At 36.6% G+C, this 144,179-nt stretch overlaps 1 protein-coding gene across 2 annotated transcripts; it reads right to left on the reverse strand.

The window, feature by feature from the left end:
• Positions 1-52,821: 52,821 nt before the first annotated feature.
• Positions 52,822-119,414, reverse strand: HGF (hepatocyte growth factor). Of its 2 annotated transcripts, none has more exons than XM_070425103.1 (18): positions 119,326-119,414; positions 112,825-112,990; positions 109,424-109,536; positions 107,575-107,689; positions 102,881-103,008; positions 96,832-96,952; positions 95,107-95,225; positions 81,068-81,242; positions 77,173-77,300; positions 73,309-73,411; positions 69,424-69,557; positions 63,776-63,814; positions 62,271-62,367; positions 59,137-59,211; positions 57,912-58,058; positions 57,486-57,592; positions 57,218-57,363; positions 52,822-53,951 (listed from the first exon to the last, which is right to left on the reverse strand). In XM_070425103.1, the coding sequence occupies exons 1-18, from the start codon at positions 119,411-119,413 to the stop codon at positions 53,775-53,777; spliced, it is 2,178 nt and encodes a 725-aa protein (XP_070281204.1). In that variant the 5' UTR covers position 119,414; the 3' UTR covers positions 52,822-53,774. The 2 variants fall into 2 exon arrangements, with proteins under 2 accessions (XP_070281204.1, XP_070281203.1); XM_070425102.1 differs by having other exon boundaries at positions 102,881-103,023.
• Positions 119,415-144,179: the final 24,765 nt, after the last annotated feature.

A 144,179-nucleotide genomic window follows, 5' to 3' on the forward strand; every position in this document is an offset into this window, starting at 1 on the left:
TCCCATAAAATCAAAACACTTGTCTTTGAAATTCATTTAATAAACCTCTACCTAAATTAATTGAAATATGTGAAAAATTAAAGTCCCTATTACTTTCACCACAAAGAATTATTTATAAGTCAATGTATCAGAAGCCATCAATTAGAAAATATAGTGGTCCCTAAACTAAATGAGGCCCAAACAAAAACTCAAAAGCATAATTGAGAACTTGATAAACAATAGGCTCTCACTGTATGACTAATCTCCGTAGTCATTGATTTATACCTGTACTTTGGCAAATTTGGAGAAAATAAGGATAAATTAGTAAAACTATCATTCATTTAGTAGTGATTTTGGCATATTCATCATATTATCTTATCTTATATTCTCTACCTTTAAAGGGAAATCATGGGAGCTTATTTCCTTCAAATCTAGATTTGGCCTCGGTTCTTTTTAACCTCATTTATACTTCTTTCTCCTCTACAACACTTTACCCTATTACCTACTTCCAGAAACAGCAAAAATAACAATTATTTTAAAAATATATTCTCACGTTTATGTATGTGACACTCTACATTGGGAAGAATTAATCAACTGTAAATGTGTATCAATTGATAATGAATATGAATATTATCAGAACTTCAAGAAAAATAGAAAGCTAGTTAATAATATAAAATAGTAACATTATTCAAAAGTTAATGTAGGTAGTATTCTCCCTATATAAAAATAGTCCAAATGACTCAGAATTCCAAAAGCAAGATGTTACAAAGGTGCTTGATCTTTATAACAGCCTCAAAAGTCACATAGCATTTCTGCCATACTCTATTGGTCACAGCAGTCATAGCCCACTCTGTTTCAAAAGGAAGGAACATAGACTCAACTTCTTTATGGGAGAAATGTCAAAGAATTTGCTGCCTACTTTTCAAATGATGCCAGTATGTCTTCTGACTATAGTTATTAAATACCTCCCAAAAGCAAATACACTCATTCCCTTTCAAGACCGTCCAAAAGTCTTATCTAGTGACCACATAGTTCGTGGTCAAGAATGCCATCATTTAAATCAGGTAGAGATACAGATGAAGCTACTCAGGTTCAAGTCTTTAGTTACAGTTCCTCTTGATCTGCCCCTGCCTCCTGTCACCACCACCATGTTCAACATTCAGTGGTGATGTCACCACCACCATGTTCAACATTCAGTGGTGAGACAGCATAGGTATAGTAGTCAGAAATCTCCAGAGAAACAGCATTGAAAGGAGATAGAGATGGTAGAGATGATAGAGATAGGGATAGAGATAGAGATAGAGATAGAGATAGAGATAGAGATAGAGATAGAGATAGATTAGATAGATAGATAGATAGATAGATAGCAATCAAGAAGGCAGACAAGTCTCATAATCTGCCATCTGCAAACTGAAAAACTAGGAAAATAGTGGTATAATTTAATCTAAAGTCTGAAGGCCAGAGAATGGGGGGGTGGGAGGGGGGGTGCAAAAGTGTAATGTCCTGGTGTGAGGTAAAGAAAACAACCACCCAGAAGTAGGAGCACCGGTGTTCAAAGGCAGGAAAAGGTGGATGTTTTCAGCTAAAGTAGAGAGAATGAATTCACCCTTTCTCCAACATTTTGTTCTATTTATTTAAATCCTCACCCCAGGAGAGAGAGAGAGAGGCATGGATCAGTGACCTTCCATTCCTACCCAGTCAGGTCAGACATGGAACCAAATCAGCACCCTTTTGGTGCACAGGACTTCACACAGCAATCTGAGCCACTCAGGCTAGCCAGGTTTTTGTTCTCTTTAGATCCTAAACAGATTAGCTGATGCCCAAGGGATTGGTAATAGTACTCTCTTTACTCACTCTACTAATTCAAATGCTGATCTCTTGCCCTGGCCTGTGCTGTTCAGTTGGTAGAGCATCATTGTTCCATGTACCAAAAGGTCACCAGTTCCAATCCTGGTCAGGCTATATCCCCAGTGGGAGGTGACCGATTGATGTTTCTTCTCTCTCTCTCTCTCTCTCCCTCACTCTCTCTCTCAAAAAAATAAATAAATAAATAAAAACTAATAAAAACATTTTTTAAAAGAGAATTTTCAAATGTTAATTTCTTCCAAAGACACTCTCACAGACCGGCTCACAAATAATGTTTTACTAGCTATCTGAGCATCTCTTAACCTGACACATAAAATTAACTATCACAATACGATTATCTGAACAGACACATTTTCAAAAGTAGATTTTAAAATAGATCTCAAAAATTCTCATCACAAGAAAAAAAAGTAATTATGTGTCGTGATGGATGTTAACTAAACTTATTGTGGTGATTATTTTGAAGTGTTTACATACTGAATCATTATGTTGCACACTTGAAACTGATATGTTATATGTCAATTATATCTCAATTTTTAAAAAGTAGAGAAAAGACTACTTTTTTTTTTTTTACACTGTATCTATCTCTTTCAGTGCAGGCTGGCATAATTCCTTTAAAAACATTGTCTTTTTAAATGCATAATTTGCAATTTAGTTCATTAAACAACAGCAATGACTACAAATATTTTCTACTTGAGCCTTTCACTACCTTAAGTTCCATAACTTTGTTCTGGTTGTATGACAAAACCCAAAGACTCTTAGAAATTCTATGATTTAACAGTATATGCAAGACCTACCCCTAAGATCCTTTGAAGGCCTTTTGTCTCTGAAAAATCTATGGGAAAGTACTTTAAGTATTTTGGGACCTCAGCAAAGAATTTTTCTCTCAAACCTTGGCTTTGTTTTTCCCAGGAGGCCATGCTTTCTTAGCAGGGTTCTGGATTTGATTTTTTCTTGCTGTCTTTTTTACATTGAGACTCCTTTGCAGACTAGAAAGAGAGTCAAAGATAAAAGTCCCCTTCCCTTAAGCTTCCAATACATTTTCCTCAATTCCTTTCAACCTTTCATAGATAGGTTCTTCAAGGATTGGCAGGTTTCCATATATTTGATCCCCAAACCAATATGTCATAGTGGGGTTTTTTGTTTGTTTGTTTGTTTGTTGGTTTTAATGTAACTTCCCAGATTTGGATTCTACTCCCAAATTATCTTCTGGTTTTCTATTTTTTAAATAGTAGTATTATTGGTGGAAGTAGAGTTATTGGAGTGCCTCCAGGAAAAGAATTTCCTGAGGCCCCCACAAGAGGATGGGGTTTCGTGGAAAGCTTTATTGATGATGTAAAATTAAGGGGGTTCCCTTCCAAGGTCCCCTCTCTGCCCAACCTATCATGGAAAAAGTCTAAACGTGTATTCAGCAGGACCAAAATAAAGGCCACTGCCAATAGTTTCTGCTACGTATTAAAGTACAGTCCAGTTCAGCATCCTGTATGTGGAGTATGCGTGGACATGGGCCATGCAGCTGCTAAGGCCACATGGCTATTGAGAGAGAACACATGAATGGATGGGCCAGTGTGGATCATGGAACAAGAGAGAGAACAAGAAAGAGAAAGCTCCTTTGTCTGAAGTTTTAACCAGGAGCTTCTTCAAACGAACCAATTGACTTTCCAATATTTCATGGGCTTCTTGGATGAGTTCCACCCACTAGCTAATCCACTGTTCCCCGGGTTAGACTGACAGGCAACCACTTCCCCTGCACCACCCTGACTTCTACTGTGCATGTGCCTGTCTCTGCCTTTACCCCCCAATAAAATAGTACCAGATGGGGGAAGAAAGTGTTGTTAATCCCTTGGAGGAACAATGCTATGTGAAGCTGTAGTTTTCTGGTGAAGTTTCCCAGGTGATCATGCTTACAATGTTTGACTTCTCTTTTCTTATTAAATATTAGCCAGGCTATTACAACAGCATCAGTTCTCTGGGTCAAGACAATTTTAAGGCAATCAGAAAAAATACATATTAGGATCAAAGGGTAACAAAAAAATCTAATCACTAACTTCTCAATACGTATAATGGAAAATAGAATTATCATTTAATTCTATTAAAGAATAGGAATTGGCCCTGTTCTTAGACATTCTCTACCCATTCTTCACCTGTCATGAGGCCAATAGCTAATTTGGAGTGCTGACTACAGAATTAAGCCAGTTCTAATGCAACTGACTTAATGGCCATTTCTAATAAATTATTTGTGTTTGTGTGGGAGAGGATCTAGGTGTCAGAATGGGGATGAATTTGAAGTTTAAAGTTTAAGCTAGAACTAAGATAATGTGGTCTTCTTGCTCTCTGTTTAGACAGGCTTTAAGACTAATTAAATTTATATAGAGACCAGGCCAGATAGTGTGTGTAATTGATGGCTGCTGAGCTGCAGTGACTTGGCAGCTGCAGTTCTTGGATGATGCACACAGAACCAGAGAGGAGGGAGCCCGATTTCCGGGTACATCACCCGAGAACCGCCCTCTAGCAATTCAGGACCACTTGGGGGATGTTGGCGAGCTGGTTTCAGCCCGATTCCCACAGGCCAGGCCGAGGCACCCTACTGGTGCATGAATCTGTGCACCGGGCCTCTAGTTGTAAAATAATAAAACTAAAGAAAAATAAATAAATCAAGGAACTCAACACTAAAGACATAGGCATCATATATATATATATATATATATATATATATATATATATCTTAATGAATAAACAAAAACGATGAATTGTTGTTAATCCTCACCTGAATTTCCACCAAAAAAGAAAATTCCAATTTACACATACTCACACAAAAATAAAAGTAACACCTCCTAACTTGGTTTAAGAGTACATCACCTTATGATATGTCTTGGCTTCATTCTTATTTCCTTGCTAAAGGCCCAGGGCATGAATTTGTGCAAGGGTGGGGTCCATTAGCCTGCCCCCCTCCCTGGCTGGCCACGGGGAGGGACCACAGAAGGTTGGCTGGCCAGGGGGAGGGACCACGGGAGGTTGGCCAGCCATGGGAGGTTGTCTGTGGGAGCGCACTGACCACCAGGGGGCAGCTCCTGCATTGAGCATCTTCCCCCTGGTCGTCAGTGCGCATCATAGTGACCAGTCAACCAGTTGTTTAGTTGCTTAGGCTTTTATATATATACTAGAGGCCCGGTGCACAAAAATTTGTGCACTCGGCAGGGGGGGGGGGGGGGTCCCCCAGCCCGGCCTGTGCCCTCTCGCAGTCTGGGACCCCTCGGGAGATAACGACCTGCTGGCTTAGGCCTGCTCCCGGGTGGTAGAGGGCAGGCCCAATCCCTAAGTGCAGCCCCTGGTCAGGCTCAGAGCAGGGCCGATTGGGGAGTTGGGGCACTGCCTCGTCATGCACAGAGCAGGGTAGATCGGGAGGTTGCGATGCCACCCTCAGTCACGCTCAGGGTAGGGCCGATTGGGGGGTTGGGGCACCGCCCCCTGTCACACTCAAGGCAGGGTCGATGGGGAGGTTGCGGCGCCACCCCCTGTCACCCACAGAGCAGGGCCGATCAGAGGGTTGGGGCGCTGCCCCCTGTCACTCACAGAGCAGGGCCCATCAGGGGGGTTGGGGCTCCATACCCTGTCACACACAGAGCAGGGTCTATCAGGGGATTGGGGAGTACCCCCTGTCACGCACAGAGCAGGGCCAATCAGGGGGTTGAGGAGCTCCCCCCTGTCACTCACAGAGTAGGGCGGATCAGGGGGTTGGGGTGTTGCACCCTGTCACACTCAGGGCAGGGCCAATGGGGAGGTTATGGCTCTACCCTGTCACACACAGAGCAAGGCCCGTAGAGGGGGGTTGGGGCGCCACCCTCTATCACCCACAGAGCAGGGCTGATCAGGGGGTTGGGGCGCCACCACTGTCACACTCAGGGCAGGGCCGATGGAGAGGTTATGGCTCTACCCTGTCACACACAGAGCAGGGCCCGTCGGGGAGTGGGGGGGGTTGGTGCGCTGCACCCTGTCAAACACAGAGCTGCAGGGCAATCAGGGGATTGGGGAGCTCCCCCTATCAGGCACAGAGCAGGGCTGATCAGGGGGTTGGGGCGCCTTCCTCTGTCACGAACAGAACAGGGCAGATAGGGAGGTTGGGGCTCCGCCCCCTGTCACTCACAGAGCCGCAGGGCGATCAGGGGGTTTGGGCGCTGCCCCCTGTCATGCTGATCCCGGTGCTGGGAGCCTCGCTGCTCTGCTGATCCCAGTGCCGGGAGGCATATTACCCTTTTACTATATAGAATAGAGGCCTGGTGCATGGGTAGGGGCTGGCTGGTTTGCCCTGAAGGGTGTCCTGGATCAGGGTGGGGGTCCCCACTGGGGTGCCTGGCCAGGCTGGCTGAGGGGCTGAGGGCTGTTTTCCCGCTGGCAAGTGACTGAAGTTTCCAATCGCTCCTTGTTTTCTTTTTTTTTTTATTCTGGGCCAGCTTTAGCTCTGAGGCCTCGCTGCTGAAAACATTGATACAATGTTGCGGTCAGGCTGGCTTTTGGTCTGGCTGGTTTCTGGTGTTTTGTTTAGCTTCTTATTTGCAACATAGTACATAGTTGCTTAGAGTTGCAGCTGAGAGGCCGGCAAGTGAGGCGGGGAACGTTGGAGTCTGCAGTCACTGGAGCAAGCGAGCCTCCCTGTTCACTTCAGTGCGTGGCTTCCGGCCGCCATCTTGGCTGACAGTTAATTTGCATAAGGATATGCTGATTAGCCAATGGGAAGGGTAGCGGTCGTACGCTAATTACCATGTTTCTCTTTTATTAGTGTAGATATAGATAAGTGTTTAGAGTTTAAATCCACTCATATTAAGTTCAGCTACAGGCAAAATTAATCTAAGAAGACAGAAATAAGAAACTTGTATCCAGGGGTAGAAGTGGGAGAGGTATAAGGGTTAACATTAGTACAGTTTCAGTTCCACTTTCTAATGTACCTTTAAGAAATTACCACTTGTAGAAATTTTCTGTAGTGTCAAAAATATCCACAATTACCTTAAAAAAGATAGAAAAACAAACTTGGCTTTCCAACTACTAGTATGTATTTTTGTGCAACTGCATTTCCTTCAAAGCAATTAACCAAGCAACATATAGCAAAAGATTAAATACAGAAACTAATATAAAAAATCCAACTCTGTTCTATTAATATCGATCTTATAGAGTTTGAAAAATATATGTACTGTTAATTTCCTTACATTTTTGTTTGGAAAATGTAATTTGTTCTTATAAAAATGCATTAGTTAGCATAATGTGTTGATGATTGGCTATATTAAATTGATAAATATTTTAAATACTTAAATTTTAATTGTTAACACAGTAATGGACATATGTGTTTATTTGTGATGAACTGTTCTATATACTGGTGACATGTATACTTTTATGTGCCTATGCTATATTTTAATAAAAAGTTTATTAGGATATAAACATTATTTAATTGGGGTAATGATTGTATGTTTTAGGGGAGGATTTTGTAGCTCTTTTCCCATTAAAATATCACCCATTTTTAGATTATAATTTTAAAATTATAATTTTAAAAAAGTGTTTGGTTTTCATTCTCAAGAAATGAATAGAGCCTTTACTTCTAAAATTAGAAATATCAACTTCATTTCCTCTTTTTAGCATTTAATCAGAAGTGAAGATTAAAAAATATTACTAAAACTCTCATGATTTTTCATGAGGTAATTATATGGCTGTAATTTAACCATTCTGTTATCTGAATTTATAAAATAAAACAATCAGATAGGTGTGTGTGTGTGTGTTTTTCCAGACTAAATTTTAGGCTTGTGGTACAAAGTGATCTCCCTCACGATTACTAGCAGCCGAGATATCATTTCAATACAACAAAAGATTACCAATGGAGTCCTAACCGGTTTGACTCAATGGATAGAGTGTCGGCCTGTGGACTGAAAGGTCCCAGGTTCGATTCTGGTCAAGGGCATGTACCTTGATTGTGGGCACATCCCCAGTAGGAGGTGTGCAGGAGGCAGCTGATCGATATTTCTAACTCTCTATCTCTCTCCCTTCCTCTCTGTAAAAAAAATCAATAAAATATATTAAAAGAAAAGATTACCAATGGAAATTACAAAAATATCTTTTGATTTTCCTCAACTCTAGACATGGGTGTGGTGGGAGAAGTCAATGGGGAGGGTGGAAAGGAGAATATATGTAATACTTTCAACAATAAAGATTTTTTAAAAATGTAAATAATAAAAGAAAGATGTCAAGGACAATGAGCTGAGGTCTTTGAGAAAAAGGAAAAATGAATTGTTACTGGGAATAGAGAACAAATATTTATCTTCTATGTACAGAAACTGTCTATATTTATATTAATGATCCCAATAAAGCCGTGAAATAGGTGATTTTTTTCCATTGGAATTTAACATTGTATAACTATCAATGATATGGCAAGAGGAAAATATAAGTGTGTCTGCTTCTAAAGTTGGTGATCTTCCAACTCATCAAAAATGCATCAGAGTCACCAGAAATGATTTAAAGATGGTAACTCTCTAATTATGGCATAGTTATTATTTGTAGAATTATAGGCTTAGAGAGGTAGAACCAGGTCAATTTTGCTTAAAGAAAAATATTCAATATCAGCCAACATCGGGGATCTTTGGTGGCCCCAAATGATTCATAGACTAAAATATATGAAAACTAGAATTCTAGAAGGTATTATCTTTGCCAAAATTCTGTCTACTTTTATACATAATCACATTTCAGTGAATTTATCTTTTGTATGAACTAATTCTCTCTGGATGTAAGTGACTCTTCACTTGAGTCTCCTGGTTTGGACAATACTTATTAAGGATCATAAAACATTTCATTATTAATTTGTAGAAAGTTGAACAGTAGATTTAAGAACTAGAGGTAGAAAATAAAAAATAGGAAAGCTTTTCTTTTATACTTTCAACATTTTCTCTCAGATCTCAGTATTATCTTTCACTTAACAGCAATTTCAAAAGTCTGACTCTTGGTCAGTTCCCTAGAGAAAATGGTAAACCAATAAAAACAGAGACAGTACAATCATTTTTGGCATGAGAACATAACTTATTTGAACATATCAGGAAGCATCACTAAAATATAGTGACGTGCAACATAAGTGGAAATGTGATATACTGTAGAGTTATAGATTAAAGAGTGTATCTTCTCTAATATACATGTCAATCTAGCAAGGAGATGGTCTAAAGCTCTCTGGTATCTCTCAGGCCATGGGTCATCCTGGGAAAATATAGTGCAGATGATGTAGAGATCTCCAAATAGATGACAACAAATAAATAGAGGGATTTATGTCTATGGATTTTAGAAGATAATGTTTCAATTAGACAATTAATAGTTTTTAGCCCAGTGGAATGTCAGAGTCCAGATATAAAAATATCTCAGCTGAAGTAGTCATTTATGAAACACTTAACTCCTTGATTTTGTATATATATATATATATATATATATACACAAAATATATATATGAAATATATATTTATATGAATATATATATTTATATGAATATATATATTTATATTTTTTCAAATATATATATATATGAAAAAAATGCCAGTTACTGTACTCCATTTCACAGAACTTCAAGTAATAGGAAATTAACAAGGTCATCTTGTTAATATCTATGTGATAGGTAAACCCTCAAACCAAATGACTTCTATCAAAATCATTATTAATAGTCATATTATGTTAAATTTGTGCTCTACTTCAAATTTGTAAATGTGAAAATATATCTTAATCTTTGGAAAGTAAATATTAGAAGGCATCAGTTTCACTTTACTTTTTTAAAAAATATATTTTATTGATTTTTTACAGAGAGGAAGGGAGAGAGATAGAGAGTTAGAAACATCAGTGAGAGAGAAACATTGATCAGCTGCCTCTGGCACACTCCCCACTGGGGATGTGCCCGCAACCAAGGCACATGCCCTTGACCGGAATCGAACCCTGGACCCTTGAGTCCGCAGGCCGATGCTCTATCCACTGAGCCAAACCTGTTAGGGGAGTTTCACTTTACTTTGAATTTTACACTATCACCTCCCACAAGGCAAATAATATACTATGATTAAAATATCTATAATCAACAAAGAACAATTAATAATAATAAAGATTATTCTAATTATCATACCACATTAAAAAATCTAAGTCTTAAAACACTTCAATTATGTATTTTTCCTGACAGATATATAAAACATATGTTTGTTCAATTAAAGATGTAAATCCTTATTAAGGGACCATTACCTACCTACTAAATGGCAGTTTAAGGAAAGAAAAATGAATAAGATGCCAATTTTACATGAGGGAAATTACAGTTACATGGGGAAATGAAGAGGCAAAATTAATTTAAAATCTACTATGGTAATTTAGGCAAGAAAGACTTGTATTGAGGAAATTATTTAATTAAATCTTTTAAAAAATCAGAAAACTCTTCCTTGAGGAAATAATACAAGAGCTGCGTTTAAATGAATTGTGTGTTCTAAGCAAACTAGAAATGAAAGGAAATCCCTTCCAAGGAGAGGAAACAGTATGAAAAAAGGCACAGAAGTAGGATATGACATAGTACATGCACTCCTCTGTGTGTTTGTGTGTGTGTGTGTGTATGAGTGTGCGTGCCTGCGTGAAAAATAAAGAGTTCAAATAATGAGTGAAGTGTGAGGAAGGGCATGACAGAAGATGTACCTTGAGCAGCTTGTTAAGTGGTAATTTTTTTAAAGCGTTGATATTGTCAGATGTAGGGTTTTATTTTTTTATCTTTGTTGTTGAGAGTATTACAGATGTCCCCCCTCCCCCCCCATTACCCCTCTCCACTGAGTTCCAACCATGCCCCAGGCCTTCACCACCCTATTGTCTGTGTCCCTGGGCAATATATATATGCATATAAATTCTTTGGTTAATCTCTTCCTATTCCCCCTCCTTCTTCCCTCTGAGATTCCTCAGTCTGTTCCATATTTCCATGCCTCTGGTTCTATTTTCTTCATCAGTTTATTTTGTTCATTAGATTTCATATATAAGTGAGATCATGTGATATTTGTCATTCTTTGACTGGCTTATTTCACTTAGCATAATAATCTCCAGGTCCATTCATGCTGTGGCAAAAGGTGAGTTCCTTCTTTTATATGACCATGCAGTATTTCATTGTGTAAATAAATGGACCACAACTTTTTTATTCACTCATCTACTGATGGGCACTTGGGCTGTTTCCAGATCTTAGCTATTGTAAATAATGCTGCTATGAGCATAGGGTGCATATATTCTTTCTGGTTGGTGTTTCAGATTCTTAGAACAAATTTACCAATGATACATTGGATAAGAGGTTAATTTCCAAAATATATAAAGTACTCATACAACTCAATAAAAGGAAAACAAACAATCCAATTAAAAATGGGCAGAGTGCCTGAATAGCCACTTCTCCAAAGAGGACATACAAATGGCCAAGAGTCATATGAAAAAATGTTCAACATCACTAATCATCAGAGAAAAGCAAATTAAAACGACACTAACACTGGCCAGAACGGCTACCATCAATAAATCAACAAACAACAAGTGCTGGTGAGGATGTGGAGAAAAAAATCCCTAGTACAGTGCTGGAGAGAATGCAGACTGGTGCAACCACTATGGAAAACAGTGAAGAGTGTCCTCAAACAATTAAAAATGGAGCTGCCATTTGATCCAGTGATCCCTCTTCTAGGAATATATCCTAAGAATCAGAGTTTTAAACTCAGTGACTTCAGTGTGCTGCAGTGTTGAGGGAGGGGTACAATCCAATGCACAAATTACATGGGACGCTGATACAAGTTCTCAAGTGATAGGTAATGAGGATCTAAGATAAATCAATACCAAGACAAATGGAACAAAATGAGGTAGCTTTTTAATCTTATGTGAGATGAAAAGGGTGAGACTTGCTACTTCATTAGATGGGAAATGCAGAAAGAATACTGGATATATAATTGAGCCCTAGCCAGTTTTACTCAGTGGATAGAGTGTTAGCCTGCAGACTGGAGGGTCCTGGATTTGATTCCAGTCATGGGCATATGCCCAGGTTGCAGGTTTGGTCCCCAGTAGAAGGCATGAAGGAGGCAGCTGATCAGTGATACTCTCTCATCATTGATGTTTCTATCTCTCTCCTTTCCTCTCTGAAATCAATAAAAATATATTTTTTAAAAGAATACTGGATATATGATTGAGAAAAATGAAAGAGCAGTGAATGATGATTTGAGTTACATGTGAGACATGCAAGTAGTTATTCACTAGGTAACATACATAAATATTTTTCTATAAATTAGAATAGAGATCATGTCCAGAAATAAATAGCTGACATAAAAATCAGCATAGGGTTGTTAGTTAAAATCTTGAGTATAAGGAAGATGGACCGAAGAAAAAAAACAAAAAAGCCACTCTTTAAATCAGTGATGACGAACCTATGACACGCGTGTCAGAGGTGACACGCGAACTCATTTTTTTGGTTTGTTTTTCTTTGTTAAATGGCATTTAAATATATAAAATAAATATCAAAAATATAAGTCTTTGTTTTACTATGGTTGCAAATATAAAAAAATTTCTATATGTGACACGGCACCAGAGTTAAGTTAGGGTTTTTCAAAATGCTGACATGCCGAGCTCAAAAGGTTCGCCATCACTGCTTTAAGTAGTTCTAAGTCCACACCAAAATAGAAAATACTTACAGTTTTTAAAATAAAAAAAGAAATATGGATAAATGTTGTCAAAAAGCTGAAGAAGCTGGCCGGCATGGCTCAGTGGTTCAATGTCGACCTATAACCAGGAGGTCAAGGTTTGATTGCTGGTCAGGGCATATGCCCAGGTTGTGGATTCGATCCCCAGTATTGGGCATGCAAGAGGTAGCCAATCAATAATTCTCTCTCATCATTGATGTTTCTATCTCTCTCTCCCTCTCCCCCTTCCTCTCTGAAATCAATATATATAGAGTTGAGGATATAGAGTTGAACCATTAAATTTGATGTCATAGAAGCCATTGGTGAGAGAGGGAGAGAGAAGGGAGGGAGGGAGGGAGGGAGGGAGGGAGAGAGAGAGAGAGAGAGAGAGAGAGAGAGAGAGAGAGAGAGAGAGAAATTCAGCAAAGAAGTGATTAATAACCTTAATTATGGCAATTATGTAAAACAAGTTAAAATCAGAAAGACATCCAGGAGATCTGGCAGTTAGGAAGGACTTGAGACCCCAGCTAAGAGAATTTCTCTGTAATGAGAATCTGACTGGTTTAGATGGAGAGGGAAACAGATGGCTAGAAATTCTAGGGAGCCTATTTCTGATCAAGTTCACATATTCAAGTTTGATCATATGTGTTTAAAATTCATAAACATGAGTGTGAATGGGCAGAGTACCTGAATAGACACTTCTCCAAAGAGGACATACAAATGGCCAAGAGACATATGAAAAAGTGTTCAACATCACTAATCATCAGAAAGATGCAAATTAAAACAACAATGATGTATCACCTCACACCTGCCAAGGTTTAAATCTCAATCCTGCCTCTTGAAAATTGTGTAAATGTCAAAAATTTATTCAGCATCTTTGTGCCTTTTTCCCCCATCTGTATAATCGATTTGATAATAGTACATAAATCATACAGTATCGTTCCGAAGAAGAAATGAATTCATGTGTAGGAGTTGCTTAGGAATGAGTTAATGACTATGAGGTGCACAGAGTTAGCACTTAATAAACTTAAAAATAAAATACACTCTGATCAGAAAATTTTATATTAAGCTCACTAAAAGAAACACAACAATAAAAAAGAACATCTATATAATTTCAAAACTACTTATTGGAGAAGAAGGCAGACATAAAAACTCTACAATATCTTTAAAAAATTGGGGAAGTCTTTGTTTACCATAAAGTAAAAACAGACTGCAAAAAAATTAATTATATTATGTACTTTGATTTCACACAAAAATGTTTATTTTTACCTTTGAAATAATCTTCCCTTCAAATAGCCTTTATAATATTTCTTATGCATACTTTACTTTAGCATTTAGCAGTTTAAAATTCTGTACCATACATTATGTTTTACATCTTAGTTTTACTTAAGCTTAAAATATTAACATTTTTGTAAATTAGAAAAAGTAATTAAGATGAAAAATTGTACTTTGATTTTATTTGCTTTCCAGTTTAATCAAAATGTTATGTTTCATTTATTTATCCTTTAACATCACGAAGTGTTGAAAATTTTTTTAATGTTGTGGTTTTCTTGGACATTGCATTACCATGAAACTGCAATGTTTTAAGTGTGAAAGCATTAGAGTTTCAAGTTTGATTTGGCTTGAATACTTTTCTTTGGCAAACCTTCAGTCTCAAAAACATACATGCCTATTTGTGGTTTCTTATGGTTTTGAGACTCATTGGGAGAAAAGGAATTAACTTAGTATGGTTAAAAATATCTCTGTGGGGGTGCTGGCAGGTAGAAAGGGAACCAGACAAGGAAGACTAAGTATATGAAGGATTCTCAATACATGTGCTGGGGGAGGGTGGGGGGGTCATTGTATTAATTATGTTAAACATAGTACCCAAATTTAGTACAGTTCTTACTTGAGAAAATTGTGTTTGGTATTTATTTTAGCTAAATTTTCCTTGGTATTAATCCCAGCTATTTGGTTTTCTATTTTTGGAACTTGGTGAGTTGTCTTTACCTTAGAAATGTATCATCTCTTCTGAGCAATCCTCAGTGGTCCCACCCGATCTTTGAGCACAATTTCCCCAAATACATTATCATCAGCTCTCTCATATCTGTGTTTTTTATGATTTAGGGGATTTCAGGATCTCTTTTGTTCTTTCGGTATAATAATTCAACAAAAACTATTGGGTAGTTAATATGTGCTATATATTATATGTGCTGGTGAAAGAAAGATGAAGAAAATCTGTTCAAAAGATTCCAGTATGGGACATTCAACTTAGTGAGCAATCAAGTCAACATAATTATTGAAAATAATTATAATCACATCTTTTTAATGAGATATGATGAGAACAATTCATAAAACCTAAAGTTGTCTAAAATCAGTCAGTGAAGCTAAATTTCTGAAGTGAAAGAACAGTAAGTGTGAAGATCTTGTGAAAAGCAGGTATGCATAAGAATAAGGAATAATTATCTCAAGGTATTTACAGAGCTGTAAAAAGGCCCTTAAGACTGGAGTTAAAGCTGATTGGTAGGCAGGGTTTTGGGATGTTATGTGAGATAAATATGAAGATGATGGCAGGAGTTATATCATGCAAAACTTAATATATATTAAGTTATTTATTGGGAGCTTCCTAGGTACTATTCTAAGTCTACTGTTATTTAAACCTACTTAATTTTCACAGCAATTCCATGTAGATACATCTTTATCCCCATTATATAGAAAAAGAAACTTGGCACAGAGGATTAAATAACTTGCCCAAAATTTCATAGTAAGCAGAAGAGCTATGACTTGAAGTGACTCCAGCAGCTGTTTTATTAGCCAAGGAGTTTTACAGTCTCTCTAGATTGACTGCTGGGTGATACTAAGGATTTAATGTTATTTTAAATCTACGTTATTCTAAATGCATTTTAAAATGACATAAACAACGCTAAACTTTTAAGGAAAGAAAAGAGCAACATGATCGTTTTTTATTAGAAATACCCTGGGTTCATTGGGGATTGAAGTCAAGGAATTTATTGCATTTATTAACGTTTTCTATTGGTGTAATAATCCTGGCTTAGACTTGGATGACGGCACCGAAGATATTGGAGAGTGGACAGAATTCAGAGTTATTCATGATTTAGAATTCAAAATGGTTGACTGTTGATTAGGTTTGGATGAGGGACATATGTGAAAGACAGCTAGGTTACTATCATAGACAATTTTTACTGCTAGAGTATGGAAAATACAGGCCATATACCCCAAAAAGTAAATATCTAATATATGCATATAAATGTGGATATTGCTTATATACTTTGTAGAACTAACAATCACATAAAGCAAATGCAATGGACCCTCAAGGATTCAGGGATCTCAAGTTAAGAAATTCGGCCCTGCCCTGGCCTGGGGTGGCTTAGTTGGTTGGAGCATCATCCCTTATAACCAGAAGGTTTGGAGTTAATCCCCAGTCGGGGTGAGTGCAGGAGATAGCCATTCAATGTCTTTCTCTCTCTGTCTCTCCTCCACTCTCTAAATATCATTTTAAAAAAAATAAATTCTGCCTTATTTACCCTTTGTATCATATTAGAGATTAGCTCTCTTGCTAGTGGAGCCAAAATTCAATGCTCAGTTAGTTCACCAGAAATTTGACCATGCTAGTATAGTATTGAATGTGAGTTGAAACCTGGATCCATAATAGTCGAAAGCAACTAATGTGAGCAGAGTGAACCCTAAAACAAAAATCCAAAGAGCAAATTCCATATTTGAGCCAGCAAGCAAAACTTAGAAGTCATAGCTTTTTTATCCACTCATCTACTGTTGGGCACTTGGACCTGGAAATTGGTATCATGCTAAGCAAACTAAACCAATCAGAGAAAGAAAAATACCATATGATCATACATATATGTGGAATCTAATGAACAAAATAAACTGACAAACAAAATAGAACCAGAGGCTTAGATGCAGTCTGACAGAGGTCAAAGGGGAGGTGGGTGGGAGGACTGGATGAAAGAAGCTGAAGAGAGTAGTCAAAGAACAAGCATGCACAGTCCATGAACACAGACAACAGAGTGGTGAAGGCCAGGGGAAGGGTGGCAGGAGTTGGGTGGAGGTGGGCAAAGGGAGAAAATGGGGGACATCCGTAATAGTGTCAACAATAAAAAAAAGAAACTTTATCTATAGTGGTAAAATAGCTACAAAATAAAACAAAAACTCTTTTAAAATACCCAGAAAATATTATTACGAATGGATTTAAATGAGAAAAGTGACTATTACAACTTCATATGTTTCTCAAAATCCTGATGTTTCATTTTTTTTACTTTAAATCATTATTTTTTTTCAATTACCGTTGACATACACTATTATATTAGTTTTAGATGTAGAACTCAGTAATCAGACATCATATAACTTAATAAGTGATCACCCCATAAACCTTACTACCCATCTGATACCATACATTATTACTGTAGTATCATTGACTATATTCCTTATGCTGTACTTTACATCTCCATGACTATTCTGTAACCACCCATTTATACTTCTTAATCTCTTCACCTTTTTCACCCATCCCCAACATATTTTTTCTTCATTACCAAAGAATACAAGTGTGACTTATAACATAAAATAAACTTACTAAATTTCAGTGACATTTAGAAAAAATTAGAAGTCAAATATTGCCATTCTAGAAGTTGTGTAATTGTGGTGGCAGATACCTATGAAAGCCCACAGCTAGATTATCATGGATTTTTCTTATAGGAATCATATTTAACCTTGTAGTATGAATTTATTAGCACTTTACAAAATTTCTCTAAAAAATTAGTAAAAATCTTTCTTCTATTTCTATTGTGACTGTTCTGTTTCACCAGACTGTAAATTCCAATTGGCTGACAGTTGCCTGTTTTGTTCAGTTCTGTATCTCCAAAATTTAGAAGAGTTTTCAACCTCTGAGTACCATTGTAGTCCCTCAATAATACTTGTTAAATATTTACAAATGTTATGCTCTTTTTGTGTTGAATATAAGCTAATAAAATAGCACCCTGCTCAGTCACATTTTAACTATACATTTGGTAGTTTTCAGAGAACGAGACATGAATGAATGCTTTTTTGTCTTATCCATCCAGTAGTTAAGAATAGCTTGCAAGAAACAAATTCTGTTTCTGAGAATAGTAATCATAAAATGTATATAGTATTAAGAAATAGCTGTTAGAAGGATTTAAAAGAACAGCAAAGGCAGGTGGGACTTAAGGGGTTAGGTTATTGAGACAGGAAAACATTAAAGTAAGCCCCAAATTCTTCACTGATTTTCAACCCAAGGCATTTGCATACAGGTAATTTATGCAGGCTGATCAGGAGTTTAGCACTTTAGGAAGCCTGAGGAGAGGAGATAGGCAAAAATGGAGTTGATAAGTATAAACTAGTTGCATAAATTATAAAAACTACAAGTTACATCTGAAACAAAACAAAACAAAACAATAGGGGAAGAAGCATAGAATTCTGAACTGCTTTTTCTGGAGGCATTTCCTAATCCCTATTTGTAAATGGTAAATGGCCAGGAAGCCAAGCCTCAAGCATCAGAGGCTAAAAAGCTTAAGCAAAAAATTAGCAGTAACATAGTGCCAGAGAGACAACACTGGCGCTCAGGGCTTAATAAGAGGGAAGATGCCTGAAACACAACCCTGGCCTTCAGCTGAGACTTATGAACCATCTCCTCCATAGAGGGTATGAGGGAGAATTCCTAAGGAAGACAATGATCGCAACATGCTAGTAATAGTGAGCAAAGATGAGGTTAGTATAATGTAGCCTAAGTGCCTGAAGGTTAGCTTTTTCTATTGTAACATAAGTGCCTGACATTAAGTTTTTGATCGCTGAGGCATACATTTCAAAGATCTATACCTCAAGTAAACATACTTCCAGCTATAAAACTAGAAAAAGAGCCAGGCTGCTCCACCCAATGAAGTTTTCCTTTTAGGAAGCCCTGAGTGACCTAAATACGTAGATAACTACTTGAATGAACCCGCTTTTCCCTTCCCATGCTTTAATTCTTGTTCTGTTTTAAATTTACAAATAAAGAGTGAACCCTCAAAATCATTAAGACCTTAGGACAATTTGTGTCTGGCCAGTATATAGCAGAACCTCAGGTATTCTCTCTCTCTCTCTCTCTCTCTCTCTCTCTCTCTCTCTCTTTCTCTCTCTCCTCTGTCCATCTCTCATTTTCTCTTTCTCCCTGTGACTTCACTGTGTGGTCCTGGGAATGCTGCAGGACTTATGAGTAATAAAACTTGTTTTCTTAAAGCTCCCTGATAGTTGTTGCTGAGGTGCTTCTTGCAACCATAATGAGAACCACCAGGGCTGGTCCAGCCACAACATTGTCTCCCACTAGGGAAACGTCCGTGGGAGTTGGCCACAGCAGTATGGCCTTCAAGAGCACCCCAGGCATTCCTCGCCCATAGCTGAGACCAACATAAAACATAAAACATAAACAAAACTCCGCTTCAAAAGCATATTAGCTTGATAAATGGAGGCAGCCATTTTTTAAGCTACCTAACAAATCAGAGAGAGACATAAAAGCAGCCACGTCGTTTATAACATAAGAAATTACTCAGATGAGGCAGAGCTTTTCTGATGACAAAACCAGAATTGAATTTGCTCTAAGTGTTCTAATAAAGAAGATATAGTTTAAAGTAATGCAGACAGTTGAAAAAGAAAAGCCAACTGTGTACATTTGAAGATAGAACTGACTTTATTAAAGGATTCATGGACAGCCTCCCATCTAGCAACTAGAAGGGTGCTCCAGGGAGTGTATAGAATGGAAGTTTTTGTTGTTGTTTGTTTGTCTTTCTTTTTCTTTTTTTTTTAAAGGAGAAGTATGGGGAGAGTGAGCAGTTCACAAAAGAAAAAAAAAACATTATATATTCTTTTGGAGGAAAGGAAATGGGTTTTTACCATGTATATTACTCCTTTTTTTTATGGGGGGAAGGGTAGGGGAAGATGGAGAGGCCCAAGTGACAGATTACCTGCTGGTGCTTAACCAGAGAATTCCAGACGGGTTGATTAAGACTACATTTCTGGGAGAGGTTGAAACTGCAATTAGATTAGGTATTAAATCTAAGTTTGCTATCCTGGGCTTTTAGCATAAGCAATGTGATTTTGGGCCTATAATTTTCTCTTTAACAACACTGTTGTGAAAATCATTGTAGTGTTGAGATTCATTCCTTACAATATTTTTCAATCTAAACAAATACTATTACATAAGAAGCATTTTGGGGAAAGCTTTTCCAAGGAGAAAATGCACCCTGATAAGATCTAATCACTGTCCTCTGATCACCTAGAGTCTAAATTAATCCAGGGAAAGACTTGTAACCACCCAGAAACTTCATTTCTTTAATATGAGATTTTCTCTTTTCTTTTCTTTTTATTCAAACTGGCCTCACTCATCCTGCACTGTGACTCACTTGCCTCCCTCCATCTTTGCACATCCACTCCCCAGTCATTAAGCCCTCAGGACAATTTGTTTCCGGTCAGTATATAATATTCTTGGAAACAAAGCTTTGGGTATGTTGACCACAGAAATCCACTTTTAGCCTTGGATGTGTTATAGCTCTACACCCAGAAAAGCAGAATGGACCACCAACAGGCAGGATGATACCAAGGTTGACATCACTACCAGATGCAATGATCAACTACACCCTAGAACCAACCAATCAGTAGAGAGCATAACCCTAACTCCCTAAATTGCCATGATTAATTTTTTTTCTCTCTGTATAATCCATCCCTTAGAAACCATCAGGGAGCCAGGTCCTAGAGGAAGAGTTCACCTGTGACTCTGGGTTTGTCTCCATTTCCTTAATTAATAAACCTTTACTTTTTTTTGCTGCAAAATCTTGTTCGTGCAGATTTAGAAAAGCATATTGTTAGGCACATTCTTGTGCTCCATTATGCCTTGCTTGGGGCTCTCGCCCCTCCCTGGAATGTTCGGTATATTCTTGCCCTTCCCAGCGATTTTCCAGTTATTTTCAGTGTAGGTTTCATGATCAACAGCCTTCGGTTTCCAGTGAACCATCCCACCCAGTATCTAGTGAACTGCCCTCCTGGCCCCCACCTGCACCTGGTCCAACTGGTTACTCTGACTGACCTTTACAAGAGACATAAATATCCCACTCCCCCTACTCTGTCCCGCGTTTTCCATTTTGGTCTCAGCCCTCCTGCCAGCAGATGTAATAATGAATTTACTAGTATAATTCTTTATCCCTTTTGGCCTCATGCATTCCTCCTTTGGCAACCCTAACACTTATGGACTGCAGATATCAGCCACCGTTCAGTTCCTTTTGATAAACATTAAAGAACTCAAGATTATATTCCAAGTACCTTTGTAGAGCTATTCAATTTTGTTGGTCAAGTCTGGATCCTTTTTTGCTTTGGCAAGCAGTTGATCTGGATTAAGGGCAAATCATATATTATGTAATTATGATATAGCAGTGCATGATGGGCCAAAGTGGTAAAATAGTAGCACATAATTAATGGTTTATCTACATTACAATGCTAAGAATGCCAATGTATTCAGAGGTAGTAGCAATTTCATTCCTATAAAATGGCAGTTATCCAGATTTAGTGTGAAATGTAAATTTATTCAGTAAACCTTAATGTTTCCTTTTGTAGGGATTCAGAACAGACCTCCCCAAAATGTGTCACATTAGTAAATATATTATTTTGAGTTGAAGATAATCAAGACCCTATAGGTTCACAAGAAACTTTCACCTCTCCCTCGAAGAATTTAAATTAGGGGCCTTGCCTATAATAAGCATTATAACCAGAAATAACTTTTTATGACTTGTTTGCAGAGCAGGACAAACTTCTAATTACTGAACATCTGCTCTTCCTATCGTCCTACACTGACTCTTTGGAATTCCAAGGCCCCTTACCTCAACCTTAGTTCAGAATGCCATGTATATCTCCTTTCAACTTCCTGTTCCCGAGCCTGTCCTATGTGGGATTCCCATACATATGTATGTGATTAAATTTGATTTTTTTTCTATTGTTACCCCGTCTCATGCAGATTTAATTATTGGGCCAACCTAAAAACCTTGAGGATAGAAGAAAGTAGACTTTCTTCACTAATAGCTGAAATATGCACTTTCTTTTCTATGGCATTTTTTCTTCTTTTTCAGGGTTTTCGCCTATTTGGTAAATTACTTCTTTCTCCACTGCAAACTCCTTCTCGTGCATTTGTTTCCTCCAGTCATTGCAGTCCATATTGGGTTTAATACCATTATTCATTAGCTGTGCAATCTTGGGAAGTTTACTTTATTTCTGTGCCCTTATCTATAAAATAGGGGCTGTATTAGAACTTACTTGTTAGGTTAGTATGGTATATTAAATTAATTAATATTTGTACATTACTTAAAATGTTGTTTAACATACACTGTTTCACAAAACAGCTGGGTTAAATTAATAAATGCAGCCTTCAATATATCTGTTTTTAAAAATGAATAGTAAAATTATCTGCTTACTTATAATGAATCAACTTTAATATGACCTCAGCTGGTGTCCCATTGTGTTCAATGTGTGAGTGGCACTTTTGGAAGACTGGATGGGGTCCAGAGGATGGGATAAGCCAGAGGACTTCTTCCCTTCTCTCTGTTCTCCCCAGATGCAGTCAGTAAGTGCATCTTCCCTGTGGCCCTGGTTCCTGCCAGAGAGGCCTGCAGTAGGTCGAGCTCCTATGAGGAAACTTCAATCCTTATGTCCCACCAACACAGCCTCATCACCAGGTCCCTTCAGCTGCGGATGGCAGCTGCTTCCTGCTGTTGTTAATTTCTGTGTTGCCTCACTGTCCCTTATTTGGTCTCTCTCCTAACTTATCACCTGTATAAACAATGTCTTCTATTAAGTTCACTTTATTAAAACATGATTAGACCATTTTCTGTTTTCCTGGTTAGATCCTGACAGTTATTTTGCTGAGTTTTATGTATTTACACAAAAGTTGTCTTGAATCCTTTTGGAATAACAAACCCAGAGACTGGATATATAGAGAGAGGGGGAGGAAGACAAAGAGACAAAAGGAGACAGAGACAGAGTTGGACAGAGAGAGAAAGAGAGAGACTATATATAAATAGTCTAACTTTATAATGACATAGATTTCTAAGGTATAGTTGCTTTCAAAGTTGCATTTCACAGACTGCAATTCATTCATGTTTCTAAATTCAGTTTTGCTTTCTTCATATTCTTTATAGGACTGTTGGGAGAGAATGTTAAGGAATCTAACTTATAAAGAGAAACAACTGTTTTTTTGCATGACTCTGAAAGTAGTTGAAATCTTTTAACACTTTCCATTTCTCATTTGGATTTGTTTAAAGCATTCTTTAGGATTGCCTAAAATAATATTTCTTACTTACATGCTCTTACACTTTTAGTCAATTCAAAAATTATGTGCAAAATCTGATTTTTCAAGGAAAGACACACTTGTTTTCTTTTTAATGTCCTTAATATTAATCACTCCTAGAAGTTCTTGATATTAACATGTGGGGAGTATAGTGGAGATATTATAAATCTGTTTAACCTTACAGCAACAGAACAGCTGTCTTATTCCATATGTGTTCCAGATATTTTTCCAGAGTCCTTTAATGAGACATACTTGTATTATTATATACACGCAATTTTAATGTTGGTTAGGAACTTACATTTTTCACTTTTTTTTTTAAACATTCTTTTCTGATATGCCATATGTGAAGAAAAGACACGTGATGCATGTGAGTTGTGGCTCTTCAGTAGCAAATGTAAGTCCACAGGAGACCTCGGGTTTCCTTTGTTAAATATTTATGTGACATTTACACCACCAACTAAACTCTCAACAGGCAGTACTGATTTCTTCTCCACACAAATGTTTATCTCATAAATATATTGACAAAGGCAGCTACTCCCCTTTTTGCCAAATATTAATTATTAACATAAAAATCAACAATTAATACTAATTATAATTTTAAACGTTTGAGACAGGCTCTCTCCTCCCTTAAAATCAAGGCTAAAGTTTCACAGATTGGTAATTATGATACTGTTAATAATATTGGTATGTATTAAATTGTACCATTTATTTTTCACAATGCACTAATTTATTTCTTTCATCTTAATTTACTTATGATGCATGTACTCCACTGTCTTCCAATAATATTTTGGGAAGAATAAAGTTACATATACAGGAAAAGATAAGAAAATTATGAAATTTAAAAATAAATTTAAGACCACAGATATAGGAATTGTGGTCTTAAACTAATTACCAAAATTAAGCGATAAGTAATGGTTATACAGTTCCTTAAAATTAAGGCAAAACAAGGCAAACAAATATATCATTCACAAAGTACACTTATTCTATGTATCTGGTTTGAAGGACTAAGGGAAAGTAGAGCAATCCTTTAGGTTAGATAAAACTTTTTCTGAAACTATATTTACTTATAATTTACTTATAATTCACTTGCAAGTTTCCTCTACCAAGGTCTCTATTTTTGTGAAGGAATTGGCATGTATTTAATACCTTCTGAGAGTGTGATTATTCAAAATATGGAGGTAGAATATTAAAAATCAAATTCATTATTATTATTTTTTTGCATGTCACAATTTAACAAGGAGATTTACTTATCAAGCTTAGTCTTGGTGACATTAAATGTTGAAAACCCCTCTTTAAGGAATGATTTTGGCTTTTATCTCCCTTGCATAATTTAATTGCCCCCAGTCAGATTTCAATTGCCTCCACTAGTCCTACTGAATCAAAGTGTCCTATCCCCACACAGCTCTCTGTTGCCACTAATATTTGGGGTTCAAAAAATCATTACTATGAATGGTTGTGCCAAGGGAAATATTTCATAATTTTAAAGTGGACATAAACTCTTATTCAGAGATTGTAGTTCTCACAGAACAAAGACAAGGCAAATTGTTATCTTGAATCATTATAGCAACTATGAAGAAGATTGGTTAGTAAGACAGCTGAATTTACCCAAGAAACCACAGAAATAGAACTTAGTTGTTGTCATGCACAGGGCAGAATCCTTACATTTCAAATTTAAATCTAATTCTAAAGTAAACTTTGAAGTTAAAGATAAAATGTATATCTTTAAACCAAAGGTGAAAGAGTTAGAAAGTACTATAGGAACTTGGAAGTCAAACATGGTGACTTAACATTCTCCGAAAGGACAGAGGAACGATTCCTTGGTACTGAGATTCACAGAAGCACATTTTCAGGCAAGTAGACTTAATTTATAAATTGATCTTAATATGATTTAGTCAAAGTATATACATATATTTATATTAATTTATCTACAAAGGAAAATAAGTTTTGCTCAACTGTGGTAATGTTTCTTTTTGCTTTGATAAAGGGAGAAAAAGAAGGAAGGAAGGATGAGAGGGAAGGGTGGAGGAAGGAAGGAAGGAAGGAAGGAAGGAAGGAAGGAAGGAAGGAAGGAAGGAAAGGGAGGAGGAAGGAAGGAAGGAAGGAAGGAAGGAAGGAAGGAAAGAAGGAAGGACGGAAGGAAGGAAGGAAAAAATGGACAATTCTGTCAGTAAAACAACTTGAACACACATTATATTTTATTATATACTAGATGCCCAGTGCATGAAATTCATGCATGGATAGGGTCCCTAGTGGCTGCTGGGGGAAGGGAGGCCATCCCCAGAGCCTCCCTTCCCCCGCACCTGCCTGCCACCAGCCGGGGCCTCCCTTCCCATGGTTGGCCAGCAGGCCTCACCCCCTGGTTGAACTCCTGGTCACACTCCTGATCAAGGGGACAATTTGCATATTAGGCTTTTATTATATAGGACTAGAGGCCCGGTGCATGAAATTCGTGCATGGAGGGTGTCCCTCAGCCTGGTCTGCACCCTCTCCAATCTGGGACCCCTTGGGGGATGTCCGACTGACGGTTTGTTCTGTGCCAGCAGTCGGACATCCCTCTCACAATCAGGACTGCTGGCTCCTAACTGCTCACCTGCCTGCCTGCCTGATTGCCCCCTAACCACTTCCCTGCTGGCCTGATTGCCCCCAACTGCCCTCCACTGCTGACCCAGTTGCCCCCAACTGTCCTCCACTGCCGGCCTGATCGCTCACAACTGCCCTCCCCTACTGGCCATCTTGTGGTGGCCATCTTGTGGTGGCCATCTTGTGATGACATGAGAGCATCATGTGAGGATCACCTAGGCTTTTATTAATATAGATCAGCCTATTATGTGCATAGGAAACAAAATGTACAAAAACATCCCAAGGGATAAGCATTAAAGAAAAAAATACAGAGCCAATTTGTGTCTGTAATACTTTCAGGGAAGTCAGATCAGTGAGCTAATTGGAGCAAAATGAGTGACAAATTGGGGTGACAATTTTCAAATTTAAAATATACACTTCTGCTCAGCCGGCATGTCTCAGTGGTTGAGCGTAAACCTATGAACCTGGAGGTCACAGTTCGATTCCCAGTCAGGGCACGTGCCGGGGTTGTGGGCTCCATCCCCAGAGCAGGTGTGCAGGAGGCAGCTGATCGATGATTCTTTCTCATCCTTGATGTTTCTATCTCTTTCTCCCTCTTCCTTCCTCTCTGAAATCAATAAAAGTATATTTAAAAAAATAAAACATACACTTCTATTCTCTTACAATGCAGAAAATTTGTTTATTTGCTTCTTTCTTCACTGTTAGGCTTTATCTCTTTTTTTCCCCATGTATTTCTTTATCTTTTTGCAGTCATTTCTAAAAGGGAACAGGAATTCCACTCTTGAATTGCCTTCCTCCATTAGGAGCCAAGATCCACTCTTAAGAACTTTCTGGAGAAACTCCCAGTTGCTGGGACAAAAGTTGAAACCCAGCAAATGAATTTACCAATTGTTACAAAAATAAAATATAGATGTTTCTAAGCATAAGAACCTGCACTACAGATTAGCAGCGCTTCCTTGATCATATTAATGGCCTGGACTGGACATTATTTCAATAACTGCCTCAGTTCTAAAGCCAAAATAGCTTAATTTATAAAATTGCCTTACATTTATACATGATAAATGTGCAATACAGTTGCTTTTGCACATGATTGAAAGTTACATTGAATTATAAGTCATTTTTTAGAGGAAATTTTACTTTTAGATTTATTTTCCGAAAAATCAAACAGCTGCTTTTAGTTTAAATAGTTTACTCTTGCTAAAAGCGATGGCAGTCCAGAAACATTTTTTTATCAAGGTTTATCTCCACTTGTTAAGTTTAGATAAGAGACTGCCAGATTTTCTGCTTCAAAAGAGATAAGAACAAATGTAACCACAGACATGGCTCATTTATCACTAGCATGGATGGTTTTACAGAACAAAGTAAAAATGCATCTATCTCGGCTTAGAAAGAGGATACATTTGAATTAGTCCAAGGAGGAAACATCAGATATTTAATTTCAAAAGATAGTCACACTATTTTTGTACAAGAGGAGAGAATAATTTAGAACTAATACGATAATGAAATTTTAAAGAAAAAGTTGATAAATTAGTTTTGAAATTCTAGATTCACATGTTTTCAAGAGTTTTTGAAGAAGATTGAACATTTTAAAGAACTCATCTTTATTCTAATGCTTAGGGTTGAAACATAGTGATTTTTCTATCCAAAAAGATTTTCTAATATTTTTTATACCAACATAGTATCTTTTTTATTCATTCATCAACATTTCTATTCACTTAAACAAATAAATTGAGAACTATTGTTATAAACAAAATCATTATTGGTTAGCTAGTATAGTCCAGGCATAATGCTAAGCACAGAGGATTTAAAAAAAAAAAAGTGTAAAGAATCTCAGAGGGAGAAGATACTTTTAAAAATGCAAGCAAGCAGAATGTCATATGATAGGGATTATGGGAGAACAATGAGTGAACATTTATGGATAAGGCAAGATTCATGGAAAGGAGGATAATGGACTTACAACTTAACTAATAACTAGGATTATACCAAATGGAAAAAGAGAAAGGGAAGGACATTCTATTTCAGGGGCATACGCAAATGGACTGAATCATAAAAGGATATTAGAAGTTTGGGGACAGAAATATAGTATGACTTGATTATAAATTACCAGGTGCTGAAATGGTCTGGTGAGAAACAATGTTGGAGATACATGTTTGGGCCAGGTAATGAAGAAAATGCAATTGAAGCTTTGGCAAAATTCATAGGGCATTCCCGTCCTGGCAAATAAGTCACTGTGGCTAAAATATCTTTGGGCAACCAAGGGAAAAAAAGAGGCAGAGAAAAATGACTGAAGAGATACATGTATAACAAATTAAGAAGGTTTTACACATGACAACAGGCTGAAAATTTTGTATTTAATTTCAGTCAGTGAAGGACCACTGGTTGTAAGGGGGGAAATAACTTGAGATCTGTCATTTGGGAAACTGCAGTGATGCTGTATAGTATACCAGTAAGAACGTGAAGGAACTGAATTACACAGTCCACAGTCATGTGAATTTTGCCTTCCCATCATTCTTCTTCCTTTTAGTCAAAGCACTTTTTCCCTTTTTTTCTGATTCTGGGAGCAAAGAGCACCCTAGCCTACCTTGGTTGGGCTAATTAAAGTATCCTTTATCCTTGGCTGCAGTGAAAAGACCAGACATGGGTTTTTATGCCTAGCAGAAGAAATTAGAGGTTTTCCCTGGTTTGATTTTTCCAGCTGTTGCTGAGGAAGAAGAATTTACTTTCATTGGAAACACAAAATGACTTGCAACCTTAGAACCAGCCTTGTGGGAATAGCTGCCTGACAATTGCAGATTAGAGTTGAAGAGAGGAAGAGAGAAATTGATTCCTGATAGACTTCTGTGCCCATATCTAATCCTCTCGGAAACAGCACTATCCCATTCCTAATTTTGTTTATGTGAGTATAGTATATTGAGTGTAAAAATGGCACCAACTCTTCCTCTCCCTTTACCTGTGCCCTTTGTAATTTTGAATTATAAGTTCCTTCCATTAAAGTGAAATCTATTTCCCCACCTTTTGAATCTCAGGTAGACTTGTGATTTACTTTGACCAATAGAATGAGGCAGAACTAACTGTACTAATTCTGAGCCAGGACCTCAAGAGGCCCAGGGCAGTGGTCAGCAAACTCATTAGTCATCAGAGCCAAATATCAACAGTACAACGATTGAAATTTCTTTTGAGAGCCAAATTTTTTAAACTTAAACTATTAGGTAGGTACATTGTTATTAACTTAATTGGGGTACTCCGAAGCTGGCCTTTGCTAAAAACGTCCTCAATCTGATTGAGGTTCGTCGACCCCTTCCAACTCTCCCATCCACACTTGTATACTGGTTTCGTCTATCTCCTTTCGTTCATCCTCTCTATATGTCCAAACCATCTCAATATACCTTTCTCAATTCTCGATACTACATCTTCTTTCACTCCACAACGTTCCCTAAAATTAACTTAATAAACTTTACTTTTGTCACCCGCGCGTGATTTGCGGATGCTACTAGCACTAACCACTGCACCATGAGACTGCTGACTGACTGGCTCACTCAACTCGTGCATGAATCACGCATGCCTACCCCTCACTGCGTATCCCGCAGCCCGCCTGCGCTGCGTTTCCCGTCGCCGGACTGACAGACCGACCGACACCCCCCACTTCTTCTAACGCCACTTCTTCAAAATAGACTCACCCAGGCCGAAAACCGACTTCTGCGCATGGGCCACGAAGTTTCAATTGCACTATACGTGCACGCCCGCACGTGGTATTTTGTGGAAGAGCCACACTCAAGGGGCCAAACAGCTGCATGTGGCTCGCGAGCTGCGGTTTGCTGACCACTGGCCTAGGGCAACTTGTTCTCTTAAAGCCCTGCCTTTGCCATAAGAAGAAACCCAGGGCAGCCTGCCGAAGGTTGAGAAACCGAGTGAGTAAAGAAGAGCGTTACCAATTGGTGGCCAGCCTGCCAGCCTCCCTTAGACACACAAACTAGCGCAGCCAAGATTACCCAAACCCAGTCCATAGCCGCAGAACTGCTCCCCGAACTCACAGACGTATAGAACAAAGCAAATGTTAGCATTGTATTCCACCAAGATTTGATGGTTGCTTCTGATGCAGCATCATTGTGACAGTACATAACTGATAAACTAAACCAATCCATTTTCTCTTTTCTTGTGTAAGTTAGTTGGGTTTGAGATTCTAACACAACTAAATTAATCTTAATATAACTGGTTCATAAGACATTGCAATATCTAGAGTTCAAGCCTGAAATGCTGTGGGATGCATAATATGGACCTTCAAAACCATTCCAGTGGATAATGCACAAAACTTGTTATACAATTGGATATGGTTTGTGACAAAGAGGCATTATTTAAAGTGATGCTAAGCTTTCAATCTAGAAAAATTGGGTGATTGGTCAAGTAATAGGATTACAGGATTGACGAGGGACCTCCCTGCCCTCTTGGACTTTATATTCTGTTGAGAGAAGAGAGGCAATCAACAAGTTAGATTGTAAGCATGTTGGATGATCATAAGAGGCACAGGGGACTAAAGCCGGGAAAAATAAAAGAGAGAGCAGAAGGCTAGGAATGCAGTTTGTAACAGGATGGTTCAGAGAAGGTCTCATTGAGAGCTTTGCACTTTGACAAAGATTTAAAGGAAGTAAGTCATGAAATAACTGATTTCTATGCAGAGGTAGAAAGCGAGAGCTGGATGGCTCAGTTAGGCTTTCATCCACTCAGCTGCCTACAGAGCAGAAATGGAAGAAAAGAACCAAACAATGGTGTGGGGTCACGAGAGGATATAGCCCAATTCCCCCTCCCAGTCAGTTGAACTGTGTCGCCTGGCCACCAGCCACAAGGAGCAGAGCAGCACATACCTTCACATGTCCTTGTGTCTTCACACGTCCTTGACAGCCAGCAAGTCTCACCAGACTCTTTGTTTGTCCTTGGCCTGCACACAAGCTGTTCCAAGCAAGTCCCTCTCCCCCTCCCCTCTGCTAGATAGACCCTGGCCCTCCATCAGTCATCCCCATGTGTAAGTACTAAAGGCTATGTTCTTCCCCTCTGGTCCCCCTGTGTGTTTTTTCAGACTATCAAAGAACAGCAAGGCACTCCCAGGACTGGAGCTCTTATGTTAAAATGTTATGTCTTAGATTTTTGATAGGTGAATAGAGGATCTTTGAACAAGTAACTCCAATCCATGCTAGACTGTGTTCAAGGGATTAGTTTTCCAAACTGACTCCCCTGTGTTATCGCTATGTATGCATCTACTTCACTTAATTCATCACTAAAATAAAGGCTATGCTTAATAAATATTATGCTTAAATACAGCAGTTGTTTTATAGTAATCATTTAATAATAAAGGGTGGGAAGTTTTAACATCATAATGTAATTAACCACTATTTTGTTAGGGTTCTCTCACTGACATGTAATCTTATTTTTAGTAAAATATTGAGTTCCAGTTTATAGAAATCAATACTTCATTGGAAAAGAATTTTGTGATAGTATAAATATGCATTGCACCAGTAAAGTTGCTCATAAGAGGAAAACAACTTCCAAATATAGGCTATTATTGCAATTAATTTCCTATATATCTCACTGGAAGACTCTGTTTCTAAAATTATAACAAGAGGGTGCTTTTAAAAATGAATCAGAGGCACTCAGATATCAGCAAAATCCTGTAAAAAAAGACACTAGCGTGGCTTTCCAATGTTGGCTTTACCAGAACGAGAAAATTATAAGTGGAGAAGGTTTAGCTATAATGAAGCTACAGAAGGTTCTGGTGCCTTTAAAAAAAAGCCAGGGAAGTTTGGGTCTGCTTTTGCCCAACAAAATAATATACTGTATGAGATTTGGACCAAAGGTCATAGTAAAGTCTGGCAGCATCTCTTGTCTTTTTTATTGTCCTATAAGGAAAAGAGATATCTATCCTGCATTCTCACTTTTTTCATATCAACTCTGAAGTAGAATAAGCCACAGAAGTGATAAGGTTTATGCCATAATTAGTATCATCCACAAGGTACAAAAATATACTCCCATAAAAATGGAGATTTAAGCTGATGGATATAATCTTTGTAGATTTAGTAATTTCATATTTGTGGTCAAAATTGATATATAACTTTAAGTATGTCTTCCATGGTATTTATTTACCTCTCATTTCTTGAGCACTGGCTATTTGCTAGTCAATGGGTTAGACTGTGGTGAAGACAAACAGAAGTTTGTTCTAGGGGAAATGGAAACATACCTGCACTATGATAGGTTATGATATTATGATATGTATTTTGGTGGAGGCATGTCTAAATTGCCTTAGTAGCTTATAGTAGAAAGTGATTATTCTCTCTGAGGAAGTCCAGGAGGGCTTCCCAGAGGTGGTGAAAATTGAATGGAATGTGAAATATGAATATAAGTTCATTTGTAGAAGTGAGGCACGGGGTAGCATGTGAGAAAGCATATGCAAAGCTGAGACAATATGTCATATTTGGTGAGTGGAAACTAATTCTGATGATGGTTTGTATTGAGAAGCAGGTGACAAACGAGTTTGAATGGCTTTTAAACATTATGTATAATTTAAAACTAGATCCTTTAGAGAATTGGAAGCCATTGGAAGCTTTAAAGTAGGATTATCACATTTTATTTTTAGAGAGATAAATTGTGGAGAAATGTAAAATACTGTTAATTACAAACACTTAAATAAGTGACATTGAATGATTTAATGGAAAGAATAAAGGCTATGTATTTTTACAGACATGTTCCAATACTATCATGACCATTTATTACCTTTACTTTTTAACCTTTGGAACCATTTTATTTTTCTTCAGTTAAATGGCAATAATGTATCTAACTTCCATGATTGCTGAACAAAATTCACACAGCATCAAGTACATGGTAGGTGTTTAATAAATATTTTACCACCAATGGCTTTTATTCATAGGGTTGTTGTGACAATAAAAAATAATTTATTTATTATTGAGTTTCCTAGTGTAAGCCTTGGCACAGATGAAGCACAATGTTTCATTTCCTTTTCTCTTTATTTTTAAACTGAAATAAGTATTTCTTATGGTTATTTTCGCAAGAAAAGGCAACAAATAAGAACTTACTTTGAAAATGCCATTAGAAAATCTTGGGAATTAAGTGGTGTAATTTTTTAAAAAGTGATAATAACAAAGTGATATACATTCATCCAAAAAATAATAATTTTCAAATGAAATATTGACCTACTAGTATATATATTACTACAATATATAGTTATTTCAGATATGGGAGAGAGAAATGCTCTATAAATGTGATCATGGAAGGATGCACACAACGTGTACAAAAAAAAAAAAGAAAATATCTGTAGGCTGATCACATTTTAGAAAAAAAAACTTCTGTTACTATGTAAATAGAATACTATTTGAAAGGTATATGCCAAACTCTTAATGTCATTTCTGTGATGATGTGTTACTTTCCATATTACTTTATATTGTTATAGTGTTCTGTATTCTTTGCATTTTTTCATAGACATGTGTTGCATTTATATTATAAATACAAAACTTGGTAATTCAAACACACACACATACACACACACACACACACACACACTCAGCAAGCTACTTATTTATTTTACACTAAGATAATACACCAAAGATAGCATAAAGAACAAAACACCAATTCCTTTTACACAGGGGCCCAGCTCACAGAAATGCAAAGGGGAAGTGGCAGCTTTACCTTAATGAAGATAAAGCTGACATTGAGAAAGTCCAGGGGAGGGTAATTGAAGAGACATGCAGAGGTAGCCTCCATTCATTTATGGTTACTGACTACCAACGCTGCTGCCGTGCATGGATGGCAGAGGCAAGCTGTGAGCTTACAATTAAGTAAATAAAGATAAATCTTCCCCTTTTTATGCTACACAGAATTAGAAGCAAAGGGGGTCAGGGACCGAAGTGATAAATAGCATAAAATCAAACTTTAGCATATGGTACCTGCAGCCACACAGGATGTGCTTTCAGAGAATTCAGCTAGAGTTAAGAAAGTTTGTGTCACTTTCAAAAGATAAATTGAAGGTATAATATTATGAAATGGATTAATGTGGCGTCAAAAAGACTCTCATTCTGAGTTGCACCAAAAGAAATGCTGGCAATGTTAAGGGGAAAAATGCTATTTTTCATGTAGATGAGAACTCATATTTTCTCTTTTAAACACTGAACATTTTGCATTTGTATATATTATGTTTTCTGATCAGATAATCCCAGGGAACATTTGGAAAATCACAAACTAAAATTACCTGCAAATCTAAGATCTCATGTTTAATTTATCTTTTACCTCAATTGAATCTTGTCTGTCTAAGATCAACCATAGCACATTCTACCTGCCAAACCCTATAGCCCCTATTTTTTCCTGTATTAAATGTGGGTGTGTGTTTATACTATGGAGTAATAAAAGTTAGTAAAAAGTAGCAAGAGTAATTTAAATCACTCCTTAGTCACTAGTTTAGTGCCGAGAGAGAGAGAGAGAGAGAGAGAGAGAGAGAGAATCTCACAAACTCAAGCATTTTACATGTAACATCAGCAACATAACATTTTAATAGCAGCAATATATATATATATATATGTGTGTGTGTGTGTGTGTGTGTGTGTGTGTGTACTATATATTATATTCTAAAGCTGAATATTTAGGTGTTTTTTTCAGTATATCCTATATAATAAAGAGCTAATATGCTAATTAGACTGAACAGCATAATGACCATCCTGACAACCTTCTGGATGAAGCCGAGGCAGCAGCGGAGGGGGGGGGAGGCAGGGGCGGGGGACAGACTGTGAGGGAGTGGGGCTGTGAGGGCCTACCCTTGCACCATTTTTGTGCATCAGGCCTCCAGTTAGTATGATAAAATTCTAATGATTTACACATTTGCATGCTTTTTTTGTCCCCTTGTATATGTAATAGTTTCCTTAGGCTAGATGAGTTAGCTTTCTTGGCCTTGCTCTCAGGAATCAATAGTAATGCCCACACTACCACTGCAAAGTCCGGGCGCTGGGCTTTAGCCATGGCCAACTGCCGGCAAGAAGGGAAGGATCCAATCATATTTGTGACCAAAGAAGACCATGAAACTCCAGGCAATGCAGAGCTGGTGGCTGAAGATCCCAATGACCCATTCAAGAAGCATAGATTGATCCTGCCAAATGGAGACATAAACCGGAACTGTTCACGCCTTAGGGGAATGGCCAGTAGTCTATGGGGAACCATTCAAGTCCCCTTTTCAGGCTTCAACTATAGCACGGAGGATGTCTAGGGATCAGACTGTGACAGTTCTGGGCCATGGAGCAATGCATGCAGAAGTACCAGGACCTTTATTCCCGAGACAATGAGGAAGAGGAGGGGGAGAAGCCAGCAGAACGTTTAGAAGAGACAGAGCTCTTGCTGAGGCCACCAACCAAAGAAGAGGAACGTCAAGTGAATGAAGGCCATGCTGCTGCACTGGGCTCCAGGCCTTCCCCCTCAGAGTGATAGGAACCTTTTGCAAAATGCCTCTGGGTCACTCTCCAAGAAAATGTCCTTCCTCTATTGTTCTGTGCACTGTAATGTACAAAATAACATATTTTAATGATCAGGGGTCTTGGTCTCTTGACATATACACTGAAAAATAAATGGGGTTATGAGTGTGTGTCACATAATTCTATCAGTGACTGCAGCTGCTACTTTTGAATTCCCTTCTCAGATGACCTGAATTTTGCCACTTTGAAATCATGTGCTGCATATTCTCAGCAACCAAAAATCATTATCTAGAAGTGCCTCTTATGAGTGAGCTGATTTCTTCTGATTCATTATTTCCCTTTTAGTAGATTTAATACCTGTTTGGGAAATGAAATAGAAATAAAATCATCTTCCTTTAAAAATCCTGGAATGGGGGTCATTCCTAATACAAGAGGCCAAATAATTAGATACTTATTTCTCAAAAACCATCTTGACCTTGAGTATATGAGGAGGTACTATGCTTCATTTATGATGTATTTTGGTTTCCATTTTTACACTGAGTTCCAGGTTTTCTTTTACGAAAGTAGAACTTTGCACCTTCCGATTCACAATTCCTTTGTAAATGAAGAAAAAGCTGGGTTTTGCTGTTCTTGTTATTCCAAAGCCCTGGTTTGGGGCTGTGTTCACACTGACTCTGTCTCAGTGTGTTCAGATACAATATTCTTAAGAGATGGGACCTGCTTTTTACCAAAGCAGAAGCCAAGAAAGAAATATAAAATAAGTGGTTAATTAAAAGGAAAACATGGTTTGGGAGAAAAAAAAAGAATAGATAGTAATCTATATATTAAAGAGCCACAGAAGGCTCAACCAGACTGGGGCCACTGCAGGTGCCCCGACCCAGCACTGACTGCCTAGGGGGCTGCAGATCAGGCCCAGAGAGAGGCCTGCAGAGAGAGAGGCAGGGTCTGATCCATAGCCTCTGTGGCAGCTGTTGATCAGAACTTGCCTCTCTTTCTCTCCCAGCCTGGCCAATAGTCTGCCTCCATTTCTCTCCAGGTCTCCACTGGGGCTGCTGATCAGCCATGCTTTTCTGATCAGGCCCCATTGATAGGCCCAGAGACGCTGACTAGCATAGAAACTGACCAATCAGAACCAAATCTGGGTCAACTGTGAGGAGCCGATGGCTGCCTCAGAGGCAGAGCTTTTGATGCTGACTGGAATAGAAACTGACCAATCAAAACCAAATTGGCCAGCAGAGGAGGGCAGTTGGGAGCGAGATCAGGCCAACAGGGGAGGGCAGTTAGGAGTGATCAGGCAGGCAGAGGCAGTTAGGGGTGATCAGGCTGGCAAGGAAGGGCAGTAGGGAGCAAGACTGAACCAGCAGGAGAGGGCAGTTAGGGGTGATGAGGCAGGCAGAGGCAGTTCGGGACCATTAGGCCGGCAGGGGAGAGCAGTTAGGGGCGCGATAAGGCCGGCAGGGGAGGGCTGTTGGGAGCAAGATCAGGCTGGTAGGGGAGGGCACTTGGGGGCAACCAGGCTGTCAGGGGAGGGCAGTTGGGGGCGAGATCAGGACTCAGGGGAGGGCAGTTGGGGGAAAGATCAGTCTGGCAAGGGAGGGCAGTTTAGGGACGATCAGGTAGGCAGAGGCAGTTGGGGGTGATCAGGCAGGCAGAGAGGTTATGGGTGATCAGGCAGGCAGAGGGGTTAGGGGCAATTCGACAGGCAGGCAGGTGAATGGTTAGGAGCCAGCGATCCCAGATTGTGAAAGGGGTGTCCAACTGCCAGTTTAGGCCCGATCCCTGAGATGTCCCCAAATGGAGTGGGTGCAGGCTGAACTGAGGGACCCCTCTCCCTCCCATGCACAAATTTTGTGCACTGGGCCTCTAGTATGTATAATAAATAGGTCCCTGACACCAGTCACCCTGGTCCAAAACAGAGTTACCTATGGGCCTTAAGTCCCTTCTGCAATCATGTCTAGCTGTGGTCCAGACTGAGGCTTTTCCATCAGGCTGAGTAAGCAGAGAACCCCACATTCAGAATAAATGCAAACTCCTAATCATGGCCTAGAGAACTCTGCACATCTGAGCTGGCTCCTGTCTACCTCTAAACTTCATCTTCCACTACTCTCCAATCTCTCCTCCATACACTCATTCTTCAGGCCATTGCATGTCCTTTATTCCCCACAGAGCATGGCTTTTTTTCTCTGTATATATCCTGTCTCTACCCAAATATGATCTTTCTGAAGAAAGCGGTCTTTCCTGACCAGAAATCCAATTCATTATGTTTTATCTCCTTACTTTTTTTTTTAAATCTTCTACAACCATTGTTTTAGTGTTTTCAAAATATAAAATGTGTTTACTTGATTACTGCCTATATCATTCACTGATGCATTCCCAGTGCTTAGAAAAGTACCTGACACATAGCATCTGTTCAGTGAATATGTGCAGGTTAAACTAATTAACAAATGTAACCAAACAGGGCTGAGTTTTACATTCTTGAATGAGTGCTTTGGTCTGGCCCTCTAGCAACCTCAGCGTGAGATTATATAGAGCTAATTTGCCTACAAATGTCAGGTGGTCATAATAATCTGGCCACTCAGTGTACATTGACTTAAACACCAGGAAGGCAGAATGTGAAAATACAACAATAACACTAACATATATGTTGAAATATATATTTTAATTATTTCATCTTGATAGTGTAAAAGAATGAGAATAAAGTGCATGTTATGATAGAGCAATATGAAAAATCTACGAGAAAGAGCACAAATTGGATGCTATCACTTAAGACCTATCATGATGCCTAATTCCTAATGTTCTGTTAACTTGCAGTAAAGTGAAAATATGCAGATTATTGTGAAGATTAAATCAGAAGTCTGTATTCATTTCTCAGTCTAGTATCTCTCATAAAGGAGGCACTCAATGTTAGCTATTTTATATTATCTTTAATAAGTATGGTTTGGATTTTAGATATATAACATCATTCTTTGGAAGTAGATTGCCTAATCATAAATATTTTCCAAGTGAAATGTATATTTAATTAAGAAAAAGTAAGCATTGCATTAGATATATACTTTAACCAAGAATTTGGTCATTGCAAAATAAAACTTTCTTCCTTATAAGTACATATACTCCAGATAAGAAATTCCTATAGACTATCAGGCATTAGTGGTATTTTTTGATGTACTACATTTTTATCATCCCATATAATAAAAGCCTAATATGCAATCAACCAAACGACAGAACTACCGGTCAGTGGGGGGTGGGCCAGTGGACGGGCGGGGCCAGGCCAGCTAAGGTGGGTACCAGTGTGCAGAGGGAGTGGATGACGATTAGGGGGCGGTGGTGACCAGTGGCGGCGAGGTGACGGGGAGTGGGGCCAGCTGCTCGCTGGCTGGTGCCATCAGCCCATTGGTTGTCTCCCACAGAGGGGAGTGGGCCTAAGCCATCAGTCGGACATCCCCCAAGGGTTCCCTAACTGCAAGAGGGCGCAGGCTGGGCTGAAGGACCCCCCGCCCCCACCGAGTGCATGAATTTTTGTGCCCTGGGCCTCTAGTAAGAATATAAATATGTTAAATTTAAATTGAAATATCACTAGAGCATGCATAAAATAAACCACTCCAAATTCTTTCCTGTATGAAATATAACTCTTTCATAATTATCTAGTATATCAACAAATTACACGAGTGTTACCTGAAATACTCATGGCAAGATGTTAAGAACAGTTTGGTCTTCTGAACTTAACAAGGGATTTTTAGAGATTTTTCTTGTCTTTAAAAAAAACAAACCTATCTGATTGTACATTTTCTTCCTACAAAATATACAAAATTGGTTATAATAAAACTACACATAATATACACATATACTCCAAACTATTTTATGTTCAATTTCCAGAAACACATTTTAAAATATAACTGTCATTTTTTAAGCAGGAAGCTTAAAATCCTTTAATTATTTTCCATTGCCTACCTATATCTATGTTAACTGTCCTTGACTGTTCCACTCATCCATCACTTCTTTTTGTTTTTCCCACTATATCCCAGCTACATCAGACTCTTTCCATTCGGGGAATAGCTAAGCTCTTTTCCTTTTTAAATTCTTTGCATCTGCTATTTTTTTCTGCCTGAAATTATTCCTCCATCCACCACTTTTTGCCTGACTAATGCCTACTTCATCTTTCAGTTTAAATGTCACCAAATGTCCCCCACCCACTCTCCTGACCCAGTTACACAACTCAAAGTATGATGCACCAGTTAAATTATTTACACACACACACACACACACACACACACACACACGCACACACACATATGTGTCTGTATGCATTTATGTATAGTTTCTCCTACTGGCTCCTTGAGAACTTGGGCTAAGTCTAACTTCTTCACACATTGATCTTCATTACTGGTAAGCACTACATGATAAATATTTGTTTAATGAGTGCATCAGTAATTACCTGCTTGCAGAATTTTTTTTTTCATTCAATTCCAAAATGCAGTTACATTATTTTGTTTACTGTTAAAATAGTAATATCTCTAAATTCTTTTTGTGGTAATGTTGGTAGCGTCATTTCTACTGGCTTCTGTCATACATAAGCCCATAGTTATTGATCACTTACCATGATAGTGCTAGGTCCTGGGAACACAATGGTGAATATGTAAAACTTGTCGCCTGCCTTCATTATAAATACAGACACATCTGGGAGGCAAGCATGAAACAAGAACCTCAAAGTGTTCACAGAAATGGCTTCTGGAGGGTATCGCAAGATTTTACTCAGCTTTTTGGTTCATCTTCCCTTAATTTTCTAATATTTTTTAGTCTTAAATCTTGTCAATTTGAATATTAGTTTTTCTATTTTATGAACACTTTTTACCATTGTACTACTAGTAATTTGACCAAGTGTAGATTCACTTTTCTTTTATTTTCCCTGTTCTTTGTTCATTTTTTCCAAGTTCCTAATCTTTTAAATCCTGCCCCCTCTTCCTTACATTCCTAAGAATCTGATGACACTTTTAGTAGATTCAGTGACACATTTATTATCAAGGGAATAATGTAACTTTTCAAATGAAAAGAACACCAGCAATTTTTAGAGATAAAATCACATAAAGGTTTCTTTTGCTAGCGCAAGATTAATAAATTTTTTATCATCATAAGTTTTTAATTATATTTGAAGATGATCTAATAATGATAGATAATGCTTATTCAGTGCTTTCTACTTGCCAGGCTCTGTTTTATCTCATTTAATCGTCATTATAATGTTACACAGGCAGGTTACATCTATTTTAGAGAAAAGGAAGCATTCAAAGAACTTGTAATAAGAACACACTGAGGGGAAGATTTTCAATATTAATTGTGTTCGACCCTTTAGTTCTATCCTGTCTAATGAATACGGAATTTAATTCTTTCCAGAAAAATAGAAAAAAAGAGAGGAACTCATGTAGACAACAACAAAAAAACACTGCCATCATCTGGGCAGGATATGAGCAAGAAGCTATTCAGAAGTCAGATTGCTTTTCAAACAGGCCTTGCCCAAAGAGCATCCCCTGAAGGAGCATGGCCTCCTCACCTTCAAATAGAAATGGCTTATAGGAGCTGCTTGTAATGCTAAAGACTGCAGATTGAAGGTTAGTGGGGTAAGGGACTAGTTTAGCAGGAGAGGTTTCATTATCTTTGTAGGGACAGTGATATAGCTTTTGGAGAAGAAAAACAACAGGCTTAGGAGATAGAAATGCTAAGAACTGAAGAGAAACATATAGTGGTAAAAATTTAAAGGGACCGGAATGAAAAAAAAAAGAAGCAGCTCAGAATTTATTCTAAAACAAACAAACAAACAAAAAAAGCAGTAATGTTGCTTTCTCTTTATTGTAGATACCAGAGGATGGTTTATGAAAAAGGTAAACACCTACAGAGGAAATGATAATCTTTTATATAAGGCCACTGCAGTCCTGGTAAAAAACAACTTGATTTATTTTTAATTTTTTATTTTTTTGCATTATATCACATGGAATCATAGATTTTGATAGCTGCAAAGACATGCTAAAAGTCACCTCATCAATTTACAGAGAGAAAAAGAGAGAAGTGTAATGACTGGCCCAAGGTTACACAGCTAGAGACAGAGCCAGTCCCAGAAACAAAACCTACTCCTTTTAAAATTAAAAATCTTGGTTTTATTATTTACTTATCTTTAAACCGAGATCATAAACATAAAGTACATAATATTGAAATTTAGTCTAAGCCTAAAAAAGAACTGCAGCGTTTTAAAACAATTTAAAACAGAAACTTAAAATGCCACCCAAGCAGAAGTGAGGCCCCGTCTACTTGTCAGTGTAAAGGGACCAGGACAAAGGCCTGGCAGGGACGGCCACTGTAAGTAAGGACCTAGCAAACTCCTCCATGAGGGCTGAGCCACGGTGGATGTGATTCAGCTGTCTTCCCAAGTCCAGTTTATGACCTGACTCCGTCTTAGACTGGGAAGAAGTCGAAGTGGAATTGAAATGCAGAAGAAGCAGGCGCACACACTACCAGGTAGTTGGGGGCGATCTGGCCAGCAGGCGAGGGCAGTTGGGAGCTATCAGGCTGTTAGGGGAGCAGTTAGGCATCGATCAGGCTGTCAGGGGAGTGGTTAGGGGGTGATCAGGCAGGCAGGCAGGCAAATGGTTGGGAACCAGCAGTCCCAGATTGTGAGAGGAATGTCCAACTGCCGGTTTAGGCCCGATCCCACAGGGCAGTCGAACATCCCCCAAGGGGTCTCAGATTGGAGAGGGTGCAGGCTGGGCTGAGGGACACCATCCCCCGCAGTGCATGAATTTCGTGCACCGGGCCTCTAGTATCATCATAAGATGTTAAGGGAATCTATCTATATTCTGTCTCTATCCACCTTAGAATATTATGAGAATTCTCAGGACGTCCACATATCTAAAAACATAACGAAGCCCACCTTAGCCCACTGGCCCTATCTAGAAACTGTGCAATTTCTTTCCTTCGTGCAACAGTCCTGATAGGGAAAGAGGTAGGGTTGGCAAATGTGGTCTTCTGATCATTTGAAGTTTTATCACTTCAGCACATGGTCAATGATGTACAGTGGCATAAGTTGGACCTTTTTTTTTTGTAATAGTAATGCCAACCTGAAAATGTTGACTTTATTAACCTCACAATACTGTGGCATGCATTTTAGTCAATTAAATTTTTGTTACCTTTCATACAGTTATGCTTCCAGTTGATTTTATCTGGAGTCCAAAATGATCTCCTGAGGTTTACTCAGAAAGACAAACCCCTAAGCCTGTCTCCACCTACATGTCCAATAGGTACTTCAAATAGTATCTTCCCAACCCAGAACATGTTGTTTCCCCCTCACACAGATTTTCCTCTATTTTATATTCCAGTCGAGGCAGTAATATCTGCAAAACCACTAAAGCTAGAGCCCTGGCTCATCTATTCTTCTCCCACTTTCTATAGCTCCCATCGCAGGGTCTGATGATTTTGCCACCTAATTATGCCTGAAAATGACCGTTCCTCGTCCTTTTTTTGTTTGTTTGTTTTAATTTTTTTTAAAATATATTTTATTGATTTTTTACAGAGAGGAAGGGAGAGAGATAGAGAGTTAGAAACATCGATGAGAGAGAAACATCGATCAGCTGCCTCCTGCACATCTCCCACTGGGGATGTGCCCGCAACCAAGGTACATGCCCTTGACCAGAATGGAACCCGGGAACCTTGAGTCCGCAGGCCGATGCTCTATCCACTGAGCCAAATCGGTTTCGGCCATTCCTCATCCTTTTTATCTCCTTTTCCTCGTTGAAGCCTTCATTCTTTCCATCCATGGGGTCAGTGTTCTAAAAGGCTAAATCTAAAGTGGTTCCCCCTTAAGCCGTCCTCTTCTGTGCTTTAGAGTGACCTATGGAAAAGGCACATATGAAAAGGGCAGCCCGTGCCTGCAGTCCCTCTCTGGCTCTCCATCTGCCAGGATACAGACCCCAAGCTTCTTAGTGACCCCAGAGCTCCCTCCATCCCTCTTCCCTCCTTATTAACTCAGCTTCTGGCAAAGAGGTACCATGGTAGCTGCTTGAAAAGACCAGTGACTTCTTTTGTTTTATTGTTAATTTTTATGTTTCCTTTGTTTCTTGCCTCAATAACTTCGACATGGAGTTCTATCTTCCTGAAATAGTTCTGCCTACCATCTCCATTTGTTGTTGAATTCTACTGAAGTTTTGAGTTTGACCCTAGGTGTAGCCTCCTCTTTGTCTTTGTCCCAAGCTGGCTGGCTGGTTCCCCCTTTCCTGTTTAGTCCTGCCAGCCTCATTGTCTGGGCGGAAACCACTGCTCTAGATCTGTCCCATCTGTTTTCAGATGGATATCCTTAAAGAACCTACTTTCCCTGCAGCAAAAGGATCTCAGCACTGCAGCTCTTAACTGGGCCCAAACAACTGTCACATGTAAGACCCTCGCGACATGGTTCATACATTCAATCCCTCTTCCTTGGAGCTTCGGCTTCCATATCAAATAGACTCAGAACTACAGGGGGAACAGGTGTTTATCGCTGAACCTTAGATTCTGAGGTTTTTGCTTTTCCTTTCATGAAATGGAATTCAGAAGACTGTACACATAAGTGTCTTGGCTTTCATTTAGATTTTTTAGTTAACCAGCAGTGGTTTGGATCACTCTAATTTCTAATCCAGTTAAGAATCCTATATAATAAAGTGGTAATATGCAAATTGACCATCACACCCTCGCACAAGATGGCCACCCCCATGTGGGCACAAGATGGCCGCTACAAGATGGCTGGCAGGGGAGGGCAGTTAGGGGGGACCAGGCCTGAAGGGAAGGAGGGCAGTTGGGAGGGACCAGGCCTGCAGGGAGGGCAGTTGGGGGCGATCTGGCCAGCAGGTGAGGGCAGTTGGGAGCTATCAGGCTGTTAGGGGAGCAGTTAGGCATCGATCAGGCTGTCAGGGGAGTGGTTAGGGGGTGATCAGGCAGGCAGGCAGGCAAATGGTTGGGAACCAGCAGTCCCAGATTGTGAGAGGAATGTCCAACTGCCGGTTTAGGCCCGATCCCACAGGGCAGTCGAACATCCCCCAAGGGGTCTTAGATTGGAGAGGGTGCAGGCTGGGCTGAGGGACACCATCCCCCTCAGTGCATGAATTTCGTGCACCGGGCCTCTAGTATCATCATAAGATGTTAAGGGAATCTATCTATATTTTTGTGGTTTTGTTGTAGTTTACAAGGTTAAGTATTAGGATAGTAAATATTTTGTTTATTAATATAAAAGAAAGTCCCATAGGTGTGGGTTTATCAGTTATAATTAGATATAGCTACAATTGACAAAAACTGAAAATAATAACGTTATATCTGTTTCATATAAAAGCAATCTGGAAGTAGAAGTCCAGAGTTGGCATGGTAAATTCAGGAAATCATCAGGGACTCAGACTCTGTCGGTGTTATTGCCATGTTAGTCTCAGCACTCAGCTCAATTTTATGTCCAAAATGACTCTCAAGGTTCTATCAAGTCTGAGTTTCAGGAAAGGGGAAGGGAGAAAGAAAAGGGACTCTCCCTTTAAGAACACTTCCCAGGAGTCCTTGGCCATAACTCAGCCTAATGTAGCTGAAAGGGTAAGTAACAAGGATATATGCAATCTTAGGCTCCATGTGTTCAGCTAAATATTGGGGATTCTGTTACAAATGAAGAAGTGGAGAATGGATTTAGGGGAATACTAGCAAACTGTATAATAGAGGATATTTACTTTTATAAAGAAAACCTTTAAACCTTCCTTTTGTCTTTCTTCCCAGCTACAGTACCACCCCCACCCTCACCCCAACCAGAGATTTGTTCAAAGACCCCTGAGTCTGAAACCTCAAATAGTACAGAACCCTATTATGTTTTTGGCTATACATACATGCAGTTTGAGGTGTGACGACAAAACTAGCACACATTTCTTTTTCATTCTTCACAATTTTACTGATAGAAAATTCATTCTTACTATAGTTCTTAGCAACCGCAGCACACATTTTTTTCTTTCCTTATTAAATCAAGAAATTTTACTTTTTTACTTAGAGGAAGCATTTTTCAGCTTCTCTTTGGCATATCTTAATGATCAGCATCGCTGCTTTTGTGTTTGGGGTCGTTGTTAAATAAGATAAGTGTTACTTGAGCACAGGCACTGCAATGCCATAGCAGTCAATCTGACCATTGGGATGGCCTCTTGGTGACTAAGGAGTAGATAAGCATATACAGAGTGGATATGCTGCTCAAAGGGATGATTCACATCCTGGTGGGGCGGAGCAGGATTGAGCAAGATTTCACCATGTTACTCAGAATGGCACGCAATTTAAAACTAATAAGTTGTTTATTTCTGGAATTTTTTCTTTAATATTTTCAGGACACATTTGACTACGGGTAACTGAAACAATGGAAAATGAACCGTGGCTAAGGGAAACTCCTACATTCAGAATTGTTCCTAATTTTGAAGGGAATACTGAGCATACAGCTCTCTCTTCCATCTATAGTAGGCTTAGATAAAAAGGATGGGAAGTAACAAGATAATATTAGTTTAATACTGACTTAGAGGAAGTATTGATATAATTTCCTAAAACACCCAGTGATAACAGGACTTCATTTAAATGACAGGGCCAGGCTACATAAAGGGGCAATTTGGTATTTGTAAGGGGTTCAAATTAGTATTTCCAGTATCTAGAGCAGTGATGGCAAACCTTTTGAGCTTGGCGTGTCAACATTTTGAAAAACCCTAACTTAACTCTGGTGCCGTGTCACATATAGAAATTTTTTGATATTTGCAACCATAGTAAAACAAAGACTTATATTTTTGATATTTATTTTATATATTTAAATGCCATTTAACAAAAAAATCAACCAAAAAAAAAATGAGTTCGCATGTCACCTCTGACACGTGTGTCATAGGTTCTCCGTCACTGATCTAGAGTAAGAATGTGAATATTTACTAATATCCTCCAAATTATCCTATATTTATTTTCTACCATTTTCCTTTTATTATAATCCTGAAATTTTAATTTTTAATATAGAGTGGTACAAAAGTAGGTTTATAGTTGTTTGTCTGAATAGTAATACAATAATAAATAAATAAAAATACAAGAATAAACTCTGTTTTATGTATTCACAACTATAAAACTACTTTGCCCCACCCTGCACAAATGGTTGTGACTAAAAAGGAACGAGGTTAATAAATAATGTTTTAGATCTTTTTTGTTGATTTTACTTCTGGTGACATGTAAACAACTCCAGAAAACTTTCCCAAATTTCCTCCAGTGTTATTTTTCGTTTGTTTTTTCCTCCCTCTTTTCTATTTTTTTTCTTAACAGTCGTTACTTGTCTTTTTTCCCCATGATATGAGATGTCAAGCAGATGGTACACATATGTCAAGAAAAATATGCCTCAACTCCTAAATGTCCAAATTTTACTCAAATTGAGCATAAAGGAATAAATCATGTAGAAAAGAAAATTGATCTGGGAAAATTCGCCAAATAAAAAGATGGCTGGGAGTTTTTTGTAGAGAAGAAAAAAATATTGTAGGTTACAAAAGACAGTACAAATCTAAAACTATGTAGTTACTACCGCCTCCCATTCAGAAAATAAATATGTAAATCAAGTTTTCCTGGAACTCACTTAGCAGAACCCTAATGCTAAAGGGGCAAATATTGTCTCCATAATTTTAAGGGGATTCTGTAGCACAGTGAATTTGAAGAATATGCCACACCATGCTCCTTCATGGAGCATCAAAATACTCGTGAATATCCAAGGCCCTTGACAATTCTGCAACAAAGAGACCCTTGTAAAGCATCTCAGCATTTCTAAAACTTATGCAAGCCCTGGGCATTTTGTTCTCCTCAGCACAACTTTTGAGTGTCCTGCATACTGCTCTGCAAGAAACTGTTTGGGTAAAGCTTCTCTAAGTCACTGAAGAAATACTTCCTATCTTGAGAAATGTCCATAGGAAGGGATTCGATGTGTTTTCTTATTCATTTAAATATTCCGTAGCCTTCAGAATTATGAAGTTCTGCCTGATACCTAAACTGTCTAACTCAAATATCAATTTTTTTTCCCCTCAAATTCTTACTCTTAACCAGAAGGACTTGAGAATTTTCTCTCATAATGGCTCTTGGAACAACCAATGAAAAATATTAAATCATAAGTACACCTTGTCTTCAGTACATTAAAGGTCCATAATCACTTTTATAATTCCATAATGTCAAATTTCCACTTATATTATTTATTTTTTATAAGATATAAAAAGTCTTTGTTTCAGAGTATAGTCATATATTCTAAATTATCACTGTTTTGTTTTTCTTTTGGATTTTAGCCACCTAAAACTCAGTGGTCTGAAAACTGGATATTTGTAAATCTTTAAAAACACATGGAAAAAATAATATAAAAATCCATCTGCCTTTTCTCTACTTCATTTTATTGCAGTATGTTACCCAAGTTGTCTTCTCTCAGTTTAGAAACGTCATCAAATGAAAACCTTTTGCTAATTGAGTAACAATATTGTGTAACTTCTCAATGCACAGCAGATGGCTTATTTGCACATAAGTAGTGAGTGGACTATTGTTGAATCAGAATTTTTTGCAATAATTGATATGACTTTTCCCCTCAGTGTTCTGACATCAACACTTCATGCAAGAAACTCAGATGGGAAATGTTCAGCAATGTAAACAAAACTATGTTAGGTTGTGTGAAGTAAACACCTGTATCTATTAACAAGTAGAATCTAGTTTTTCATTTTTATTTTTAACTAGAGGCCCGGTTCACAAAAATTTGCACACTCAGGAGGGTCCCTCAGCCTGGCCTGTGCCCTCTTACAGTCTGGGACCCCTCGGGGAATGACCACCTGCTGGCTTAGGCCCACTCCCTGGGGTATTGGGCCAGGGCTGGCAGTCAGACATCTCTCTGGTAGCCCAGGAGCCCTCGGGGGATGTCCACTTGCCAGCGGGGAGCAGGTCTAGCTGCAGTTGGATATCCTTAGCGCTGCTGAGGAGGCGGGAGAGGCTCCCACCACCACCGCTGTACTGGCAGCCATCAGCCTGGCTTGTGGCTGAGCAGAACTCCCCCTGTGGGAGCACACTGACCACCAGGGCCAGCTCCTGCATTGAGCATCTGCCCCCTGGTGGTCAGTGTGTGTCATAGTGACCAGTCATTCCCAGTCTTTCTGCTGTTAGGGTCAATTTGCACATTAACCTTTTATTATATAGGATAGAGGCCTGGTGCATGGGTGGGGGCAGGCTGGTTTGCCCCGAAGGGTGTCCCGGATCAGGGTGGGGGTCCCGCTGGGGTGCCTGGCCAGCCTGGGTGAGGTGTTGAGGGCCGTTTTCAGACTGGCCACACCCCCTTCAGGGTAGGGGTCCCCACTGGGGTGCTTGGCCAGCCTGGGTGAGGGGCTGATGACTGTTTGCAGGCTGGCTACAGCCCCTTCAGGGTGGGGGTCCCTGCTGGGGTGCCTGGCCAGCCTGGGTGAGGGGCTGATGGCTGTTTGCAGGCTGGCCACGGCCCCCAGCCACCCAAGCTCCCAGTGGAGGCTGGCTGGAAGCAGGTATCTGGGATTTATTTAGCTTCTATAATTGAAACTTTTTTGCCTTTTGCGGAGGCCACAGCCAGCCAGAGCAGGCGGGAAGCTTGGCCTCCTCCATCACCCGCACAACCAAACCTCCTGCTTGCTCCAGCTCCGTGCCTGCCTGCCACCATCTTGGTTGGGTTAATTTGCATACAGTCACTCTAATTGGCTGATGGGCGTGGCTTGGGTTAGCAAAGGTACAGTCAATTAGCATCTTTGTCTTTTTATTAGTGTAGATAACAACATTTACAAATATATATGTGTTATATCTTTAGAGTTAATGCTTTCTTTTCTAGCTGTATCTTCTAGTATTTGAAATATAATAAACCACTTAAAATAGTTTCATTTATTATTTCAAATCTAAATAATACAATTAAATACAAAATCCTAAAATTCTAAGTCCTCAATGAGAGTTGTGTAATTTCTACAAATATTATAAATCTCTGGGTTATACTGATAAGCCTTCAAAAAGATGATAGATTATTGAATAATTATAAAATATATAGGTTATCATTATGTGTGAAGCATTCTGCAAAATAAAGAATATATAAATATTAATAGCAAGACATTGCTGTTGTCTCCAAAGAGTTTAAATGGGGTGGAGGTAGATTACACATTAAATACAAAGTAAAAAAAAAAAAAAGAACCTCATGTAGTTATAGGCAGACTATTATAACAAGTGACCAAGAAGCTTTAGCAAACCCAGCTGTAATCTGGGGGAGGGGTGATTTCTACATGAGGATGCTGAGGATGGATTCACAGAAGAAGTTACATGACAGTTGAAGGTTTTGAAGAATTAAATAAAAGCCTAATGTTCATAGGGACTGTTGAATGCAGCCATGACACCTAAATGCGAAGTAATGTTCCCAATGATGAAATAAAGTGATGGGTGTTCAGGAGTATTTGGGAGAGATGAGAGTCCAAAGCTAGTTTGGAGTTAAAGTTAGATTGATAGTTTTTGTCTTGTTTGATGTTGTTGTTTACCTTGTTAAAGCATACATATACTTATAATGTATCATCTAACACTTCTTTTTAAATATATAAAAGTCTAAGTGTTTTTCATTTGCTCAATATTTTCTGTTTTGCTTAGATGTGTTTTAGGCAAGATGTTCTTGCTTGTAAAGTTTGTTCAATTTACTACAATATTATTTTTATCTTGAAGTTACTTTTGAATTTCAGCTTTCCTAAACAATTCATGCAATGAAGATATTTGTAAATGTAAGGTGCAAAAGAAAAATAGACTGTCTAGAATAAGACTTTTATTCTGAATTTTACATGAAAGGGTTGTAATTTGGTAAAATTCTATTGACTGTATTGATTAAGGATGGATCTGTGTAGGAAAATAATGGATAGAATAATGGTAAAAATTCTGGACTAAAACACTGAGAAAATGCAAACCAAGGTGATTCTGTTTGGGACACTAACAAATGGTGACTAATTAAAGCATTACAGTTTGTAAGAGTGAATAAATAACTTGTATTAAAAAGCTAACAGAAATATTGTCCAACTTTTATTTGATCAGATTCTGGATATTTACACTGCTTGAGAATCTGTTCAATGCTATCTCTTAAAGAAACTAACACCAGAAATTAATAAGTGCATATATTCTGCTTGCATTAAAATCATAAAGAAGATCAGATATTTTATTGTGGCCTCTAGAATCAGATGCATTAATCGTGAGATAGGTATCTATACCAGAAAAAATAGAGCAACCCTTTTGGGAAGAGGCAGAATAGCATAACTTGAAATAAACAATGGTGTTACGGCTCTTTTTGGTTTGATCAATTGATAATTAGTCCTTTCAATCTTGCTTGCGATTTGAATCAAATTAACCCATTTGGTTCATATTTATTCTGACTTTAATACATATTTTGAAAATGTACTCCAAATTAATTAATTGAATCATCTATAATTATCCATGTAATAGAGAGTGATATAGTAAAGACATTAGGTGATCATTCATGACAATATTTTATATCTATTAGCAAATTATATCATAGCGCCATTCTAGGAAATATGAAGGATGACTATTGCACAGTGGAAGAAATTGAAGTGCACAGAAATTAATGGTTTACTAAAGACTGCTGTTATTGCCATGGATATATGTTGAAATAAAATAATAACTTTTGTCTTAGTTCTATAAACAGGTTAGATGACATTTCTTTTTTTAAAAATTTATCTTTATTATTGAAATTATTACAGGTGTGCCCTTTTATTTGCATGTTATTTCTGTCAACAAAATGATTGTCATTTATTGCATTAAGCACTAGAGCAGATTCAAATATGTTCATATATATCATTATAATAAGAGAATTGAAGCATTTTGGTAAAATATTTTATTATCATTAAGAATAATATTAATATAATCATGGTTATAAAAATAACAACTTTATTAACTACAGACACTTCATATACAAGTCATAACCACAGTGTTCCCTTTTTGGGTAAGCATCCTGCTATACCACTGAATAGGCAGCTTATCAGTTTCCTATTTACACACACAACACAGTCATAACATCCACAGTATTCCATTTTCAGTTTCCTAAAGACAGAAACTTTTTGTGCAAATGGAAGTTATCTACTTAAAATTACACTGTCAAGATTTATAAGGTCCAGGAAGTTTTAATGTTTTCTTTTTTTGTATTAGTAAATTCTTAGTTCAGAACTTAATGGAACTTTAAAAGATAACCTATTTTTGGACTTTATTTTGAAAAGTAATTTGTTCACACTATTTCTTTTTATTCAAATTATTTTTGTTTTTCAAATGTTTGTCTATAAACATGAGCTATAATTATTTGAAAGTAGTCAATTTTTGAACCTTAGTAAATCATCACTTTAATGTTTTTTAGTAGTAGAGTTTATTAAAATTATTTACACCATGATCCCTACATTGCAAAATCATTTCTTTAAAAACATATGTTTTGAAACAACAAGAAAATGCCTGACAGCAATTTTTAACTTCTTGACAGTGTTTTTTTTTTTCTTCAAGAGAATGTTGTGGCTATAACATTCACTTTGTACAGTACCATTGGTACCAACAAGAAATATTCACAGGAATAAGTGAAGTATAATTTTGCTATCACATACCATTATTGTTATTTTTCTTGCTTTCCAGTGTCTCATATATCCCACAGTTTGAAACACTTAGATAGTAAGCAAGAGCCTGTTGATACTAGAGGTTGGTTCAATAGAAACCATTTTACTGAGGACCTGCCCACAGCACATAGGTAAAAGTCATACATATTTTACAATAAAATTAAAGAAGTATACAAAAGGATTATCTACCCTTCTGCACAGCAGAGGCATTATGACACATATTTTAATTTTACATTACTATTCCTGGTAGACATCAGAAAATGTCCATAATTATAACAACATATGACCATTATTCAAACAGCCAAAAAAAAAAAATAGCAATGAAAACTTCTAATTTGAAAGATAGTTTGGTCCATGACTCAAAATGAAATGGATTTTGGGATAAATTGGATTTTTCGTGATTTGTAGTTTGTTAAGAAAAGAATGCCCAGGTAATAGTATCCTTCACCAGATAAAAATATATGATTATACCCTGCCCTGCCACCTAAAATAACACAGATTTTGCTCATCTTGCTTTTATTGTCAATTCCTCCCTTTTCCCTCTATTACAAAGGAAACTTCCCAAAGGGAGAACTGTTTTGTACAACATTTCCTGATGGCTTATTGGTGATGCTGTTTCTACCCTTCAATAAAATCCTTGGCCTTAATAAAGATCATTCAAGAGAAGCTAGTTGGAGAAGTGGGAATGCTGGATTTGAATCATTCAAATCATTAGTTTTAAAGATCTTCTTTAAAGGAAGATTTTGTAAAAATTCAGAACCTATCCCATTACTCTTTATCTCACTTCTTGACAATATATGATATTCAGCTAATTACAACAAATACAGTAATATGATAATTTACTTATTATCATACACAATACAAAATTTGAATGACTATTTCCCGTGGTGTTAGGAAAGATCTATGTAAAATGAAGTTAAGATCAAATAAAAATATCTTGATAAAATAGCTCATTGAACAGATTCAATTTTTTAAAAAATTGAATACAGAGAGTTTGGACAAGTCATTTTCTTTCCTTTTATTTTACATTTTTACTTTACTTGAGTAAAGTTTTATTAGGCTAAAAGACCTCCAGGTAAAAAAAAAGTACTTTGATTTTTTTCTTCAATATATACTTTAATGAATAATTTGAAAAGGGGCTATTTGCAAATCTTTGAAGACATAAAAATTTTCCCCTGAAATACTTTTTAAAAATTAAAGAGGATGAGTTAGAAGCCAATCACAGCAAATCTTAGAGTTACCTTACTGAAATACATTTTAAATACCAAAATACTTTTAAACTTCGATTGCATATTCATCTACAATTTTAAAAAATACTATAGGAAAATAAATCTAAAAATATCTTACATAAAATTGTAGCCCTAAATTTGGAAGAAATGACACTAATATGCATATCACCCTCTTCCCTTTAAGAATTAGAAACTACATAAAATAACTAGGATGATAAATATATGTAGCTACCTAGATTAGGTGTTATTTAACATTGTGGGTCATGAACACACTTCAATGCCAAACCTAGAGGTCATCTGCAGATTATATATCAGGATGAGATTGTCATTTCTATTTTGCACCTTTCCTTAATATTTCTACTTGTCTTTACATTTGTTTGTTTTTTTCTTGAGGAAAAACTGTAAGTACTATTTCAGAATATTTAAGGGTTACATTAGATACACCACAATTTGAACTCTAGTGCATGCACCTGTGTACCCAGGGTTGTGTATATGGGTACAAGTTCTTATAAAAAGTATGTATACTAATATTACAGGATACATAGTAAGGAGAAACAAATGAAATATAACGTATGACATATGAAAGGTAATATAATTTAATATTGAGTTACAATTTTAAAAAACAAGGTATAAATTATTTTTGTGAGGTTAAAATAATGTTTAACTTATGGTGCATTCATTCTTAAGAAACTAACCTTGGAAAGCAGTGTAGAGAGATTAATTGATTTTCCCATTAAGTCTTTTATCATCCAGCAATTATACCTTTGCATTTTTTAATCCATTCAAGTATCTTCAGGAGATATGTTACTGCACTCGCATGTACCTTAATTCACTTCAACATTTACAAAATAACATTCACAAACAAAACAACAGGAAACACCCATAAATATTAATGAGTATCTAACAAACATGACACTCAAGTGTCTTAGGATTGTTTTAAGTGACATTTTAATTCCATGTTCTCTGAATCCTCATGTAAAAGAGAGTTGTATTGATGGAAATTTCAGGCACAGTTACATCAGCTATGACTGCGGTACCTTATACGTTAATATAACTTTATGTATCCATTTTGCATAATATGCTACTCGGACAAAAATGCCAGGACGATTTGCAATGGCACATCCACGACCAGGAACAATAACTCCAAGAACCATTCTCATTTTGTGTTGTTCACAAACAAGCGGGCCACCATAATCCCCCTAGGAAGAAGACATGTGACATAACAACAACAAATAATTATTTTAGAAATAAAATTGAATGATTCATTAACATTTTCTATATAGATTTGTATCTCAAAGGTACATATATACAAAAAAGAGAATAACTTTAATTTAAATAAAATTTATGTACTATCCCTAACTGGTTTGGCTCAGTGGTCAGCCTGTGGACTGAAAGGTCCCAGGTTCGATTCCAGTCAAGGGCATGTACCTTGGTTGCGGGCACATCCCCAGTAGGGAGTGTGCAGGAGGCAGCTGGTCGATGTTTCTCTCTCATTGATGTTTCTAACTCTCTATTCCTTTCCCTTCCTCTCTATGAAAAACCAATACAAATATATATATTTTTTAAATATATATATATGTATATATATAAAATTTATGTACTAAACCATTAATTATCTTTCTATTGAATTAACTAAGACTGAGATAAGTACAAAAGTTCAAAGTGTTCTATAATGTGTAGTATTCATTTGAGAATGACATATTTTCCATCTTTGAAAGTGGATTTTGCCTCTTTTGAATGCATACTAACTCATAGCCACTGATAGCTATTTAAAAAGGTATATTTTTATATTTATTTTTACTGTCTTCTGATGTTTAAAATATGTTCCATACAGAAAATTTGGAAAATGTAGATAAATGCAAGTTCCAAAAAACCACCTGTAATTATACATGTTTAATGATTAAACTGCATTAAATTTCCTCTTATTTGTAAAGCTTTTTTTCCTTCCTCCAATCCTGTCTCTAAAATGATCTTAACAAGTGAAACAAAAACATATAATTGATAAAAATAATTCTATTTACTATTTAGAGATTGCTTTTCCAGGCTTAAAGAAGGAATGTTTTTGCACTTACTATTGGCATTAGTAGTTATACATAGTTATGCTTACATTTTATACCCCTCCTTGAGGAAGGCAGCCTGTGATTTTATGGCATTTTTTGTATGGTAACCCTGTCATATCATCAGATATAGATATGTGATAGATAGATGAATTGATTGGTTTTTTTTGCGTATATTTTTATATTCACATATATGGGGTGGGGCAAAAGTAGGCTTATAGCTGTTTGTATGGAAAATAATACAATAATGAATATATAAGAATATAAGAATAAACACTGTATTTCACATACTCATAACTGTAAACCTACTTTTGCCCCCCACTCTATATTTACACTATTGCTGTATATAATCATTACAAATGTGCTCCATCACTTTCATGAACTATGTAGCCACCTACAATTGTGATAAATGACTTTCAGCAACCTGGTATGAAGAAGAGTGTTTGACACTATCTTAATTCTCCCACAACAGCGAAGTGATGAGATAGAAATAAACTACTGCGAAATTTAGTTCTGTGATACAGGTGGAAAGAAGAGAGCTATCAACATTCTATGATGGGAAAAATCAAAGTAAGGGTGAAGTAGAATATAAAACAGTAAAAAAAAATAGTTCATTCTATGAGACTTCATATAAATCATGCCACATGAGTTAATAAATTTGATTTTAAAATAAAATCACCAGTAAACTGCTTTATCTTCAAAGCAATTTGCATTGGGTACCTTTTACTAAATGTGATGCTACAAACATTTGGGAGATTTATTTTTAAGTAGTTTCAGTGATTTATTGCCCTGTATTTTTTTAAAAAAAATATTCTAGAGGATAAATCCATTCTTGAGAAGTGGTAGAATCAACTTGAAGTCAAATCTTGTCCATATAATAAAAATAACAAGTTTGTGATAATGTGATGAAAACTCCAATGCTAAAGTTAGGAATCTAAGAATGTATAGATGATAAACCTGATTACAGGCTATTCCTGAAGAGCAGTTGCCAAAGCATTTTTAGTAATGGCAGTAGGGCTGGGATAAGTGCAATAGCATCTTAAATGATAGCAAAGATTGGGTCTAGCTCAAACTTCATGCTCACAGGGCTCTTAGCGGGGGAAGGAAGGAGGGAAGAAAGAAAGGAAGGAAGGCAGGGAGAGAGGGAGGGAGGGAGGAAAGAAGGAAAAGAGGTAGGGAGGGAGGATTCCTTTCTCCTTGTTATTTTCATTAGTTATAATGAACACAGTAATACTGACTTACTGGAAAAACAGGGAATTTAAAAGTGGTTATAAATATATAATCTGTTTCTAGCCATATCATCTTAAGCAGTTCTAAAATATTCTTAACTAAGTAAATGCTTTCTTTTCAGGAATAAATCTCAGAGCAATATATTTAACACATGCATTTCTATAAATATTAACGCTCCATACTTAGGCCATTTCCTACAAGTCAAAAGACATTTCACTAATACTGAACTCATTCTATGCTTTGCTACACATAATGTTCTACAATTCCACAGCTCTCAGGCTTAAGGAGTGTGTTGTTACATTCAAAAATACATCTAAAGTAACAGTTTAACAGCTTGTCTATGTAAAACAGGGATAGGAACACTGCCAAGTTGAAAGAACAGTTGCCTAACAAATTATAATGTCCAAGCTCTTACAGTCATAGACTTTGACCTTTTGGTTTTTAAAATAGAATTTGTTAACACACACACACACACACACACACACACACACACACACACTGACTTAATGAAAAACACATTTAAAAGTTAAAAACTAGACAGGTATTTCTTTTAAAAAATATATATTTTTTATTGATTTTAGAGAGGGACATGGAGAGAAAGACAGAAACATCAATGATGAGAATCATTGATCAGCTGCCTCCTGCAAGACCCTAGCTACTAGGGATCGAGTCCACAACCCGGGCATGTGCCCTGACCTCCTGGTTCATGGGTGGACTCTCAACCACTGAGCCACACTGGTTGGGTTAGATAGCTATTTCTTAATAAAATTATTAATATAGTCCATTTAGGGAGAATTTGGGAAGATTAGATAAATTTAGAAAAACATTAGAACAATTAAAGCTATTATATCAAACTCCTATTGGATACTTCTCATTTATACAGCTTCTTTTAGAGTTCTGGCTCTATTAGTTTATTGGGGCATTATGTTTGTATTTTGGGTTTTTTTGTGTTGTTTTTAGAGACAAATGCCATCATAGTTTACTGGTAATGAAACATGGATTGTATCACTGTTTAGTTTTTAAAAAGTACAAAGATAATACAGGGTTATCTTTCCCAATTCCTCTCTCTGGGAACATGTTGGTGTATAATGATTTTCGTTTGAAAAATATAGACAAAGTAAACATGAGAAACTATGCTACTAATCACTTATGCCTTATTTAAAAAGCTCCCTTTTTACCTCGCATGGTCCCGCTGCAATATTTTCAGCTCCAGCACATATTTCAGATTCATTCAGAGTCACCTTCCCTTGATGATATTGGCTGCATTTCTCATTCCCCATAATAAAGAGATGTGCTACTCGTAATAGACCATCAGAGTTGATCACTAGAGTAGTGCAAAATAATTTACAGTTAATGAGCACAGGGTCAGGTGAGAAAAATAAGAAACAAATACAATTTTCAATAAAATAAATATGGTATTGCCTTATCTTATGAAAAATAACTTACATCCAGTGTAGCCCCAGCCGTAAACACTGCAAGTGGTTTTTTCAGGAATCATGCATCCATAATTGGGTAAATCGATTGTACTAACAAAATTATCCAACACAGCAGGTCTGAAAAGACAAAATATAATGGTAGTATTCTTGATTGGATTCAGTACAAAATGTAGTGTTAATATTAATATGATGTTTAGAGAGAATAAAAAGTCATGTTTCTTAAAAAAGAAAACAGAAAAAGGGAATGTTTAATATATAATTTAGAAATCTGTAGTAGATGGTAGGTAAATTAGTTATGCACACATATACATTCATATATTACACATGACTTATGTTTTATAACAAATCTACGTGAGAGCAGAATAGCCACATAGTGAAAAGAGCTTTAACAATCTCAATCAAGGTTAAAAATACAAAACCTCCTATAGGAACTAACCTAGCAAGCTTCAGTAATACCAGATCTGATCCTTCAGGCCCATATACCACCTGGGAAACATTGAGAACCTGTTTGCGTTTCTCATCTCCTCTTCCATGGACATCATGAATCCCAAGCCAAACTTCATAGTCTTTCAAGTCTTTGTTTCTAAGTAAAAAACAAAAAATGTAAAATATAATTTTAAATTGTGTAATGATTATTCATATATATTATTTTAGCTTATAAGTACAGAAAAATCACCTAAATTTAAAATCTCATTTAAAGTATAATAAAAAGCAACATATTTATTATGCAAAGTTCTGATGGCTAAAAGTACATATAAGGGATAGCTTATAAACTGATGAAAACCTAAATGGCTATTTCAAAAAATTTTGATTATGTTTTGCCAGAGAGAAAAAAATTTCAGGCAATTTTACTACAAAGATTCTTTTTACTTCAGCTGTGTGAATGTTTGGTTTCTTAACGGGGTTTGAAGATTTATACTAACAAAATCGGAGTGACCTTGATGAGAATCAGGAAGTTAGCTTACAAATGCTGCCTCCCATCTTTTTCTTACAGCGGTTCTCAACCTGTGGGTCGCGACCCCTTTGGCGGTCGAACGACCTTTTCACAGAGGTCGCCTAAGACCATCCTGCATATCAGATATTTACATTACGATTCATAACAGTAGCAACATTACAGTTATGAAGTAGCAATGAAAATAATTTTATGGTTGGGTCACAACATGAGGAACTGTATTTAAGGGTCAGAAGGTTGAGAACCACTGCTAGACTAAGTTTCTGGAAATTATTCCCAGGATGATCTGGAGGCTGTCTCTACATAAGAAAGCAGAAATGAGGATTGAAAGTTTTTGATAATTCACTAATGCCACCCCAATAAGTTCAATAATAAAAAGAAACAAAAACAGAAAAAGAATTTGTATCTAGAAATATAGAGTGCAAGAGGTTGTGATTAAATTATTTGCATAATTCTAGCAACTTTCCCCTCAAATTAGAGTAATGCCAATTGTGAGAAAAAGTTTATAGAAGCAGTACCCAGTAAGTAAGTATAATTAATTCAAAGAAAGTTTTGTTAGCTAAATCTTAAAAAAAAAAAAAATAGTGTCTTCACCCCATTCTGGTTAATCTCTGTTAAATAAATACACATACTAAGTCTAAAAGCTAAGTGGCAGCCATGCATGTTTTTAAATGCTCAAAACAAATAATTGGTTTCAGAAACACTTTACCGAGAAGGGAAACACTGCCTTGCGGTAAGAATCCAACTTTCCTTTATCAATGATCCTCCGCAGATATGTTTATTTCTACAAGAAAGAGGAAAGAGAAACAAGTAACATCTGTGCAGGAAGGTTGGCTGCCAATTAATGCGAAATTTATGGCTATGTTTGTTAAAAATAAATGCATTTGAGAGAAAAATGTAGAAATTAACCCAACTAGAATAAAATGAGTAATCCTTTTATCAGAAAGATGATGTTTGGTGACTGTAGCATTAGCATTTTTTTATAATGTTATTACAATTTTATGAAATCAACTTTATTTTTGTATGTGGAACCCTGTCACTACATACCAAGATTTATTCCTTGTGAAAGTATGTGCTACACATATAGGATAATTAGAATGAACAAAAATATGAACCATAAAACAACATAGGCCTATTCAGTGTTTAATTATGAAAAATGCAAATTTAAGTTTTTATTTAAACTCTAAAAGACATGTGGTGGCAGCAATATATAAAATTTGGACACTATTTCCTTCATTCATTACCATTATTTAGCTCTGAGATGTTAACTTAAAATACAACCGAGTTTGAATACATTTGTTTGTTCAGCTTAAGACCAGTAACATATCATGAAAGCAAGTTTGCAAGACATATCATCTGGAAAAATTTTAAGATATTCGTGGAGAATAATAAACACTAGTACATTTATTTGGTGATATCCAAAATCTGTAAATCCATTGTTTTTTGGCAGAGAAATAAAATAAAGTAGAACTTTTCACAATTTACATTTCCAAAGTGTACAGATGTTCAGTGCTTGAGAGAATAATAGCAAAAGATTCCCAGATTAAGACCATGGTTATTTATGGCCTGTACCACACAGGAGGATAAGAGTATATATCGAGTTTTAATTTCTGTTCCTCTCAGTATGTGTTTTGGAAGAATAACTAAACAGCTGTTGTTACTAGAGAACTTGGATTTAAAAGAAAAATATTTTTCCCCTAAAAGTTTATTGTACTCTGATCTAATGAAAAACAATTTTATCTACTTCTCCACAGAAACTCCCAAAGGGTATCCTTATATATTGTATTGGTAATAATAAATTCATATGTACATACCTCTTTTTTATGGAGTTATGAGATTTGCAAAGAATAACTAATTAATTTAGAGATGTGGATTTTTGAAACATTTTCTATAATAAATAGAATGAAACACTTCCCCCTAAATTTTGCAGCCTTCATTAAATCTTCATCTTGTACAATTAGCTTTAAAATTCTGGTGAGTTTCACAACTCTATTTCAGTACTACACACCTAGGACAGCTACCCTACAATTATCATCACACATATTTATAAAAGTTGGTCATTTATTCCTCAAAAGAAAGACATACTAGAAGAGAACTTTAGACCATCTTCTACCTGGTATATATCAAAGGATTCTGTTTGCTAAGAATTGGCTTATTCATAAAAGAACTTCGGTTTCAAGTTGGCTCTTTTCTACTTTAATATCACTGTGACTTCATTGTAGTAAAATATGTACTTCCTTTCTCTACTCTAGGAGGCTATAGTTCAAGGAACAGAGAGGGTTTCCCAAAACAAGTTATATTTGAGTTGGTATTTCAAGAATGAGAAGGATTTTCCAAGCAAAAAATATGGAGGAAGAAAGCTACAACTGTAGTGGGAAGAACAGCACAAAGGCTTAGAGGGGAAATGTAAGGTGTCTTAAAAACAATAGAAAATGTGGTCAGAATTCAGGTTCGTTGTGATGAGGTTCTAGCAAAGATGGGTATTGACAAAAATATTTTAACATTTTGATTACCATATGGTATAATGCATGTAGTATATAGAAAGTTTTAAGATCATATTTTAAGTTAACTCTCATTTTTAATATAAAACTCTTACAACAGAATTAACTAACCTTAATTTTTGTATAACAGTATATTTTGCATAGTTTATTTCACAGAGAACATACCATTCATTCTTTAAAGCATTGGGAAATAGACATGCCAAGAATTTTTTATCTACACTAAATATTACAATAGCAGGAATACTCAACCTCACTATTGTTTTGTTTTTAATATGTATGCTTTGTTCTCACCCCTTTATTTTTATTGATTTCAAAGAGGAAGGGAAATAGAGAGATAGAAACATCAATGATGAGAAAGAATCATTAATTGGCTGCCTCTGCATGCCCCCCACTGGGGATTGAGCCCACAACCTGGGCATGTGCCCTTGACCAGAATCAAACCTGGGACCCTTCAGTCTGTAGGCCGACACTCTATCCACTGAGCTAAACCGGCTAGGGCCATCACTATTGTTTATTAATATTTTTCTCAATGGCAAAATATTCTAGAATTTAAAATTAGTGCCATTCTCATTAGTATGACAAAGAAAATTCAAAATTTTAAAAGAAATATAAAATTTCTGATATAATTATGAATAGGCATGTTAGAAAATAAAGTCACAATATCCTAGACTGGGAAATTAATAGCATATGCATTATAACTAGTCTGGTGATATCAAGGTATAAGTACGTTCTGTATGTTTTGCTTAAAAGTGCCACTTGTAATTAGGGACAATGCCAACACATATGGGACTTTTGTGAACATTTAAAAAGGGTACTGTACATATAAATGATGGAATGCTACTCAGCTATAAGAAAGGATGTAATAGCGCTGAGAACATTATGCTAAGTGAAATAAGTCAGTCAGAAAAACCTAGGGACCATATATTTTCACTCATGTGTGGGATATAAAACTGAAACTGGTGAACTGAAAAAGTAGTGGGTCGGGGCAGAAAGAGGGTGGGGGCAGAAGGGGTTCCTAATATATGGTGACAGGAGAAGATTTGACTTTGGGTGGTGGGCACATAGAAACCCACACTTGAAATCTATATGTTCATGTTGACCAATGTCACCCCAATCAATTTAATAAAAAATAAATAAATAAAAATGTACTATCTGAAGAGGAACAAATTGCAAAATATAGGGCTGTTTGGTAAGCAGAATGTCATCAATCCTCTCTTGAGCCCCCCTCATAGGAGTGTCCATGGGGAGGGCACAATCTGCATGACCACATATGGCCATACTGCTGGGAATACACCTTCTGCAAATAAGCCAAATACATATAATTTGTGTCATTAATAATTACCTGTATTTCAAACTAACCATCCATCCTACATTTGTTCGTGTTGGAATTCCATTTACAACTCGTAATTGTTTTGTTTTGGCGCAAGATATTACAGGATCTAAAAAGAGAACCAAACATAACTTATATACATAATTTATATACATAAATATTTAATTAAAAATTAATGTTGACATTATTACAGGAGTCCTCCTCCCCCCATGTGCCCACCTCAACTCTCCCCTGCCTCCACCTTCCTTGGCCCTTGCAAATGATTGTCCATGTCCATGGGGTATGCACATATATTCTTTAGCTGTTTCCTTCACTTTCTTTATCCAGTCACCCTCACCCCACTCCCCTTAACATTTTAACAAAACATTTTTTAATACTGTGCCTCTCAGCAAAAGTACCTAGGCAAATGTAACTACTATAATTCTGTCAGAAGAACATTTAAGGGTGAACATGTATTGTGGCTACAGTGCCAAATCAGGCCCCACATGTTTGCAATCCTCATCTTAGATGAATAACACAGAAAAACTAATCAACTCAAGGTCAACAACATGGCCATGAGCATGACAGTGGCTTTCCTCACCCAGCACTAAGTAAGAACAGTTCTCCATATCTCTTAGTGATTGTATTTTTTCCCCACCAACCTCAACATAAAATTTAACTATGTCATTTATGGTGGTAATTTCTAAATGCCAATGCAAATCAATAGCCTGAATGAAACAAACAAACCAAAACTATATTGGGTTTATTATTTCTGAAATAGTAAAGTGAGAATGCAGAGCAATTTTAAATTAGGTTATCAATATTCTAAGTATTGATATTATATCCAAATGACATAATTACTATGTTCAAATCATTATATCCAAATGACAATACAGAATTCTCTGAATTAAACTTTTTCCTGACCCTCTTCTTTGTCCCTTGCCTTATCCTATCAACTAGCCTAAAAATGACCTCTACTAACTTCTTCAGCCTGGAACAAAGCAAGTGGCCTCTTAAATCAAAACACTTGAATGATTTCCTTTAGCCCCAAAGATATGCAAAAATTAAAAACTAGTGGCTCTCAACAGATTTTCTTAAATGGAGGATTGACCTAACCTCTCAGGCTGTGTCATCTTTGGCTTAGTAGAGCATGCAAAGAGCTTTAAAAATAGAGCAAGATAGAGATGCTGCATAATTTCCCAACCTTTTGGTTTCATTCCTTCTGATTTTTGCATCTTTATTAACTTAAAAAGAGGGTAAAGGTCCATACATTCATTTTGGCCAGAATTAAAAGAAATATAATGGCTTTTTCTATGTTAAATATAACTTCTTATAATGTCTGCTACAGAATTGAATTTTGATATTTAGTATGCAGTTACCTTTGTAACCCCATACATATGCACATAAAAAAATTAAGTAAAAATAGACTAACTTATTTTTATAATGGAAGTTAATATAGTGACAAAGTATTTTCCTATGAAGAAAGTAATGACTCATTTCTGACACATAGAGACACAAATATACAAAATATTACTTACGGTCTAAGTTGACTATTGTAGGTGTGGTATCACCTTCACCTGTAAAAATAAGTATGTACATATAAACATAATTCATCCATACTTATTTCTGTAATATAAAACCAAAGCTATATACTGCAATTAAAATATTCATGAATTGGATAATTTACTAAAATTATTGACATTTTATTCAAAGATAAAATGTAATAGTACTCTTTTGAGTAATTATGTGTCACTTTTACTGGACAATATTGAAGGTGTGTGCCTACTGGTAGGGGGTGATGTGGGGAAAACCCTGTTTTATGACTGTGCAGGGTGTCTACTAGCATCAAGGAGCTGCCTCATCCTACCAAGACCCCCCAACATCATACACAAGGACCATTTCATTTAATAGCAATAATACTTATTATTGCTTGTTTGTGCCATTCATATAGATAAATTAAGTTTTTACTGTAATGTGGCCCTTTTATATTTTTTTCTGAAAATTATTTTTTTTAAAAATACAGTGGAGGATAATTGAAACTTCACATGCTTCAGAAAACTTTAAGAATTCCAGAAGGTAGAAATCAAAATCATCCATGGAAAAAAAGAATAACAATATAACGTTTTTCCTTAGAATATTTCAAAATTGTTTTTTCCAGATCATAGTAAAAAATATGGAAAAAAGAGAACACTGGAAACTGGAAATTAATTCTAACTAAAACTTCATAACTTACTCCTTTTTCATAACTTCTTTACTGAGGCTTAATTGCTACAAAAAGAAGGCTTAGAAGATGCTAGGATTTGAGAGTACTTATGCAGTAACAAATGAGGCACAATACATTTCCTGGAGTTTAATGTCCGACTGTTCAGAAGTGATGGCATAGAGTTTAGTCAAGCACTGTTTTAGACCCAGCTGGTTGTTAATCCCTGGAAATACTCTGAGCTCAAATAAACCGACAACAAAAGAATAATGACATATGGATTCCTTTGTAATAGATGCAAATTTGATTGTTATTTATAGAGAATCTCAAGAGTTTTTACTTAAGCTCATTTACCAAGTCTAGGTATTTTAAATGAATAAGGGTAAAGGAAAACATATAAATTTCATTATTTACTTTCCCTTTAGCTTATCCTGAGGGAGGGTTTTGTCTTAGAGTCAGCTGAGGTCAAGGTTTTAGTTTATAGTACAAATAAAGATTGAGGCTGATTGTGGCTCATTAAAACATCAAGGACAGTGGTTTTCCCACTCAAGTTAAGTACTTAAAATTTCTAAAATAAAAATATATATTTATTTCTTATGTTGTCCTGATGAAAAAGACTATTCTATCCTTAATTGCATATCAAGTTTTCTATTTCTAAGAATCAAGCTAATAGAACAACGCAGTATTTAGTTCATTTGTACCTTACTAAAATATTTAAAATTTAAAAATGTATACACATAGTAAATTGTGGACCTAAATAATAATTAATTAATATTATTGATATTAATATTAATTATTGAAAATATATACAGTTTCCTGTTAAGCAAATATTTCCCCCACTTTAGAATTAGCTGAAATGCCACTAACAGTCAGATTTCTGGAGATTCTGGGTTGAAGGCTAGATTATGAATTTTTAAAAAGCATTCTAGTTTTTCCTGTTGTACATTTTGAGCAAAACTTTGAAAAACTGCTCTCTAGGCCTTTTCCATTTTACCATCAAATACTATTCTCAATTTTCCTCTTTTACTTCTTTCCCACTATCTCCACCATAGTACTCAAATATGAAAAAAAATATATATGTATTGATTCAACTTATATTTTGAAGAAGGAAAACATGTCAATTATAAAAGTTGTATTTATGTGTTGTGATTCAAACCATAAACTGTTATTGAAAACAAAAGAAACCTTTTAATATATTCTTAAATTTTTGAGTCAGGTTCAAACTTTATGAACATCACATATTTCTCCAGGCAGATATTAATTGTTCCCATTTTCATTATTTATTTTAATATTAATATATGTTTATTAAATAATTATATTAGCAATTATTTACATAAATGTCTCCTTTCTACACTGAAAATTATGTAAAGGTAAGAAACATTGTTTATATTGTTGTACTAGAGGCCTGGTGCACAAAAATTTGTGCACTTGGGGGGTCCCTCAGCTTGGCCTGTGCCCTCTCACAGTCTGGGACCCCTTGGGGGATGACCACCTGCTGGCTTAGGCCTGCTCCCCGGGAGATCAGGCCTCAGGTGGCAGTCAGACATCCCTCTGGCAGCCGGGGAGCCCTCGGGGGATGTCCACTTGCCAGCGGGGAGCAGGCCTAAACTGCAGTAAACATCCTTAGTGCTGCTGAGGGGCAGGTGAGGCTCCCGCCAACACCACTGTGCTGGCAGCCGTCAGGTTGGCTTGTAGCTGAGCAGAGCACCCCCTGTGGGAGCGCACTGACCACCAAGGGGCAGCTCCTGCATTGAGCGTCTGCCCCCAGGTGGTCAGTGTGTGTCATAGTGACCAGTCATTCCCAGTTGTTCTGCTGTTAGGGTCAATTTGGTATTACCCTTTTATTATATAGGATACCTAGTGTGTTATATAGGGCTTTGCACATAGTAGTAACTCAATTTTAAGTTGTTAAAAATGAATAAATAAATACAAACTTAAATGTAATAACTTGCCCAAGGCACTTATAGTAATAGGGTTGGAATTCTTACCCGGAGGTCAGAGATAAAGCTCTTAATCACTACACTCTTAGTTGTTAAAAACTAAGATTTTTTTTCTAAGCTATATTGTGTTTGTGTACAGATAAATGTCTAAACATTTCTCCAGTCTTATTTCTGCATATTTGATCTTAAAAATATATGTTAAGTATAATTTTGTAAGCATTTTTTAAAGTAATAAAACCTTTACATGATTTGTACCACAATTGTACCATGCAAAAATGATTTATATAGTCTCTGCAGTTAAATAAATACAACCTCAAATTTTCTAAAGATAAATTTTATTAGCCTTTCAACAGTGGTAAAATGTAAATAAATCCTGGCTATACATATTAGTTAGAAAGATGACAGTGTAAAAATATTTATTAAAATTAATGTTCGAAATAAATTGAAGTAAAAATGAGTTATCTGCTATAGCATTTAATCAAATACTAGCAACACCTTGAAGTCTTTCAATAGCACAAGACAACTTTTAGTTTTATAATGTTAGTTGGAAATATGTTTTTAAAACTTTTAAATTATTAGATCCCTGTGTCCATTAGGCTTGTAATCCAAAGCTTAGTTCCCGGAGATTCTATGGGCGCATTTCACTCTATGTGCTAAAACTAAGCTCCCGGGATTTTTACATATCTGGAACTCTGTAGAAAAAGCATTAGAACCTTTTTTAAAAGCCAGATCATTGACTTTTTTCCTTCTCATTGGATAATGTGCTAGCCTTTATTAGTCCTTTTTAAAAAATATATTTGTATTGATTTCAGAGAGAAAGGAAGAGGAGGAGAGAGATAGAAATATTAATGAGAGAGAATCATTGATTGAATGCCTCCCCCATGCCCCCTACTAGGGATTGAGCCCACAACCCAGGCATATGCCCTGGCCCGGAGTTGAACCCGTGACCTCCTGGTTCATAGGCCAATGCTCAACCACTGAGCCATGCCATCTGGACATTCTTATTCTTAATCACAGAAACTTCACAAAAATTTTCCATGAGGTAAAAGCAATATTTAGAAAAATTACTTCCTTTAACTATTTTTTAAGTTTTTTTGTGCCAAAGAAGTAGGTTTGTTTGCTTGTTTGTTTTAGCATTAAAACTTGAAGGGCATCTTCTATAAAAGAACATTTTCAGGACCTACGCAAACCCTAATGTGGGAAAAACAGAACACCAGAGAAACACTAATGAATTTGTAAGGCTATGATTAGAGCTGATGAGATGAAATATAATAATATTAATAGTATTCCTTTGCAAACATGTTTATATATTATTATAGAGAATTTCTTTATTAAAAATAGTGATAGATATACTTGATTAGCATTGTGTTTAAGGTTTACCATTTTATGCTAAAATTTCACAATGTTTCCACTTAAGGTGAGAAATTATCTCTTTAATTTGTCATATATTAAGGAAAAATATAGAGTTGTTTATATTTCATGTTTTAAAAGCTAACATTTCTTCAAACAATTGCCTCTTTTAAAAAGGGTGCTTTTACTGTTATTCTCAAGGTACTTGCTGCTGGTTTGTCTCACATGTAAAACATTCTTAAAACAGACTAGTACTGAACTTATCAAAGTATATCCTTTTTTGAGTAAGAAGGTAGTTTAACAGTGTTTAAAGATGTTTGCTATAAACATGGAGCTGTGAGATACGTAGTATAGTACAATGGTCTCTTGCTACTGTACAGTTTTATAATAAGACTTTTTCATTCAATAATTTATTGAGGATATATTTCCATATAAGTTGTTCTCAATGGGGGTATTTTCCAAAGCTCCCCGGCCATCACCACCAAGGGGCCATTTGGCAATGTCTGGAAATATTTTTGATTGTCATGACTGGATGTATTGGTAGTACTATTGGCATGTAGTGGGTAGAGGCTATTAGGCATCTTATGCACAAGACAGCCTCCCACAACAAGAAATATCTAGCACACAGTGTTGCTAGTATTGAGGTTACAAAATTTCTCCATACTACTTCCAGATAAGCTTTCCCATTCACAAAGTAATGCAGAATTGAGAGAGTTGATCACCCAGGCTCTCAATATTATTGAGCATTAACAATCATTTGATTATTTGCCAACCTGATAGGTGGAAATTATTTATTATGCTTTTATAATTTCATTTTTCTTACAATTAAGTTTTAATATTTGTTTATCAATTATATTTATTTTTGAGGATTTGTTTTCTTTATTTTTCTCCTAAGTTATCTTTTTCTTACTGATATATCAGTGCTCTTTTATGTGAAGTATATCACACATATATTTTACATATATTTTTACTTTATGCACTAATACTCTTTTAACAAAATTAACTTGGGCTCAAAGAGTGGATGGAATGCTCCATACTTCTTAGTCTTGGGCTAAATAACTGAGAAGATAGAAGCACCACTACCTCAGCTCTCTTCTTGGGATGGTTAGTGGGTTGGGGGCCTTTGCTGAAAGCTCGGCTACATTCAAAGGCTGAGCAGGTAGTACTGGTGATGAGAATGGGGAGTTCTTCCTAGAGCAGTCATGTTAGAGCCATGACCAATGATTGTTTCTGGATTCAATTGGAGAATCTTCTGAGGAAGGAAGGTCTTCTTTTAAAAGGTCAGCAGAATGACCTGGTTGGCATGGCTCAGTGGTTGAACATCGACCTAGGAACTAGGAGGTCACGGTTCGATTCCTGGTTGAGGTGCATGCCCAATCCTCAGTAGGAGGCAGCCAATCAATGATTCTCTCTCATCATTTGACTTTTCTATCTCTCTCCCTCTCCTTTCCTCTCTAAAATCAATTTATATATATATATATATTTTTTTTTTTTTAAAGGTCAGCAGAATGTCTCCTTGTCTAGATGAAAGATGAAGAAAGTGTGTGTGTGTTTGTGTGTGTGTGTAGTACATTCTCAAGGGATCAAATGCATTCCTCCTATATTATTATTTTCACCTCTGATTAAGATATCAATTTAGAGAAGATGCAGTATATTTAAAATATTTCACCTGAAAAAGATAATTAAATATACTTACAACGAGAAATAGGGCAGTAATCCCAAGGAATGAGAGGATTTCCCGTGTAACACCAGGGACCATGGGCATCATCATCAGGATTCCGACAGTAATTCTTATTTAGCTTGCTAGCATCTGGTTCCCAGAAGATATGCCTGCATAAACAAAATACTCTGAACATCACAAGATGCTCATTTTGTCCAAAAAAAACAAAATGTCACCAAGAAGATAAAACCCGAGCACATAACTTTCATTAGAGATATGGCACAAGCTTCAACTGATATGAATTTTGATTATTTTGTTTGATATTAATTTTGTTTCTACAGTTTGGAAGCAGGTTCTCTAGCTCAGGAATATGGAATAAGGCTGAATAATTAGCATAGTTAAATGATGAAAGATTTTATGACTTTATTTCTATTTAATAATTGCAGTGGTAAGGCAACAATATACCTGTGCATGGAAATGGAGAAACACAAGCAAAAAAAAAAAAGAAAAGAAAAAAGCAGATGACAAAGAACATCAATATGATAAAATAACTAGAAAACATAATCCATTGAAAAGTACTTTTTTGTTTCAGTGACATATGAAGCATCTCTTGCAAAATAGCTTTGCCAAAATACAAGAAGAAACATTGAGAAATTAATAATAATGTACTAATAAAATAGTTAAGTTATAAAATATCATTGGTCATAGAGTTACAAAATGTGATTTCTTGACAGATAACGGAGTAACACTTTGGCCTTTCATATTTTACATCTTCACTAAATTTGTTATAAAAGAAAAGCAGAAATATTGTATATAAGACCATACCTGCTTATATACAGTATATATATATATATATACATATATATATATATATATATACTGTACATAAGATACAATATCATTATTGTACCTTACTAAATATTTAAATTTTAAAAATGTATACACATAGTAAATTGTGGACCTTAATAATAACAGTGGTTGTTCTGCTGTTCAGTCAATTTGCATATTATGCTTTTATTATTATAGATTGATATTTATATTTACCTCAATAATATTAGTGAAGTCAAATTCCACATGGCCATCCTAACCAAATCATGAAAACTATACATCTAACTGGATTTATTTTGGATTATTTATTACCACCAACTTAACTGTAATTAATATGTAATTTTAAAAATTGGGAAGAGCTTTGGACATGGAAACTTAGATCATCTTTTCAAACTCGAGTTTATTTTCTGGAGCAATAACAACAGCACACACATAATACTATGTTCCAGATCCATGTGATTTACATATATAACCTAAGTGTCACCATGTAACTTAATCATTCATCAATTTCCTACAAATTATTTCCAAGTGACTTTTAACTATTTCCAAAAGTAATCTTAAGCTTAGTAAATTAATAGTTATAACCATTGCAATACCTAAGTAAATGTCACATCTTTCCAGTAATATGCTGCTAAATATTTAACAACTGGAACTCTGAAGTGTGTAGGAAGGGAGTCTTTATAGGTTGTCCCTGCTGATTTTTGTGATGTAAATACTTCCATCATAAAAACATTGACCTTCTAATGAGAAATCAGTAAAGGCAGAGTTAGTACAATTGTCTCTCACAGGTCTGTCCATAAGAGCTAGATCCACCCCTTTGTATTTCTAAAAATGAGTTTTAAAATAGCAGTGTTCAAATTAGCATTTAATTTTAATCATGCTGATTCCTGCCTAAAATTCGTTAATGAATCCCTTTAATACTCAGGATAAAATCCAAACTTCTTTAAACAGCTTCCAGGGCTCTATATAGTCTTGCCACTGGGGAATTCCTTGGCTGTGGACAGTGGCCAAATTACGTTGTTTCAAACTTCCAAAATTATTTGATTTTCGAACAATTCAATCTTTAGGCTTTTGAACAAACTATACCTTCTGCCTAATGCACTCTTTCTCCCACATTTCCTTTCACCAATTCCTACTTATCTCATGTCACAGCTAATGTCCCTTCCTCTAGAAGTCTTCTTGATGATCAAAGGTTTGAGTGGCACTTCTTTGCATTCCTACAGCATAAAATATGCTATTTTCATAATTTTTACAATATGATATTGGCATTTTCTGTTTTCTGGCATTACATACTAGAATGTAAGATCTATGAGGACAGAATTCTGCTTATGCTTGAAGTCCTAGAGCTACTGTGCCCACTACAGTGGCTATTAGCTACATATGGCTACTGAGAAATTGATATGTGGCTAATCCAAATTGAATGGTGCTATAATTGTAAATATATGCCAGATCTTGAAGGTTTTACATTTTAGTATAAAAATGTAAAAGATCTCATTAATAATTTTATATTGAATACATATTAAAATGAAAAAGCTTTAGATATATTTGATTTATAATAAAACTATATTTACAAAAACAATCCTGCCTGTTTAATTTTACTTCTTTTAATGTGTCTATTAGAAAACTTAAAAGTACATATGCAGCTTACATAAGTGAAATGCATATTTATGTTAGAGAGCACTACCTTAGAATTATCACTATTTATTGAAACATTATCATCCACTAGTGAGTACATTTGGGAAGAGAATAAAGGCTTTAAAGTTAAAGTGCGGCTGGAGACAAAATGACTCAATTTCTCTGAGTCCTAAAATTCTTATTCACGCATATAGAATGGTCAAGTGTGATAACTCATATAATGTAACTATGCATATATTCTGGGATATTTTATGTCACAACTATGGCCTTTCTTTTGTAATTTCAAACACACTAACACTATTGCTAGGTTTGAGTGGAAGATAACTTATTTTTCTGTGAATATGTCCAATGTCAAAAATCTCTACTTCTTTGAACTATATAGGTTTTTTTCCAATTACATTCCTTTTATTTTAGAAACATTTTATATGTCAAAATAAGGTTATATAAGGAACATGTCTTTCTAAGTTTTTAGGAGTTAATTGGATATTAAGGTATGTACATGAAAATGGTAACTTACTCAATTTTTATGAATATTAACAATTAATTATGAAAACATAATAATATAATGTACTACATGAAACACAAAATTTATCACTTAATTATGCCTTGTCTTATTAAGTAATGTAAATTATTTTCTCAATATGACCATATCCTCCATAAAGATGGAGTCAAAATGTATACCCAATTTTTGTTAATGTTCCCCATGGCACCTATCACAAAGCAGAACGTACAGTAAGTGCTCAATAAATATATACTGGTTTGAATTTCTTATTTAAAAGTTTGCCACTTAGAGATAAAATATTAAATTGAATTGCATGAATAATCAATCTAATGTTTTTGTTAGCTTATGATGATATATAAATAATGGAAAGAAATATCAATGTGCATACCTGCATATACCTATTACTGTTATCACTATACTAGAGGCTTGGTGCACAAAATTCGTGCGCAGGGGAGGTGAGGGGGTGTCCCTCAGTCCAGCCTTCACCCTCTCCAATCTGGGACCCCTCAGGGGATGTCCAACTGCAGGTTTAGGCCTGACACCACACAACCGCAGTCAGGGATTGGGCCTAAACTGGCAGTTGGACATCTCTCTCATAATCTAGGACTGCTAGCTCCCAACCGCTCGCCTGCCTGCCTGCCTGATTGTCCCTAACTGCTTCTGCCTGCCAGCATGATCATGCCCTAACCACTTCCTTGCCAGCCTGATCGACGCCTAACTGCTCCCCTGCTGTCCTGATCACCCCCAACTGCCCTCTACTGCAGGCCCATTCACTCCCAACTGCCCTCCTCTGCTGGCCTGTTTGCCACCCACTGACCTCCCCTGCCAGCCATCTTGTGGTGGCCATCTTTGACCACATGAGGTGGCCATCTTTGTGTGAGGGTGTGATGGTCAATTTGCATATTACCTCTTTATTATATAAGATACTATATATTGTAAGAAAGAAATTTACACACCGGTGTAAATCTTCCATGTTCTTGTCCCACATTGAGCATGTTAGTCCAGATCGTGTTTTGGATAAATTGCCCATATAATTTTTGCCATTTCCACGATAACAATCTAAACATAAATAAATATATGGAAAAAAAAACTAGTGAATACTAGGGAATACAGATAGAACAAAAACATAACATATAAATTCACAAAAGTCAACATAAAAATTTAATCACTCTAAAATCTGTACAAATTATTTATTTTCAGCCAAATTTCTTTTTCATTAAAATGAGATTTTATGCAATAAATTGCACATTTTAAAAAAATTAAACAGGTGGCTTTTAAGGACACTTAAAGTGGGACTTTTTAGAATGACATATGTATTTCCCAACATTTTCTTCAGAAAAGAATGACATAATGAACACTCATATACTAATCACATTTGTTGTGTTTTAATTTTATCTTTCATGTGATTGGGATTTTGAGTCACCCAAGCCAGCTGTGTTTTGTTTGTTTTTAATATGTTGGGGTTTTTTATTTTTAAAAAAATGATTTTTAGAGAGAGGAAGGATGAGGTATAGAGAGATGGATGAGAGAAACATCCCCATATGTTAGCGAGCACTGCCGCCTGCACACCCCCTACTAGGGATTGAGCCTAAAACCCACAATCCAGGTATGTGCCCTGATTGGGAATCAAACCAGGAATAGAACCAATGACCCCTTGGTTCTGGGGTCTATGCTCAACCATTTAGCCACATCAACCAGGCCAAGCCAAGTGTTTTGCAAATGCTCTTTAATTTTATATTTTTATTTGCTCATGAATAAAATCAAGTTAAACACAGGAATATTGAATAGATGATATTTTGTTCTTTTCAGAGCTTTTATCATTATTACTGGTGAGTTTGATATCTTCATTAAGTGGTGTAAAAGAAAAACTTATTTTTATATAACAACAAAAACAAAAAATGTTGAGGCCTTTGAGACTGAGTAAACATACTGCCAAGTAATAGTCACTTAATGGCTTAGGCATACTTTGGTTAATTTTGCATGAATTAGTACTATGCTGGTTTTAAAATGGTTATTTTTTATTTCCCACACTTCTTTTTTAGTCGTCATTTTCTTGTAAATGAATATTTCCTTCTCCCCTGCTGCTTCCATTTAGGTATTATTACTGCCAGTAATAGCAATGGTAGTGGTAGCAATACTACTGTTAGTGGTAGAAGGAGTGATATAAATGTGGACTTATGAATTCTCTTAAGTGTATCTCACATAATCTAATAAATTGTGTTTTATCAACATTTATAAAGAAAGTCTGTAATTTAAGATTTTATTTTTTAAACAAAGTTATTTAATATCCAATTAGAAGAGCATTTATACATAAGCTAACTCAGGTGTTGCAAGATTTGAGAAGAAATGTCTAACTTATCAATCTATATGTGAAATTTATATTTTCTGGTATATGGAGAGGATAACAGCAACATTCTTGTGTGTGTGTGTGTGTGTGTGTGTGTGTGTGTGCTTGGCGCATGCCATTAGCTTGGCAATATCAAACGATAGCATAACAGTGTTAAAATTTCACAGCTGTACGTTGAATTGTCTATTAAGTAGGACTTCATTTTTAAATTGCCCCACAGTGCCTGCACTTTGTTGTAATGTATCAGTATAATACATTATTAAAGAAAAATAATACAATAAATGTTAAAGTATTAATAAAAAAGATTAAGCATGGAATAATGGAAAGATCATTTTTTAAGGAGGGTTATAGTCAGTCACAGCTGTGATAATCTGAGTATTTAGGTAAGTTATTTAAATTCTATAAAACTAATTTCTTTGTCTATTAATTTGTGCACTTACTAGATAAGCAATAACATCTACTTAACTTCTAAAATACAAAACTCTCATTTTATATTACCTGATCTTTTAGTAAGTAAGATATATGTACTGTACACAAAAGTGTCTTCCTATATACCAGAAGCTTATCAAGCAATTGCTCTTTTTTGCCTCTATGATCACAAATGATCAGTAATAGCTTAAATGAACAAGATAGGAAGAAAGCATCCAGCTGATACCAAGACTCCCTTAATCATTGGTTTTAACTTTATTTCCAAATGACCTTTAAAATCTGCCAAAGAACAGTGAAATTGACTGAGAAGGGACTCATCCCCTCTTCTCTCTGCAACTGTGTTCAGAGTTGTTCGTGAAAAATGTCACTGAGAAAGAGGTTAAAGGATAGATGAGTATGTATAGGACAATAAATCTATGAAATGAAGCTTTAAATCTGGCTTGGACTTTTTAGGATGATTTAGGACTGACCATAGCCATCATAATTAAATTTATGTGAAAAAAATAATTATTCAAAAATTAGAGCTCTCAATTTACTATATACTAATACATGTCCATAACCTAACATTATTAATCTTTGACAGATAATATCTTTTTAAAATCTATTTCAATCTGACTTTTCTCTACTACTGTTCCTGAAACAATTACCTTCAATGGCACCTATGTTTTCAAGTACAATGGTGATTTATTTCAAACCCCGTTGTTACATACCATCTCCCCTGCTAACACCCAGGTCCCCATAACTCTCATCTCCTAAATTACTGAAACAATCACTCAACTGATTACCCTGTTTGGGCCCTTGTCAGAAGTTCTGGCTGTTTTCCATAATGCAGCCAGGATCGTCCAGTTAAAATTTAAGTCAGACAGGTCATTTAATTTCTCTTCTCAGAACCCTACAACAGAGTTCCTTCCTTTTCAGAATAAAAGTGTAATCCTTCCAACTCCTACAAGGCCTATGTGATTTTAGCCAATTGCTCGGTAACAGTGGTTCTCAACCTTCTGGCCCTTTAAAATACAGTTCCTCATGTTGTGATCCAACCATAAAATTATTTTCGTTGCTACTTCATAACTGTAATGTTGCTACTGTTATGAATCGTAATGTAAATATCTGATATGCAGGATGGTCTTAGGCGACCCCTGTGAAAGGGTCGTTTGACCGCCAAAGGGGTCGCGACCCACAGGTTGAGAACCGCTGCTCTATAACCTCATCTCCTGAGACTCTCTATCTTGCTCAGTCTCTACCAGCCATAATGATGTGCTGTTTCTTTAAACTTTTCAAGCACTCTTCCATCTCTTTTCAATTGTAGATTTTTTTCTATCTAGAATGCCCTTTATAAACAGATGCATATGGCACATGTGCTCTCTGACTTCTTTCTGGTCTTCTTAATATGTACGATCTTCCCAAACAATTCTATATATATAAAAGCCTAAGCGACTGTTAGGACCTATCGACCACATGACCGGTCAAATGGTCACTATGATGCGCACTGACCACCAGGGAGCAGACGCTCAATGCAGGAGCTGCCCTCTGGTGGTCAGTGCACTCCCATAGCCGGTCAACCTCCCACAGTCCCTATCCCTGGCCTGCCCCGATGGGCCCCGATCGCCAGCCAGGCCGAGGGACTCCACCCATGCACAGATTTGTGCACTGGGCCTCAAGTTAAAATATAAAGTAGCAAAACCCCTCTCTTCTAACTGCAACACTTTTCTCTCTAGCACTTACCACAAACTAACTTACTATCTCAACCTCGTTTTTACTTCGCTTGTTTTCTATTTACCAGAATTTAGTTTCAAGGGGGTCAAAGAATTTTGTTTTGTTTCCTGGTATATCTCCAGTGCCTAGAACTGTGTCTGGCACTGGTATACAGGCAATAAGTAAATAAACGTTGAACAAATGAATGTGAAAAAGAAATTAGACTTGGGGACTTTGCTTTTCAACAAAAGCAGTGCAATGAGAAGTAGGCTTTCTGCTGTAAATTGTGAGCTCCCTTTAGGCAGTTCCCCTGAATTTAATCATGCCCATATTGCAAAATGTCAACTATTACCTTGTCCTCTCGACACGTCACATTTTGGAATTTGGGAGCAGTAGCCAACTCGGATGTTTGGATCAGTGGTAAAACACCAGGGTGACTCAGCCCCATCTGGATTTCGGCAATAATTTTCTCTTAGGTCCCTATTGAGAATAAGCATGTTAATGTAAATTGCCCGAGTTCTTACATTGATGGAATCAGCACTACTATACCTCTAGACACCCCAGAATGTGTGCATGTCAATAATTAGAGTTCTAAGTTTTAGGATAGTTTGAACAATTTAGAATTCAATATATGCAACGGACACTGCCCCATTACTGAAAAACGTGCTGACAGATGTCAGTATTCTTTTCCTCCCACCAGCCTGGAGTTTCAGACAAACACTCCTGCTTCACAAAAGAGAGAACTGGTACCACTCACTACATTCTTCTCACTTATTGTCAGTCTAGGACTCTCAACTGCTACACATTTTAAAACTAAACTCTTATTTATTGTCTTTATGGCTCATATATAATGTAGAAACAACATGCATCTCTCTGTAGAATAAAGGCTATTATTAATAGTCATTAATTACTCTCACTTAAAATGAAAATTTTGCCTAATCAAACATTTGCCACACAAAAACATCATAACTATTTCTTTTTTGAATTCTGTCTTTTCTTGATTCATTTAACTTGCTACATATATTAATTTTAATTTCACATTACTTATTTCTTGACTTAGAGATGTTACCTAAATCTTTATAAATATTTTTGTAAAATAAAGACATAATTATAACATAGAAACCTAATATAGAAGTCATCAATGTAGTATATATACATCCTTTATTTTACCAGTAATTTATTAACTATTTAGAGTTCTCAGTAAGGAAAAGTTCTATACAAATATTCTCTGTGTATAAAAGTATTTTAATGTAAAACTTAATATAAAGTTCACTTCAAATGAAATACTGAATTTAAGACTTGCTTTCCTAAACTTGCTCTCTAATTTAAAGCAAGCTTGCACTGTCTTTTTTTAGATCTGTGAATAATAATTTATCAAAATTAATATTCAATCTATTAAAACCACATTATTTACATCACTTAGGTCCAATTAGAAGCACTGCCCTGGCTGGTGTGGCTCAGTTGGTTGAGCGTTGTCCTGTGCACTGAAGGGTCACAAGTTCCATTCCCAGTCAGGGTATGTACCAAGTTGAGGGTTCTTTCCCCATTTGGGGAACATGCAGGAGGCAACCAATCAAGTTTGCTCTCTCACATTCATGTTTTTCTCTCTTCCTCTCCCTTCCTCTCTCTCTAAAATCAATAAAAACACATATTTTTAAAAAGAACTATAATTTTATTGATACCAAAATTAACCATTAGAAACTGAGAAGTTCTTAAGGAAGAGGCTTGGGTTTGATTATAAAATCAATAATAATTTATATAGTAAAAATAGGTCCTGACACAAACTTTGTTATTTAAGGTTATAATAACAGTGATTGCCAATAGTTAAGGCCACAGAACAACAAGTTTTCATAGTTATAATCCCCATTAAAGCCTTTAGCCTTCTTATAAAATGATAAAATTATTAACTGGAAAGGTAAAGAAAATCTGTTATTTCTTTCAAACAATTTATACTAATGTTTCAAAAATGTATGTCAGTACAAAATATGTGCATTAAAGTTTACATAAAATTTATACCATTTTGTAATATTAGATGAATAATTGCTTAGTTAAATTAATTTAGGGTGAGATCATTAGAGTTCTAAGGCTAACAAAAGTCTTAGTTTAGGCCCACTTTAAAAACCTATATTTGCCAGTGAAGTTGAACATCTTTTCGTATATCTGTTGGCCATTTGTATGTCTTCTTGGGAGAAGTGTTTGTTCACTGGAAACCTATATTATCCTATTAACTGATGTCACCTCAATTAATTTAATTAAAAAAATAAAAAAATTATTTAACACACACAAATCGATATCTATAAGCACCTCATTAATCTAGATTAAGCAAGCATGAGAGTCAAGGCAGGCCCAAATGTTTTTTCTATGATCTTTCCCTTCACTTGAAGAAAGAATTGTTTACAATTTCTAAAACATATTAATTATTATCTGATTCATGTAGATTCATCACAGGCACTATGGTTGAGTTATAGTTTTAAAATTGTCATTTGTAAGGAGTCTCATATTGCAGCAAATGGTGTTTATGCAACTAGAGACACCTGACTAGCACACTGTTCTCTGCTAGGCCACAAATAAATGCATCAACATTCTGAGAAAAATGTTGAGTCAGATTTTATCTGTTTTATAACAAAACTCACTATTTTTTTTTGTATGTGAGTTTGGTAATCTTGACCAAATAAATAAAGAAAGGATACCTTAAATTCTGATAACAAATAACAACTAAACTTTTGATAATTTTTAATTGTGAAATATGTGAATTACATTATTATTTTTTTCTTACAAATAAATTTAATTGGGTATTCATTCACACATACATGATTTCTTACTTGAATATTACCAGTCTTAGAAGTTAACAGAAAGTGTGAATGGCACTGACAGTGTCTTCTCTATCTCTCTTAACTAATCTTTTCTCATTTTCTTTGCTTTCTTTACTTTGATATTTATTTCCGAGGTGTGAAACACATAGGTCAGGAATAAAAAGTATACTGCTGTGAAAAAAAAATGATGACAAATAAACCCAGACTAACAACTATAAATGTGTTATTATAAAATAATGAAAAAACTCATAAGCGATGAATATTTATTATCTAAGTAAATACATTAAATTAACTTAAAAAGAAAAACATAAAATATCTCCCTTCTCCAGTGGATTGGCTGACTAGTGCTCAAAATACTCCATCTTGAAATGTTAAGCTCTCTTATTAAAATCCAATTACATAAAGCCAATATATGTTATTTATAGGTGCTATTTCAGCAAGGCACTATGAATGACACGTGTGTTATAAATTTCAAAAGCAATCATTTTATGTTCCCCATAACAAGGTGGACAATTTAAAAACACATGGCATTGTGGCTGTGTCTGTCCAACAAGTCAAGTGGTGAAAAAAAGCAGCCACAGAGGAGGCACATACAACCAAGTAACTGACATTTAAGGGAAGTTTCTTTGGCTTAATTCACCTAAGCAAATGTTTTAAATCCCCATTTTTAAAAAGCAAACCTAGAAACAATAGAGAATATTCATTTAACATTTAAAAAAAGTTTGTTTCAAGGCCTAATATTCATCAGTTTACAATATTAGCTGAAAATAAGATATTCCTCTTTTTGCAGGAGAAAAAGTATGTAATCTCACCTAAAGTTAATATGAGAGGCACTGGTTTAAAAATTTGACTGGTTACTATTACCATTTATTGGTTTGTTAGACCTGTAGGAACAAAGCTATGGCCCTAGCCAGTTTGGCTCAGTGGATAGAGCGTCGGCTTGCAGACCACAGGGGCCCAGGTTTGATTATGGTCAAGGGCATGCACCTCGGTTGCAGGCTCCTCCCGGGCCCAGGGCCCTGGTCAGAGCTTGTGCAAGAGGCAACCAATCATTGTGTTTTTCTGACATTGATGGTTCTCTGTCTTTCCCTCTCTCTTCCATTCTCCCTAAAAATTAATAGAAAAATATCCTTGGGTGAAGATTAACCAGAAAAAGAAAAGCAAAGAACAAAGCTGTGATTAGAAACCTGTATATGTGCTTCCCAAAGCATGGTACATAAACCATCTGATTCAAAAGTACCTAGAATTCTTGTTAAAAAAATGCATATTTGACCTAAGGAATCAAAATCTCTGAGTAGATTAATCTGCCTTTTGATTATCCCTAGCACACTAAAGTTTAAGGATCACTAAGACAGAAATTAGTGAAAAGTAACCACCCTACCTCATTTTCCCAGAGCTTACTCTACATTTATAATATTTGCCTAATTTACTCACTTGCACTTGAAATTTTCAGGAGTTATGTCATGCTGGTGAGGATACTGGGAATCCCATCGCTGACATGGAATTCCATTCCAAATGGTATTGACGGTTCCCCGATAACCTTCTCCTTGACCTTGAATGCATTCAGTTGTTTCCATAGGGACATTGGTGTCATTCATAGTACTGTGAGCTATTGATAAAAATAAATACAAATTAATAAAATCTCTCAAACTATCATCCTTCTGAATGTTCATTTGCATTCATATTACCCAGATATTTTGTCACGTACATTTTTATAATAATTGAGTGGAATAAATATTAAATGTATCATTATTACTATCACACTTAACGTACAGGAGCAAGTTGACATGGTGGACCCGACTGTGAAATTTTTCTCCATATAAAACAGAATATTTTAGCTTGGCTTCATCTAGAACAGTTTAAAAAAGCATCAACTGGTAATTTTTAAGTTTCCTGTCTACTCATGTTTTAACATTAGACATAAAATTTCTCTATTTATTAATGTTTCACTATCCCATATATTTTTTTAATCACTTTTCTTTGGAAATTGAAAAACACCTATGAGTAATATAATGATCAAGTAGGGAAATGAAAAAAAATACTTTGCTCTAAGTTTGACCATTAAAAAAATTTTACAAAAAGGGAAATTAATGTTGGTCTAGAGATTAGAGTTATAAAAAAAGTCAATTTATCATTATGGCTATATCCTTTCCAATTTTCCTTTCAAACATCAAATTAGGTTGTTCTTGAAAAGTTCTTCAAAGGCATTTATTTCCATATGTCACAATAACATATATGCTGAGTATATATTTCTGAAATAACTATACAATTATTCCTAAAATTAATTTGCTTAAATACATACAAAGTTGGTAATGGTATTAGCCTTGGTTTTTCTCTAATATTATAAATATACTAGAGGCCTGTTGCATGAATTTGTGCCCAGGCGGGGTCCAGCCGGCCTGCCCCCATTGGGACTGATCGGGCCAGGCCTGCTGGGGGGAGGGGACGTGGGAGGTTGGCCAGCCAGCCCTTCCCCCTGGTCAAACTCCTGTTTAAACTCCCTGTGGAACTCCTGGTTGAGGGGACAATTTGCATATTAGCATTTTATTATATAGGATTTGAAGCTGATTTGCTAATTTGTTTTATTTTTAATAAACTTGTTGGCATTTAAAAATACACAAATTAGTTGTTCTACCTCTTTTCTTAGTCCAACTGTAATTCTTACCATATTTTATGAAGATCATGAAAATTTTAGTAACAAAGAAGTAAAAAAAAAAAATACAAAATTAAATTTTTACTACAACTTGGACTTTCTTTTTGTCTTTAATATTATTCAAACAAAATATAACTCAAAACATTCTGGAGCAACCAAAATTCATAGGCCTTTTCAAAAGATACATGAAAATGTTTATGGTTCAAAAGAGTTAAATTCAGTGTAAACTCCTCAGTAACCTTTGTCATTCCAATGGCATTCAAGATACTACTGGATAAAACTCAATTTGACACCCTCCAGGACAGTTTACGATTTGAATAAATGCCTTTGATTTATCCAATCTGGAATTAGATATATCAGTTCTCCAAAGGAGAGGTCAAAATTAGACATGACTTCAGAGGCCGACGATGTCTATAAAAGTGCTCCTTATTTAATAGAGTAAAAAATTTAATTGCTTTTCACTTTCATTTAACTTTATATTTTTCTTACAAATAATTACTACCTCATGTGGCGAAATGCTTTATTTCATTAAATTCCATGGAAATTACATAGCTTGAAGTTATTCTATGAAGCTTTGTGAAAAAAGGAGGAAGATTCATTAATAACCATCCCAACAGCTGGAATATGTTGTATATACAGATTTCTACAAATTTTCCTTTTAATAACATCAGCTCATTTTTAAATGTTTTAATTTTTTATGTACCTACTTTAAGAAAAAAAAAGTGCCTCAGAATTATCCTAAGTTAAAAGGAAATTCAAATTGAGATGAGAAAGTGGCTGAAGATTGACCCATAAAGTGCTCATGGTTGATAGCCTAGAGAATGTTTACAAATGTATTACAAGAACAAAAATTATTGAGCAGGAGAAATGACTTGTATAGAAAAAGTTGGTTCTAATTAACCAAGTTCTTTATGATTTTAATATTACCAAGAGTTCTTTCAAGAAATAGTAAATAAGATGGATTTCATAGGTCCTGAGGAACTATATGTATTTCATTAAAACAAAGGCCACTAAGCTGCTACATTTCTGATAATTTACTGTTAAATTATGTGAGGAGACTGTGGGGAAGACATTAAAGGATGATAACTCTAAAACAGATAAAAGATCAAGCTCATATTGACATATTTCATATAGAGCTACAAAACTATATGTGATGTGAAAGAAGACAAAACAAATGTCCTCAGGAATCCATAAATTTGTTAGCTTAGCATCTTAGAAGAAAAGATTTGATTCCTTCACTTCTTGGACACAAACTCCTGGGCAGCAAACTTGTGACCTTGGTCGGGACTCAGAGTCCTGACAATGGGAGAAATAGAGTTAGAGCAGTCAAAGCAGAAACACTTCTATTAATCTTTTCACAAACCTCTTTTACTTTCTTATTTATTTGTATATATTGTTGTTTTTTTTTTAATTACTGACTCATTTTTTTTCAAGGCTGAAACTATGGCTCTTTGTTTTCACATGGAAGTCATCACTAGCTTTTGTTTAATGTAAAAAAAAAAAGAACTGCCCCCCCACCCTGCCCCCCCACCCCTGACACACACACACACACAACACACACACACACACACACACACAAAACACACACACACACACATAACAAAACAAAAATAAAACTTGGCTTAAAGGAAACCCATCTGTCACCAGGAGCCTGGTTGAAAGATTCATATTTTTAGAAGAGAAATACAGTACAGAATTCTTTAGAGAGCAGTTTTTACAGAAGTTTGGGGGGCAAGAAGTTTTAAAGCTACTTTGGGGGGCTTATTTCCCAGGCTCAAGTATTACTCTGACACTGTGAACACGTAACAGCAAAACTTAGTCTTAATGAGTCCCCATCAATCACCTTCAGCTAGATGTGAGCCCAACACATCTTACTAGGTACCTAGATTGAGGCTGAGCCAATCAGAGATTAACAGGCTCTTATTCTCCTTGGACAACAGTATGATTTGCCAGATATAAACCTAAATAATGAAAAAAAGGGAATATGCTATTTAGAGATGGTAAGGGATTTGGCCATGATTTGATGGAATTTCTAAAAATGGCAGCAGATTCAGAGGGCTGTTTCCTCTACTATGTGAATGCACCAGTAGCCTCTCATTGTATAACTATGCCTGTGTGGAGATGTGAGAGCAAAATTTTATGCCTACTGTGTTAATGTAAGATTAAATATAAAGTGTCACTTTTAGAGAGTATTGCATTTTCCAAGTAATTTTTCATAAGCACCTTTTACAAAATGACACTATAGTAGAAATGACCTAGAATCATTAAAATGTGAAACAATACATAGAGCTTTAACCAATTTGAATTACACTGCTCTCTGTAAAAGGGAGATAATTAACATAAATATTATCATAGTTCATTAAGAAATTAATGCCGGGAAAAGTAAAAGAGTAAGCAACCATATGATCATCAGAAAATATTAAGAGGAATTAATATATAAAAGCTAGTAGAAAATAACTATTTTCCTAATTTGAAGGTAAATATATAACCTCAAACACCTAATGGTTTTACTTATTCTTGTGTTTTTAATTCAGTGGAAATATTACCTATGATTTTAACTACAAACTAGCAGTATTTAGATATCATTTTACTTTAACTAAAAAGTACCTTCTGAAGTTAGTGCATCCGTATTTATCCCATTTGACATTCAGCTGCTAGCAGTAACCCCATAGACCAGTGGTTCTCAACCTTCTGGCCCTTTAAATACAGTTCCTCATGTTGTGACCCAACCATAAAATTATTTTTGTTGCTACTTCATAACTGTAATGTTGCTACTGTTATGAATCGTAATGTAAATATCTGACATGCAGGATGGTCTTAGGCAACCCCTATGAAAGGGTCGTTCGACCGCCAAAGGGGTAGCGACCCACAGGTTGAGAACCGTTGCCATAGACAAAACTTCATAATTCTGGTGGCAATGTATAAGAATAAATAACAAAGACCAAAAAGATAAATTAGTATAAGATAACTAGTTTTCATCAATCAATAACGCATGCAGCTGTCTAATAACTATTACCCAATGAGGACCATGATGATTTGTCCATAGACCCTTTAATGTGATATAAATGTTTGATCTTTGCTGCCTACATACATACTTACTATTCAAACAAGATGACTTATTCCTGAACTGCAAAAAAGTATACTTCTTCAGCTGTCCTACTGTATAAATATCAAAACCTGGTTCAAAAACAAAACAAATGTTTTATGCCAATTACTTTGGGAAGGGCTATTACATGGTAGGAAAGGTGTTCCTTTAGACTCAATACTTTAACATGGCACCTAAATTAAGGGATGGGTTTGAAGAGTCTCTGGAAGCCAAGTGAAGCGTTAAGCACAGAAATATCCTCAAGTATTGGCGGAAATGGATGAAGTCTAGCCAAAGCAACATGTTTTTTAAATACTGCATTCCCACATACACAAATATTTTTGCAAGTAATGTCTACCAAACTCATACTGAAACTACCCAGAATCTTCTGAGAGTTCCGCACAAATAAAACATTTGCCAGAGGTGTCAGTAGTGATCACCCTTTGGAGCAGATGCAAAGATATTTATATGATCCTTGGTGGCCTAGGAGAGAAAGAATGTTTTTCTTTGATGATTGACATGAAATTTTCTGTTTGGAGGTGCTTTAAGGAAAACAACATTTGCTAATTAAATGTTTTACTGTCCTGTTAGAATACAATCAAATACAATGGGTGCCTCTTGGAATGTTAATTTCACTTTGCTGGTGTAATTGCTAGTGGGGAACTTTAAGGTTTAAGAGAATGGACATTAATTGTGATGCAATATGTGGAACAAACATCTGCTTCCTCTCCACCCCCACCCCCCGCCCACCCCTCACCCCCCAAAAAAAACAGTAGAACAAGATGACTAATAAGTCTGATCCGTTTTCTCTGTGAAAGGCTAGCCAAATCTATGCAGAAAGACCACATGGCCTTAACGGAGATCCAAGGCAACTGAAGAATTCTAATGCACACGCATATTACAGAGCCACCCCCATGGCTCTGTAAGACTTACATGGACAATAAGTAAAGCCCTACATTTACATATCCCCTGCGCACCCCAAAACTTGGTTTTCCCAGTGGTGATAAGCTATAACTGTTCTTTTGACTATAGTGAATAACTAGTTGCTTCACAGGCCCTTAGACAAATACTTGCTTATTCTTCCGACTAGTTCAATCCACCCACTTCTTACTCCAGCTATTGAAGAGCAACTGAAATGCAGGCTTTACTCTATGATGGTCCCTGGAGATTCAGAACAGTGTGTTAGGCTACTCGCCTGTCAACAGACTTGTATTCTTTGGGGCCACAAAAGACAGGACCGGGCTCAATGTAAATTTAAAGAGTTTCTCGTTTTAAAATTGACGTGGGAAAGTAGTATGAAGACCTCCAAAGTGCAAACCTCAAATTGCTTGCACGTTTGCTTTCCATGTGAACCTACAATTCCTAACTGAAACTTTTCCCTGGACTTTCTCCAAGCCTTTTCTGGTATAAAATGCTCAAGAGACAAGACTTTCATGAAAGGTCTTCAATTCTATACTCTTATTCCTTAGTAGATGCCTTGGAAAAAAACCGTGAAGCTTAAGATCTTTCTCTTGAGAATGGTATTGATAGTATCATTTTTTCCTGACTCAGACTAAAGTAAGAAGATTTTATTCCTATGAATCTCTGCCTGGCATTAGAGAAATAACCAGCTTTCTTTAAGAAAGAAAATAATTTCAGTGTGTTTGCATGTAATTTTAGGAAGTTATTTTCCCAACATACAAACATACTGAATTTTTAAAGGTAGATGTTATCTTAAAATGATACCAATGTATATTAGTTACTAGGAGGAAGGGTTCCTTTTATTACTGACCAATGGCAACATAACTATATGAGCCTGCTCAGGCTGCCATAACAAAATACCACAGACTGGGTGGTTTATACAATAGGTGTGTATTTTCTCACAATTCTAGAGGCTGGTAAGTCCAAGACCAAGGTGCCAGTCAATTTGGTTCCTGGGTTGCATATGGCTACCTTCACCTCATATGGTGAAGTGAGAGAGTGAAAGAGATCTCTCTTCTTCTACTTAAAAAGCCACTAATCCTCATTTTACTTTATTTAACCTTAATTACATCTAAAAGCCCTATCTCCAAATACAGGTACAGTAGGGGTTAAGATTTCAGTATGTGAATTTTCATGGGGGAGGAACAGAATTCAATCTATAACAATATTTTTAATAGAAATCCTAGCTACCAAAGATCTGCCTAGTTCAGAATTCTGAAGTGGGATATAAAGTTTCAGTTATGCAAGGTAAGTTCTAGAAATCTGCTGTACAACATAGTACTTATAGTTAACAATACTATACTGCATGCTAAAAAATGTTGAGAGAGATTTCTAAGTGTTTTTACCACAATAAATAAATAAATGGCAGGGGATGACAGGAGGAAACTTTTGAAGGTGGTGGATTTGTTTATTACCTTGATTCGTGGGTGTATGGATGTGTTTAAACCCATTAAATTGTAACATTAAATATGTGAAGCTTTTTATATCAATTACAACTGAATAAAGTTGTTAAAAAATAAAATGGGCTGGACACATACATATCTAGAACTTTAAAAAATAAGAAAAAGAAATAGAAGGGAAAAAATAAGGCAACTCATGAAAAGTCTTGTCTATTTTGTCTGTAAGGTAAAGACCATCAAGATAACCAGCAACAAAGGGACAAAAATTAGGCCAGGGAAACCAGAAACCTGAGGATGAGTTGATGAGGTGATGGGAAGAAGGTACAAAGCAAATTTTCCTGGTAAACAATGTCTGACAGAAGCCAAGATTTCATATGAAAATCAAGAAGCATAAAAGAAATTCCAGGAAACACACACAAAAAAATTAAAACTACCACTTTGTAGGAAAGTAACATTAATTAATTCAACAAATATTTGTGGAATTACTACCATGTACAAGACAAAGTACTAAGCACTATTGGAGCTTACAAATCTTGACAGTGCTGTTAACTAAAAAATTTCAAAAATAAGTATAAAAACTGGACTCTAAGAAGTACATGGAAAGAAGCTTATGGTGCTATAAATATATAATGGGATTTGACCAACTCAGGGACATTGAATGAAGAAATGATAACTGAGTTAAACTTCGAACTCATGAAGGGAGAGAAAATTGTCCGAGGCAGAGGAAATGGCATGGGTGAAGGAACTATTATGACAATACTAGTATGGACAATAATGAGGTATAAGAAGGCAACTATTCTGATAGAACAGAGAGCATGGAGAGAAATGTGGTAATATATGAGGTTAGAGATATGGATGTAGGAGTAAAAGATGGTTTTCTTTTGTCTTTGTCCTGAGATCAAAGAATATCATTGAAGAGCTTTTAACTGGTGTGTGTAACTGAGTACATATGTTGTATGCCAGGGATGGGGTATACTCAGATTGAAAAAATATACTATTGGCAGTGTAGAAAAGGAATTGGAGGGGAAAACTAGTGAATATGGAAACAACTCTACTCAGAAGGTCATACAAATATTCAAGATAAAGAACAATGCTCTCTTGGACAATGGAGACAGTGATAAAGTGTAATGGCCAGATTTGAGGGTACATAGAAGATAAAATTGAGAGGCATGGAAGGATCAAATGAATATTGAAAGAAACAGCATGTCTAGTATTATGCCAGGTTTTTCGCAGTTAAACTAGGTAAATGGTAGTACCAATCATACAAAAGGGAGTTTAAAACATAGTAGACCACCCTACAGCATAGATAAAGGAAGTCAGAGATAAAGATAATAAATGATAGATGAAATCCCCAACTAGGTGAGCTGCTGGTGGTGAGAGGTGAGGAACAATTGGACCAGCTAACAGGAGTATCCTAGTGAGTATACTCTAACGGGATTACATCAGCCTTACATGTCTCACATACAGTAACTCAGCTGTTCTCAGGGGAACACCTGGGGCTCTGGAGATGCTTCATAACAATGCTAAGTCATCATTTGTCCTTTGTAAAGAGGAATTTTCAGATGCACTTGATGTATGATATCCCAAGCTATTGAATGCAGAGGCAAATGTGAGATACTCAGTTATCCTCTTCTAATTAAAGTAACATTAAATAAATTTGCAAAACATCTGAATTTTCAAAAAATCTAAAAACATGTCATTGTTTTCTTAATTTTTCTGAAAAAAAAGTTATTTTATTTAAAGTTGGTTATATTTATTAACATCCAATAAGCTTATATTTAGCAAATTAATAAAATTTTAAAATTTATATTTTAATTTCCAATACAGTGAATATTGATTCATATAACCCACATTGACAATTTGAGGATATCAGTAATGTTAAAGATTACAAAGATAAGTGTAAAATAAGTGTAAAAACTGGACTCTAAGAAGTACATGGAAAGAGAGGCTGATGGTGCTATAAATATATAATAAGGGATTTGACCAACTCAGGGACATTGAATGAAGAAATGATAACTGAGTTGAACTTTGAACTCGTGAAGGAAGAGAAAATTGTTCACGGCAGAGGAAATGGCAGAGGTGAAGGAACTATTATGACAATATGGGAAATAATGAGGTATAAGAAGGAAACTATTCTGATAGAACAAAGATCATGGAGAGAAATGTGGTAGTACATGAGGTTAGAGACAACAAGAAGTTTGTTAACAATTGATTTAAATCATCAATGAGAGTTCCTGAGGGACATCAACCCCAACAGTTTTACAATTGCCAGAGAACTGTTCAAATTCAGTTCAGAAAAATACAATTAGTGCCAACAAATATTATTTCTTCCTGAATAACAGTGAACAAACTGTTTATCAGAATATAAAGTTATTATAGGGAAAAACATAAGAAAATCAGTACTTCATTTAGGCACTATATAGGCCTTCCAATCTTATATGTTTGCAATGTTTTAAAATTTCATATTCCTGGCAATCTGTTAAACATAATACTGCTAGAATATATGGGCCTGCTGCCATTGGGTAGACAACCTGTCCTGAGGAAAGTGGTGCGAAGGAAGACTGAGAAGGCCTGTCCTGGACCACCCTGGCACTCACTGGCCAGGTGACCACCAAGGCTCATTCTTCACTTTCAGTGATACGCTGATTTTAAGATTAGAAGGTTGGGAGCAAAGTGACAACAAATGTGTGGTTCATTCAGCTTTTTAACAAATAAAAGTAACTGAGCAGCCCTAACCAGTTTGGCTCAGTGGATAGAGCATCGGCCTGCGGACCGAAGGGTCCCAGGTTCCATTCTGGTCAAGGGCATGTACCTTGGTTTCGGGCCCATCCCCAGTAGGGGGTGGTCAGGAGGCAGCTGATCGATGTTTCTCTCTCATCGATGTTTCTAACTCTCTATCCCTCTCTTTTCCTCTCTGTAAAAAATCAATAATATATAAATAGTAACGAGCAGTATTCAAAACGTTGGCATACCAACGCTCTGAAATTGCAGTTTCATCATAGGTCTTGGTCTGTTCACTTCTACATCCTGAGAATCAGAAAAGCATTTGAGATATATGATCTACTCAGTAAATACTTATTAAATAAACCCTATAAAAAGAGATGAACAACCTCTTTGTATTCTCCATGTACTTCCTGGAATTGCTGTTATTTCCAAGGCTTTTACTACCACTGGTAATTACTTATGACTTTGCATGAGCTTCAGAGAAAACTGAACTTAGATGTGCTATGAGCACACACATCAATCACCTGTATTTAATTATAAGCAAAATTAAACTTATCTTTCTCCTCAAAATTTTAACTCTCTCAAATATTCACCATCTACCCATTAATGTAGGATATATTTTAGATTTTTCTCTATCCCTATTTTATTTCCCTCTACATCCAATTTGTTTTTATCCTGGACATTAACCTATTTAGTATTGTTCACATCCTTCCCCACCCAATTATTCTCACAACTTACTGCCTTAGTTCACATTCTCTTTATTTCTAATTGGGCTGTTAAAATCAGAGCTCATCAGACCCACCTGCCTCCTTCCTCAGCCCTCTCCATCCCAAATACAGTGGGGCCTTGACTTACGAGTGTCCCAACTAACGAGTTTTTCCGAGGTACGGGCCGATTTTTTGCTTTGAGTTGCGAGCTAAAATTCGGGTTATGAGCCAGCTTCAGATACCCCACCGCTAGTTGGCGCAGCGAACGTCACAGTGAACGCCACATCAGCCCAGCATCATGTGTCTCACTCGTTCACTGTTGATTTGACATAAGAGTAATTTGAGTTACTAGCTCCGTCACAGAACAAATTAAACTTGTAAGTCAAGGCCCCACTGTACTTGGAATGTATAGTAATTCTTCAAGATCAGTGGTCTTCAAATGTTCATTTTTGTTTTTTCTCCTTTACTAAAATAATTTTGAAAAATTATTCATATTTCCTCTTATGTTTTTAGGTTGACCTCTATACTTTTTATGGTAAGTTTAAATAGTTACAAAATATGTGATTTCTAGCATATCTATTGACATTTTTAGACAAAAAAAATTCATATAATTTTTAAATGGATTTCATAGGCTGTAAATACCACAGTGATTTGATACCTACCTGTTTCTGATTAAAAAGTACATCAAGTTCTTTTTCTCCTTCAATCATTTTTCCATTCCACTTTACCCTAAAATATTATTTTAATGTAATTCATGTTCTTTTATGTTGGAGAGTCCTTTATTCCTTGCCCCATTATACTTTTCTAAAAGATTTTAATATATTAAAATTGAGTTTTTTTAAATTTCTTGTGACCACAAGATTCTAAGATATAAATACACAATTCACTAAACACACACACACACACACACACACACACACACAATGTGTAAATGTATATATAGGTATATATTCTGGATAGAGAACATACCCTATATAATAAAATGCTAATATGCAAATCGACTAAACAACAGACCAACTAGTCACTATGACGTGCACTGACCACCAGGAGGCAGACGCTCACTGCAGGAGCTGCACCCTGGTGGTTGTGCAGTGGCGGTGGTGGGGAGTGGGCCTAAGCCGGCAGTCAGACATCCCCCGAGGGCTCCCGGACTGCGAGAGGGTGCAGGCCAGTCTGAGGGGCCCCCATGAGTGCACAAATTTTGTGCACTGGGCCTCTAATATTATATAATGTAACAAGAGTTTAAAAGTTTCCCTTAAACTTTAGAGAGGATAAGTGCATAATCAACTCTATTTTTTTTCTTCAAACATATTGAAAACTCAGAATGAATTCAAGCAATTGGGACTGAGAGATAATCAGAAAGCTCACCCAAGAATCAAATAATACAAATAAAAAGTGATAATCAATATTCTCTTACAACCAGTGCATGTGAACCTGTGTGTGGTATATAAAATTCAATTATGGCCCCCAAGATTCCCACCCACTGGTGTACACACTGTATAACTCTCACCCCTTGAGTGTGGGTGTGAACATTATGGAACCACTCCTGCGATTAACTTATTAACTTATATTAGCTTCATAAAAATGAAGTGAATTTGCAGATGCAATTAAAGTCCCTCATCAAAATCTACTTTATGTTAATTAAAGAAAGACTACCTTAGATGAGCATTTCCTAATTAATCAAGCTCTTTAAAAGAGGGTATAGGGGTAAAAAGCTCAAAGGAACAGATAGCCATCCTGTTGGCTTTTAAGAGGTAAACTAACTTATTGTGGAGAGGGTCAGATAGTAAGACACAACAGGCATTTTCTATGAGCTGAGGGCTTCGGCACTACAACCACAAGGAACTGAATTCTGCCAATAACCAGTGAACTTGGAATGCAACCCTGAGTCTTAGAGGAGACTGTAGTTCTGGCAGGCATCTGGATCACAGCTTTGTGAGATCCAATACTAAGAACCCACCTAAGTCATGCCTGCACTAATGACCAACCGAATCTATGAGATAATAAATATGCATTGTTTTAAGCCATCAAATTATTTTTGTAATTTGTTATGCAGCAGTAGAAAACAAATACATAATTGAAATTTGATTTTACATTATAGGCTTTTCCAAACTAATTCCAAATTTCTTGATTTTTGCATTAAAAGCTTTATTATATGTTGAAGCCAAAATATTATGAAAGGATATTCATAAAACATTATCTCATACTTTGCAGAATTCCAAATGTCAACTTTTATTCATTTTATAAACTAAAAGCTTCCCTGTAATAAATTATTTCTAAAATATTTCCAAAGCTCAGAAGAGTATTTTAATCTTAACTTTAGGTTTTGACTCACAAGTTCTACCATTTTCTTAGAATTAACATCCTATAAACACCACCCTCTGTTTAACAAAGCCATCAGAATTATTGCATGCTACTTGCAATAATTAGTTGACTTTTCCTCAGACAGAAAAGAAAGATAATCTATGTAATAGTTAGGAAGTGTTATATTCATTCCATTTCTCTCCTCTCCCAATGTCCTTTAAAAATAACCAAAGATTGGTTAGAAAAATGAAGAGGAGAGCAACACGTGGATAGTTTTTTTGGTTTTTTTTGGGGGGGGGGGAGTGGTATCAGTTAAAGGGTAAATGTGCAGGTGAGTATGCTTGTGTGTATGCCTAAAACACACCAAAAATACAAGAGACAATTTATAAGAGTACCTAAAACACACACACACACACACACACACACACACACACACACACGGAAAACAGTTGTTTTGTTGTACCTAAAATGGTCTAGAATGATGGAAAGAGTAACAAGATTTTAAAAGTCAACAAGTGGAACTAATTTAATCTATACAGGGACACACTGTCACAGGAGTTGTCTTTTATTTTAAAGGTCCGAGCAGATGATTAAATTTCCTTGGAACATTGTGTTCACATTGAGAGCCTTCCAGATTCTGCAGTTACTTCACATATGCCAGACATGGCCCTTTCTATGGGCTTTGATTTGTCCCAAACACTTCCTTTTATTAGCAGGTCTAAGTGAAGAGAGATTTACCTTGGCAGTATCATACTGTGGATAACACCAAATTAGGTTTGTTCAAAGGACTATCCCCATCCTCTTTATAATATCAAGTCAATTATATCATTATTACACCTTACTAAATGTATGCAGTTCTACTGGTCTTAAAGCCTCTTAGAATTCAGCTGAAAAAATAAGAGCCATCTGTACTCATATAAATAAAAGCATGTCTATGTCTAATTATTATCCATCAATATTATTTCAGAAAAGAGTAAAAATATGTGAGTGAACCATGGAGGAGAGGACCAAACATACAGATTTAAAGGGATACCACAAAGCAAGTGAGAAAAGAAAGTTTTTACCATAAATTCAGAGAGTGGGAGTAGGTAAAGGACAGTACATAGAAAAGAATTGTAGAACTGCTAAGAGAGGTTGAAAGAGAATGCAGGTTGTGTACAAGGACAGCCTTGGGGACCAGCTCCTAGAGATTAAAGATTTGTTATTCATCACTGCAGCTTGTCATTCACCAGAGGAGGTTCACAGTGAGCTGACAGCCAGTGTAACGTCTGGGGAGGAAAGGATACAGGATTGGAAGGTAAGAGTCTAAGGTCCTAGCTTTTACAGCGTCATGACATTATGACACTTCATATCATCTCTGATCTTTTTCTCCTTCTGTGGATTTTTTTTTCCTTGATGACATGAGAATGCTTAGGACTTTTAATAAGTATAAATGTTTTGTGAGTGTGTGTGCACTTGTGTATTTCTCTCTTTCAAACTAATGGATTGGGTAGGATTATGTAACACATTTTTAAAATATTAAAAACCTGCACACATTAAAGCATCAAGTAAAATAGTTGTTAACCAGTCTCACTAATAATCACCTGCTTCGATTCAATCTGTGGGAGGAAAAGGAAGCAATAAATTTGACCCTAACTTACCACACATTTTAATTGCACAGTACTCCCAAGGGGTGTCAGGGTCAAGCGTATAGCACCATGGCCTCGGCTTGCCATCAGGATTGCGGCAATAATTATCATCAAAGCCCTTGTCGGGATATCTGCAAACCACACCAACAAAAGTGTCACGTAAATCTGCCTGGAAACACCTCCCAGCCCCCAGCTCACAAAATAACCTCTGATCCAGCTCAGATACTGCTAGCTGAGGGGAAGAGAAAAAAAAAAAGTTCTCTGTGTTTCGCCTTACAAGGACTGCTAATCATTGTTGAATCTATGAACTTACATATTCCACCAAGTATAGAGTACCATCACCTTTACTAATAAGTTAAGTCCATTGAGTACCTGTCTACCATTTGAGGTCTAAAACCTAAACCTCTTTTCATAAAGCCCAGTTAAGAACAGATTCCACAAACATGACCTCGTGTAAAATACTCATTAAAAAAACAGGTCTTCTTCCATGGCAGGCTTTAAGTTTAAACCAAAAGGTAGGTTTCAAGAGCTGTTACTAATGATATAGCTCAATTCTGGAACCAGAGCCTTTCTAGGTCATGCCCTCACCTCCCCTGCAGCAAGAGACAAACTCCATCACACCCCTTTCTCCATACCCCCCTCCCTTTCAATTAGCTGGGGCCTGCATCGGTGACTTGATTTTAATTGCTACCATGTCCCTTCTGCTCTCACTTGAAGGACTAGAGATGCACCGAAAAATAAAGCCGAGTTTTAACCTCATTTAGAAGAACAATAAATAAAAATATAAAGAAGAAAAAACACGTTTCTAAAACCACATTTCTAAACAAAGATAGAGAAAAAGCTTCCTCTGGAATTATTATCTGTATTTTTATTCTTTATAATAAAAACAAGATTTTTTTTTCAACTAAAGTGTTTCATGTGAAATGAATGGGCCAAAGTAGATATTTCTTTTAACCATATAAGTTCCAAAACCTACTTCTGAGGACTTGGTTACCTGACTTCTCCAGATTGACAATTTCAAAATACAGCAGGAGAGCCCTAGCCAGGTTGGCCCTGTCGATAAAGTGGCCGCCTGCAGACTGAAGGGTCCCAGGTTTGGTTCCAGTCAAGAGGCACATGCCCAGGTTGCAAGGTCAATCCCCAGTGGCGGGGGGGGGACGACCTTGCAGGAGGTAGCCAATCAATGGTTCTCTCTCATCATTGATGTTTCTCTCTCTCCCTCTTCCTTCCTCTCTGAAATCAATACAAATATACTTTTAAAAACTACAGCAGGGTAAATCAGCCAAAGAATCATTTGCTCTACCTTCTGTTCCCTTTCCCTGGGCAGGACCTCTGTCATGGTGTCACCCATGGGAGCCCATTTTACCTAACTCACGGAATATGTGGCTCTAGAAAGAGTCTGGCTTGTATTTAGCAAGAATGCCCCTCCCAGAGGTTGGTCAAGGAGATCATTATTGAATGGGCCTCTGTCTTTTTTCTGCTGTGGAAGAGGAAGAGGAAGCTTCTGTTAGTGCTTCCCCTTCACACTCCTCAGGACCGTCCTGATTTCTGGGAACTGGAATCTAGTCAGCCAGGACTAATTGGAGTGTACACAGCACTCAGGTACCTCATCATAAATCCCTTTGCCCAAGACTTTCCAGAAAACATTGTATAAAGAGAATTTCCATTTCAGTTTGTCAGGGAGCAACTAACTGCTTGAGAAAAGAATCGCTGGTAGCATGGTTGGTGGTATTTTACCTTTCTGGCACGAATTTGTGCCGATGTGGCGTCTGATGATCCCAGCGCTGACAAGTCTTGCCTGATTCTGTATGATCCATGGGGCCTCGATAACTTTCCCCATTGCAGGTCATGCATTCTACTAATAAAATCAAAGCATGGCATGTTAATTGCTTCTGACAGAGAAATCAAAAACACCACTGTCCCATTTAAAGAACAGTAAATCATCTGTTTCACAAAGAGATTTCTAGAAAAAACTTACATGTCATTTTAACTTTAAATTATGGCCTAATGTCCATAAAGAGTGACATAAAATCCTCCTTACCGAACTTTTCATATAGCTTAAATGAGATTTTTGTCCTCAGTGTCATACAGATTTACCACAGGACCAGGAAATTACCTTTCTAATTTTTCAATAACTGTCCAAAGGTACTTAGAAACTGGAAATATCAGATAGAGTCTTGGGGTTTTCCTCTTGGTTTGTCTAAGCTGCGAGGGATCTCAGTAGTTATTCTGTCAGTACAATAAAGCCCCCCGCTCAGCCGAACCTCCAATGACATGCACGGGAAATGAGTGCACATCTTACTCATATGGTCAATGCCCAAATCGGGATGAGACAGATTGTAGAGACCAACTTTGCATACAATTCTGCTACTATTCAAAGAATATTTTAAAAGAAGAAAGCATAGCTCCTTTCTGCTAGCAAATATCCATGTTGAATAACTGGGCAGGCTTTACTCTTATCTAGCTGAGGATAGAAGTTGACCTACTATTGAACTCCTTGTACTCACTGTTTTTAAAATGTTTTAAGTTGACCTAGTTATGCAGAATCTTACTGATGATTCTGAGTGGCTAATAGTTCTCTTCTGGCTGGCCTCTTATGTCACACTGAAAACCCTGAATCACATCAACTATCTGAAAAAGATACTTCGCAAATGGACAGGTTGATTTGTAGTCCTACAGGCACCCTGTGGAATAAATCATTGCTTGGCTTTCCTACGGATCAGGCAAACTTCCCCAAACACATCATTTGTATCTTGTGATTACTGATCATCTACCTTTACTGAAAGGGAGCAAAGATGTCAATGTTTCGTTGTATCTACCAAGATCTAGCCTAATTAGCATTTGTAATAACTTGGGGTATAATATCAGAAAAATCCCTTTTGAACCTTTGATTTATATCATCTAATAGGACATTAACTATTAACTCTCCAAAATATGAGACAGTTTGGCTTGATCCATCTACTCCTTTTCATGTAGTTTAATCTGTGAACTAAGACAGGGGAACAATTCAGCTTCCTCTCATTTGGTCCTGAGATTCCCAGACTACAGTCCGTAAGCATGTGCACTATACATTTCAGGGGTCCAAGAGCATATTGATAACAGTTCTCTGTTTGGGCAAGGCCTCTTCAACATTGAATGCTCAACATATGTTACGCCTTATCACATAAGAGCTTTCCATTTGAATGCAGTACAGATTGATTTAGTTCCCTTTTTTAAAAGAATGCAAGATTTGATATCTTCACAGAAAATGATGTGACATTTATTACTGTTGTTTGCTCCTTTGTAATGAATAAAATTGAATGAAAAAATCAATGCAATTAAATGAGAAAATAGAATAAAATACTATGGTCAGACATAAGAGATAAGGGTCCACATATACAATTTCTAACCTTATATAGTACTCAAGAAATTAAAATATACCTATTTTGTCTCCTTCAGCAAATGCAGTTTATAAGAGTATATCCCCTTACATGAAAGTACATAAAGTTATTTTCTAGGAAGCTATACTATGGGGATTATTAGAAAACATTTTTCCTGGGGACTTCAGGATTTTTTATTTTCTTATGACTACTTTCTAGAATGAGTGTGGTAGACCAGTGCTTCTCCAAACTTGAATGTGCATAAAAAGTCACTTTGAGATCTTGTTAAAGGGCAAGTTCTTATAAAGGGTTTTGGGGGTGGGGATGCTCCCAGTGGATGCTGATGCTTCTGGTACTTGGATCTCATGGTGAGTAGCAAGTTTGTAGATAATTTGTTCCATTCTAAAAGTTCTAAGTGTTTGTCAGTAATAGCTTTTTAGAAGAGAGTGGATTTTACCTGGTCCTTGAAGGATGGATGAGAGTTGGATAAGCTAAAAAGGGGCAAAATACCATAAAATGGTATAGAAATGTGAATTAGCATGCTATGTTTATAGTAAAGTGAAGAGATAATTATGGATGCAGTTTCAGACCTAGTGAGATTTTTTTTTAATAATAAAAGTTAACAAGAATAATGTTGGATTTTGGTAGTCAATGAATGTGTTATGGTGATAGAAATGAGATGCTAAATATATTATCATTACATGTTCTTTGATTATTCAGTACTTTTAATGTATAAGAAATCATTTGATCTATGTAGTGAGGAAAGAACTCACAAAATCTTAAAGGACTTACCTAAAACAGAAATATGTCAAACCTGTGCTTGGAACACAGGTCTTCTGACCCATAGTGTTCTTTCCATTCTCCCTCACTGCTTTTGTGCCCTACACATTTTAATGTGTCCCCTATACATCCTAACTAGTCACACTTTCAGGTAGACTGATAAGAATAATTTTAGAAAGTCAACCTCCCTGACTTTTTCAACAGTGTCCCAATTACCTTTTGCTCTCCTGTGTATAACAGTAGGTTTGTCCTCCTGTTGGATTTTCACCTATTGGGGCATGTGGAAAAGGAGGCCCTGGGAAAGCAGGTAGATTGGCCATCTTTTCCAAGGTTTGTTGTTTTACCACTGCATCAAGCCATCAGGTTAGTCTTAAAAAATTACCTCAAGAAAGCCAAACTTTAAGCTCACAGTCACTTTTCAAACTTCCAGAATTCTAAGACTCTTCTAAGTTTTTGTAGCTCAAAGTTAAGCAGTACAGGTAGGACAGGTAGAAACTAAGTCCACCTACTCAAGGAACCGGGTGAAAGCATAATCTATTTAACAGTACAAGAAGGTGAGGATTGCCCTCCTGCTCTATTTTCTTTTTCTCTCTCTACTGTGGTAAGTGTATTATTTAACCCTTCTAGCAAGTTCTTTTCTTTTTTTTTAAAAAAAAAAGAACAAACAAAAAGTACAAAAAAGTAAAATACTAATCCAGACCACATAAATGCAAACTAATTATTTCTATTCATAAGTAGAATGTTTTTTTTTCTGAATATAGGTTTGACCTAAATAGTAGTAGGAAATTATAAAATGACACATAATTGTAACATAAGTAGGATTAACATAACATCTTTCTCACCATATTAACTAAGTAACTCAAAAAATATTGTGTTCCGTTTTTCTCAATCATAAAACCACAGTGATCTAAGTTTAAGACTAAAAGAGACATTTCAAAAGTATTTCTCAGCAAATTCCATGCTGGTGATTATTTCAGAAAAACTGAATGTTTAAAATATTGATAGTCTCACAAATCCACATTTATAAATACTAGTAATAGTTTTATTTAAGTCTTGTTTTTTTAAAGTCATTCTCCATGCAGAGTATGGATTTAACACACAGTATTATTTGGGATATTATGTGTGAGACATTAAAAAATAATGATTATGGCTTAAAATGTATTTACTCGGATATCTGACAATCATTAAAAAGACATCTGTTCCAATGACTAGTGTTGGCTTTATTTTAAATCCCAAGCAAATGTTAAAACAAGAAATTAGATTTTACAAAGCTCAGTTTTCCACAATCTTTGAATCAAAGATTGACATTTCTACTGGAATGCTTAATATATTTCAAAGTTTTAAATTATAAGAAAATAGTATTAATCATCAGACATCAGAAAAATATTGTCTATGAATCAAACTTTCTGATAAATTTCAGATGAGTATTTAGTCAAAAGTTTGTTACAAATTTTTCAAAAAATATATACTGCTCTACATGTATTTTCAAAAGGAACAGTTTGAAGTTTGACTTGAGGAATTTTTCTTGCTTAATTTTAAATATCCAAAACTATTTGATTTGATTATTATTACCTCATCCATAATGATGTAACCTTTGGAAATTGCCATTTAATAAATTAATATACATAGATAAAAATGGCTCACTGATGATATTAAGTATTCTGGATTTTGAGGTTTCCCCCTTATATATGTATCTTAATATAAGTCAACATCATTTGTACATTATTTTGAGTATTTTATTATTTTATAAAGTGCTGTTTTTCTTTATTAATGTATTGATAGTGCTTCTCATTTTAGATCCTCTTTATTAAAATCCTGCTAAAACATTGTTCATTATAGAATGAATTTAAACATCACAACTCAGTTCACACTCCCTGAGATATGTTTAGCCTGTAGGGCAGATAGGTGTTGGTTTACTTCTCTCACAGGAGGGTTTTTCTACTGTTGTCAGAGTTCTACTTGTTTCCAGAAAAAGCATATCTGCAACCTTCAGTGCCATTGTAACCATCAGCATCATGCACCATTATACTAAAGAGTAATGCCCTTTCCAAGAGAGCTGTAATGACTTAAAATGATGATTAAAGGATGTTAAAGATATATAATCTAATGACATAAGAATAACTGGAAAGAGGACTTTTACAATTACTTATTTTCTAGCATGTTTGTTCTACATTAACTATCAGTTCAGATCTATGCCAGTGTATTTGGATAAGGTTTCTCTTACAAATCAGTGGTTGAAAAATTACATTCTCATACAGACTAGGCAGGTAACATAAATGCTAAACTGTTTACAGTTTGACCACGTTACCTTCCCTTGAAAACCCTTTCCAAGGTCAAACAAAATCAATTTCAAAACTCCTTGCAATGTCTTTCAACCTCAGAAAATTGTGATAATGGAGAGTTTCCCAAAAGCAGGTTATTTTCTTCCAGGTGTAAATTTAAGACAAACATTAATGACAGACTTATTCATACAAAACAGACTTGTTCTCACGTTATCACAGATCAGTTTATTATTTTTAAAAGAAAAGAAAACAATGATGAAGAAGTTATAGTGAACAGAATACGATATGGAACGAATGAAAAGTAAGAATTTACAAACAGGGATAGAACTGGCTCTGGCACATGAAGTCAATTTTAAATTAACCAACAACAGAAAACAAATCCACCTTCTCTGTGACAATGAACTAACAATGATTTTTTTATGTGAAAATATCAACCTAATACTAAATTGATATTTAGGGAAGAAATGTCTTTTAAAAAATTGGTTCATTAACAAATAGGTAAGATAACTTACTATAAAAATTGGACAGTATTTCAGCAGACCCCCCCACCCACAAGAACTCTGAAATCCTACTAAATTCCTATCAGAATGTAATCCATGTTTCATTTGGATTTTCAGAATTTTAGGTTCTGACAGAACAGCTATTCGGTAGCCAGATAACTAAGAAAAATAAACCGCATACAATGCTGAAATGGTTACTCTTCCTTCTCGTCAGTCATTCAGTTTTCCACTGCAAAAGTAAGGACAGTGCCCTCTTATGCTGTGAGAGGAGGTAAAAACATAGATATGGATTTAGGGTGCCTGCCTTCAAGACAGCCTTGATCTCTTCAGGTGCTATTCTGAACAGTGTTCCAGTCTATGTATTAGATTTGGTTCAAGTCACATTTGCACCAAAACGCACACAGGTGTGTCCAATTCCCGTGACCCCCTCCAATATACCCTCTTCTGGGTTCATATACCCTTGCTGCACCACTGCTGTGGAAGCAGGAGTTTGATGAATAGAGAATTAGCTCTATTCATACATAAAGAGCTAAGTTGCATTTGCTTCCTTTCAGATGATGTATGGAAACAGAGTTTGAGGCACGTGAGCTCCACACGGTTTATGAAAAAGTCCAAATTTATACTCTCCCCAGAATGATGCCCCAGACTCTATTAAACTCATAAACTGATAACTTGCTCCCTTAGACTCTGGTGATGATCAGGTTTTAAAACTGTGTATAAAATGCTCAGTTAATTCTCTATGGTTGTGTTGGAATAGACAGCATATTCATTGCGATTTGGTTTGTTTTTGTTAACCTTTCATGCGAGCTGCAGATCTACACAAAGGAGGGGCAGAGTGCCCCGCGCGGCATTCAGGTTCATTTACCTTCTGAACACTGAGGAATGTCACAGACTTCGTAGCGTACCTCTGGATTGCTTGTGAAACACCACGGTCCCCCTTCTTCCCCTCGAGGATTTCGACAGTAGTTTTCCTGTAGGTCTTTACCCCGATAGCTCGAAGGCAAAAAGCTAGTTTTAAAATGATAATCATTACAGTATAAGCGCATGCAACTTTACTTTGGGCCTATTAAATTTACTAATTACTGGGTATGTTTTCCCTGAAAGTAGAGAAACATTTATTCTAACTCAGATCTCCATGTACAAGGTGGGTGGGGCAAAAGTAGGTTTACAGTTTGTGACTATGCAAAACACCGAGTTTTTTTCTTGTATAATTATTTATTAATTATGTATTGTTTTCCATATGGACAACTGTAAACCTACCTCTGCCCCATCCTGTATATTAACTTTAAGTGCTATTTCCATCCATTCTTAACATCCTTAAATTTTATAAACACTTAGCTAACAAGTCACATGTTCAACATCATTAAGAATGATTCATCTCTGGATTTTCCAAGAGCCAAACATTTAAGAACCTAGTGAATATTGTTTGTACCACAATTTCAAAGTTTCATTCAAAGGCAGCAAGCGATTGAGCAAGGCCACTAAGGAGAAAACCGAAGAAACACTGCAATTGACCTTGAAGTCTCACAGTTACAGTGCTTATCCCACATAATTGCTTGTTTATTTGTTGCTTTTATTATGAAGAATGTCCCTCCTATAACAACTAAGAAACAGCTTGATGAAGTAACAGGAACCAAGGGTCTAGAATCAAATTAAACCTGGACTCAAATTTCAACTCTCTCACTTACTAACTAGAGATCCAGCAGGTAACTTGACCTCTCAGCCTATTCGCTTACCTGTACAATGAATAAAACCATAACTCATAACACAGTAGACTGTAACCATATCTTACACAGTATATGGTTGTTTTGAGAAGTTCTAAGAGATGACAGAGTAATTGACAATAAATGCTACCTATTATTAAGTACACTCCACTTAGTAGTCTTTACTCTGTGGAGTAAAAATTAAACAATTGGCTGAACAATTAAAGCTCATATGATTTCACAGTTTCCTAACAGTTTTAATTTTCAAAGGAAAAAGGAGTCATCTTTTGTCTTAGTTTTAGTCCTGTTATTCCAGAATAATTTAGGATACCTTTTGTATGTGCCATTGCTTGAAATTTTCTTTCATTTTTGTCAGTTCTCCAATTTTTTATAATAACTTTTAATGACATACGATTCTGATAGAATCAAAACTGATTTTACTCTTTTTCATAAAGTAGGGTATTAATCAAATTTACCTTAGAACATTCTCTTATAACTCTATTTTATGGGAAAGCTTAGTATAATAGAAGAGTAAGAATAATCACAAAATCTCCATTGCTGCCATATATGACACCAGTTCTTAGATACATCTGGGGATTTCAACTTTCAGATGTATAAGATGAATGGAGTGAATGGGATTATTATAAGGTCCTTCATTTTGTATCATTTTACAGACTCAGTTTACTTAAGAAACTAAATAATGGATTTAGCACATGTTAAATGAACACATTAAATATCTAGTTTTAGAGATTTTTGTTCTACACACACACACACACACACACACACACACACACACACACAAATATATACACAAATATACCTTTCCAGTGGATTTTTAAAGTAAAAAAGAAGCTGTGAAGAAGCAGTCAATGAATCAAAAAACAATTTAGTAGGAAAAATACAAGTAGAAAGGTAGATAAAGTGTAAATCAAACCTAAAAGTGGCTGAAAAATGAATAAACTTGTCCCACTAGAGTTAACAAAATGAGAAATGAAGAGAAAAAATGTGCTTCTTTTCACAATTCTTTATCAATTCATATCGAATTCCTCTTGAAGGCATGCAGGGTAACAAGAATACTGGCTCATCTCTTCATTCTTTGGCATATATGACTTTTTACCCAAATTAACTGGTTTTCCTTTGTGCTTTGAGGTGTTAGCATGCTTTTCTGTAGCAACTCGTACCTGACCGAGGGGTGAAGTCTAGTCCTGCTCTTTTCACTTATTTGTGTTCATTCAACAAATGTTTATGAAAACCTGTTACACCAAAGCCATATGCCAGTCAACAGGATTTGTAATAAACTTTTATTTATATATATACTATTGTTGGTTCTTTGTCCTTGTTGGCAAGGCTTTAAGAGAGATAAGTGAAGAAATGTTTAAAATTGAGTTATATTTAAAGGTACTTTGAAATATAAATTAGATCTTCTGGTGCTAGTCACCTTTTCTTTTCTTTTAATATAAACAGTGTTCATAGGAAACTTGATCTATTCCATCATCTGCTTCATTAATGAATGCTGGGTGGCCAATGAAAGATAGAGGTGTAGATATCAGGTCACCTGATTCTCTGGTTAAGTTTCTATGCTCATTTCATCATCTATCATCATCTTCCCATTAAGCCACTTGTAAAATATTTCAATTTAGGGAGTCAACAACAAATCATTCCTCCAGACAAAGACATTTATATATTTCTTTTTCCATTTCCCATGAAGTTAATCTTTAGTTAACACTTAAAAGTGTTAAGCAATTATGTTGATATTCCAATAAGCTGATAATTGATGATACTTAAGTGTTGCTCCCACTGAATTTTTTAAAATGTTGATTAATGTACAAGATCTTCTCAGCCCTAAACTCAAGGAAATGTTTGTTGGAAAAATAGCTGATTGGACTGGAAAGCCTGTTCCCAGGGAGATCTATTTCACATTTACTCCTCTAGCGGAGAATCACAATCATAGAGAAATTGGATTGAAATAAGACCTTTACTGGGTCAGTCCAGTGCACTCTCCTTAACTAAGCCTGGATTGATTTCAAATGCTATTCCTTTGTTCATGAAAAGCATAGATCTATGTATTTAAATAAGATGTTTTCCATAATATCCTGGGAATGACACCATCCACATACTTATGAGAGGACAAAACCAATTATATTGCTTGTTTTTTTAATATAAGGACAATTCTCTATTTCACAGATATCTGTTGGGGACATCTGTCATAGAGTCAATAGTAACAATAAAGTTAGAAAATAAATTTAAAATTAAAAAATCAATAATTTGGAAAAAATTAGTTGTTTTCTGTTACTGAAACACGGGAAAGCTGATCAGTTTGGACACTTACTCGCTGGTGTTAATTAGGCTGAGATCACAAGTTTGATCCCAAAGTGAAGCAACAAACTCTTTTTCTTTGTATGTGGGCCAATTCACTCATCTTTGTTTACTGAATTAAAATCATCTTTCATAATTATACCCTCCAAAAATTAATGGAGTGGGATAAAAAGTGGATTCATTAAGGCAAAGTTATCCTCACTATTGGAAAAACAAGTGACAGCCTGTGTCCTACTAACCTGCTAAGTGTGTGATGCCCTGGGCTTGTTAAAAGCAGGACTCAGATTCTGGCCATCCCACTTACTAGATGTGAATGACCTTGAAAGGTTACTAAGGCTCTTTGTGCTTCAGCATCTCCCTATATAAAAGCGGAATTAATAAAACCATCCACTATGTGTTTCTTGGAAAGATTAAAGGACATAGACGCGGTATACTGCTCAGCAAGGTAACTGGCACGTGGTAATCTAAATCTTCTAATACATTTCATAACCAGGGTGAGCTGTTTTTCAACTACTTTAGTTGCAGTTAAAATTATTTGTAAAATAAACCTTGAAAACTGGCTAAATTTATTTCTCTAGTTGGGAGTAGATACAGCGGGGCCTTGACTTAAGAGTGTCCCGACTAACGAGTTTTTCCGAGATACGGCCGATTTTTTGCTTTGAGTTGACAGAGTAATTTGAGTTAACGAGCTCCGTCACAGAACGAATTAAACTCGTAAGTCAAGGCCCCACTGTATCTATGTTTCTCCTCCATTATGATTAAAACTTTCAGACTAATGAGCCTATGGCTACTATGTTTACTCATCTTTAAATAGCATTCATCTCATAATGAACACAATTTTAAGTGTAGACATTTAAATCCCAAGGAATGAGAAGATTGTGTTTTGTTTTGTTTTTAGTCATCCGACAGTAGGTAAAACGGGAAAGCTGGTCAGAGGCATGAGTTTTTAGCAGACGTTCTTAGTTTTGACTGCACTTTGGAATCATCTGGTGAGCATTTTTTAAAAATCAGATGGCACATGGGTTATTTCCCCAAGAAATGTTGATGTAATTGGTCTATGCTGATACCTGAGTGGCAGGATGTGTTATGGGCTTCTAGCACATGATGTTAATGTGCAGCCGAGGTTGAGAACCACCATGGTTAAAGAACATTGGGCCACTAGGTAAGGTCAGAATGTGATCCATCTCTAATTTATAGAGTCAACCTCTCCACCTCCAGCTGCACAATGCAGAACCTTTTTGAAGGCAAAGGGAGAGGGGAAAATCTTAAAATTATGTTTCCATTACTTTTTCACAAACACTAGGATCTATAAATAGAAGTATTGAGGTAGGATGACGTTAGACCACATCTTAATGATAAACTTGTTCATCTTTGGCTAAATACCAGTCATGCATTCACATCATCCTTGGCCTACTATAATTCAGCAAGGTTGTCTATACTATTATAGAACTGTAGAATTATCCTGAAGGACCAATGTGAGATTTATAACACATATAATCAAAAAAAGAGGTTTATCCTCTCTTCTTCATGCTGTTCTTACCTGTGCTCGTGGGGTATCATGGAATTCCAGGGCTGGCATTTGATGCCACTCTTAGTGATAGATACCGTTCCTTTGTAGCTACCTCCTTTACCAATAATGCAGTTTCTAATATAGTCTATCAGAAGAAAGCAGAGACAAAGGCTATAACTATGGGTAACATGCAGTATATATTTAAAAGTAAAAGAAACTTCCATTCAAACCTTTAAGTAATTAACACTTGTAAACTACTGGTTTTCAAATCGTATTGAAATGTATTGCCTAAAGCTTCTACTAATATTTTCAAAATAATACCTTTCAGAATAATCCAAAACAAGAACAACAACAAAAAGACTATTGAGAAGTTTTAATTTTGTGAGCATATACTTGGATAACTGAAGATATTAGTCTATGTATTTAACATAGTCTCTACACTCAACTGGCCAAACTTAATTTGGCAGAATGATTTGCTCAATTATGCAGACCATGTTAAGAAAATATTAAAAATGAAAATTAATGGATTTATAAAACCTATAATGAATTCAGAAAGTTACTTTAAGATAATAAAAATAACTAATTTGTCTTTTAGTAAAATGGTGTGGGTTTTGTATATACGTGTGTGTGTGTGTGTGTGTGTGTGTGTGTGTGTGTGATATAATTATATTATTTTGATTTTTTCCATATTTTTGCTAATATTTCCACTGTTAAATTGCAGGGCAATCAAATTGAAACATGCTGAATATTTCTGTCAAACAATATCAACTACAATACAGTTGTTAGTTGAAGATGGTCTTATACTAGAGTACGAATTATATTTAGGATTTGTAGAATTATTGGGGTGTATAGATATCATCTTATTTTCTACCATGAACCCATCTTAATTTAATTTAGACATATACCATATTATAAGAAAATATCTGTGTATATTACCAAATACCTAAATTAAAAAGATAATATGATTGAAGGAAACATTAAAATTAAAATTAATGCTATTATCATAAATACAATCCATAACTATTTCTTGTGATGAGAGATTTATCTTCTCAAATTCATGTTTATTTAACATTCTTCAATAATTTGATATAATTCTGCTTTTTACAAAGTAAATACCTTGTGACTATAATATCAGAATACTAAAATAGACAAATTAACAAAAAATTTGGTCTCAATTCTTCTTTTAAAAAAATTTTATTAGCCTGGCCAGTGTGCTTAGTAGTTAAGTGTCAAACTATGAACCAGGAGATTGAGCTTCAATTCTCAGTCAGGGCACATGCCTGGGATGTGGGTTCCATCCCCAGTGGGGGGCATGCAGGAGGCAGCCAATCAATGATTCTCTCTCATTATGGCTGTTTCTATCTTTTCCTCCCTCTCCTTTCCTTTCTGAAAATCAATAAAGATTATATATAAATATAATGTTTTAAAGAACATAATAATTAGAAATAGATCCAACTATTTTTTCAATATCTCCACATTTTTTATTATCAGCAATTATCACTATAACTTAGATATTTAAAGTTATTAAAATTTAAAATACTATAGTAATCACCAAATTTGCTGTAATGTAAGATGTCTTAAACTAATAGCTTAAGGTGGCACTTTCCAAAATGACATGGAGAATACCATTTCTAGGAGAGGCTCCTAGAAATAAACTGAGAAGAGGTAATCTAATTATGGGAAGTTTGGGAAATGACCTCTGTAATCACAAGTGTCATTCTATTGTCAAGTCTCTAGTGTCATCTGTCTTAATAGATGAATTGACTGCATAATAGATCCAGTATATAACAGAAAAATCCATGAGAAAGAGAACTGTGGCAGAAGTTTACATACTTTTATACTTGATTTCATTATGGATATTTAGAAAGTGGCCAGTTACCTTTGTTTTCGTAGAGGTCGAATTCATGGCCAAACTGTTTTTTCACTCCAGTTGACATGCTATTGAAAGGGAACCAGAGGCATCGTTTTCTTGCTTTATCAAAAACAAAGGCCCTGAAAAAAATATCTGAATGAAAAGAAGGAATACTACTATTTATACAGTTTTTAAAGATTGGGCACATGGTTTAACCAAGGAGGGCAATAAAAAGTCTTTCTAAACTAAAATTATAAATGCAAAAATCTCTTAACCATAAATAGTAAAGTATTTGATAACATTTTATACATAAGAACCGATGTTGGAATTCTGAAGTGTTTTCTTCCCATTAAGAAATGATATTAAAATTCCTTACTATGCTACTTATGATGCCATCATGGACAAGCCTTCATTTCTTAGTATTTTGACAACTTTTAAATAATATCAATAAGGGGAAATAATTTTATAAAACAAATACAAAAGAGACATAAAATTTTAGAAAATATTTTACTTATTATTTTATATTTTATTTACTACATTTCATTCTATATCCATAACTTCAAAACCTATTCATAAACTTTGTGCTTTGATTTACATACAAGTATTTTAAAATATCTACCTGTTAAAAACATTTTACAGCTGACATAGTAATTAAAAGCAAAACATAAAAGTATTATTTTTGTAGCTGTGGCAGAATAACTTGATAAGACAAGACACTGGGGGGTAGGGGAGACCAGGGGAGGAAAAAAAAAAGGAGACAAATATAATACTTTAAGCAATAAAACAAATTTAAAAAAAAGAATTGGCTAATAATAGATTTGTATTGTGATCTGGTAGACTATAAGCTTATGCCATACATGTTAAATTCCCTATTTCCTTATTGTAGTGTTAGGGGGAGAGTGTTAAATGACCTTGAAACCATAGTAATTATATAAATAACATATAGAAAAATAAACAAACATTTAAAAATAAATCAATAGCTTCCCACTTAACTTTACATTAAAATAAAAATGTAGCAAACATATATAAACTACTTTTCTACATGGTTTTGACATGAGATAACTTTGCAGGAGCCCCATGGGGAACGTGCAAGATTAGCCTCTGTGAATACAAATGTGGTTACATCTGGAAAGTGTGGGACAGGGTCTCCAGCTCACTGATTTCATTCACTTTTTTCTCTTCTTCCATTACTCTGCCATATTCTCTCAGAAAACTGTTTCCTTCGACCATTGTACACTCCATATGGACTGGATCCTGGCTGTCAAATTTAAGTTTGACTTTAAGAGTTTGACTTTATCTTAGCCTGATTTTAATTATCATCTTCATTTCAAGAATTAGTTGGTCATGGCAGGAGGGCAATTCCAGTAAGAGTAACTCAGTCACGGCTAGAAGAGGAATGCCTCCTGTTTTCTTCTCTTGAGCCAAGGGATGAATGGCAATTTTCTGAAGAGCTTAGAACCAGGCACTCTGGTTATCTTTCCTACCCAGCAAAGGAACATTTCAATCTCTATGCAATCAATTTTGTTGATCCCTTCTCAAGAGAAAAGAGTGTTTGACAATGTTCCACTCCATGCCTACTCAATCGCAAATGCATTCACACGGCTTTGTTGGTATTTTCCAACATTTTCCTATATTTGCCCTTGTTTGCCAATGATTCTAGTCCATATGACAAGACGGCAAAAATATCATTTAATTCATTAAGAACCTAATTTCAGAGTATCACAGTATATATATTTAATTCTGAATAACTAATGTATTTAGTGGTTCCAAACACATATGTATAAGACACACATATTGGGATAGATAAGTGAGAAGGATGATACGATTTCTAGGCAGGAAAACTTGGGCTGTGCATGGGTTTTATTACATGTGATTTTCTGTACAGGTTGCCATAAATTTGCAGACTAAATTTTTTTTTTATTGCTTAAAGCATTACAAAGGGTATTACATATGTGTCCTTTTGTTTTGGTTTGGTTTTAATAGGCATAAGGCTGATTAATGTGAAAATCGAAAGGTAGCAATACTTTCCTTACTTGTGGATTCAGGAGAGTGTATTGTCAGATTCAGAGTTAAAAACCAACAATGATTGTGGTTCTCTAATTCTCTATGCCCTGCCCTTCCAACCCCAAGGGGGGGGGGGGGGGGATACAGTAAATCCAACCTCCTCCCCCAGAAGAACATCTCCATAAATCTACACAGCTGAGATGCTGATTGAGAGTGGATTTCTCTAATTTATTTTTAACTAACAACGCTTTTATCAGAAAGTCAGGGGAGAGAAGCAGAATCATCATAGGAAAATACTTGCAAAGTCAATCCCCCACTATTCTTGCCAAGAAATATCTCCCTGAAAGTGGCAGTTTGGCTATAAAATACTTCCAGAGGAGCTGTAAATGGATAGAAAGGAGATAGTCTCTCCTCCCTCTAAATCTATTGAAGTTATTCTCTGACCATGTCCTTTCCCCTCAGGCCCATAACATTCATTTCTCTGAGAAAGGCGAGATGAAATTCAGACCACTTGCCATGACATTACTAAATCTGTGTTCACATTATGTGTCATGACCCAAATGTTCTAGAGCAGAATTTAAAATTTACAGGGTGTCATGCTAAATCCTCTAACATGTGGGATGAAATAGGGAATGAAAGGGAGGAAAGTAAGTGAGGGGAGAAATGTTTATGGAGAAGAACTAGGAAACACATTTTCCTTGGGCAGTTAGGATGAAAGTGTCACCTTCATGGCCCAAAATTCCAAATTGCATCCTCTGGGATTACTGGCAAAGTAGTAAGGAATTCTCTGTGAGATCATGCAGGGACTTTCACAAGTAAGAGAACTCACTCTGAGTCCCCTCATGCCTCTCTGAATTACCCCATCACTTTTCATCTATAACGTCATCACCACTACCCTGGCCTAAACAGTCTCTGCTGCTGACACCAACCCCTCTAGTTTTTAATCTAATTCTCTCAACACCTTTTATTTAAATCCCTAAAGACATTGACATAAGTTACAGTAAATTTTGGCTACTGTCCAACTTATATTCTGAAAATTTCTTCACTCCTCTTGAAAGAAAAACAAAATGTTTACTCTGAATAGAATATTTTAAATGTTTTCTAAAACATTTAAAAGTGAGATAAAAGTAAATCTAATTACCTTTCAGTTCCTAAAGTTCAATTGCTTATAAGATGAGAAATATAAATTCCATAACCAAAGCCACCATGAGGTCTAAAAGATGTCAGTTTATATGTACTTCCTTACTCATATTTCCATCAACTGAAAGCTAAGTCTTCTGTTGCAATGTGTTTAACACTAAAGCCAAGCTTATAATTTTAAGGGCAAATCACATTAAATACAAAAACAAAAACCAAAACCATGATGATAATAAGTACATACTGTATTTGGAAAGTTATCCTAAGAACAAAATGAAGAAACTTACTTGCAAGTAAATGGAAGTCCTTTATTCCTAATACATCTATTAGCACATTGGTCTGCAGCATTCATTTTTTTTGTTTTTATCTTCAGTAATGGGTCTTCTTTAAATAGAGTAGTCTTTGCTGACTTTTTGAATTCATGAAGTGTGTTTCTTCTTTTCTTCTGTCCTTCTATTAATAATAATTTAAAAAACACACATGAGGAATATGCTTTTGAGGCTAACATACAAAAAAATCATTAAAGATCATCCACAAGATAATGATTTTATCTGACAACACACTAGACCTCCAGGAGTTGGGGACAGAGTGAAGTGAGCAATGATACTCTCTGATAGTTAAGAGAAAAAAAGAATATTATAATCAGTGAAGAATAAATAACTTGTCATGTAGAGTCACTTCACTCATCTACATTCTTTCAAATTAAGGATGTTTTTAAAAATTAGGGCAGAGTTCACTCTAAAGAAATAAATAACATGATATTCTCCAAACAGTATGAAAGCAAGGGCCAGGGCATATCATATCATGCTCTATAATTAAATTTGTCATTTCCTCCCATAAGTGGTCTGTATGTAAGTTATAGTAGTAATTAAACAAGCCCATTCAATAGCAGATAAGAAACTTCTCACTAAAATTGGGACAGTGGACACATTTTTCTGACTTGCTCTTTAAAATATTTCATACTATTCCTATTTTAGCTCTTCTCATTTCCCACATTAGTGTCTTCTGTGCTTGGGGGCACTAGTTCTTAGTATCATTGAACTGTTTGTCTTGAAATCAATCCAAATGCAGCAAATCAAATGTATGTAAAGCTTCATCCTTTAATGTAACAACATCATTTTTCTTCATGAAAGTACTCGACAACGCGCCTAGATAGCATGAATCCTCCTATTAAAAACCTGAGAACAGAACTAAAACATCCTAAAAGATGTAATCCATTGAATAACATTAGAGTATCATGAACTTGCTTCTTTATTCTCAATTTGCCTAAAGTTGTCTGGTTTGTAATGATGATCACCATCTTTACCATGAGGATGAAAATGTCTAAGAGACTGCAGCTATTGTATAATAAGGATAGACATGACTGTGCCCTCCTCTCTGCCTGTCAATCCTTTTGAACACCCTATAAGAAAGGCAGCAATAATATATTCATTTTAAAGATATAGATACCAAGACACAGGGGAAAATTGACCACTTACAAGATCTGACTCGAAACCCAGCTGCCTTAGCTTCAGAACCCCCACTCTTAAACACTTATGATGCCTTCTTTTCTCTTAGCATTGCTAAGAAAGAATGTGAGACTATGGCTTGTAAATATTTCATGAAGATTTAGATTAGAGCCATCAGTACAGAAGTAACTTGGACAGTAGAACAGACAATGCATTCCTGGCTATTATATGTGGTGAAATGTGTCAAGAAAAGAGAGTGAAAATTTTTGTCTAAAAAAATTGAAACAATGGCTAGTAGAGTGAGGTACCAAGAATGGCATTGTACTCTAAAGTTTGCCAGCAACCACTGGCTCCAGTTGGTTTATTAAGAGGACAGATGCTACTCATTAATGTCTTTCCTAACCTGAAGTTCACAATAAATAAGAGAAAACATGAAGTCTTCTAAATGTCTAGTTCTCTATAAAACTCCAGAACACAGGGTCCAAAAGACTGGTATTAATTTCTATAGTAATGCTTTCATTTTTTTAACTTTTCTTTGCCCTACAAGATTAAATGGCTATGGCACAACAGATATAATTTAAAAGACATTTTAACATAGAAATTCAATCAACCAAATAATCTATCAACATGTTTTTTTATTGAGTGCGGACCAAATGCCTTGCATAACGCTGGCAGACGGATGATAATTCTGGCATTCTCACTGACTCGCCAGATGACTTTGTTTAATTACCTGAAATGCTAATATCCCAATTACTCAATCTAAGAAAAATAGAAGTTGTATTATAGTTGAACTAAAAGGAGCTATTTAAACTATAATCATTAAGTAAATATTTGGAAACCAACTTGGATGAATAATGTTATTAATATGCAAAGTTTTACTTTTGTTTTTGAAATTTTATTCTTTAATTTCTGGCATAAGAGTGAAACTTACTCTCCCAAGCAAAAAAAAAATAGTACAATTCTTTACAAATGTTGGTTTATAATACAGGACCATGTTAATGGAAGATAAGTTTCTTCATTAAGAGGTTCTCCTTCATTTGACCTTAGTACGCTATTTCACATGTGCTATGAAATGTTTCACAGCATAATAATCACCTGATTTCCTACACAAATAGAAATATTTCTTAGAAACAAATATAGTTAATAGATGCAGATCATTTATTTAAAAAATTGTCCACCAAAATGGAAGCATTATATATATCAAATGAATTCTGTTAACTAAAAATATTGAATTAAAAATGACCTCATGTATTATGTATTTATTATACACATCTAAGTGAGAGAGAAATTTAAAAAGTCCAAGACTAACATTAAATTCAGATATGTATTTTACTAATTATTTAAAAAATAGAATCCCTGGTCAATGCTCTGCTTCTGTTCTTGATACCATGTAATATGAAAGCAAGCATTGAAGACTACTGTGAGAAAAAAAGTTTCTGTGGGTTTGCTGGTTGTGTTTAATTCTACAGCTCCTCAGCTGTCCTATTGAAATGTGTTAATGTGTGGCTGTGCCTCATAAAAATAGTCTACTCTTGCTTGCTGATAAATTTTTCCTCACTACATTTCATCTAAAGATCAAAAAGCATTATAAAAGGCAAATAAATCCATGATTTCCCTTTACTAGATAATAAATAGGAGTGAAAGGCTTATCTGGGCCACAAAGCTAATCAGAGGTGATCAGAACCAGATACCAGGATTCCCTTTCCACTATTCATTTGTCATGACTCAGAAGCTTTCCCTTATAATTCAGTCATTTCTACTGGATCAGTAACATATACTCAAAAATGTGAAGTTCAAGCTAATTGTACATCATGTAACCCATACACCTATAAACTTAATTTCTTCTTCAATAAAAGAAAAATTCAAAACAGAAGTCATTAAAAAGCAGCATCCCAAAAAAATTATCTTCCATATGTAGTAACAACTGATGCTTATTTTACTGAAAACAGTTAAAAGACAAGTTTAATTTGGGAAGAAATTCAAAAATATCTTTGGATCAGATTTTGCCCTACTAATTTTGTGCATGGCTGTTAGTTGAAGTTTATAAACAAAATAGTGAAATGAAATCAAAGGGTGAGAGATCACTCCAACTTTGTCATGTTTCCTGTACTTCAAATTGTAACTACTTTTTCCTCTTCTCCCAGTCTGGGAAACATTCTGGGAGCTGTGTTTCCTGAAGAACCTAAAGTCCCTATTTTAGAACTGAAATCATTAGGGTTGTAGTGAAAACCTACAAACAGAGAGTAGGGTCAAATGTATCAAGGTGCTTGAAGAAAGACACATTTCTCCCTCTGGTCCCTGGGCCTCACACTCATTTCTCTCAGTACCTCATATATTTTCTTCTCTGTGTGGACTAACCATTGACTTCAAAGGAAAATCGTGCAAGGAAAGGATTTGCAGGGTGTGGAAAGATGCAGGAATCTGGCTCTACATATTCTGAGAAACCTACCCACATAATTAGTGATTAACAGCTTGAAGTGGCAAGATGTTAAGATGAAAGTATACAAATAATTAATGGGAAGGAATGGTTGTGACAGGAGATTTTGAACTTCTCAAAGGCAAGAATCATAAATACTGGTCCAGAATTTCATTGCTATTATCTAGGAACTTGGAAATCACAATCATCTCCCCTTCTGCAGAGAAGGTAGCGTCACAAATAAAGATGTCAAGAAGAAAGGCATCCTGTCAGACTTCAATCAAATGTTGCTATTTGAGAAGCAGCAAAGAGATTTGCAAAATGAAGCAATGTTCAATAGGAGGTTAGGGGCCTCCCTAGATATTTCCCTTCTCTTTCATTCCATTCTCTTTCATTCCATTTCATTTCATCCCATAGAAGCTCCTGTTCTCTTCCTCTGCTGTTTCTGCCTACCACTCTCCATCCACGCAGCAACCAAAACAACTACACTGTCAGGTACCTTGTCAACTCGAAAACTTGCAGCAGCTGCCCACAGTTTTTCTTAAATTTCTTAGCAAAATGGATTCTTTAAAGGCTGTTTCAATTGATTTCACAATTATTGGCTTCAGTATAAATATTTTTTAATCCCATATATTTCATTCACATAGATTTGGGTAAGACACTCAGGTCTATCCCTTCACTAAGATAATTTAAGGTCTTTAACCTCAATTTTCTCATGTTAGATGAGTCCAACAATGCCAATCTTATTAGAATTAAATAAGTTTCACTTTTAGAGCTTGGTCCATAACAGTTGCTCAGTAATGTAGGTTTCTTCCTCATTTGTTCATCTTTACATCCCCCACAGTAGATGCTCATTTAATGCTTCAGCTGTTACAAGGGATTGGATATTTGTTTCCAGTGTAGTTAGGAACAGATAGAGGGCACTTCTCTGTGCAACAACTTCTATAAACATGGCTTCGGTCCACTACATTGAATATTTCTTTAAAAACTTTTCAGTAAAATATCTCCATAATGCATTCTGCTCAGAACTGGTTGTCACTTTACTCTAGTATCCAATTCCTTCCTAACATTGCATAATTTTACAATATGTACAATAAGATAAATCAAAAAGTATCACTGAAGCAAGTAACAACAACAAAAATTTTAAATGTTCAGCATTAGATGAAACTGAAAAGAACAAACTCTCTTTCTGTGTCCTAAGAGGGCTATCCATGTTTTCCATTTTGAAGAATGTTATTTAAAAAAAGAACAACTATCGACATAAACTTGCCACCCAAACAAAGGCAGACCCTCTTTTGATGACAATTTGACCATTATACACTTCAGGAATTATTCACAGCATATCTGTAATTCCCAATTGGCCTCTCCCTGCCTGCCAGCACAGTCTTGGGCTGCGTTCTCTCTACACTCAGGAAACGCAGTCATTTCAACATTAGCCAAAGTGAAATATAATTACGAATGTATATCTCCTGCCAAAACTTCATGATGCATGCCAAAAGCAAGTAGACATTGTCTATGGTTGATCTACTGTTTGGGTTTTCCACACTGTGTTCCCCTTGCAATAGCACAGATGATTTCAGGTAACCAGAGTCTATTTCAGACTTCAGCAACACTTTAATCTTTAAAAATGAAAGCCCTCGAAATATCAGCCATGATTTCAATGTATACTGAAATTCCCCTAAACCAGCGATGTCTTGTAAGAATCTATTTTAACAGGATACATCTCAAGCATGATAACCTGGTGATTGCACTAACTTCTTTTTCACCTCTGCGGAAGTCTAACCTACCTGTTTTCAAGCTGACCTTTCTAACACAGTGTTGTTTTCCAAAAGGACCAGTTCACAAAAGAGAAGAAAGCCAGGTGGATTGAACGATTCCTTATCACTTAGCACATCCCTGATGTTTTCAACTCTTCTATTACATCAAGAGCTAGATCAGAGGTCTGACGAACTTCATATTTAACTTCTCTTAAAAAATACAGCCAGTTCCCTGTTTTAGATTATAGAAAGGCCATGTCTACCATCTGGGCATGTGTTCCATTCTTTTATTCCCCTGTGCCCACCCATGATGCTACTTTCTCCCGCTGGCATCCCGGCCACTACAATGATAATACAACCAAACGCAGATGTTTCCTCTTGCCCTGATAACAACAGAAAACGTCCCAAAGCAGTAAATGAAGTTTCTCCACTTCCAGGCAATAGGAACTCCCAAGCAACTCCTTCCCAACCTGTAAATTCAGGGCAGAAAAATGAGATGCCGAAAGCAGCTCTGCAGCTTTAATCAAAGTTACACAATTTTGTGGTTTTTTTTTTCTGCCTTCCTTGCTCTGCAGTTTCAAAAAGACAGGCATCCATACCCAGAAAAACTGAGATCTTAGAAGGGAGGCTTTCTCTTTCATTTTCATAACATGCATAGACTCAGAGTTTCATCTGCCGTCTCCAAAGGTTGACCTGCATAAAGCCATAATTTGGCTCTGAGTGTTTACAGAGTGATGTGGGGTCGTGGATGGTCATGGAAAAGTATCCTCTGGGGAAAAAAAATGAATCCCTGCGGCACTGACCATCACTCTCCCCTCGTCAGCCCAGACCTTCTGTTCAACTTTAAACTTGTCCAAACCATCCAAGTTCCAGCCAGTGTTAGCACTTCATCCCTACCCAGAAGTCCACACCTATTAAGCTAAGTGAGAAGGGGCTGGGTCATTAGGGAGTAAGGGTGGGGTGGGGGGGGACACGCTGAGGGGATGTTAATTATCATTTTAAATGCTTTGCAAATAGATCAAAAGAAAGGACCTTGAGAAGTTTAAAAAAACCCATACCACATACTGAGCTAAGAAAGGATGCTGGGGATAGGGGAGAGAGCGCTAGGGAAAGAATAGGTTAGCAAGAGATAGTGGAAATAATAACAAGGAAGAAGAGAAAACTAACCTGCATAGGGGATGGCGATGGGAAGCAGCAGGAGGTGGAGGAGGACATGCTGCAGCAGCAGGGCTGGCAGGAGTTTGGTCACCCACATGGTGCCGGGCGCTGGCGGGTCCCACTGGAGGAGATGCCTGGGTGGAAGAATCCTGTTCGGACTCAGTGCCTGAAAGAGCCAGTCGGCTCTGAGCGGCTTTTTATTGCAATGCGCTAAATTTGTTGTGTGATTAACTGGAAAGATCTAGGTCTGAACTCCCTCTTACGGTAAGAAACTGTTTAACAACAGCCCTTTACTCTCTTCCACCCCCTCCTTCCCTCACTGCCCCCCCACCCAACAACACCAAACAGATCCCAGTTCCCCGCGCCCCCCTCCCCCTCCACTCTCCAACTCTGCGTAGGAAAGAAACTTACAAAGAAAAGGTCACCTGGCCTGGGGCCAGCTTCAATTTGGAAGCTCCAGCTCCAGATCCGAGCGCTCCTATCCGAGTAGGGAAGGGAGGAGCAAGGCTCAACCCAATAGCTAAATCAAGGCACAGACAGAGACCCAATTCGCTCAATTTAAGCAGAAAATACATGTGTTTACATATCTATTTGGGAAAAGAGGAAGGGGAAGCAGCAGCAGAAGAAAGCAAAGAGCTGCTTTTTAGTCAAATGTGCCTTCGCTCCTGAGCCGTCTAGTTTCACTGCTAGAGCAATCTAGGTATTCAAAACCCTGGCACAGGTGCCCAGGGGGTGAGAGGCACGGTGGGAGGAGGAGGCAGGCAGGAGGCAGAGCGCAGGCAGGTCCAGCCCAAGTAGAAAGGTGTTAGGTGAGAAAAGGGTGTGGTAATATATGGTCAAAATAAATAAACAAGCAAACAAAAGCAGCCACACTGCCAGGTGAGAAAATTGCCCCTGTCCAAAGGACTCAGAGCAGGCAGTTTTTTCAGAAGCTGTGCTAAGCCCCCCAGAGTCACCACAAATATACCCAAAGTGCCTCAGGGAAACTTGTCTGATCTGGGGTCTGATAAAATCTGGTCATGCTCTCAAAATGTCTAAGGTTCTGTGATTATCCACTGCCTTTCTCAGACGGATAAATGTAGAATGGACTATGTGTCCTTGTACACATGTTCACATATACACACTCACACACACACATGTCTATATGATGTGTGCACCTTCAAAGAATTTCTCTGGGAATCTCTCAAGCTGTTTCAATACAGCAGTGATGAATAGACCTCTCTTCTTAAGCTCCATCCCCCTGTATTCACCCACCAGCCTCCCAAAATCTAAATGGAGGGATGAAGAGCTAGGGGGTGGGGGTGGGGGGCGGGTAGGTGAAGGGGAGAGGGACAGGACTCATTTCTGTAGATTCTTTGTGAAATCATTGCCCAGACTTTGCATTTATTGAGAGGATTTGTCTCGGCACTACTCTGATTACTTTGGGCAAACACTTGCTTTATTTTTAATGGACTGGGGGGTGGGGGGGGGTGGGGATAGTTGCCACATGTGTCTCTGAGATGAGCACCAGTGGGAAGCAGTGTCTCTGTGGACAGAGGAAGGGAAAGTGAACATAATGTGAGAATGACTCTGGAGCAGGGTGTCGAGCAAAATTAAAGCCATCCACAGAGCAGCCGTATCTGCACCTACAGCTCTGCTTTCTCCTCCTCTTGTTCTACCCATCCTCACCTCCAGAAAACACACACACACACACACACACACACCAGAAGATTGCAGGATAGCTAGAGAAGTGGGGGCTTAAGACAACCAATTTTAGGAATCCACTTTATATCACCTTTTTATTGTTAACTTTTCTCTATGATCATTTTCTCCTTATAAAAACAAAACCAATCAAATTTAAAAGTCATTTGTCCCCTCGCCCTGGTGTCCCAAGTATCCATTTGACTTTCTATTATAGTTTTTGGAAAAATGTCACTTTCAGTGTATTATCTGACCACGATCCTGAATTGTACCATGGCATCTCTTGGACTGTATTAGGGATTCAATCTCCTTTTAAAGAAGCTAGATTTTTCTTTAAGTAAATTCTTGTAGGTAAACAATGAAGGAGACAAGTTTCTGCTCTCTCACACAAACAAAGCAGTATGGGGCTGTAAGCATAATTTCAATTAGTACTACAGGCTTGGGGAAAAAATATACCCGGGATAAGAGATTATTTAATAGGTCACACATTCTCACAATTTGTTGTTGTCACATTGTTGTCTCTGATGGGAATGGCACCAGGTGTTAGACTGGTGGGGTTAGACTGGACCACCTGGGTCCAGCAACCTATGTACTTGAGTTCTGACTAGTAAAGAATTCAGAGCCAAGACTCAAACTATAAGAGAACATTTATTTAGAAAATCACAGAGGTAGTAGAAGTAATTCGTAGAAGAAGGTGATACAGGCAAAGGAAGGGCCCTTAGAGCTTAGAAGTGAGGAAGGTAAAGGTGATCTATGTACCTGTGGGGAGGGGGGTGGGAGAAGGAGAAGGCACAGGCATGGACATGCTCCAGGGAGGGAGAACATGCTGGGTCCTCCTTCCTAAGGGCTTTAAGGGTGGAAATTTTAGAGGTGCAGGGTCTCTTCTATAGCTGCTTCCTGCTGAAGAGAGATGGCATTTTTCTTCAGAGCCAAGAGATCCTTGCTCTCTGCCAGAGGGATGATGAGGCCTGGGCATAGAAGGAGGTGTCAATGGTGCCTAGAGGTGGTATTGCCTGAGTTTGAGTAGGGCTTGTCACCTGGTGGAGATAAACTATCTTGGTATTATTGGGGCAAAAGTTAGAATGACAAGAATTATGACAAATGGTTTGATTGAAGGAGAAAGATTTAGTTCTAAGTAAAAGGATGGGAGAAAAACAAAACATTAGTTTGGAGGATTGTAGTCAAATACCTAAGAAAATTAGAAATATTCAGGATCCAATTCAATTCATAGATGAAAAATAAATTTTGAAGATAGTTAATTGAATTAGAGTCTAATATTCACAACTGTGCATTATATAGTCTATTGAAACATAACTTCCCCCCTGCAATCACCCTTATTTTTTTCTATCAAAGAGCCAAATTAAGACTAATTTATTTACTATATTAAGTCCAGTTTCAATTTGTCCTGATTGTTTGTATAAACACAACAAGAATAGCAATTGGTCACATAGGGTCTCTTAAATCTGCTTCTCTGAACTCTCATTATTGAGCTTCAATAAGCCTTTCAGGCCGAAGAAGGCAAACCTCCTAGCTGCCATCAGCTTTTCCTGCAATACCTATAGACTTGGGAGAATTTCTCAAGTTCTTGAGGTCCCCAAAGATGTCTTGAGGTTCCTTTTGAAGTATGGTAGCAATCATTTCAGATTGAAACTATAGTTTAATTCTAACCCTGTTGTTTGACTTAACAATAGAAAAGTTACTTTGATTTTCTGAATTGTATAAGTCATCCCATTCTATTGAATGACTATCTCATTGATTGTTATCTTACTGGTTTTAGAAAGCACATTCCTCTGTACCTGGGAACCAGGACAGCACAATTATCCCAAGATCGGAGGGTTCCAGATAATGCGTTCCAGTTGACTCAGTGGTCCCAAGACCAGGATAGTGCAATTGCTCTAAATTGCCTCGATGGCTCCAGATAATGACTTCCTGCCAACTCAGTGGTTCGAGACCCGAGGGCTCTAAATAATGAAATCCTGCCTACTCAGTGGTCTCGAGACCCGAGGGCTCTAAATAATGAAATCCTGCCTACTCAGTGGTCTCGAGACCCGAGGGCTCTAAATAATGAAATCCTGCCTACTCAGTGGTCTCGAGACCCGAGGGCTCTCGATAATGTGTTCCTGTCAACCCAGCGGTCCCAGATGGTGTGTTTCTGTCAACTCAGTGATCCGGAGACCCGAAACTGTAATTAACATGCTTAATTTCCGCTTCTGTAAACTGCTTTTTTTGCGAACCAGGTTCCTCATTCCAAACCCTGAGATGTAATCAATACCTTTGTGATTTTTTGCCTATATAACCCTGGAACTGTGACCTAATAGGTACTATGAAATTTGGGAATGACCCCTCATAGTCCCGGATTGCAATAAATGTGACTCTTTAATTCGACTTCTTGAGGCGTCCTTCTGTGAGTCTCGGGGTACATTACAACACTTTCTTGTCATCTCTCAGGAAACAACCTTCATTCCTTACCTGGAAAGACTACTATGAATCATAGGCTCAAGCAATGTACCAGGCCATGTCTCTAAGGGGCTCATATTGGCTTCAAAGTCAATCTTCATTTCTTAAGGATTTCTGGTGACATTCAGAGTCCAGGCATGTCTCTGTCAGACATGACATTCCAGCCAAAGCCTTGGTTAATAAAACCACAATTGGAAACTGGGCTTATTGAACATGCAAAGAAGCGTATTGCCATGACTCACTCATTAAGAATTGCCAGGTTCTGGAGGGATCAGGTAGAGAGAAAAATAAATAATTTACCAAATTGCTTTTAAAAAATGTCTCCTTATATCTGGAAAGTAAGAGGAAAATGCTTGTCCATTTAACAAAGTAAAAAAGAACCAAAATCAAATGTTTACTTTCGCTCTCTAAATTGATTCACTTAATACATTTATTATTTAGCTTACTTATATAATTTCATTTTAAGATTTTTTTTTTTCACAAACCTTCTATAACTTTCACAACCTTTCTGCAACCTTCACAACCCTTCTTACCCATTCAGAAAGAACCAGCTTTGGAACAATTTACTTCATTTTCCTTAAAAAAAATTCTTAGACCTTATACCTTCTATCAAAAAACCATACAAATTCTTTCAAATTACAAGTAAAAAGTAAGCAATTAGCCTTTTTTTTAGATTGGCAAATATATTTCACAACTTCTAAAATCATAGGCTCCTCCATTGGCAAACACACTGATATTTTTAAATGATATATTTCTAACGAAGTTTAAGACTTTTATTAACAGCTCCAAATCTATTTTCTAGCTTTTTATAATAAAAGTAGATGAGCTTAATACCTGTCTAGCAATCAATATTTAACAGCTAAAATAAATTAATTTGATCTGCTTAAATGGCTAAAGTTTTTTTTTTTCTTTCAATAAGGATTATCTCCCAGAAACTTGCATTTTAAGAGATGGCTCAGATAAGAGTTCTTGAAGAAAACCAGATATTTCCCTTTCAAAGGTACAGAGAAATAAATGTAGGCTCCTCCTAGAAGAACTTTGGTTTCATAAAGCCAATTATCTATAAGCTTTTTTAGCAGAATAGTGGAGATTTGGGGAAGGTAAAAAAATTTAGTGGGCTTTGATGTTCTGGAGCCATACCTCTAGCCCTGTAAAGACTTTATTTGTAAAACAAGGAAGTCATTTTTAACACCTCAAGAATTGGGTTGCTACTCAAATGTTGGTGAAAACTGGCAAGTTTATTCACCCATTTTTGGAATGTTTTTTTTTGTTGTTGTTTTTCCATTAGGTATATTTTCTTTCAGGCTCTGTAGCAATTAGAGAGAGATCTAGTTTACCAGTGGTACATAGCTGAGGGTGATTTCAGAGAGCCATAAAAGTTTGCATGTATGGAAAAGTCATATTGATCTAAAAAGGCCTCATCCTCTGTGTACTTCCCTTGGGACTGGCAAAATAGGTCATTGTAACAGTGGGGATTATATTGACATTGTCTCTGTAAATGCTGACTCAGACTAATATAAAGCTCTTAGATAAACAGCACGTTTGTATAGAATCCTAGGAACTGACTTCAGGAGATACAGACTCCAACCTTCAGTCATCCCAGTTCTGGGAGATTTGCTGACATTCAAACAGAGCTAGGATGACGTAGAGACAAGATGATGAAGACCAGGATGACGTACACCAAACCATCGCTTGACCAGTTTTGAGATCCTTATCAGAATGGACTATGCTGGCTGCCTGCACAGAGAGAACTTTTCGACCTTTTCCCATTGAGTTACTTGTTCTGCTTTCCTCTCCCTCCTTATAAAAAACGGTGTCTGCACTGAGATGTTGAAATGGGCTTTGTGACGAGAGTCCCTCATCTCCTTGTTACTGGCACTTGAATAAATCTCTGTCATTTTCCACCAGCATCTGTTTCATGAGTTTGGTTTTTGTGGCAACAGGCAGCTGAACTTGGGGTCCAGTTACAGGTGTAGCTATAAGATAGTATTAAAATTAATGGTGCCATTACTGGCCAAATCCCTCCATTGCCCACTTTATAGTGGGGTCAGGCTATGTTACACCTGGGACTTTCAACCCTGGTGACCTTATGAAGCTAGTCTGTTGTCCTTGCTCTGCTTATATCTGTCTAACTGCTTATCACAACATTAAATACAATAAATTCTTAAACCTATTTAGCATTTTATGTTTTTGTTTCTCTTTTGACAGATTATTTGTTTTCTCTATTTTGAAATGCTAGCTAATATGCATTGAGGTTTTAGTTTATGCTAAACATTGTGCCAAGTACTCTTTAAAAGATTGTCTTGTTTAATCCTTACAAAAAACTTATATTAAGAAAGAATGATTATAATTTCCCTTTATTATAATTTGTCTATAATTTCCATTTATAATTTAAAGTTAAATTATTTTTATTCTGTTAAGTTTTATTTATTTTCCTCTTTTTATTTAATTTATTAGGGTAACACTGTTTAATTATACAGGTTTCAGGTGCACAGTACTATAGCACATCATCTGTACACTGTATTGTATGTTCTCCATCCCAAGTCGGGTGGCCATCCATCACCATTTATCCCCTCTATAACTTTATTCACCTCTTCCCACCCCCTACTCCAGCAATCACCAAATTTTTTCTCTTTTTCTTTTTTGCTCTGCCCAAGGTCACAAAGGAATAAAGATTCAGATGTGAGATTTACTAGTAAATGAAGTTGGTCACGCCCCATAAATTTCTATAAACCCCATGAGAAGAACCACATGTCTTTTATTCAATACTAGAGGACTGGTGCACAAAATTCATGCACTCAGGGGTGGGGGAGTTCTTTTAGCCCAGCCTGCGCCCTCTCGCAGTTCGGGAGCCCCACTATAGATCACCCCAAAGAGTGAGGCCCGGCCCACCTGCTGCAGCACCATGGGCCGGGTAGCCTGGGCCTCTCTCTTTGGGGTGATTGATCACGGGGCTCCTCGATTAATAGCCCCTCAGAGGAAGGCCCCACCCACATGGCCAGGGCTCCAAACCCATCAACCCACAGAGGGAGGCCCCGCCCACCCAGCTGGGCTCTGCAATCGATCGCCCTGCAGAAGGTGGCCTGGGCCACCTTCTGCAGGGCAATTGTGGGGTGGCAGTGGGGCCCCCCAACCAATGGCATTGCACCCACTTTGGCTGGCCTGTTGCCAGTGCATGTCATAACGTGGTCATCTAGATCAGGGGTCCTCAAACTACAGCCCGCGGGCCACATTCAAATACAAATATTGTATTTGTTCCCGTTTTGTTTTTTTACTTCAAAATAAGATATGTGCAGTGTGCATAGGAATTTGTTCATAGTTTTTTTTTAAACTATAGCCTGGCCCTCTAATGGTCTGAGGGACAGTGAACTGGCCCCCTGTTTAAAAAGTTTGAGGACCCCTGATCTAGATGGTAGTTCTGCTGTTTGGCCGTTCGGTCGGTTTGCATATTATGCTTTTATTATTATAGATGATTACGGTCACCAAAATTAGCCTAAGACAGAACATATAGGAGATGCTCAGTAATAATTTATAAAATCAATCAATATATAAGTAATTTTAAATCTTTCAAAACTATAATGATATATAAATGGAAAAAAAACTATTAATTACACTATCAGTTTACTTTGTGTTGGTAACACATCCTCTTTGTTTTTCCTAAGTTATAATAATGATGTTTTTCCCATCCTGTGCTATTACTTTTATACTCCTTAGGTGTTAGTTAAACTGTTCATTTAAATCCCCAAAAATGTTTCTAAAATTTTTTTGGTAGAACAGAAAATTTTTCAAGAAGAATACTTTTTTAAAAAAATCCTCACCCACGGATGTTTACTGATTTCAGAGAGAGGAAGGAAGAGTAAAAACATCAATGTAAGAGAGAAATATCAATCAGTTACCTCCCACACGCACCCCAACTGGGGATTGAACCCACAACCTAGGTGTGTGCCCTTACTGGGGATCAATCCAGCAACCTTTTGGTATATAGGACAATGCTCCAACCAACCCGGCCAGGACAAAAGCATACTTTAAATATTAGGATTTGTGTAATTAGTTAAATATAGGATAAATACAAATTATCTATATAATTTTTAAAATCTCTCATAAGATTGAGGTCTCTATATCTCAAGGAAACAAGATTGATTAAATGGAAAATGTACATAATTGTACTTTTTTAAAAGGTTGCACTTGGCTCAAAAATTTTTTTTGTCTTCGTAAGCCCCATGTTTCTCAAGCTCAAGTGATATTTGCAGGTATTTACAACAAGAGGAAGCTGATGTGCCTGTGCTCTGCAGACCACTAATGGATAAAGTGCTCTTGAGCTAGTCATTTCGTTTATTAAGTGACTGGCACTTTTGTGATGCCATTCTGTTTGCTGCTACTACTCCTGGTCTCAATTCTTATTAAGACAGTTAATTAATCCCTATACCTCAGTTATCTTACCACTAAAGTAGGACACTCTGTGCCAGGAACTGTGCTAACCATTTCCAATGTACCATCTCACTTACCCAATTCACCCTCCCCCCACCAACAATATATATCTATCTATCTATATATATAATTAGAGATTTATTTATTTATTTATTTATTGCTGAAAAAGCTTTATTGCTTCCATTTGGTCCAAGGCATGGGAGAGGGCTTCAGGGTGGTTAAAAGAGTGACTAGTAGCTTCGGGGAGAGGCTCAGGTAAAATGCAGACCCCAGGGGAAGGCAGAGGGACCCCTCAAAGGCCTCTGGGCTCCAGAGGCTCCTGGTCGAGCTTGAGGGCCAGGCTTTTGGACAGGTACTCGCCCAGCCCCACCTGGAAGCTGGCAGCCTGGGGAGATGAGTCAGGTGTCGCCCATCTTCCTGATGAGTTTCACCTCCTCATCCCGGAAGCGGTTCTCCAGGAAGTTCCAGAGCTGAGGGTCTGCGCGGGTAGAACCCAGGGCCTGCAGCTCCACAAGGGCCTGGTTCAGGTGCCTCTCCAAGGCCAGGGCGGCTTCCATGGCGTCCTGAGTTTTGCCACTCACCTTGGGGAGGCTTCAGCACGTCCTGGAAGAGAATGTGGCCACTGCACTGGTTTTGAATCTTTAAGAGATGCTCAGCGCCCTCCCGCTTCTTCTCTACTTCTTCTCCGCTTCTCTGCCAACTCACGGAGGAAATGGCCCATGCCCTCCAGAGCCACATCCTCGAGGTCGAAATAGAAGCCCAGAGAGAGGTAGGTGTATGGGGCCCGCAGATGCAGGCTGGCCAGGGGGTTGACTGCAGCCTCTACCTGGTGGAATAATTCTGATGAATTTGGGAGCTCATGGTTGTTGGACAATAGGAATTAAGATTAAAAACAAAACGGTGTTGAGTGATCTTGGAGGCTGAGGATGGCTGAGGTGGTTCTGAAGGTGGTGACTGGATAAGATGCTGGAGAGTGGCCTGAGGCTGGAAGAAAGGGTGTCCTTTGGTCCATTCCATCCAAACACTGTTGAAGCAAGAGACATATCTGAGGCCTGCGAGGATACTATGTGCAGAAACTGAGATTTAGAGACAAGTCACTTGCCTTAGGTAATGCCACATTGACAGAGACCCATATTGAGATTTTCACCATTTCTCCCAGATGTAAATTTGATTATTCTATTTATCTGAATTCTGTAGTGGTCACCTTTTATGTAATTCTGACCTTCCACATCTCAGAAGCACTTGTGTAATCTTTGATATTGCTTATCTTTCCCATACAACCGTATCTTCTCATTCTTTCCTTTCATATTGGTCCCATCCTCTATGGTAATTTTTCATCTATAGAGGCTCACCACTGAATAATTTGTGTTGACTACTTTTAATGTAGGAAGTATTGCAAAATTCATTACAATTTATATTAATTTCCTTTAGAGCATGTAGAGCATGTACATGAAATGTAGAGCATGTACATAAAATGTTGGTCAACACATTAATTTGCCTTAACTTGTATGCAGTGGTTCTCAACCTGTGGGTCACGGCCCCTTTGGGGGTCGAACGACCCTTTCACAGGGGTCGCCTAAGACCATCGGAAAACACATATATAATTACATATTGTTTTTGTGATTAATCACTATGCTTTAATTATGGTCAATTTGTAACAATGAAAATACATCCTGCATATCAGATATTTACATTATGATTCATAACTAACAGTAGCAAAATTACAGTTATGAAGTAGCAATGAAAATAATTTTATGGTTGGGGGTCACCACAACATGAGGAACTGTATTAAAGGGTCATGGCATTAGGAAGGTTGAGAACCAATGCTTGTACGGAAGGTGGTATCATCTGAATGTTTGTGTCTTCCCAAAATTCAAATATTGGAATCTTAGTCCCCAAAGATTGTAGTGTTAGAAGGTGGGGGTGTTGGGAGATGTTTAGGTCATGAGTGTGCAGTCCTCATGGATGGAATCAGTGCCTTTATAAAAGAGACTCCAGAGAGCTCCATAGGCCCTTCCACGATGTGAAGACACAACATGAAGAAGGCAACACCTGTGAACTAGAAAGCGGGCCCTCACTAGACAGTGAGTCTGCTGGCACCTGATTTTGAACTTCCAGTCTCCGGAACTGTGAGGAATAAATGTCTGTTGTTTATAAGCCACCCACTCTGTGGGATTTTGTTGTAGCAGGCCAAACAGACTAAAGGCACTAGTATCTTTGACAGGAACTCCTAATGAAGTAGGAATATATGTTTCAGAGATGGGAAATGGTTAATGGGCAATTGCTTTCCAGAAAACCAAAAGTAAAAGTGTGTCTGATGTTCCACATACATAGTGGTTGACCTATAAGTTTGGATCAGATAGAGAATATTTTTAAAATATGCAAAGCAGCCCTAACAGGTTTGGCTCAGTGGATAGAGCATCAGCCTGCAGACTGAAAGGTCCCAGGTTCTATTCCGGCCAAGGGCATGTGCCTTGGTTGCAGGCACATCCCCAGTGGGAGATGTGCAGGAGGCAGCTGATCGATGTTTCTCTCTCATCGATGTTTCCAGCTCTCTATCCCTCTCTCTTCCTCTCTGTAAAAAATCAATAAAATATATTTTTAAAAATAAAAAAATAAAATATGCGAAGCAGAATCAGAAAACAATGAGACAAGCAGGCATAATGGCATATTTAAATGAATATATTTTGAAGAGTGGGTACAATGGCCACACAAAAAATTGGTGTTGTAGGGACATTTAATTTAAAATCCCCCCCCCCACTTTCTTTCTATTAATATTTTACATAGTTTGAACAAGAATAACAGGACTTCCATTACTTTTCTTTGGGATATAAAGTAACTGACAGGAGACAACTCATTGCTTGGAGGACATGTCAGGCACACACTACAGAAACAAGCACAGAGAAACTGGTCACGAGAAAAACTTTTTAAAATAGGTATTTTTAGCAAACACCTGTCTACTAAGGAATGTGATACAATCCATAGATTCAAGCATGTATAGGGTCTCTGGGAATGTGACAAATCTGTCTAGTACATTAAAAAAAATGACCTAATTGAAAACAACCGCTGACTTTAGGACACATTTTAGATGTAATATTAAAAACATTTAAGTAATTTCACATTGATTAACCACTAAAAAGTGTCTAATGTTTACTCAACCAAATCGTAGACTCAACCCCTTACCCAGGGTGACTTTTGCCACACTCCCAGGAAATCTGTTGCAGAACTTGTGGTGAGACCACAAGGCAGCATCCAGGACAATGACAGGAACAGTTGAAGGCCGTCATCACACAGTCGGAATTGTCAAGTGTGTAAAAAAGCAGAATTATTTTTTCTCTAGAATTATGTTGTGCATACTGAAGCAGAAATCGTTGTGCAGTTCACTAATGTTGATAAAGCAATAGCACGGTGCATATTAGAAGAAATTCCTCTAAAAACAAAACAAAACAAAAGGACAGTCATGACTGGAGCCGTTCTTGCCTTTGGGGAGTAAAGAGAAGACAGGCGTTGAGAACACCAGGAAATCTGAGCTAAAACTAAACTCTGTGATGCTGCATTTTCAGTTTTCTTTTCTGAGCCACGAGGGGCCATTCTCTGAATCCAGGGGGGCTAGTTAACTAGCACTCATCACCTTTCGTTTAGAGGCTAGCTTTTATGTCTTTCCAGGTGCTGGCTGCTTCGTTAAATCTGGAGTGCCCCCAACTTATAAAGCCTAAGCATTCCACACCTGGTATGTTGGACATGGGGATATTAGTGAAAATGTATAAATTTGGGGAATCAACTTTGTTTTCTGAGTTTAGAACCCAATGATGATAAATATATATATATATTAGTGTAAGAAAACAGAAATATCACAATAAGGTACTTTTCAAAGCAACTGTTTAATCCATTCATTTTGCATCTTAAAAGCCACATAATAAAATTGAGGTTTCCCTTTTATTATATGTCCATGTTGCATGTTTATTGTGGTCTTGGGGATATCTGAGGGCAACTCCATTTACCAGATGGCACTCAATACCAGGAATTACATTTCAAACTTGAGAGAAAGGCTTAAGCCGGTGGAGCACAGCTTTTCTGTGAATTTGTATGTGTGTGTGTGTGTGTGTGTGGGGGGGGGGGGGGGGGGGGGTTGGGGAGTGAAGGGGGAGTGAGAGGAAGTGTTTCTTCATAATATACTATACTGCACACAGCTCATCTGGTTTATTGGCCTTACTTACGAATTACTTAAAGAGCTATTGAACTAATGCTATGACACCATGGTCTCGTATAACATAATAACCTTGGTAATTTTTTTAATGACTGAATTTATATCTAGTTTGTTCATAATAAGGCAGTATGGTTTAGATTTTTAAAGAAGCTTATACTTAAATTCCTAATCTAGGAGACTGGGATTTCTCATTCAAAATGGTAGGGTCTTTGGCAGACTTCTTACTTCGCTCATATTTGGGACTCTTTGCACTCACTGGACTCCTGGAGGCTCTTTAGAGCGAAGAGACTATCAAATCCATCAGAAACATCGCTTTTCTCTAGCCACGCAACACTGAATATGAGGAGAAAATCTCCGAAACTGTCTATGTTGCTTAATCATTTAATCGTGCTATATTATGCTTTTATAATTCACAATAATGTTGCAAAAATAGCAAAGGTCAGATGAAGTATGTTGCTCAATGTTTTAATCTAATCCTGAATGGAGAAAAATAACTCTAGAATGAACCAAATGTTCTCACCCTGCAACTCTAAAACAGAATTATACCTCATATATTGAATAGGTGATGACATTTAGCAGAACACCCACATGGAAAACACTGGATTGTAGCTATCTTAAACTCTTTTTCTTTTTTTGCCCTGATAAAAGAAAAATGTTCATAGAATTTTCTGAGTCTCTTTTCCATGATTTATTTTTTTTATTTTTACTTTTATAAATAAAAGAGGTTACAACCTTTTCTTTTCAAAATAAATTAAATATTTTTTTAATTATCTCTGTCTATTTCCAAATAATAGATTTATTATAGCATTTTTTTATGTTTAAAGGTAACTAATATTTTTTTCAGGTTTTTTTTTTTTTCTCCTCCTTTTTCCTCAGAAACAACTTCCTAATTCTCCAAAGTGCTATTACATGTTATGGTTATTTAGCATCATTCTAAGAGTAACTTAGAAGAAATCATTGTGTCTTACTTAAAGACTTAATTCAGGATTTCTGTACAATATATAGCTTTAATGCCCTATGGTTTAACATTTCTCATTATAGATTTACTAGGGACCCAGTGCACGAATTCATGAACCTTGAAAGGTACTGTGGGCTGCGAGGCTGCGGTGGGCACAGGGACAGGTCTCAGCCCATCCTCCATGCCCCCACCTGGCCCCTCCCGTCACGCCCCCGGTCCCCTGTCTGCCGGCAGCCCCGATCCTGCGGGTGCATTCCCACTGGTGCTGCTCCCACACACTTACAGCACGGGCCCCACTCGCACCCACTGATGGTGTGGAGCAATTGGGGCTAGAGCCAGTAGTGGGTGTGACCAGTGACTCCAGCGCTGACTGTGGGTGCAAGTGAGCCGGCGCTGGCAGTGGGTGCGAGCAGCGGCTCCGGCTGCAGGTATGAGCAAGGCCATCACCAGCAGCATATGCAAGAGGCGGGCGCTGGCCCTGATCACCCCTCAGGAGCAGGGAAAGGTGGAGAAGCCCTCAGGGGTGATTGGGGCCTGCAGCTGCCACTCACATCTGCTGACGACGCCAAACAATCAGGGTGCCGGCAGCGGGTGCGAGTGGCAGCTCCGGCATCAACAGCGGTTGAGAGCAGGGCCGGCACTGGGAGCAGGTGTGAGCGCCAGGCAGGACGGCAGCATGCGGTAGCAAAGAAATTTCAGTAACCACCAGAGACTCACCCGGATGACAGCGACCGGCGCCCTGCCTTGGTCTTGCGCCCCTGCTCACCTGCTCCACCATCCCGCTGCATCCAATGCTCGCCATGTTCTGCACTCTGCCGCATGCTGCCAACCCCCTCCATGTTCCACGCACACCCCCTGGTGGTCAGCGCACATCATAGCAACCGGTTGTTTGGTTGTTCTGCCAGTCAGTCTATTTGCATATTAGGTATATATATATATATATATATATATATATATACCTAAAATATTTATATTTCTTAATGTACACAGAGCTAGTGCAAAGTCAAAACCAGCTGGCTCAAGTCCTAATTATCCACCTATTGAGAAAACCTAGACAAATTAACTCATTTTACTCATCTGCAAAATGATAATGAAGAATGTATAAAAAGGGTTGCAACAGTTGTGTTTGATAATTATTATAGTAACAATTGGAGAATAGTCATACAAAGCACATAGGGAATATTTAGGAATGCTATACAATTTTAGTAATTGTTTTTGTTGATACTGAAACATATAAGATACTCTTTTAGTTATTTAATGTCTCAAACAGAAAATACCTCAATTAAAATGCAGAGTGAAGACATGCTTTTGGCATAATGATATAAGGAAAACCCCTAGTGTTTACCAGTTATTTGATCCGAAGTGCCTGTTAATATTTTAAAATAAATTTTAAGTGACACTAGATACGAATATAAGTTTTTCTTATGCATCCATGTGTTAACTAATCTAGGGAAGCAGAAAAAGGTATAGAATTCCATGTTATAAAATATTGCTAGTGAAAAATTATATTTCAGTAAAATAATTTGATATTTTAATATGTAAAAAGTTTGAGGCATGCTCAACTTTGCATTGGCATCTTGCCTGAATAAATGTCACTAAAATAATATTCTTGATGTTACTTAAGGGAATCATTGCATCCAGAAACTAAGAGTATTTCTATTTTATTCCATTAAATCAGCAAAAAAGGGATTAAATACCAACATGATTTATCCAAAAGATTTCTATTGTCTGGATTTCTCAATGCTTAAATTTTAACTGTTTTTTTTTACCCCTATTCCCAAATAATTCAGGCCATCCATTCATTTTACATTCAAGTGTATAGAGTATATGATTGAATATATATTGTCCACTAGAGCCTATAGTAGTGTCTGGAATATCTTAGTGACTATCAAAAACTATATAGATTCTGAATAGGCCTTATTAATTTTCACCTAATATATCAAAATGGTTGGTGATTGTCTTCAAACAGCATGACAAGATAGTAATAAACTCACTATTTAATTTCATGCACAGACACATATATACACATACACACATACACACACACACGCACGAATGCATCAAGTCTGGTGATCCCTCCATCACAAACTACTCTAAGAAAAGCCAGTTTTTCATTTCGTAGACTATTAGATTTTTTATTTGACCCAAAGTCTGTCAATTTACAAGAGAAAAAATTGAAACTAAAGGCAAAGTTCTACTTTTCTAGAACTTTTAAGGATTCCCTATTTTCTGATAAACATTTTTAGACATTGATTTAAGACAAAATCCAAAATCCACATTCATTGATGCTCTATTGAGATTTATTTCAGCTCTAATAAGCACCTTCTTAATAACATATGATTTGCAAAAGCACAACAGGCACTATTAATATGCATTAACATTAGAATTTATTTTCAATGATTATGAAAACATTGAATAAAATATTTATAAGCACATACTTATAATAAATTGACATCTTTAAATATTTTTATTTGAAATCTTTCACCTCAAGCAATTAGATATTTCTGTAGCTATAGCCAGTCCAATACAGGACTTGTTGATACTAAATGTTAACTTTTTTTCCAGCTTCCAGATAATTGCACAAGCGATGTTTATTTCCAAAAGACGTTCCTTATATATTTAATATATTGTTTTATACATCTTGATTCTAAACATCTATGGAACACTCTGCTAGGTGCTAAAGATACCACAGTGACTTTATAAATTGTGGTAGGAAGGAGAGTGGTTTCAAAAATGTCCAAGCCCCAGTCCCTCTACCCAGGGAATACATCGTTTTACATAGCAAAGGGAGATCTGCATGTGTGATTAAGATTAAGGGCTTGAGATGGGAGATTAGCCTGGGCTATCAAGGTGGACCCTATCTCATCACATGAATCCTTTAAATCAGAGAACCTTTCCCAGCTGTGTTCAGAGAGAGACCCAGGATGACTAAAGAGATGCAAATTGCTGATGAATGAAGGGGACCACAAAATAAAGAATGAGGGCATCTCTTGAAGCTGAGAAGGACAGGGAAACAGATTCTCCCTTGCAGTGGTTCTCAACCTTCCTAATGCCGCGGCCCTTTAATACAGTTCCTCATGTTGTGGTGACCCCCAACCATAAAATTATTTTCGTTGCTACTTCATAACTGTAATTTTGCTACTGTTACGAATCGTAATGTAAATACCTGATATGCTATATGTGTTTTCCGATGGTCACGACCCGCAGGTTGAGAACCGCTGCAAAGAAACCCAGCCATGCCAGCCTTTTGATTTTATCCTAGTCAGACCAATGTCCGACATCTGACCTACACTCACAAAGATAACATATATGGTTTTAAGCCACCGAGTTTGTAGTAATTGGTTACAACATCATGAAAAGCCAATGCATATGTGTACGTATTACCTCCCTGAGCAGTTTGTAAACTATTTAGAGGTAGGAGTGAAGCCTTCCATTTCTTTATATCTTTCCAAATCGCCTATTTTTATGCTTTTCTCTTAGTAAATGTTCAAGGCATCTTGATGTAACAAGGAAGCTGTGTGTGTTTTTAACTGTTTGTACTGTTGAGGTTGTGATGGCAGTCTTCACCTCAGAGTGGTTTCTGCCTCGCTCTGTGCAACGATGCATTCACTGCTCTGAGAGACACATTTTGCAATGTGTTGTTTATTCAAGTAATCAGGAGAAAGCACAGAAATCACACTTGACATTTCAGGAAGATTAGCAAACAATAGTGCTGTTTTGAAAGACGGAGATCTGTATCTTTGAAAGGGGAAGTTGCAAAACTGTCTTTTCCTTTATCTGTTCAGATTCCTAAGGAAGGAGGCTTTTACAGCCGGTATTATCCTTGTTGGAGAATCTTTTCTGTCTGGCCCTCTTCCAGGCCAAGTCTATCCGATACCCTAGGCTTCCCAGAGCCTCCTCTGGGATGTAAACCCAAGTTCTTGTGCAAAATGTAACTGAAAAATTGATATTACAGTGCAAAAAAAAGTTGCCAAATAATTTATTAGAAAGGAGCAGAAAAAAAATCGTTACAGAAATTACACAAAGTGTCAAACACAGATGGGTTTTGCTAAAAATCCTGGCCACATCCTCTAGGACATGTGGGTGTAATGTGGGTAAGGAAAGTATTTTTATCCCCCGCCCCGCCTTACTGGCCCATTTACTACTTCTTGGATGACTGTTGTATTTACACATCTTATTGCAAACATAAATCATATGCTGAAACCTACTCCAATTCTTGCACCTGCCGGAAAATGACATTAATAATCTTTGAGTGTCCAAGGTATTAATAAATATGAGATCATACAAAGATATAGAAGACATGAACCCCAACCAAAGGAATGAATGATCTACTACCAATATGCCTAACAATGAAAACCTGAGAGAGCTCTCAGACATGCATAAAGTTGTTTCATGTATTTTAACATTTAATTTTGTGTCTCCATTCTTTGTATTACTTTCTCATGATTTTTAAACTGTTAAGTAGAACTGGGTTTATACTCTTCCTTTTGTTCTGAGTTACCCTAGTTTTTGGTCATTATAATGGTGTGGACGAAAGGGGCCACATGCTGACCTGACAAGCTCAGGAGAGGCCTGCATGGCAGTTTTGCAGACTCGGAGACCTAAAGTCACCACAAAGGATGGTCTGAAATTAAACCTTAACTAAAAGCAGTTATGGTGGGCAGTTACGTCCTAAGCAGATATCTTCACTGATAAGGTCAACCTTTACCGTAACTGAGCCTATCTGTCTTTTTGCATCTATGATAACATACCCTTGAAATGTCTGGGCAACTTGTGATTTCCCTGTATCTGGAGCCCCTGGGGCACAACCAGGTGTGCTGGGCGCAGGACAGATGCAGCAGATTCTTTCATTTATCATGTTAATTGTTCCTGCACCCACCTAAGTATGTGTCCATCATTTTACTTTTTATCCTATCACAGAGGTTTCTCCGCTTCGCTTAATCCCACCTCCTTAAATCTGTCACCGATGAATTTCATGTATAAATACGGATGTAACCCTGCCATTCTCCTGAGCACTATCTCAATTCGTTGAGGTTCTGCTTCCCGGCATATGTCGACAGTTTGGCTCAAATAAACTCACAAAAATTCTTTACAGGTTTCAATGGTTTTTTTCCGTTAACAATGGCTAGTCAGTAATATGTATCAATTTGCACTTGCTGCAAACATTGCTTTCACTATATTTTCTAATGTTAAAATAGCTGGAAATACCATTTTCATTAATTTAAGAAATCTGTATGGGGAATCGACAGGTAATCTCCCCTATTGATTTTGCTGTAAATAATGTAAATGAATTAATTCCAAATCATAAATAAAAATAGGCATTTATTAGCACACTATTCTAAGCACATTTCATACTTTATATTTTTAAAATTCTTCCTTAAGTCCTCACGGCAAACATAAGAATAGGTGCTATTATTATATTCATTTCCCAGATACTCAGTTTTACTACAGACACTGCAGACAGCTAGTATATGACAAATCTAAGATTAAAACCCACGCATTTTGCTTCTGGAGCCTATATTAAAACCTCTAACAACAACAACAAAAGGGGAGAGAGAGAGAGAGAGAGAGAGAGAGAGAGAGGAAGGAAGGAAGGAAGGAAGGAAGGAAGGAAGGAAGGAAGGAAGGAAGGGGAAAATAAAAATAAAAAGATTGAAATTCTTCACAGCAATCTAAGAGCATAGGATAAAGGTTTGACTAATTGAAACTTGAATTAAACATGGAAAATGAGGAAAAATATCTCCATTAATTATATAATTGATTTCTTCATCTGGTAGGTGGCAGTGTGGATTAGGCACTTCTTTTAATCATTACTCGAGACCATGCCAGCCCCTGTATACATCTATATAATCTTCCATTTTTTACTGAACCCTATTAAATATTAAAATAAAACATGAATTCTAAAATCCTAGTTACTCATTGCTACAAATGACACTAGTAGCCATTCATCCTTTTATTTCTTCTAATAAACATTTTGGGTAGTTTTTTTCTGATGTGGAACATTTATATTGTTAGAAAATTCTCCTTCATATTGACCAGAAATCTGCTACCTGACAGCTTCCATGTTTTCCTGATTCTGCCTCCCACAGCCAAAGAAAGTAAGACTACTCCCTTTCAAATACATAAAGATGTGTATTGCTTCTTCAAGTGATGCATCTCATTCCAGTCCTTTTAACCATTATCATTACCAGCTTTTATGCTCAAATGCCCTCCTAAATTCTCCAGAAGGGAATGAAACACCATTTAACATGGTCTAGTCTATGCAGAGTGGAACTCAGATAATATCTATTCCTGAATTAAAAATTAAAGAGTTGTGCCTGGCTGGTGTTGCTCAGTGGTTGAATGTCAACCCATAAACAAAGATGTCACCAGTTTGATTCCCAGTCAGGGCATATGCCTGGGTTTTGGACTTAATCCCTAGGAGGCAGCCCATTGATGTTGACATTTCTCTCTCATCGATGTTTCTATCTCTCTATCCCTCTCCCTTCCTCTCTGTCTAAAATAAATAAAATTGCCCTAACCGTTTGGCTCAGTGGATAGAGCATTGGCCTGCGAACTGAATGGTCCCAGGTTCGATTCAGGCCAAGGGCATGTACGTTGGTTGCGGGCACATCCCTGATAGGAGGTGTGCAGGAGGCAGCTGATCAATGTTTCTCTCTCATTGATGTTTCTAACTCTCTATCCCTCTCCCTTCCTCTCTGTAAAAAAATCAATAAAATATAAATATATTTTAAATCATGTTAAAAAATAAATAAATAAAGGCACTGCCTCTTTAAAAAAATTTAAAGAGACATCAATTGAACTCAATTCTTATACAGGCTCATCCATCTATTTACAGATTATTATATGGGATAATTTTGAATAACACCATGCCATTTAATCCTCATAATAACCTCCTGCAGTGGGTAGTGTGAGGAGCAACGCCTACTATTTCTATCCAGATGCAAGCTTTCTTTCTCCACATTTTGTTCACTATGGTCTCTGAGTGCCCACTCAGTATCACTTCTTCAAGCAGCCTTGTGAAACTTCTCTTACATACTTTGTAGATATTTAGGAACAATAAAATATAAAATGTACATACATGTATTTTATAGCAGTATCAAAATGATGTAGTAAAACTATTCCCACATAATAAATCCCCATAAATACTCTAATTTTGAAGTGTTATTTTCGCATGTAATTCATTCTTTAACTCATGCATATAAGGTTAAGTCAGCTCATAATTTACATATGATTTGATTATGAAATACTAGAGGCCCAGTGCATGACATTCCTCTACTTGAGGCGGGGGTTGGGAGGGAGGGAGCCTCAGCATCGCCTGGGCTGGGCCCTCTCGCAGTCCGGGACCCCTCGGGGGATGTCTAACTGCCGCTCCCCGCCACCGCCGCTGCACTCGCCAGCCATGAGCCCAGCTTCTGGCTGAGCGGCGCTGCCCCTGTGGGAGCACACTGACCACCAGGGGGCAACTCCTGCATTGAGCGTCTGCCCCCTGGTGGTCAGTGTGCATCATAGTGACCAGTCATTCTGCTGTTCGGTCTATTTGGATATTAGGGTTTTATTATATAGGATTTACAGACAAACATTTGATCACAATTTTTTTTAAATTGAAATCCCCCATAATAGGAATAATGTATATTATTTTTAAAAAGCTGTTTGGAACATTAAAATAAAACAACTATACAAAAAGTATCCATAAATTATGAAAAAAAAAACTTTTGGAATATTTACCCACATTCCATTTTTTTTCAACTGGAATAAAATTTAATTATTAAACCAGTAAAGTAAAGAATAACTGTCCAGTAATATGTTTTAAATTAACAAAATGACACCTAACACTTTTTTCACATCTACCCCAGGAACCCCTGATCTTCATAGTTCACAAAAATATAAACAGACTTGTCAGACCTTTCTAAATTTATTAAGTTTTGGCAGAATGCCTGCAGGAAAAAAAATCATATTTCAGAATACAGTTTAAAATGAGTAAGAAAAATAACCTCTTGAAAGTCAAGCAACAGAGCAAAGCAGGTTGCCACTTACTGGTGAAATAATGAGTTCTTTTAGTATTTGTCTATCATATAGTTACCATTTATTTTTTATTTTTGGAAACAAAGTTCTAAAATAGATTTACTGAAGCCTGAGTTCTGTTTATTTTGGAATATGTAGTCAAAATTGTACTGAGGTAAAACTGTGTCATGAAAATGAGGGAGAAAGATGAACATATGCATAGTAACTAGTTGATATTGTCAAACTAATGCCTTAAAATTGTTTTCACCTGTATCTTGACTTGATGTAGTTCTTGGTACATTGCCCCTGTATTATGTTGGTTTATCTGACTTTAGGCTTAGAACATTAGGCTGTATTTATTTCCAAGTAAACAATGAAACAATGGATAAGAAGTATTTTATAATATTTATAGAAATAAAATGCATTTAAGTCACAATTCTTTTAAAAAAATATATTGTTGTTGATTTCAGGGAGAGGAAGGGATAGAAATATCAATAAGGGGAGAGATTGATCGGCTGCCTCCTGCAGGTCCTACACTGGGAATTGAGCCTGCAACCCAGGCATGAGCCCTGACCGGGAACTGAACCATGACCTCCTGGTTCATGAGTCGATGCTCAAACATTGGGCCGCACCAGCTGGGCTAAATCACCATTCTTTAAATTTCTTATTAAGGGAATCTTAATGAAAAATGAATATATATATATACATTCACATATTTAGAATACTTGCCCTGACCAGGTAGCTCAGTTGGTTAGATCGTCCTCCTGATACACCAAGGTTGACAGTTTAACCCTTGGTTAGGGAACATACAAGAATCAGCCAATGAATTTATACTAATAAAAGGGTAATATGCTAATTAGACTGGACATCTTCCAGACGTCCTTCTGGACAAAGCCACAGCAGCTGCTGCTGTGAGGGCCAGGCTGAGGCTCAGGCAAGCCACAGATGGAAGCTGCTGCTGTGAGGGCCAGGCTGAGGCTCAGGCAGCTGCAGCGGCCAGCAGTGGCAGTAGCAGAGGCGTGATGGAGGTGTCAGCTTCCCCTGATCGGCCCAGTCGCCTCCTGCAGAGGGAGGCCAGAGGCAGCAGCCATAAGGGGGTGATGGGGGTGGTGCCTTCCCATGATCTGCCAATTGCCTTCCACAGAGGGAGGCCAGACTGTGGCTTAGACCCACTTCTCATGGGGAGCGGGCCTAAGCCATCAGTAGGACATCCCCTGAAAGCTCCCGGACTGTGAGAGGGGGCAGGCCAGGCTGAAGGACCCCCTTCCAGTTCACGAATTTTCGTGCACCAGGCCTGTAGTGCATAAATAAATGAAATAAGAAATCAATCTCTCTCTCCCTTCCTCTCTCTCTCTAAAAAAAAACCACAAAATGTATGCAGAAAAAGTACAAGTAGAAATTCACAAATATTCATTAAAATAATGCATATTCATAGATGAATGTCATTATTCTTAAAAGGGCCATCTCCCCAAAACTATTCGCTTTTATTCATAAAGCTTTTGATAACTATTCATTAAGGATTTCTGGCAGTATAACATTTTTCAAAGACAGATCCATTTTTTAAAATCCTTACCCGAGGATATTTTTTTCATTGATTTCTAGAGTTGGAGGGAGAGAGGAGAAAGAATGGAATGGACAGAGGAGGGGGAGAGAGAAAAGAGAGAGAGAAACATAAATTGGTTGCCTCTTGCAAGCCCCCACAGGGCTGGGAAACTGCAACTGAGTTATGTGTCCTTGACCAGGAATCAAACCTGAGACCCTTCAGCCCATGGGCTAATGCTCCAACCACTGAACAAAACTGGCCAGGGCAACAAATTTATTTTTAAACTTAATGTCTCAATATTCTGGATTTAAGAATAAAAATAAATTTTTTTCCCAATTGCATACAAAATAACTAAGGGCTTACTAATGTGCTACATTAACTGCATTCATGATTAACCTAATTTTCTGCTACTGTGGTTAAAAATATGCATAAGTTCTGTAAGTAAAGGATGTGAATTTTGCTGATGGATCTATAATTTAAACTGATGACAGAAAGAAAAATGACTTCAGGAAAAATAGAATTGTTTGTTAAAGTCTTTATTTTACTTTAATTCTTGAAATAAAAACAAAGAGAACCCAACTTTTTTACCTCCCATTGAAAAGATCATAACATCAAAGACATTTAAGATAAAATAGTCAAAACTCAAACAAATTTGAAGACTAAACTAACTATTAAGTACATAATTACCCCATGAGTTACAGATTGAGTGTAAGTTTCACTAAAATAAAATTTAAATGGTAATAATTAAAATGTAATTTAAATTTTCTGCCAGGATAAATATTGTTTTCATTCTTGCTAATCTTTTCCAGCTATTGAACTACCACTAATGTTACACTTATCTCCAAACAGGGCCACGATTTCAGAAAGAAAAAAAAAAAAAAGACAGCATATAACAGGCCAAATATTATGTTCTAATGTTGAAAAGAGATAATTTCACTTAACTGTTCAGATGTAGCACATATTATTATATGTTTTTATTGTTATTATATATTAATTATACTATATTAATAGGGTATAAAAAGAGCACTCAAATTTGTACTTAAAACCATTGTTAAAACATTTCAGGGATGTTTAAGGCCAAAATAAAAAAAATAAAAAACCTGTACATTTTTAGCTTATTATTTATCTTTGATTAGGACAAAAAGACTAAAATAGGAGTTAATAAGTTAGCTTCTAAGCTGGCTCTAGATATTTTTTATCTCTGAAATTATTAATAAATTACAATTTAATTATTTTAATTCTATACCACAAATGTTCATCACAAAGCATTTTCTCATTTAGTGTTTATGATATTATATTATACTTTTACTATGTACTTTTATTTTTATTTTTCATTGCATCAGTTCTGTCCCCACACATCATCTTTGGTTGTTTTCCAGAGTTTAGTCCTTCATTTTGTTCTTATGTTTAAATACCTTCCCTCAGAAAACTGTTTTATTGCCATGGCTTAGCTCTGTAATGACAATTGATATATTTCATTAAATTATGAGTCTTCAGCCCTGGTCAGTGTGGCTCAGTTGGTTGAGCATTGTCCCATGCAGGAAGGGGTTGCAGGTTCAATTCCAGGTCAGGGCATGTGCCCAAGT

Source organism: Myotis yumanensis, unplaced genomic scaffold (genome assembly GCF_028538775.1).
Source record: "Myotis yumanensis isolate MYYU_CA2020_CCGP unplaced genomic scaffold, mMyoYum1.0.hap1 SCAF_9, whole genome shotgun sequence".
NCBI lineage: Eukaryota > Metazoa > Chordata > Mammalia > Chiroptera > Vespertilionidae > Myotis > Myotis yumanensis.

Coding starts and splice junctions, on each gene's coding strand:
- HGF (XM_070425102.1), bottom strand. CDS start 119,413: ATGTGGGTGACCAAACTCCTGCCAGCCCTGCTGCTGCAGCATGTCCTC. Junction 59,212..62,270: donor ATGGTTAGTTTGAAATACAG/GTAATTATTAAT, acceptor TCTTTCTTGTAG/AAATAAACATATCTGCGGAG. Junction 57,593..57,911: donor GTATTACTGAAGCTTGCTAG/GTTAGTTCCTAT, acceptor TTGTCTTTTCAG/ACCTGCTGTGTTGGATAATT.